Raw genomic sequence first — 124208 nt, 5'->3', positions numbered from 1 at the left:
TACCGTGGTGAATATAAGAGACAATACCTTTTAATAATAAAATATATATATTTTTAATGTGCACAAAGAAAAAATTATTAAATACAGCAATTAACATAAAAAACTAAGCAACAACAGGCGGTCTTATCGCTAAAAAGCGATCTCTTCCAGACAACCTCTCTGTTCTGTTTTGTTAAATAGATTTGGGTTTGAGACGAAAAAATCATCTCAAAAAATTTCAACTATACTATAAAGTTCATATGTTTGTAAGACGTTCATAGTGACATTTCCACACTGTCATTGTAGTCTGTGCAGAAATAGCTTGCGACTCTACACTTTTTTTTTTAAATGGCTTCCATCAAATATATGTTGATGTCGCCAATATCATGTGTGCTTGTGAAACAATTTGATTCTTAGGCGACCATAGAACCTTGTCGTTTTAACTACTTGATAAATGGTATATATCATTCAATAAGGACTGTCATAGGAGATAAACAAACTGATTTATTATGACATGGTTCTATAGTGGCCTAGAAATCAAATTGGTTGCCTGTACATCATTTTTTCTTGCTAACTGACGCTGGCAAATGCCCTAGGCTGCCATTTTTCTAATATAATTAAAATAAGATGACGTTCTTCGGTAGTTGCATTTACTAAAGTAATAAAGTTAGACCAAGATAACTCTGCAGAAATTTTGATAGCACAGACTGTTCAAGTGTTATTTAAACGTAATAATTTCATAGAAGATTGACGTTTAAAAAAAAATTTAAACTGTTTATTACAATTTTTTTTCAACCAGATTACTTAGCATAATCTACTTCTTATAGATTGGTAGCTAAGAAGTAAGAAGTATGTGGTTTAAAATAACACTTGCACAGTCTTGTTATCAAAACCGCTGCAGAGTTATCTTGGTGTAACTCTAGCTGGCCGATGATAGCTTTAAATAGCCACGATGTATAGCTGTGTGTTGACTAAGAATGGTTAACCATTTGGGGCTTGTACACAAATCACGTGAGTTTTCGTGACCCCCCCCCCCCCCCCCCTCCCCCGCCAACGTCAACTGACGCGCGGCTGCATCCCAATATCAACCTTCGTGCGTTCCGATAAGGTTCATGATGGCGCGCGATTAGCGTGGCGTTCAAAGGGTTAACACGTTCTAAGACTAATTCTTCATTAGCTGCACAATTCCAGCGTTAGTTCACTGCATAAGCTAATTAAGCTGTCAATATTACTCTAAATAAAATTTAGAGCAAAAATATGTATATTATCGAGACTTCGCCATTTTGAAGATCAACCAGATTTCCTAAAATGACACTTTGGATAGCCGAACTGTCATTTTAGTATCTGATAGATATATAAGAACAATGTATAGTTTTTGATATAACAATCTTTTTTGTACTGTAAAGCTGGATTACTTTAACCCAATAGTGGGTAACTTTGGCCCGTATGAAAACTACATATAGACTCTAATGAAAAATATAAAAAATCGGCGAAGTGCGAGTCGGACTCGCGCACGAAGGGTTCCGTACCATTGTCTAAAAATCACTTTTTTGTATGGGAGCCCCCTTTAATATTTATTTTATTTTGTTTTTAGTATTTGTTGTTATAGCGGCAACAGAAATACAGAACCTGTAGAAATTTCAACTGGCTAACTATCACGTTTCATGAGATACAGCCTAGTGACAGACGGACGGACGGATGGACAGCGGAGTCTCAGTAATAGGGTCCCGTTTGACCCTTTGGGTACGGAACCCTAAAAACACTGACAGATAGCTAAAACCAACTACATGATATAAATGACAATATGCCATAATTATAGTGCCATAATTAGACCTAGAACTTTTTCTAGGAAACACGAGTGATTGACAAAATAAAATATCGACATAACTGTAATCGATACGTAGGTACCTCAACTTATGGAGTAGAGATGGGTCGAATATTCGGTATTCGGCAAGTTTTCCAATGCTCGTATGCGGCCGAATTATTCGGTTTAAGTGCCGAATATTCGGCAAACATTTTTTATTACATTAGTCTTATGTAAGCTTCTCCAGAATTTTATTCTTACTAAAGTTCATATTCAGCCCACCTCTATTATGGAGAATATCATTGTTTAAGAAAATATCTACCGTGAAATAGGGGTCATCCATATGTTACGTCAGAGCAAGGAGGGGTCATGCCAAATGTGACAGTATATGTAAGCTTAATTCTGTGTGTCGTAATTAATGGATTACGCCATAGTAGTAGCATTTTTTTTTAATGACTTTAGGGTGCTTACCATATAAAATAGTGTGTTATATTCAGGTATACATATGTCGATTTGCATATGATTTATATTCAAACTTTTCTGCGAGTTAAAACTCATTATATTTTACTTTTATATATTTACGTTTCACTTTCTTTGCTTATCGATAACAGGTTTGTCTCGTAGCACATTGAAACTGTAACGTAGAGGCCCAACGGAGCCGACATGTCTCATTGATAAAGGCTCCTTTTAAATAAGTAGATAAAAAAAAAAGGTTTCGATGTTCCATTTTGTCAAACCCTAGTTTTTGCTAAAGCTTAAGCCATAATAAAAACTGCAGCGAATTAATCCCAATGGCCAAAGTTACCCTCCAGGGCCAAAGTAACCCGAATTTACGGTACAAATTCATAATATTTGATTATGTGATAACTGAGACATATTCCTTGTTACACATCAATATCGCTTTAAGTAACAACTTGTATGTTTTCGAGCTGGTCTTTTAATTAGATGTTTAAGCAAAAAAATATTGTTAATAAGTCAAATAAATTTTTTGTTATTTGTATTTTTCACGCTCCTTATTTCAACATATCGCAAGCTACTTGAAAGCTTTGAAGAAAATTAACCAAATAACTTAGACATTTTTCAGCAGTATGACAGTAACTCTATTAAATTCCTTTAATAAAGGTCCAGGTCCGACTTATACTCTGTATCTTAAGGTATTTAAATAAAAGTAAACACAATCTACCCTCAGGCTCCTAAAGCCAGTTGAGGGTAGATGAAAAATTTTATATCCTCAAATAATATAGGTTAAAGTCAGGTAGTTCAGTGTCAGATTCAGACGGTCGGAACTACCCGAAAATGTACAAATTTTTGTTTACTTTTTTTTTAATACCTAAAGATACAGAGTATAGTGTACGGCCTGAGTGGACGCTCGGAACGGAGCGTGCAGCGTGGCGTCGGGCTAACAAGTGCTGTGAGCAGCGTGCACTAAGGCCGCTCCTGTACGTTCGCATCTGTTTAACATGCACGCCGCACTTACTCAGCCCAGGTTTCAAAAAAAGAACTAGTCCTGCTGCTGAGCTGCTTTAACTTCAAATATAGAAAAAATATGTAAAAAATATATTGCTAAGTAGCAGTACTGATAAATTCGCTACTAGACGCTAAATGTCGACTTCGAAAATAACCCGCGTTTTGGTAAGAACACTGATGTATCAGTACCTCTAGTGTAAATTTAATCGACATCATAACGTGACGAACGCGTTTGCGTTAAGTCTCATTTTGTATAGGATTTTGAGTTTCCAAAACGTCCCGCTTGGCGCGCTCTTTCTAAATCACATACAAAATGAGACTAAACGCAAACGCGTACGTCACGTTTCGAAATCGAATTTATTTACACTAGTGGTACTGTATATATTAAATCGGAATGTTAAAATTGAAATTCTTGGTGCATATGTGGTCGATAAATCGTACTACACTTGGAAAAGGGTTAGGTAGTAGGGATATCAATCTTATCGTGTACTCGTATCCCTGAAGTTTTTGAAAAAATTAGTTCTCTCCCGGGTTTATGAGTTTGTTAAAAACTCGATACTGATGGTTGAACAATTTGAACAGCATGGTTTTATTAAAGGTCATAATCTCACAACTAAAATTGGGATGGTGCAGAAGAAATTTCTTTGTTTACTGAATTTGCTTAGCAGTCTTCAATTGTGCGTTTCTCCAGAAACTTCCCGCCTCGCACATCTAAACTGTGGACTGAACTGTCACCTGCGGTATTTCCGGACCGATACGACCTTCAAACCTTCTAGAAAAGAGCGTACTCCCATCTTAAAGGCTGGTAATGCACTTATGACCCCTCTGGGCTACTACCACGAAAATCGAAGTTCGTCAATTGCGGGCATTTTTCTGTCACCCGAAAGTAGTTTCGTCTGAGTGAGAGTAAAAGAGAAAGATCCCTGCAATTTGCGAATTTCGGTTTTCGCGGTAGGCGCCCCTGGGCCCCTGGGTGTCCATGAGCGCCATTAATCGCTTACCAGGCAATTCCTCTTCTGCTCGTTTGCTTCCTGTCATAAAATGAAGAGACCACGTCCAGTCTCTGATCTTTTGTCCAAGTATAGCATGCTGTCCCTTGAGAACAATCACATATATCTAAGGACGAGCCTTACGAGCAATAAGAATGAGGCCAGTACAGCAGTGTCACGCACACGAACTCGAGCCAATCGTGCAGTCTAACGCCGCAACGGGATTGGTTGATGAGTTCGCATCGCGCGCGCGATTGGTCGCAACTAGTTGCATTAGACTGCACGATAGGCTCGAATTCGTGAGCTGAACTAGCACCATTCTGAGTGACCGTAAGGCTCGTCCTTAGACATATGTCAATGATTGATAACGACGAGTGTGAACGCCGGTACTTGAATGCTGGGATGATTTGGCGGAGAAATGAGTGCTAATACCTTTTCAATAAAAAATTGGTTTAATAACCAGAAAAATACAAGGTGTAAAAAAATTATAGGTTAAATAGCACGTATTCCATTTGGTGGCTTGAGGACGAGTGAAGGACGCGGCGCTGTCGGTAAAGCCGTAGGCTCGCGTCGATCGGGCAGGTTTCTTGGCGTATGCGTGTGTGAGTGGTGCATCATGTATAGTTTGCACAAACACATGCTAGGCGTTAACATGTTGCGGCCTCAGGAACGAAGTTCGTGTCTATGACTGGTAGCGGGCACAGTCGGTTGCGCGGCTCGTCGAAGAGTCCCCGAGGTGGTGTGTACGTCGGCGACGCGGGTCACGCCGTCGGAGCCGGGGTAGAGGCGCGTCACGCGCCCCAGCAGCCATCGGTTGGGAGGCAGCCGGTCATCTTTCACCAGCACCATCTCTCCTAATTGGAGTTGCTGGCCTTGCTTGCGCCATTTCTGTCGTTTCTGGAGCTCTGTAATATATTCTATATAATATCGGGACCAGAAATGGGCTTTTAATTGTTGAATCCTCATATATCGTGAGAGAGTAGGTATCGCCGCAGGGTCAGAGCTCTGAGGAGAAGGCAACATCGTTAGCGTTCGTCCGATTAAGAAGTGAGCGGGGGTGAGTGCTGTAAGGTCTGAAGGGTCGGATGATAATGGGGTGAGAGGCCTAGAATTAAGGGTAGCCTCGATGGAAGTGAGAACTGAATTTAAATCTTCATATGTTAAGTGGGCTAAACCTAAGACCCTTTTTAGGTGGTATTTTACAGATTTTACGGAACCCTCGGCCAATCCATTAAAGTGTGGACTATATGCTGGTGAAAATTTAAAGTTTATGAACAACTCAGATGCTTTTGAGCTGATGTAGTTACTGTTTGATTTTAAGAATTTAGACAACTCATTACATGCGCCTGTGAAGCAAGTCCCATTGTCTGAGAAAATATTTTGAGGCTTTCCTCTGCGGGCGATGAATCGATCTAGTGCTGAGAGGAAAGTGTTACTACTTAAATCGGTGACAAGTTCTATGTGAACTGCTTTTACGGCCAGACAAACAAATATGCAGAGGTACGACTTTATCAGTCTACTGCCTCGACCTCTTCGGTTCAGTATCATGATTGGTCCGGCGTAGTCACACGCGGTATTAGCAAAAACATAGTCAGTATGTAGCCGTGGTGAAGGAAGATTGCCCATTATGGGTTGGATGCTCTTGCCTGCATAACGACGACATCTAATGCAATTTTCAACGATTTTTCTCGCCAGGTTACGACCATTGATAAACCAGAATTTGTGACGCAATATTGCAAGTAATAGTTGCGGAGGTGCATGTAAAAACATAGTATGATAGTGTCTAAATATTAAAGTGGCTAAATGATGCTTTGAATCAAGCAATATTGGGTGTTTAGTGTCATAATCATAAAATGAGTTACAGAGCCTGCCACCTACTCGTAACAGTTTATCATTTGTGTTATAAAATGGATTCAACTGTAGCAATTTATTATTGGCAGACAATTGCCTTTTGTTTTTTAATAAGTCATATTCTGAGATAAAACTTTTAAGCTGAACGAATCTGCACATTGAATTCAAGGACAAATTTAGTTCATAAAGTTTTATGTAACCAGTGTGTTTGTTTTGCGGGTTACGACAGTTGTGAATAAACCGATGAACGTATGCGATTATACGTTGAAGCTTACTGATTCTAATTCAAAGAATTAAGAAATTTGATCATTTACTTGTTTATCATAATGTTGTAAGTGTAAATTAATGTTATGGTTGCAATGGACTGTATTAAATTTTGATAGTAAGGTTTGTTCTGATGAAACTGTAAATAAGAAACCCAATTTGGTTTCCCATAAAGTTGCGTTTATTTTTACCTAATGGAATTTTATGAGTACCAAGTACTGACCAAAATATTCCTGATCCAAGTAGCATGTCTACTGGAGCAGGTACATCAAATGTGGGATCTGCCAACCTAATGTGTGGCGGTATGTTTAACGTTGTACGGTCAATTCGAGACACTGGCAACGGTTGAGTTATACGTGATGCTACTAAACAGGGCACCTTTTCATGATAATCATTGAGTAATGACGATATAAGTACGTCGCAACTTTTTGACAAATGTGATGTTTGATAATTTAATCCGTCGACTATTGTCGGAGCTGAAGAAGTAGGTAAGTTTAATTTTGCGCATAAACTTTCAGTAACGTAACTCGCTGTTGAACCATTATCGAGTAACGCTCGTATTGTTTGTTTTTTACCACTGTGGTCTGTCACTTGAATTAAGACCGTTGACAGTAGCATGCTATTATTATTTACGGCTGACATAGAAATTTCTTGAACTGGACTAGAAAATTGTTCATCGTCGTCAGGCTGCGGCAAAGAATGCAGCGCGACGTCATTTGACGAAGGCGCAGGAGTTGTATGTTCATGCAACAGACTATTGCGCTGTAATCCACATATGCGACACGAATTCAGCCTACACGTTTTTTTCATTGTGACCCACGCGTAAACAGTTTAAGCAAACCTTGAGTGCCTTAGCTTTATCAACGCGAGCTTGTAATTTTAATGTTTTGAACTTTGGACATAGATACAGTGCGTGGTCTTGATTGCAAAACGGACAAGCGTACTTGCGAGAAGTAGTGGGGGAATAAGTATTAGCTGTCAACGCCTTCTGTCGACTGTGCGTAGTGTCGCTAGACCGACGTTTTATATTAGAGATTTCAGTTGATTCTAGTAAGTCAGCCCGATCTTTAAGGAAATCGTTAAACATTTGAAGTGTAGGGAGCTCCTTTAATTTATTCCTATACGATTCCCATTTACGATGTGTAGTTGTATCTAATTTGCTTGATATTATTTGAATTATGAGAACATCCCAATGCTCAGTAGGGAGATCAAGTGATTTGAGTGCTCTTAAGTTTTTATTTATCGTGTCAATAAGGTTTCTTATTGATCTAGACGATTCTTTTGACAATTGTTCTATTTTAAAAATTGCCTGAATATGATTGTTCACTAAAGATCTTTTATTATTATAACGATCGCAAAGTAGTTCCCAAGCTGATGTATAATTATCACTGGAAAAATCTAAAGATTGAATCACTACCGCGGCACTACCCTTTAGCGCGGCGCGCAAGTAATGAAATTTATTAATGTTTGGAATTGAATTATTTGAATGTATGAGACTACTAAATGTGTCACGGAACTCCAACCAGTCATGATAATGGCCCGAGAAGCTAGGCATATCTATAGTAGGAAGTTTAAGTTTTGTCCCACCTCCAATCGCAGTAACACAAGAACCTGTCTCCGAGCCGTGGCCGCCCGCAGAGGCGCCCGGCGCCGGCGCGGCCGCCGCCAGCAGCTCGCGCGCGCGCGCGACGAGCCCGAAGTACTTGCTCTCGAAAGCCTCGCGTTCTTTATACTGCTCATCTGGAATTTCCAATTCGTTCTCTATATCACACTGAACGGAGTCAAATTCTGAATATATTTCTTCAATTTTGATAAACGGTGATTTAATTCAGAAATTTGCAATCTACTCAAGCGATCACAACTTTCGACAGTTGTTAGATGGCTTTCAAACAGCGTAAGCTTAGCTTTGAATGAGGCACGCCTTTTAATTAAAGGTTTAATATCAACCATTTTAAAAATTATAAATTAAAGGCAAAATAATGAGTTAATTAATTGAGTATATGTGTCAGTGTAAGTTGGCACTGACAGCTTGTTTATAGCTAAAATGTAATTTATACGAACCAATGCGATGAAATGAGTTGCTAGAAAAACAACAGTTGCAATGCAATTAAGTTCAAAAATAAAGATTTGAAACGATTACTTAAATTAGTACAAAAGCAGCGGAGTGAGGGTGCGCGTAAAAACTGCAAAAAGTCAAGCGGTGCAAGCGCGTAGCAACAGCTCGCAGCGAGCGCGCGGTGTCCGAGCCAGCCAGGCGCCAGCCCAACAGCGCGGATATCGGAATGCACTAGAACACGTGAAATAGCACTATTTAAGTACGTTGTTATATACAGTTCACACTCACAACGAAGCGATGCCAAAAAACTAGAACATCTGAAATGCAATTTATAAGAATTATGTTAATTATTAACGAACAAAAGGTATTCCAACCTTTGTTTAACAATAAGGAAAATATGAGCAATAATGCACGAAGCGTAAATGAAGTGATTGCAAAGATAACAGAATTAACCTGTTTATGATGAGAATGCGAATAGGAAATATTGTTGCTAAGTGCAATTAGAAATAACTCGTTAACAGAATAACGGATCGTTAACGTATTTAAGTATGTATAAGTATGAATAATTTGCAAAATAAAGGATTTGCGAATAACGTGCAATACGTTTATAACGGCAACACAAAATAATGAATTTGTGAGCGTTAATGAGAAATATCCGTTAACGTTATTAACCTTAACGTTACTAAAAGGTATATGAATATGATATGTCTTGCAAAATGAAGGATTTGCAAGAAACGTGTAATACGAATGTAACGACAACACAAAATAATGGATTTGTGAGCGTTATTAAGAAATATCCGTTAACGTTATTAACCTTAACGTTACTAAAAGGTATATGAATGTGAGAAGACTTGCAAAATGAAGGATTTGCAAGTATAACGTGAAATACGTTTTTAACGATACCACAAAATAAAGGATTCGTGGACGTTAATTGCAGAATAAGGGTTACGGGACAAATATGTAATTTAATTGGGAAGTAAATACAGGAAAAATAAAGGATTGTGTTTGAAATTAATGATTTCGGAACGAACAAACGGAACGAACTTACGGTTTGCCAGTCTCACTTAGAACTTAACTTATAAATGATATTTCCCTGTGTCGGCGCCGTCGATCTATTTGTCTCCCAACTCTCACTCTCAGATTTCTTCTCCCAATCGTATTTGTCCTCGTAGAAATTATCTTCAAGCCACGTAGAAGTTGTAGATGGGTATAAAATCGGATGACTCGTCCTATTTTCAATGAATCCGATGTTTGAAATGATTGAAAACTTCCACGTAGTCACAGCCAAAATCACGTCAGCGAAGTATTTCCTTTGTTCTTTGTTCGTCGCTGGTAAAATATCCGGGGTCGTAGGTCCAAAATGTGAACGCCGGTACTTGAATGCTGGGATGATTTGGCGGAGAAATGAGTGCTAATACCTTTTCAATAAAAAATTGGTTTAATAACCAGAAAAATACAAGGTGTAAAAAAATTATAGGTTAAATAGCACGTATTCCATTTGGTGGCTTGAGGACGAGTGAAGGACGCGGCGCTGTCGGTAAAGCCGTAGGCTCGCGTCGATCGGGCAGGTTTCTTGGCGTATGCGTGTGTGAGTGGTGCATCATGTATAGTTTGCACAAACACATGCTAGGCGTTAACAACGAGCAGTTGCTGATGCAGTGATACTGCGCAACATCGATGTAGATTGCCTGCAACTTTCGCGGAATGACCAGGGGGCCTATCGCGAAAACCGAAATTCGCAAATTGCGGGAATCTTGCTCTTTTACTCTCACTAAGACGTAATGAGAATGACAGAGATAAATGCCCGCAATTGATGAATTCTATTTACGCGGTTATAGCCCAGGTTCAGACACTTATTTAGTTTGCCGCATACAGGATCCAATGCAGGCACGGGCTCCTAGTGTAAGGACGCCAAGCATGAAGAATTTCGTTTATTGACCTGACATTTCCTATCTCTATCGTGCGTGCATAATTATTTTTATTTTATTTTATTCGGGATTCTTACTGCCTAAAATACATAGGTTAATAGACTTATCTACTAGATGCAAATTACAAGCTTCCACATATATAATGCTAAATAACACAAATATGAAGGTCTCGAAATAGCCAAATATTACACTAAGTATATAAGTTGTATTCAAGTCAGAAATTATGAACGCAAAGTTATGATGGGTATCGTTAACTATCTATTGACAATAATATTTTCAACAATATTAATTTTACTATGGAACAAATCTACATCCGGCATATCGTTCAGTTCATTAAATAGCCTAGTTGTTCGAGGAAAGAAACATTTTTTATGAATGTTATTGCGAAAAAGAGGGATACGTAGCAAGGGCCTTCTGCGCAATTGCGAGGCAGGTATATAAAATTGTACTTTACTCACTAAATCTATATTGCTGATCCGTTCGCACAGCGGCATTGACAGCAATAAAGTTATGCGCATGCGACAGGCAGGTCAATGTACGAAATTCTTTATACTTTATACACCACAACAAGTTTGTATTAAACGTAGATTTATTTTCAAATGTTCCCGTGCTTATTAAAGACTGCTGCTCTAACATTAATAGTACAAAAAATAGACAAGTAAGCAGTGATCATTGTATTTCATTATGTGTAACTGTAAGTTTACATAGATTATACAGTTGAAATAATGTTTGCATGTTGCTAAGTTTACATTCTAATACTACTTATGTTCTTAGTCAGATATGTTTAAGGAAACATCTTAATTTATATTGAACTAGTTATGTTGTTGTATTTGTTCTTCACTTGTATGCTTTTGTTTTATCTCTATGTAATAAAAATAAAATAAAACCCTTTTTCATACAACTCTAACTACCTAACCTCTTAAGTTCATGTTTATATATATATAGTCCTCCTCATCGTTTTCGATGACGGCGACCCCAAATAAACACATTATGGACGTTGTCTAGCATGAGCCCTAATGTGGCTGGCCAGGCCGAACTTGCTCTTAAATACTCTATTGCACGCGTGACAATAAAGTTGGCCAGCTGCGTTGAACGTATACACGTAGGAGGGCTTAGGTCTCTCTTTCCGTAACTGGCGTTTCATGTCTAGGCTAGTGAGGCGGTTATCTTCGAATGTTTTGACACCGTTATGGATGGTAGAACGCCAAGAAGACCTCCTTCCAGCAAGCTCCTCCCAACGCTCAGGGTCGATGGCGCAAGCGCTCAGATGCCGTTTGAGCACGTCCTTGTAGCGCAGGTGCTGACCACCGTGCTTCCGCTTACCCACCGCCAACTCAGAGTAGAGCACAGCTTCTAAATTTTTATTTTTTTCTTAATTTTTTTTGAATCTAGATGGGAGACCTCACACTTTAAATATCTTGGGAGCACTATCCGGCGTGATAACACCCTGGCCTCGGAGATACCTTCACGTATCGCCAACGCCGCTGCTAATTTCGGACGACTCACAGATCGCGTCTGGAAGTCCCATGATCTCAAGCTCGAGACAAAAATTAGCGTCTACAGGGCGCTAATCATCCCTGTCCTTTTTTTTTTATAAACAAAACTTGGAGCGATCACTAATATTATGAGAAAAGCATCGATAATTGAGTTTTTCGATGAAGGAAATCCCTACCTATCATTCTTTTTGCCCGTAGAATTAGAGGGCGTACCGCGAACACCGAAGTTCGCAAATTGCGGGCATCTTTCTCTGTCGCTCTAATTACGCCTTACATACATACATATAATCACGCCTATTACCCGAAGGGGTAGGCAGAGACCACGGATTTCCACTTGCTACGATCCTGACATACCTCTCTCGCTTCCTTCACTTTCATGACATTCCTCATACACGCTCGTCGGTTTAGGGTGCTCTTGGCCTTCAGGATTTCCCCGATTTGATCAGAGAAAGTCCGCCGAGGTCTACCCCTTCCAGCTCCCTCTTCTACTTCTCCCTTATACACTCTCTTTGTTAACCTTCTTTCACTCATTCTTAACGCCTTAATTGGATTAAAAGAAAAGATGCCCGCAATTTGCGACCTTCGGTATTCACAGTAGGCCCTCCAACAATAACAAACAGTCGTAATGTATAAGCAATGATAGAACGATACTTAAACATTTTAATTTGACCGTGTTTTACAAGGCACTTAGGTATGTTTCCAGTAATTACTTTTCACAAAGCACGGCACTCATTTCACGCGACATGGTATTTTAATCGTTTCCACCATTTCATTTCTAACTTGGTCTTGACGGCGAAATGTTACGGACTATTTTATGTAAGTTGTTATAATTTTGTACTTACGAGAATGTGTTTAGAATAAAATAAAAATATTTGTAAACACATAAGAAATAAAATACATATAAGAAACAGGGTACAAAGAAGAATGTGCCACGATACGGCCTCGTCTCAACATGTTGCTGGCGACTTCCGGCGCTCAACATTCAAAAGTCATTTTAGTTCCAAATAAAGATGTAAATTTACCAATTGAACTAACATTTTTGTATATTAAAACACTATAGGGATTGGACAGGATAGTCCCAAATCTGAATATAATGGAATGGTTCGTCAAATTTAAATTGTTAATGAAAAGGACTTTAAATAGCAGATACACGAAAAAATATCAAACTTGTCGCTTAATTCCAAACTCTGATAAATCTATTCTACCCTCTTAGGAAATATCTACCATATGTTATCCTAAAGGGACCTTAATGTCGATGGCGCTTACGCCGCACTGTGTTACGCAGTGTTGTATTTGTATCGGAGCATAGATTAGTATATATTATTACTTATCGGAGCATCGTATATCGACAATAAGGTCCCTTTTAAAATAAGGATTTATCCGAGTTTGAAGTTAAGCGACTCGCTTATGTTTCCGTAATTCTTTGTGGGCACCTCACATTAAGTCAAAAATTTGGCATCAAAATTTATTAAACTAATCTATGAGTCAAAGGAACCAACTCTGCAAAAGGAGACTTTATCATCATCATCGCACTTTTGTCAAGTACCTACTACAGACGTCACAATTACAAAGGCGCCTAGCGACATCTACCCAGAGACATGTCAAACGCTATGCATCTACCGTAGGAATGTTCTATATTTACGGCACCGGAGTCTCAAGTTATATTAAGAATTCACCAGTTACCAATATACTAATCCATACTACTAAACTAATTTGTATCCAGCAGGGGCCCATTTCTCGAACGGTTGTAGACTAATATTATTAGTTCACAAACTGTCAAATTGTATGGGTTTCCATGACAACACACTAATAATATTAGCCAATTATGATTCAAGAAATGGGCCCCTGTGGCCCATTCCTCGAACGGTATTAGTCTAATATTATTAGTGTTGCTATGGGGCCCATTTTCGAACAGTATTAAGTTAATACTTGTCATGGAAACCCATACGATTTGACAGTTTGTAGACTAATGATATTATACTAATATTGATCGAGAAATGGGCCCATGGTAAAGCATACGACGTGACAGTTCGCGGACTAATAATATTAGTCTAATACCTTCCGAGAAATGGGCCCCAGGTCTAGATAAAACAATGTGCAAATGCAAACTGGTACTTTAATGGCTGTTATGGTTCTTAACCGTGGTGGAGCAGTGCAGTGAAATGAAGAAGAAACCGAGATGATTACAAGATAGATCACCATTTAACATAATTAATCAATTTAGTTTCAGTACTCTTACCAACTATGATGACAGCCATTCAAAAGGAGCCATATTTCTACCGCATGCCATTGGACTCAATTTATGCTAGAACTGGACTACCAAACACGGAAAAATTAGATACCCATACGAAAAAAACTGTTATTCAAGGTTCTCAAGCAAATAAACCACAAAACATATCTCCTAACGAATTCACATTTACCGCAAAACCAACAGAATCGGTTAATCTAAAACCGGTAAATATTGAACCGGTTTCTAGAAATGCAGATATAGAACAACGGAAATCTGATAATAACATACCAGCATACATCTTAAAATCTATGGAGTTGAGCGATCATGATGTTAATGAAAATGAGGTAAATATGAACGATATTTTTTCAAATGTCAAACCAAATCAGATACAAAGAATACAGGTACCACTAATAAGCAAAGAACCGGATAGTCTGCCGAAGCAATTTGTTCGTCCTGGACTTTTAAAAAAGCAGTTACCAGATTTTAACAAAAAAGCGCTAAATTACCCTACAAAGGAATATAATTTACCGCTAACTTATAGACCACCGCTTAACGGATTATCACTACCGATAGAAAACATAAAACCGGTAAATAAACCAGTAAACGAACTGACACTCCCCGGCGAATATGATAATTTCCGGTTCTCGTCATTACCTGAAAAACGAGTATTTCCGTTGCCAATATTAGCCCATAAATCATTTAGTAAAAACTTAAACAAAGATAGATTGCTCAAGAGTAAATTAGTATCATTGCTTCTGTCTTCAAAAAAAGATATAGAAAATCAAGTAAGGGACTTACAGTCTATCCATGATACACTGAAGTCTGAAACGATGTATAAGATCGGATATCTCACAAGTCACATGAACAAGATGAATAAACATATAAATATGATATATAGAAGTGTTCAGGAAAATCATCATAATTGGGACGCGCTTCAAATTTTGGAAGCATATGAAGAGGTAATATATAGCTATTACGCTCACTCTCATATAGTGTAGGTATACTTGTCACTCTTTTCCTTAGGAGACACAATTGCTTACATTTTGGCCAAGCAATAGAAAATAACGTTTTAACCGGTTTTTATTATTTTAGGAAATTTACTTTGTAATCGGTTAACCGAAATCCAAAACCGGTTAATGCAATTAATGGCTGATTTCTAGACACTAAGTTTTATAAATATTTTAGGTGAAAAGAAACGACTTCATACGAGAGCCATTAAACGTGATGAAGTCATCCCTCAGGGCTAGAAAAAGCCGGAACAGCCACAATAAAAGGCCAAAGAAGGCATTTGGATCACTCCCAAGGCCGATCAGCTGGGCATATTATGACGAAACGGAAGAACGACTTTGACATAGCTAGCTTTATATCTTGTATTATAGAGACCGGCCTCTCAATGGTTTTAGGCTATTTTACACTCTATAATAAGCTGTTTTTATTAATAATATATATTTATTAACATTATATCGTCTAACCGATTTCACAAACCGGTTAAAACCTTAACTCAGACGGTCGGTGACGTACCTAATTGCTCGTTTTTTTAAATATAAGGTATGTTTTAAGATTTTTTACTGGCCACAATTCAAATTAGTCACACTAAAGTAAGACTTCAATAACGATTTAGTTAATCACGATAAAAGGCTGATTTTTATTTTTAGTTGTTGTATCATTTTAATTTCGTTGGATTTGTATAAACGTTGTCTGGTTTAGAGCTTCTTATTCTGGGCGCGATAAATACGAAATCAAAACTTGCCCCGAAAAAAAGTATGTAATTTTCCGTAGAATTACGATAATTCCATACTTTGGTAACTCAGAGGAAGATTTTTAGGAGATATAGTGGAATTGCGTATATATTTTACATAATAAGCAAATTTACTTATAAGACCTCAAACACAAAGCTGTTAAGCAAACGGCATTGTTTCTTTTATGCGCCGCGGCCATTTAAAAGACAATTTTAGCGTTCCGGGACGAACGGGATATATCTAATGTATAAAAAATCGACAAGAAAATAAAAATCGGCCCAAATTTTCGCACCAATTGTCTGCATAAAGGTTAACCTAAATCAGGATAATAATTTTCTACACATTTTAGGTAAAAAAGAACAACGAAACGGTTCGAGAACTTCTCAACGCGATGCGTTCGTACCTCAGAGCTAAGAAAAGACCGGATCAGATTGGTTCGCGCGTTGAGAAAAATCCTTTCATTAACAGCATCAGCTGGGCATACTACGATGACACCATGCCTTGATATAACCTATAATAAAATACAGACGTACTCGTACAGCAGTAAACGGACAGCAGTTGAATATTTTTTGATTCAGTTGGTTTTTATGCAAAAATATGATTAAGAATTTTATGACTTCTACGACCTTGCAATTTTGTTTGTGACGTTGCAGAAGTTAATATTAAAATAATAAAAATCAGAATATCATATTCATTGTTCTGTGTGGCCGAATTGTTATTATAGTTAATAGTATCAAATTTAATTTAGGATAAAGGCAACTTAAGTAAAACGTATAAGATTTATACGATAACATTGGTAATTATAAAGGGTCACGTCTAGTACGGCGTGAGCGTAACTTACTTTCTATGACAGTTTTGAATAATTCACGGTTAGTTTCACTAGACTTAAATCGACCGGGATATGGACCGTGATTACCTTTTGTATTGTTTTCGAGCTCCCGATATTTTATGGCAGTTACATGTGTCTTGTTCAATTGAAAGCGAACGCGCACGTTGAGGGTAGACCGAGCGCGGTCTACACAACTTTGACAACCCGCTATTTTCAGTTACCCATGAACAAGATGCATGTATTATAAATATATCTAATTGCTCTAGGTAAGTATAAAATGGAGATGCCTCTTTAACTTTGCTCAACCCGTTACCATCAAGATGTCGTCTCTTTGACGTCCCCAATCCAAGTGTGCCAGTCTGTACTCGACTCTCTTTAGCTTCCGCTTACCCCTGCCACTTGCTAACTCAAGTATTGCCAGGGAAGTCATTAAACATTACCCATCACCCTGATATTAAACTTAGGTATTTTAAGAATGTTGCCAAGTAAAATTCATATTTGCATACACTATTCGGTGCAATTACTAAAAAATCATGTCATTCGGCCATCCTACTTCGTGCATGACTCCGGCGCACGAAACTCAATCAAAGGTCGTTTTTTATTCTGCATGAAATTCATTTGTAACAAATTCCTTTTTCAGTCTTCTAATAATTACAATCAATAACATTAAATGTATAAACTTTATTTTAAATCTACACACAACTTTGACAACCCGCTATTTTCAGTTACCCATGAACAAGATGCATGTAACTGCGTCGAAATATCGGGAGGTCAAATAAATATATAAAAGGTAATCACGGTCCATATCTCAGTTGATTTAAGTTTACTTCCTAAGCATCTTGCGAGATTTATAGAAAGTAAATAACTAAGACGTTAGCGAATGTCAATTTGACATCGCTAAGGCAGTCGAGGTAAGGCTATAGATGTGTTATAAATTAACTGAGTTGATTTTGATGTCAGATTTGATGTGTCAGTCCATTCGTGTTTATGACCCGTGACACTTAAACGACTACACATAAATCTGTATTCGGGTTATAGTTTTTACTCTTTAAGTAAGTGAAGTTTGTAATCTAAGTTGTTTAGAATAAAAGCCTTTGTGTATGAAATATATTTTATTACATTTTAAAATATAACACAGTGCACAATCACGCTCCATATACCTAATTACATTTTTACAACACGTACAGTTACGCCATGGGGCCCATTTCTCGAAAGGTATTAGTCTAATATTATTAGTGTGTTGCCATGGTAACCCATACGATTTGACAGTTTTTGGACTAATAATATTAGTCTAATAACGTTCAAGAAATGGGCCCTTAGTTCGTGGAATAATAATAATAGTCTAATACCATTCGAGAAATGGGCCCCTGATCGTACGAAGTGTAAACACAACAGATAATACTGTGCGGATATCTCTGCACTAGACAGAGATAGCATGTCTTTTTATAATAATTACAATTATATAAGTATTAATGTCTTTTTCTGAATCAAAGCAAGAATGGTGGCAACGAAAATGTTCATGTGTTTATTCATATTACTATCCGTGTTCCTTTTTCTTCTGTAGTATAAATTAAGTATCTAGGTTATTTTACCTCTAGTGGCCCAACATACGAGAAACACTCTCAGTTTTTAAATCAATGGTATTAGAAAACTCGTGTCGTGTAAAAACACGTTTAATGTTCTATTACAGTGGTGGGCAAAGTACGGCCCGCGGGCCAGCTCCGGCCCGCGCAAGGCTTTCATCCGGCCCGCCGCCGGTCCTTCGAAATAATTAGTATATAGCTCGAGAGATAACGGTTTCAAATCATAATGTATTTATACTGCAGTTCCGGCCCTCCTCGGATTTTTTTAAATTTACTGGCCCCCCATGAAAAAAGTTTGCCCACCACTGTTCTATTACAAAACATAAACTTTAGGTGTGTACCTGGGCTGTTGTTATATACGTAAAATGTTGTAGAGCACAATTTAGATGTGCTGCTCAAAACGTTGCATTTTTACTAAAATTGCACCTATGTATAGACCTCGTGCTCTTTGTAAAAACATCATATTAACCTTTTCAACGCCAAAGACCACTAAAACGGTCATCGTCTGTCGTGCCCGCGACGCCAATGACCATTAAAAAGGCTATGGCGGACGTTGTCAAAGCGACTTTCCTACTGTCAGTTAAGCTTCATATTCGCTCTTCACCAGTTAACTTTTTGGCGTCCATGGCATTTCTTGACACGTGTGGAAAAGCGTTGAAAAGGTTAACATAAGGAATAGTAAATAGTGGTAACTCCATACATCAGTTTTCTTAACAAAACGCTAGCTATTTCGTAGTCGACATCTAGCGGCAAATAGCGGAATTTATCAGTACTCGACAATAGATGTCGCGACGAACGATAACTCAAATGCTCAACAATTTTCTGCTAATATTATAACCGGATTAACCGGAACTCTACTTTCAACTATTTATGCTTGTAATATTAGTTGTAAATTGTTTTGGCAATACATTTTTCGTCACTTGCTTTTCTTGTGACATCTGGTGTCAAGTAGCGGTACTGATAAAACCACTAAATGACTATGGAGTTTGGAATTAAGAGGAGTGACATCTCTTATGATAGAACTGTTGCAAAAGTGTCCAGCTGTTAGCTATAAATAATAGTTCCAAATCTCTCCAGAGTAGCGCTAGAGTAGCTAAGAACCTAGGCGCTATTGACGGAGTAAAGTGCGCTGTCTATGATTCGATTTTTTTGTTCAAGTATTCTAGGTATTGTAGCGCCACCTATTTAAGGTTTTTTGATGACACTTTTTGGTACATGGAGATTTATTTCCTTACCTCCACCTTCCGTACTAAATGACGTTAGATGTCGAGTACGAAATAACTCGTGTTTTGGTAACAAAACTGATGTATGGAGTTAGCCCTCTTTCTTTGCTTATATTTCTCTATAACATTACGGTGAAAAGATATCATCAATGAGATTCCTATTGTTCAGCCATGTTAAGTCCTAACTAATAATTTAATAAACAAAGCAATGTTAATTTCAACTAAAATAAATTAATACCATATCTACATTATTAATCATACTTTATATACATATTATTCTTTTCAATATTAACTTAAGCACTAGTAATACAATTCAACTAAAGTGTTTTAAAAACCAACTTAATCTTATATAAAATATGGTTTAACCTTTTCGACGCCAAAGACGGATTAATCCGTCACAGACCAAAGAGCAACATAGACCTACGTGCATATGCATAAAGTTCAATTTCAGTTTTGACACTTCGGTGATGTGGCGTCTGAGTGATAGTTTTTGTGTTTGACGCGGCGTCGAAAAGGTTAACCGTTTCACCGCCAAATGCTTTACGCGCCCGGCTACAACCCGATATCAATCTTCAAGCATTCCGGCAAGGTTCATGATACACGCCGCGCACGATAAAGGGTTAATGACAAATAGTATGTATTTTCTCGACGGAGACTACAAGTACTCGATTATTCATAAAAGGAGTGTATAGATTTTCCAAAAAGTCGATAACGGGTATTTTGCACCTGTGTTGCAGGCACTATAGGCAGGGTTGCCAAAAGTCACCGAATTCAAGTATCGAGTCCCGTATTTTTTCCGTTTTTGACCTGTATATCAAAACCGCTGCAGAATACCTATAGAAATGATCAAAATCATCTTAAACCACCTTGTTTCCTCACCTATATGAGTTAAAGTTGTGTGAATATGTATCCCCCTCCCCCTCCCCATTTTCCCCTATCAGTTCCGAATAATTATGGCAACCCTAGCTTATAGGCTACGGTAACCGCTTATCTTGTTTGCAACAGTTGTAGAGTTCCAAATACAGTATATAGTCTGTCAAGCCATTTCCGTCAGTAGAAAAAGCGGCAAAATTAAAAAATGTAGGCGCAAAGGCTTATCGTCCCAAAAAAAAAATTGCGCCTTTTTCTACTGACAAAATTTTTGACGGACTATATCGTCACTAATTTACGAGTAAGTGGTGAGACTTCCTGATTAAGTATTGAATTAAAATGATTTGGTTATATTCAGACATCGGACTTTTGGGGGTAATAGTAAAACACTTAATTGTACAAAAAGAAACAAACTATTAATATTATCGCTTTACATAATTCAATAGAGTACCAAAAAAGAAATAGTATAGCAAGATGGTTATTTGGTAAGACTGGCTTGAATAAAAACGCGATGATCAATGAAATCTCAAAAATCCTTTTAAAATTAAGAAACATAAATTAATCTAAGTAGTAGATTTTTTTTTTGTTTCATTATCATACTATTCAATTTAAAAGCAAAAACTTGGAGCAATCACTAGTACATAGGAAAAGCATCGATAATTCAGTTTATCGATATATCAACTTCCTACATTACATTTAATTTTGCCCCCAAAAATCCGATGTCAAGTTATATTCTTATATTTAATTGATTTGTAATGGCACCATTGGTACGATTTCTAATTTAATGGCAACCTACACTTCGTTATTTTAAGATTAGAAAAATCGTGCGATCTGTCGTGCAATTTCTAGTAAATCTATTTTAGAACTGGTTAATATGCCTCTTATATCACGTGATATTAATGGAAATCAGTAAACTTATACTAATTACATTGAGATGTCTGAAAAAAAAAACGTGGGTGACTAGGGAATATTATGCGTAACTCTGCGTAGGGGGCGCCACTACCACAATCGGAGGGTCTTACCGCGAAACAAGAAAAACGAAATTTCGTTATCTAACCTCTCTATCATTCTTGCATATTCGAGCGACAAAGAGGCAGATAACTAAATTGAGATTTTCGAGTTTCCCGGCAGGCCTCATGTAAACAAACCGCCTTGATGTATCAATGTCATATTTTATTATCTGTGAAAACTTGTCAAAAAACAGTTTAAGGCACAGTATGTATAATTCAGTCTATGGTTTAGAATAGGTGCTAGTGCTGCACTCTGGCGGCAGAACATTGCAGTAATACCGATTAGACCGATTTTTTTCTAATCCTGAAATAACGAGGTATCTAACTACAACAATAATACAGTTATGTATACAATTATACCTTTGACTATATCTTGAGGTTATAATACATAGGCTTGTCGTCCATCATCGCGTTGATGTCGGCCAGCTTCGGGTCGCAGGACGGCCACAGCGGCTGCACTATGTCCATCTCGCTCGCGCTCGTGCCCACCGACATTTGAGGGTGCTGCATACTCTGAAATAAATTTATTTATTCATTAGGTAGTCATATTTTCAAAGGGTCTCTGTTGTTTCCCATAAGGTTTTAAGTCATAATGTATTGTTTGTCTGCATTTTCTTTAGTCATAATTTGTTATTTCTCAGTAACGCGTAATTTTTCAGGATTGCCATAAAACAAACCTAACCTAACCTATCTATAGTATAACCTTACGAAAATCCTGAGAAGTTAACGGTTTCAGAGTTATGACCAATGATAATCTGACAATCATTACATTATGACTTTCAATAATTATGTCAAACAAAGGGATTCGATTTTCAAAGCTACGTAATAGCTAAGTTTGTAAGGTTTACGCAAGTTTGTAAGTTTTTTTTTACTCAAAACTTAATTATAGAAAAAAAAACTTAAACTTAATTATAGTCTCTATAGAACGCCGCTATAGTTCGTGTCATCCACGATGACGCGCAGATTTGTCAAATCTAACCCTTAATAACATGAGATTAAGGGTCAAGGCGCGCGTCCTCGTGAACTCGTGAATGAGACGATGTACGAGTATAGGGACCGTGCGCGTTGGAGGGTCTGCCATCTTGTGGCCTGAATCGGAACAATAAACATGTAAATTTACACGTCACGTGTTTTGTTGTGCATGGTAGGTTCTGCCATCTTGTGGGCTACATTGGAACAATAAACATCACATTTACGCCTCGCGCCAAAAATCTGACGGCTCCTGTGCTGCCTCCTATAGTTCATGCACGCTCCCTATACTTTAATCATTGTTGTATTACAACTTTTTGAGCATGACAACTGTCATCAAACTGCTATTATAACTTCAAAACTTAAAATAGAACTTTTTGTACACTGTCACAGGCACTAAACGACAATTAAAGAATAATAAAGGTGTTAGCTTGACTTTCTCAATTCTCAATATTTTCTTGCATTTTTGTAGTGATGTGCGCGCTTCAAACACTTGCCACATATTTCGCACTAGTATGGTTTCAGCCAGTAGCACCCCTAGATACAAATATGCATGCAGAGGTGCAAAACTAATATTTTTTATTTATATACGATGTGCGCGCTTGTTAAATTTTTCGCATTAGTATGGTTTTAGGCCAATACAAACTTATTAGTGATAAGTTAAATACCGACCTGTCTGGAATCCCGACGCTTGCCCCGAGCACGCTTGGGCCACGGTTTCTTGAGATGTACATATGTGATGTGTGCTCGCTTCTCGCTTGCGTGTTTGAAACACTTCCCACACATTTCGCACTTGAATGGTTTTAGGCCGGTGTGAATCTGTGAAAAAATGTTTAGCGTTACAGCAATCAGTTTTATTTTGGTGTATTCCTATTTTATATAGTAGCCTTTATAAGTAGGTTGAGGCTACACTTTAATAAAAAAGCGCATTTCATAATGCGATGTCTGTGTTTTATCTAATTTGAATATTCTCAATGTTATTATTTTTTCTGCACATTTCGCACTAGTAAGGTTAAAACCATACTCCTGCGAAACCCGTTGAAACTCTACTATGTTACTTACAAACATGTGCCGCTGCCGGTTGCTGTGCGTGCTGAAGTGCTTCCCGCACACGCTGCACACGTAGGTGGCGCGCTGCGCGCTGTGCACGCGGCGGTGCGCGACGAGGCGTTGCTTCATACGGAACGATTTGCCGCACGAGTCGCATTTGAAGGGCCGCTCGCCCGTGTGGGTCCAGGTGTGGTCTTTTAGGAGGGCGTAGCTCTGTAACAAGAGATTACCAGTTGAAAACTGATAGTTCACTCACATATACATACGATCGTCGCGCATAATCCCCGACATTCACGATATAATCAACAAGAGAACTATCAGCCGCGAGACCCGAGGTCACAGCCTAAGAATAGTTCGCACTCCCACTACTACTAAAGCTGCATATCATTCTTTGTCCAACCGTGTCGTGACGGCTTGGAACCGTTTACCGGATAGTGTTGTGACTGCTCCCTCGGTCAATGTTTTTAAAAACAGATTGGACAAGTGGCTTTTAAACAATAAGTTAGACTGATGTTACTTAGTGATGTGATACGACTTTACAAACTTTGAACTGTATAATACAGGACACTGTGTGACATAGGCTCATCAGCTAAATAGCTGCTCGCCTATAATTATATAATAATAATAATAATAATTTTCTTTATATTTTTCATAGCGTTCCACTTTGAGGACCCTTGAGAACCACTAAAACAAGTACTATGCATAAACTTGTTAGATTATCATGTATCGGTTAAATTTCGCAAAATCTGATATTAGCAGCAACAGCAATAAAAGTGTATAGCACGAACATCCAGTTTTTAATTCCCTAACCTTTATAGCCGCCCCCAATTCACAACTTGTCAAGACAATCGTAATTCTGATTTGTCAAATTACATATTTAAAATAATATGCAATTGAAGACCTTTTTGAAGGCCTGTGTAGATCGTGTCATTCACGCCGACGCGTGCCTTGACTCGTATTGTCGTGTCATTAATGGTTACATTTGACAAATTTGCGCGTCACCGTGGATAACATGAAATATAGGTGGTAAAAGGATAGAGTAGAATCCGTCGTAAGCTAACCTTTCACCGATCTGAAAACAACAAACTGAGGGAATGTCATTACAAATACAAACGTCATATTTTAATAGAAATTTGATATTAAAGATATTGTCCCAATTTGTCATTGGGAATGCCGTGCAGAGTTAGCTCGGTCGGAATGTAATAATAATAGGGAATGCCGATTTGAGCATAGTCTTCAACACCAATCATTATACACTTTCTTGAATTTTCTATTAAACAGTAATACATTTATACAAAGGAATAGAGTTTAAATGCTGTAAACCTGTCTGTTGTGTTACACGATGAATCTATCTTTACCACTCAGTATCAACTCCTATAATGTTACCACAATATCACTTGAAAAATGTTTCGGCACTGTGTAGTGTGTGTGTGTACTACACCTTACCCACAAACTCACACACACTACACCTTCCCCCTTAATAACGAAAAAAAATATGAAAAACATGTTTGTAAAAAAAAAAAACATTAAAAAAAAAACCTAAATACGTTTTATGTAACTGGGTAAGACACACACACACACACTACAACTGTATGTCTTCTCCCTAGTCCATTTATTGTATCTTTTGATGTAATGACTGATTGTTGCCATTATAAAATAAATAAATAAACAGGTTATTCGTGCAAATTACCTGGAACATCCGTCCGCACACTTCGCACATGCACGGCGACTTCATGGACGGGTAGTTGGTTCGATTCTTGTCCGGATGCATCCGCCGGAAATGGCCGTGGTACGCCCGGGAATCCTCTAGTTGCATCCCACACTACGGACAACAAACAACAATGTAAAAAAAAATCTGTCAAATCAAATCGATCGTAGGATTCGACCTAAATGACGTGTTGGCTTTTAACATAATAAGCGTTTTAATAATCAATTTTATTATTCACAGAAAATTATGACCATGCTTAAGAGGCAACAGGAGTGGTAATTTCTTCATACAAACGTACTCGACTGTTTCCTCCGTGGTTTTTGAAGCTAGAGCAATGATTTTTCAACACAGATTATTAGTATTAATATCTGTGTAGGACTGTTTTGATTTTTATTTATATTTTTGTTGCTTAAGGCGCTAGTGCACTTCAAATATTCGCGAAAACGGCCTAATTTACTAGGGCGCAAAGAGAAGCGTGGTATTCAAAACTGACATCAATTAGCCTAAAAAACAAAACAGTCCGACACAGTTAATTTCATAACCATTTAGATCTCAAAATTTCGTTATATTTGGTTAAGATTTGGAGGAGGAAACAGTCGAGTACGAAACATCGTTTTTTGAGATTTTTACGCAGTAATTTTTGCCTAACTTAGCGTTGTTCTTCTCCGCTCCATCCTTCGTCCGCTTCCGTTAGCTAGACCGATATATTCACCTAAAATATTTAAATCTTAGCTCCCGTATTCTCTTAACACAAGCGAGAGCTACTATATAAATTCAAAAATTTATTCTGCACGTAGGCCTCAAGGGCTCTTTTACAAGTCAATACAACATTTATAGTAACATCATATAGTGACATTAAAAAATACATAACAACATTTATAAATACAACAGCCAATACCTGGGTAAACATTACATTATAATAATCTTAAAATAAATAATTACTACAATACAATAGAGATGTATAGTCTCTATGGTTAAAAACACATTAAATCTGGAGATGTAAAAGGTCCCCAATGTCAGAGTACTAATACTAATAAAATTTGGAGGTGTAAAGTCTCTCCAAGTGTCAATATAAAAATCTTCATATTAGACTATTTTAGTATTTTCGGGTATGAGCTTCCCCAAAAACCCTAAAAACGACTACTATGCATAAATTCCTACCTGTTCACAAGGGATGGGTCCTTCAGCCTTGCGCAGCTGGCTGGGGTAGCGGCGGCGCTCGCTCGAGGTGCTCCGCGACCGCTTCCGCTCGCGCGCCACGTTCGGCTCCCGCGGTCTTCGTGGCCTATTCGCCTTGTTGGCTTCCTTGTCGTCTCTGGAGTCAATTGTAGGATATTCGCAAGTTTGTCTGTATGTCGGTCATACAGATAGAAATCGTAAGAAGCGCTGGTAAAAGCGTGCGACTTGCAGACCGGAGGTCGCGACTTCACACCCCGGCTCGTACCAATAAGTTTTTCGGAACTTATGTACGAAATATCATTTGATATTTACCAGTCGCTTTTCGGTGAAGGAAAACATCGTGAGGAAACCGGACTAATCCCAATAAGGCCTAGTTACCCTCTGGGTTTAAAGATGGCAGTCGCTTACGTAAAAACTAGTGCCTACGCTAATTCTCGAGATTAGTTGCCAAGCGGACCCCACAGGTTCCCATGAGCCGTGGCCAAATGCCGGGATAATGCGAGGAGGAAGATTTAGTAATTAATTATAATTTATAATTATAATTATTATAGGACATTATTATTAATTAATGGTATGTGAATGGCTAGCAGGGACAGAAAATGACAGGTCAATATACGAAATACTTCCTGCTTCGCGTCCTCACTTTATGATATCAAGATAGAGCTAGACCAAGCTAACTCGGCAGCGATTTGACGTCGAAACTTCTATGATATTACGACGTTTAAAATAACACTTGCACAGTCTGTGCTATTAAAATCGCTGCCGAGTTAGCTTGATCTGGCTCTATCATATTATGAGTGTTACATACTTGTCGCTGCCCGCGTGTCTGGCCGAGACGTGAATGTGCCTTCTCAGAGCCTCGTTAGACACAAAACGTACGTTGCAAAGCTCGCAGAAAGGCCCGTCCTCTGGTATCTAAAAAGGATTTTAATTCGAGATTCAGTGAGTAAATCGCAACAAAGTAGTAGACCGCGAGCCAGAAACAGATTTCTATGACCAATCGCCTCTCGGGCGAAAACTCTTTTAGTGGTTAACGACTATGTATGATGAACCCTCGTGGACGTCAGGTGCCGCACCGTTGGTGGGTTGAGGAATGGCAGCCACCGAAACGCGTAAAAAAAACATCGCCTCCCGTTTCATACTTTGTCAGATGATAGTTCAGATGTTATTGTTAATCTAAAAAATCGTCAGCCGGTTATATCGCGGTGGAAAGAACGTCAGCTGGTCGCATGAACATGTAACAAATAAGCGCTTTACCTTTTTATGATAGCAATAACAAATCATGGAACATTGCAAACGGATCACGCAGTATTTACATATTACGCATACTTTACAGACGTAAAGTGGTAGGCGCGTATTTTTTACATGTTCATTTTATAGCTGACGGTCTTTCCACCGCTATACAACCGGCTGACAAAGTATCAGTCGGGGGGGCGATGACTGGCGTAATATGCTCCTGGCCCGCAGTCTTTCAGACAAATTTATAGACACACACATTCGATTTTTTTCTTTCATGATTTAAAGTTCGCCTTGGATAAGTGTCGACTGAATAAGATAGATATTTATGTACAGCTGAAGCAAGTATAGTAGGGGTATCACATGCACGGCGCCGACATTTAAAACTTATACACTCCAAGTATCCAATACTGAAGTCTCTAGAGGAAATCTCTCCAGGCAATTCATTCTACGGCCTACGGTTCTCGAGGGAAATAAATTACAAAATGTAACTCAAACACACCTGGGGGTCGTCGAGTCTGTGTTTCAGCTTCTTGTGTAGCTCTATCCCTTTCTCGCTCACGAAGGAATACCCGCACAGCTGGCACACGAAGTCGGACGGATGCTTGATGCGTATGTGCCCCATGTAGGTTGTGAATTTACTAAAAGTATATTAGCGTTTTACCCAAATTGACTAAGTCCCACGGTAAGTCAAGAAGGCTTGTGTTGTGGGTACTCAGACAACGATATATATAATATACAAATACTAAATACGTAGAATGAAATATTAGATATTAAGGTCACCAGAGTGAAAGAAGAGGGGGGAGGCCTTTTCCCAGCAGTAGCACACAATAGGCTCGCAATAATAGTAACTGTTTGTGGAGACTGGTCTGTTTAAACTAACTTTATTTTTTAATTAATTACAGTGTAATATGTTTCTTTTATCTTAATGAATGTTTTAATTATACATAATTTTGTTTCTTAGAGACTATACATCTCTAAGGATAATTTGATAAAAATCATTTAGTTCTGACATTTAGAGATATATATACACCTCTAAATAATTCAAGATTTTTGTTTTTTATCAGTTTGTGTTTTATTATTATTATTTTAGTTTTTTTGTAATTCGACATTTAGAGACTTTATACATCTCTAAGTAATAATAATACTTTACTTACTTTTAACAATAATACTTTAGTTTGCATTAATATATCAATTAATTGTATTTTATAATTGTTGATGTGCTTGTTTTTGCTTGTATATAAATCCCATGTGGCCTATTTGCTGAATAAATGTTGAAGAAGTTGAAGACCATTGCATTAACTATGGCCGGGCGATGTATTTTAGAAATGGCGCCAGTATTCGTTTTACCTGTCGATCCTAGGAATAGAGTTAAGTTCTTGTTTTTTTTTATGGTCTGGATGCTTGCCTTTTAAGCCAAATCTCATAGAACAAAATATGGATAAGCGTGTAAAAGAAATTGCAAATGTTATTATCTTATTATTTTCCCATTTATTGAGCGGTTGAATTTATGTCTTATATACAAGACGAGGGCGCCAGCGTATCGTTCTATCGTTGTCTTGTATACCGGACAACGGCGTTGCCCTCTTAACGTAAAGTGCATAACTCATATTAAAATATAATATAATAGGGAGCGTGCATGAACTGTAGGAGGCAGCACAGGAGCCGTCAGATTTTTGGCGCGAGGCGTAAATGTGATGTTTATTGTTCCGATGTAGCCCACAAGATGGCAGAACGTGCTATGCACAAGAAAACACGTGACGTGTAAATGTGCATGTTTATGGTTCCGATTCAGGCCACAAGATGGCAGACCCTCCAACGCGCACGGTCCCTATTGTGTACTTTTATCTCATACGATAACTAACGATAATTTAACGTTAGGAGGGTAGGCCGGTGAAATTCAAAGCACGACGTTTTTTCGATTTTATAACTTAAAGAAACTTTAATTTCAAGATCATCGGTAAGCGAGCATAAACAGCGCGATAATTATTCTTAAATACTTACACAAACTCATCTTGACAATGTGGGCACTGATATTTGGTGCCTTTATGCCATCTTTCATGTAGTCTAGCCGTTTGTCTGTAATCAGAATTTTTATTCAGTATACATTACAAGAAGGGCTGGTTGCCTAGCAGTAAAAGCGTGCGAATTTAAATCCGGAGGTCGTGGGTGCAAACCCTGGCTAGTACAGTCAGCATCAAAAGTAGCGGATCAAACAAGGTTTCAAAAGTATCTACCTTTCTGTAACAGCTTAACAAAATGTGATGGTTCTATATGTAGAACAAATTAGACAGTAAAAGATATACTTTTGAAGGTGAATTTTATAGATTTATCTATATTTGGAAAAGTTATCCGGAATATCAGATATTTTTGGCGCGTTGTTTCATCCGTTATTATTGATGCTGACTGTACCACAGAATAAGTAATTGTGCTACCACACAGAAAAGAAACTTCCTACAAAACCGAAGTTTGACAGCGTTTCAGGGACGAATCATGCGATCCCTTTCTAATGTATGGCACTATCCCTTTCGGCTATTTAGGGTTGACAAAATTCAAGTCATTATCTTATCAAGTTATCACGCAAAGGGATGTCAAGTTGTGCCAACCCTAATAATTGCTCGGAGCAATGCTGAGCCGAACAGAGCCGAGAATGCCCGAGAGGATCAGTTTCGCGCCGTTACTAGTACCAATAAATTTTTCGGAACTTTGTACAATATGTCATTTGATATTTACCAGTCGCTTTTTGGTAAAAGAAAACATCGTGAGGAAACCGGGCTAATCCCAAAAAGCCCTAATTTCCCGGGGGTTAGAAGGTCAGATGGCAGTCGTTTTCGTATAAACCAGTGCCTATGCCAATTCTTAAGATTAGTAGAGCCGGGACAACGTTAGGATGAAGACGAAGACCTAGAGAATGCTTTAAGGCATTTAGTCCGAAATTTGTACTTATTTTTATTTTGCAATAGTATTTACATTAAACTAACACAAACATAAAACAAATAACATTAAAATTTAAAACCGTGAAGTTTAAATAATAATAACCTGTGGGTGGTGACGTAAGGACACTGGTTGCAACTAAATCGTTGCGTGTGGTGCGCCGTGATATGTTTCCTCAAGGCGTGCGGATGCTTGAAATGCGTTTTGCATATGTTGCACTCGTATTCGCCGCATTGCTACAAAAAAACTCTAAATTCAAAAGTAAATCCCGACAAAAAAAAAACGAAAAATGTTTGAATGTAATGAAATCTTTAAGGGAATACACTGGAAAAAATGAAATATGTTTTATAATGATCAGCCGGGTCCACACAGAGTGAGCATACGGCGAGCGAACGCACTAAACGGCTAGTGTAGACGTGCCTCGGCCGAGGCGGCTCGCTCAAGCGAGGAAAACGCGCGCGCCGCCTCGGCCGAGGCACGTCTACACTGGCCGTTATGTGCGCGAGAATTGCGTCGCGCATATGCTCGCTCGGTGTGGACCCGCCTATCAACTATTTTATTGCAAAATTTTGTCTACGGTTACTTCAGTTAGTTATTCATGAAATAAAGCTCTTACACAATATATACACAATATAATTCGTCTAAATATGTTTATTTCTAATTTTATTTTAAATAAAGAATAACACTGTCATGTAGGATATACGGAAGTCCTTATAGGGAGCGTATACATGAACTGTAACATCCTATTTATTGGCGCCAAAGAGAATTTGAAATAGAAGTGGACTGTCAAAGTAAACTTTGTAGCCACAGGAAATTTACTGCCATCTATCGACACATGATTAAAACAATTAGGACGCCACATGACTTTGATCCTTATTCTTTCACAGATATGTGTTAAATTTGTTAAATAACAAAAAGTGGCGCCATCGCTCGAAAAGATGCCGCCATACCTTTGGCCTATGCTCTAGTAGATGGCGTCAAATGGCGTTCTAAAAGTTTTAATCATGTCTCGAAAGATGGCAGTAACTTTACTGTGGCTACAAAGTTTACTTTGACAATCCACCTCTATTTGAAATTATCTTTGTTGGCGCGAAGCATTATGTCAAGTTTCCGTTTTTATATTTAAGCCACTAATGGCAGACCCTACTATGAGAAGACAGCATCTGCTTAGAAACATGAATTGTTTTCGCTTTCGATTTAGGTCAAGAGATGGCAGACCCCCCAACACGCAGTCTCTATTGACTAACAAAAATAATTTCAAATCAGTCAATCCGTTAATAATAATTATAATTAGGAACATGGTGTGTATTTTATTTTATTTTACACTGTATTTGTTCTAATAAGTAGGTCAATATTAAAACTGACTTAATTTAGAATACACTACTGACCCGCCCCAACTTCGCACGCGTAGAACCTTAACAAATTATACATCTAAACCTTCCTCAAGAATCTCTCTACTGATATCCTGAAACCGCATGAAATTCCGTTCAGTAGTTATTGAGTTTATCGCGAACATATAGACATACATATCTGTCTGTCAGACGCGGCCGGGGACTGTTTTATAAGATGTAGTGATACTTACATCTGTATGTCTAATGATGTGACTATTGTAAGCATCCTCGTCCAGGAAGCCTTTGAAGCACGCTTCACATTTGAACACAGAATTTCTGAAAAAAATAGCACATTAAGGTTATATTCATAATTGCAAATTTTCAAAAAAATACTGTTAATGGGAGAATCAACTTTTTAGCGTCACTCGTTGCCATGGTTACGATTAGTTGTCCAGGGGACAAAGGTTCATTGAAATACTGATTTTATGGTACTTAAATGTATCAAACTTGCGTTTTTGTGGTCGTTATAACCAATGTCCATAATGGGCCCCCTACTAAGCATGTTAATAGAATGGCATACAACGTCTCTTCAAACAAACTATGCCACTGTTGTCCCTTGGACAACGGGACAGGATAACAAAACAAAAAAAGTTGATTCACCCTACTGGAAATATTAGCCTAGACGCCATGTTTATCTGATCCCCCGCGGTTCGCTCCAATCGCTAGCATTGGGCGTATGTTAACAATTATCAGAGCTAACTGCTGTTTGGTGCTTAACTTCAATGCATAACCCTTTTTTTTCTAAATAATAATCCTGAGTCCATTACTGGTTACTAGGTCCGTGTTCATTACTGGTGCCGTTACCTATTATTAACATGTCTTACTTATAGTTGCACTCTCTCGCCTCTTCCGTATCTCTTCAAGCTGCTTATCTTGAGTCAGATCCGTGATGGTAAAAAGTTTTATTTAGTTAAATTGGTTTTCGTCACCGTTCGACAAGTATTGGACACTTTAAGTTGGCAGGTACCAGTGATGGAGCTGTCTCTCTTGATTCGAAGATCATACGGACATAAAATGGTTGTTGCAAGATAAAAGTATTGTTTAGTCTGATTTAAAAATCAGACTCCATGTGCTCCATCATTGGATCCCTGTCCATTACTGAAGCTGTTTTCTTGTACCTATTATTAACATGTCATTATATAATTAAAGATGATAGGGTAAAAAAAAACTCTTACAATATAAATGCATAACCAGCGTTTTTTTAAATAAGAAATAATGTGTCCATCACTGGGTCCTTGTCCATTACTGGAGCTGTAACCTTGTACCTATTATTGACACAACTTACTTGTAGTTAGCAGTCTCCTGTCTCTTTCGTATCTCTTCTAGCTGCTCATCTTGAGTGAGATCCGTAATCGTAAACAGAGTTTCGTTCAATTCGTCATTTAAAAATGGCTTCCGTCGCCGGTCGATTTTAGGCAGCGTTGGGTCTTTTTTCACTTGTCTTTTTCGCACCTGTAAATTGAGTATTTTATTACATAATGTACTATTTATGTACATACATATGTATAGTTATAATCATATCGCACAGTTCAATAAAAATAAATAGTTGTTACAGAATTAAATATTCAAAGAGAAATTGTATGTATGTTAGCAGAGCCCATGATTTTTAGGAGTGTAATAGAAATACTCTTTGTTTAACATTTTAAGTTTTTAACTATTAACCCTAAAGTAAAAGAAAAACTCGATAACAATTATTTCAATCAATATAATTCGTCTTTTTAGTAGGTATTACTTTAATTAGTACAAACTCCACAAAAGTAAAGAAATAAGATGCAAAGTCTAAGAAAAATAGTGCTCCCGAGTTTGACAGATGAACTAGGTGGCTATGTAGTCTGTACGGCTCTTTTTTGCTGCAATTGACCATGCGTCCAGCTGACGTCCTTACCACCGCGATACAACCGGCTGACTATTTTCTAAATCAACAATAACATCCGCACCTTACAAAGTATCAAACGGAAGCGATGACAATTTTTTTTACGTATTTCGATGGTTGCCACTCCTCGACCGACCAACGGAGCGGCAGCTGACGTCCACAAAGGTTCATTATACATAGCCGTTAACCACTACACGAGTTTTCGCCCGGGAGGCGATTAGGCGTGGAAATCTGTTCCTGACTCGCGGTCTAAACGTACACATTCCACAATCAGAACTTCTGCATGTAGATAACCGTGGAGCCATATATACTATCTATCAAATTCGAATCAATTTGTCTTGGACTTTACACATCGTATACAATCAATGAATCATTGGCTGAAGTAAGCGGTTGATGCGGTTTTATTTATATCAATAATGCGTATTATGATTTATACAAACCTTCTTAATAACTTCCTTCTTCTCAATCTTATTCTTCTTAACCTTCTCCTTCTTTTTCCTCCTAGCTTCTAACGGCAAACTGTCATCGGTCGAATATTCTCTATCTGACGCCACAAAATCTACATCATTGTCATTATCTTCATAACCAACTTCATTATTTTCCTCTTTCATTTCGTTATCTTCATTAAAATCATTATTTTCGTGTTTGATTACTATTTCATCTGTGATATTAACTTCGAATATTGGTTCTTTTTCGTCAATTGTGTCGTGGTCTAAGGTTTGGTTGTAGATGTTAGGTTCATAATGTTTAGGACCTAGGTTTGAGGTCAGTCTATTATTGTCTCTGTTTATTGTAGCTAGATGTTGTAGTGTTAGCTGGAAGAAAACGTTAAATAAAGTATGTGAATAATTAAAAGGGGAAAAATTCAATGCGTTGGGTGGGACTTGAATCCACGACCACTGGATCTGGGTTGAAGTCCCACGCAAGACAATGAATTTATACACTTTTAATTTGGTTCTAAGCTTACTAGCATCGTTCTCAGTCGTTTCACCTTGATACAAAATTAATTTATATTGGCTTAAGTTTATTTATTCTCATAAAAATTATATGAATTATTATTACCTGTTTGATCGACCGACAATTTACTCTAAAAATGGGACAAAAGAGGGATGATGGGGTGACGAAATTACTAATAAAACTGTAATTGCATGTTAAAACACAACTTAGTTCCTGCCTGGGTAACAAATCTTGACCACTTTTGGTTGATACATTTTGTTAAATGGCAGATGCATGGGAGTTCACGAGGTCTATAGCTCACAGCCACTAGTTAATAATTATACAGTCAAGTCTGCTACTGTTTATAACGTTTATAACACAGTTCTCCTCGCTTCACTCGTCGCCTGAGTAGTAAGGTTATATTGAATAAATAAATAACAAATTGATTAAGTTTTGACTTATATCGCTAACGCTATCTTATCTTCTCACGATCTCCATCATAATGGAATGCGCTCGTAAACTTTTGTTCCTAAATCTACTGCTGTTTAGAAGGCGGTGAGCGCACTCCACACAGTTGTCCTCGCTTCACTCGTTGTCTTACTAATAATGTACTATTAAGTTCAAGCTTACGCTATCCTGTCTGCTCACGATCTCCATGATAATGGAATGCTCTCGTAGACTTTTGTTCCTAAGTCTACTGCTGTTTAGAAGTTGGTGTGCGCACTCCACACACAGTTGTCCTCGCTTCACTCGTTGTCTTACTAATAATGGACTATTGAGTTCAAACTTACGCTATCCTGTCTGCTCACGATCTCCATCATTATTGAATGCGCTCGTAGACTTTTGTTCCTAAGTCTACTGCTGTTTAGAAGGCGGTGAGCGCATTCTACACATAGCTGGCCGGGTAGCTTATCTTCACACTGCAAAATGGAGTTTATGTTAATGTGATAGAGTTGAATATAGGTACAAAACACACTTGCTCTTAAAGGGTGTAATTCGCGTCGCGACACGAGTTCTCACAAGTACATAAGTCAAAATGACAGATAAAAACAAAAGACTAATAGATAACGAATAGCAAAGAGAATTTTAAATAGAGGTGGATTGTCAAAGAAAACTTTGTAGCCACAGTAAATTTGCCATCCTTCCATCTTTCAACACATGATTAAAACTTTTAGAACGCCATTTGAATTTGATCCTTATTCTTTCACTGATATGTGTTAAATATCAAAAAGTGGCACCATCAAATAGATCAAAGGCCAAAGGTGTGGCGGGATCGTTCGAGCGATGGCGCCACAAACTTAAGCCGATGCACGGTAAGATGGCGCCACTTTTTGATATTTAACAAATGTAACACATATCAGTGAAAGAATAAGGATCAAAGTCAAATAGGCGGGTCCACACAGATCGAGCATAGGCGCGACATAATTTCCTCACGCACAAACCGGTAAGTGTAGACGTGCCTCGGCCGAGACGGCGCGCGCGTTTTCCTCGCCCGAGCGTGTCGCCTCAGCCGAGGCACATCTACACTGGTCAAGTTTTAATCATGTGTCTAAAGATGGCAGTAAATTTACTTTTTTTTGACAACCCACCTCTATTTCAAATTCTCTTTGCTATTAGCCAATTGAGGTTTGTAGCGCGTATATGAATAACGTCATTACACTTTACAGTGCCAGTCATAAAAGTGCCATCATAAACGGCAAATTCATATGAAAAGTAGATGCTTATAGTGACACTCACACACTTTGTCACTTCGAAGTATGTTTAAAGTTCGCCTAAATGCATGATTGACAAGAGTCAACTGTCACTGAAGCATAGGTAGAGAGAATCATATAGATCATACTGTATTTTTCTTGCACTAGTATTAGGGCCCTACTTCTATTGACAGAAATAGACTATAATCGGCAAACTGTCCCACTTTGTATAAAGATACAAGCAAATCTCGCTCTTATGGCAAACGACTAGTGGAATTTTTAAATTGTTCAGTCTTAGTAATCTGTGCTGCTATGAAAGAAAAGAATAAAGTACACTTTCCGTAACTTTTTTGAACAGAATGTGCAGTTTAGAGACGGGCCAAATATGGAGTTTCTGAATCAAATATTCAGCTGAATTTTTTCATTTATCTGTTTTATTAGGTGGGTCCACACAGAGAGAGCATACGCGCGAGGCAATTTTCTCACGCACAAAACGGCCAGTGTAGACGTGCCTCGGCCGAAGCGGCGCGCGCGTTTTCCTCGCCTGAGCGCGCCGCCTCGGCTGAAGTGACGAAATATAATTACCGAATATTTGGTCCACCTTTAGCTCTGTCAGCGAGAAAAGTGAAAATAAAAAAAAGGGAAGATATTTACCTCAAGCCCTGTTAGGTGGTGATAAGCTTCTTCCAATCGGTACTTCCTAATGGAGAGCAGCCTGCCGTCCACCGCGAGGCATATTCGGCACACCTGACACAAACATTGCACATTTTAGTTAAGATAGCTGTAAAGCTGCTGAATAGGCGAGTCCACGCAGAGCGAGCAAATGCGCGAGGCAATTTCCTCGCGCACAAAACGGCCAGTGTAGACGTGCCTCGGCCGAGGCGACGCACGCGTTTAGTTCGCCAGAGCGCTTAGCCTCGGCCGACAGAAATTGCTTCGCGCGTATGCTCGCTCTGTGTGGACCCGCCTAATTAGATAGACACCTGATACAAACATTAATTATCGTAGTTTTGACAGCTGAAGCAGATATTTTATGCATTTTTACTTCGAAAGAGAATACCATTGCACTGCCTTCAATATTTCAAGATTGCGATTCGTCTGGATCTTAGTTTTTTATCTTCTCTACTTCTATTTCTTGAAGACTCCTAACAATTTGGGACATTCTTTTTTTTAATATACTTAACAGTCAAAGGAATTTGTCATCAGGTCAATAGCCGGGTCCACACAGAGCGAGCATACGCGCGAGGCAATTTCCTGCCTCGGAAATTGCCTCGGGCGAGGAAAACGCACGCGCCGCCTCGGCAGAGGCACGTCTACACTGGCCGGTTTGTGCGTGCCTCGCACGTACGTGCTCGCTCGCTCGCTCTGTGTGCTAATCAGGATTTGATTTGAACATTTTAGAGAAATATTATAAGTAGGCATATTTTTTTAAAGTTACTTTGTGTATTTGCTCTCAGAAACCATAATTGTAAAGAGTGGCAGTATTCGTAGTATAAGCTGTTTAATGAAGACATTTTCTTTTGTTACAAATTAATAAATTACTAATATACCTGCAAAGTATTGGCTTCCCCATAGTCACAAGTAACATCTCGCACAATAGGCACAGCACCCGCCCTCACTTTCCTGAGCCCACTCTTAGTCTCGTACAGGTCTTCACAGAGGAAATGCTCCGAGCAGACCGCGCTGCGTTCCTTGGGCTCCCACGATTCTTTGCCAAGAGCCCGAAGCCAGGAGGAGCGAAGTGTTGCCTCAGTGGGAAAACTGGAATTCAAATTATTTTGTAAGCAATGATATTGCATATTAGAGTGAGGTGATGAAATTGATAATTAAATGGTATTAAAATACAAATGCAAGTAATAATACAGGAATAAGGACTCCAAATTTAAAATGATACTGACAATAAAGAGTTCTGGCAAGATTTGTACAGCCTTTACAAATTCTCGGGTTTTTAAGTCCAGTCATTTATAAGGTGTGCATGGATATAGATCTGACACATAGAGGCCGTTTGGAGAGCTTTGATGTCATGTAGAATACCTACTGGAACCCATTCATTAGAGACTATTGTAGAAAAATGGAGTCCTGGTCTATGGTTTAAATTTGGGTTATTTAGAAAAGCAGGCAGGCAGTTGAAATAACTGATATTGCCTGTATCCAGAGACATCAATAAAGTTTTCAGTGTTAAGTAGAATTTGCATTGTGCTTATCAAATTATTCTTAAACTCATTGACACTTTGGGCCGATACTATATCCTCTGGGAGTTTGTTCCAAGCTTTGACCTTTGTTGCTAAAGAAGTGTATATGAGGATTGTTGTAGCACCTGTGAGACACCAGCTTACAAGACCTCTCAGACGGTCTTACGGATGGTACTATATGGATTGGATTATATGGATCAGTGTCAATAGTGACTTTATGTTTGAAGAAACCTAATATTTGATATATCTTAAAGTTCGAATCGGGCAGTTCTGTTATTTTGTTATGTAGATACTGACAGACAAAGCACACTCTAAATAAAATGTTACATGTAAGACAATGAGACAATGAGGAATTTAATTTCTGTATAACATGTTGCATAATTCAAATTCCTTGGCTGTACCTCTCAAATGATGTAGTTTCACTAAGGGTTTTATGTAATCCCAACCCTAACATTGATGAGAAGTTTGAGGGTAGACTATAAGTATAAGCCCAAACCCTCTGCAATCTATTGTAGGGTCTAAATTACACAGATCAACTATATAAGCCTCAAACTAAACATAAAATTTTGGTTGTAAAATCTTGTATAAGCAAGCAATATAAGTACAGTCAAATCAGTGACATGAAATATCAAATGTGTGGGCTAATAGTTGACTAAAGTTATAATTACCAGTAATTTAATTAGTAAAATGCTCTAAAAAGAATATGTTTAGTTTGGTAAAATCTATGCCAGTATCATTCCTTTTTACTTTTTACGATACTTACATATGAAAAGTGATTCCCTGAGACTTCGAGATATGTCTCGAGTCATTTTTGCAGCCCGGTACACAACACCGCATTTTAGATATTAGTAAATAAAGAAAATTATTTACATCACTACAACTAAATCAGGATAAGCCATTTTCGTACGCAGTCCTTTAACTATTTACATAACAAGAGGCCTTTACGTACATTATTATATACGCTAATTAAAAAAATAAAACTATCACTATTCATTTTGTATTTCAAATTAAATAATATATTAAACAAAATCGGGAATACTTCCAATAGCTTTGAGTTTTGACAGAAGCTTTGCATTATAATGCTAGTAAATACCAGACACATTCAAGCTACTTCTAGCTTTTTCTTTCTCTTAATGTTAGAAGGAGAGTTATGAATATTGAAAGAATTTTTGATTTGGTTGTGCTATACCATGTAGAAGTATATAAACACATTCGGTCTTGGTCTCTCATTTGTACAGACCTATAAGAAAGAAAGAGATGCAAGAAAGCTATACAATGCAATATGACAATAGTGTAGCGCTTCTTGTTTTGCTGCTAATCGATAAACCGGTTTTTGCTATATTTTTCTTAGTTTGACCATAGCTTCACGCTGAAGTTACTAAAAAGTAAAAAAAACAAATGGAAAATGGCGAATGCGTCAAGGACATTTTTGACGTTTGGATTATTTAGTTGTAAATTCTAAATAAATTCCGCTTTCTACAAAACAAATATAAACCTAATGATATCGTGTCACGAAAATGCCTTAGAAAGAAAATAAGCGCTGCAATTGATTTAAGCTCACGCAGAAATGTCTAATTGGATTACAAGTGTTCTATTTACAAGAACTCGATGAATTCGATATCTGCGTTATAAATAATATATTATAAGTGAAAATACTTATAGAAATGCGGTGCAGCGTGCAAAACTGTATCAACGATACGAAACGAACAACCAAAAGCCATGGGATTACATTTCACTTGTATGTATTACAGTTTATTTGCCTTGCTTGTATGCATAATGTAGGATTTAATTGAATTATATTGTTTTGTGAATTAATGTACTTGATTCAGTTGATGAAAAACTTGTAGGATCAACATACTAAATTCTTGCCATTTTAGCTTTGTTTTAATGTTTTTTTTTTAATTAATTTCCTACTGCTTGTCTTGTTTATAAGTTTAAGTTTGAAATGCTGGCTTACATTTTAAGCGTCACAGTGTATTATTATCTAATACCACAATTAAAAACAGAGGCTGTGTGTGTAAAAAAAGAAGAATTCATTATATCTTTATAAGATTATGACATCATTTTAGAATAACATTTGAAAGGTTGTGACCACTTAGTGTAAGGCTTGAGTAGATGCTCGAAGCGGGGCGTTTGAGCAGCACTAAGGCCACTCCTATATGTTTGCATTCATTTAACATGCACAAAGCACACCCAGCTGTGCACCAAGTGTCCACTCAGGAGTTACACTTGAAGATACAGTCTAAACTTCCTACAACTTGTTATAAAGATTACCTACACTGTGTTTAGAGTTTTTTTTGTGCTATGCCCAATACTAATAGAATTATGTAACATTAGGTTTCCCAAAGAGGCAAATCTCCGTAGTGCTTGGATGGAGGCACTAGGCATGTCAGACTGGGAGCCAAAGGACCGCAGCACAATATGCTCGGAGCACTTCCGGAATGATGACTTTTATGAGACCAGATGTGGGTTGCGGAAAATCAAGAATGGAGCTGTGCCTGTGTCTGCTCAGGTTTGTAATATCTTTCAAGTATACATGTAGTGCAGGGACGCCTGGCCAGAAACAGGTGGGCTGCCGATCATGAGTCGTGTTCATTCAGCCCGATTCCCTGAAATTGGAGCTGCAGTTTACTGTCCCAGTGGCATTCTTAGACTATTCTCCTCAAATCTTCTTGTTTTCCAGCAGAACAGAAGCACATCTTTGAGTTGGACATCCTTTAGTTTGTTTTCTTTCAGTATGTCTTTTAAGTCAACATTTAAATAATAAGTAAAATACATATCAACATTTAAAAATACAACACCCGATACCTGGGTAAACAATAAATTATAATAATCTTACAATAAATAATTACTATAATACAAAAGACATGTATAGTCTCTATGGTTAATAATACATTAAATGTGGAGATGTAAAAGGTCCCCATTGTCAAATATATATATATTTAATATATGGATTTTGTAATCAGTTGATCTTTGATGAGATAATTGTTACCTCTTTCATCAAATCAGCTTAATTTTTGTGACGCTACAATGGAATACAAACATATCTAAGTCTACTCTGGTATAACCACACACACTCTGTGTCTCTTTGAACATGCAGTACTTCTGTGTTTTTGTGTTCTATTGTAACACCTGCAATAGAGTGTGACCAAGTTCTGCCGCTTGCTGAGGTCGCGTCATTGAAATTGATGAGGAGGACTATATTTTTTTTTTGTTATGATGACACTTATTACATACCATCTTCCAGGATTTGGCCAATGATCTGGACGCACCAGCTGCTTTAAGGGTAAGATACCATTTACATGTTTTTTACTTACATACAAACATCATGTAACGTTTTGCTAGGTATAAGTATTAAAATCATGCCTCTGTTTTTTTTTCTGACTACTCCTTCATACTTGTATTTTGTGTCTCCTATCACATAAATAAAAAGTATAGTGTTGAGATAAAAATTAAAAACTAAATTTCATCTCATGTACAAAAAGCACCACTCCGTCACATTTTTTGGGGACAATAATCAAGATAATGAAATTAATTATGACCCACATATTTACTCTTTACTGTACAGAATACAGTAACTCTCAAAGGTACACTACAAAGGCATATTCATCCTTTTAAGGTGCTTTTGAACTATAAAAACAGGATTGTGAAGAGATAACCTTAACAGTCCCCTCCTGGCGTCAGTAAGAGACACTAAAGGGCCCACAGATTACCAGTTCGCCAGACGATATCGGCCTGTCAGTCATTCGCAAAAGTTGACAATCGCGAATAACTGACGGGCCGATATCGTCCGGCGAACTGGTAATCAGTGGGCCCCTTTAGGCCCCTCGCTGACTTGAGCGGGAGAGCAGAGCGAAAAATAGTATGAGCAAGGCGCGACGCACCATCCATCGCACGATTTTACCTACCTTGGTACCCGCATACACTTGCTCAAGTCGGCGAAAGGCCTTACGGCACAAGCTCTACAGAGGAAAGCATACCTTGACTAGTACAATGTGTATGTATTAACATGCAATCTTCTACATGCAGGTGTGCAGGATATGCCTGGCAACGGACTGTAAGATGTACAACATACGCGATCACAAGCTGGAGCAGGCCTTCACAGAAGTCAGCGGGATGACAGTAAGAGAGACCTCTAACCATACTTTTGAGCATTTACCCAAAGTATTTGAAGATAGACAGTCTACTTACAATAGTCTACATACAACCAAAAAGTGTTAATTGTAGAAGAGGTGTCAACTGTAGATGGCGCTGTATGGCTCTCAACATTATGCGGTAACTCTTGTTGTCTTAATGATGTTTTGACATCCCATGACGTCGCCCTAAAGAAAGAGACGAAGGTCTCACTCGATCTGTTTGCTCGGCACGTTTTTTGTGAGGCTAGAGTATTGTAGTCTACTTCAATATACTTATGTCTATGGCGTCGGCCATGTTACAAAATATACAATAGATGGCGCTGTTTTGCTTTAGTGGATATTATATGGAAAGGCCTATTTTAACTTTAGAAATCTTTGATACAGGAATTATATGTGCTCAACGACCACACTTTAGCAAAATATATGTTTACAGATGAGCGAGGAAGACAAATTGCCTCAGCGTCTCTGCTGGGAGTGCGGACATCGACTGCTAACAGCTGCGCGGTTCCGGAGCAAAGTTCTTAGAGCACATGATCTCCTCACTGGCCTTCCTCACACCAGTCCATATGTGAGTAAACTAAAATACTAAACTCTTGATAAAACAATAATAAAGTTACTGAAAAAATTATAGATGATAATATGAGCACAAATGTTTTATCAACTGTTTAAGATTCGTACGGTCTTAAATTATAAATCACTTTTAGGGCCTTTTTCACAATGTCCAAGTATTGGATAGCTAATTAACAAATAATAATGTGAAACGCCAACGATGACTTTATTCGTCAGATACGTGACGAGTAGCTTATTCAGGACTTTAATTAGACATTGTGAAACGGGCCCTAAGTATAAAATAGCTAGTGATGCAGCCAAGGTATCTGATGAGTAACATATTGAACAGAATAATATTTTCAGAGTAATTGAGATAAAAGGTAAAAATCCGCGCAATGGCCATATCTTTCGTTACAAATGACGCGCGGCGCACCATATATTTTATTTTCCTTCTAATTTCCAGGCTTCACTTCTTAAAAGTTAACCGATTCATAATCTAATGCAAAAATAAATAATAAATAAATATTACAGGACATTATTACACAAATTGACTAAGTCCCACGGTAAGCTCAATTATGCTTGTGTTGCGGGTACTTAGACAACGATATATATAATATATACATATTCATAAATACTTAAATACATAGAAAACATCCATGACTCAGGAACAAATATGCATGCTCATCACACGAATAAATGCTCTTACCAGGATTTGAACCCGGGACCATCAGCTTCGTAGGCAGGGTCACTACCCAACCCACTAGGCCAGACTGGTCGCCAAAAACCGAGACTGTCTTGTATTATGTAGCTGCCTTTTACCATTTCAGATCACAATACGAGATATCCGCTCAATAAACCGACGCCAAAACAAACTAAGATCTCACCTGACATACAAACACTCTGATCCTAACGATTATCATATACACATAAATGAAGACGAAATCACCGTTAAGTCAGAAATAAAAGATACTGAAGATATCGAAGAAAAAGTGCCGCCTATAGCTGAAATAGAACTAATAAAAGATGAAAAGAATAACACAGAATTATTTTATCAAGAATTCGATAATTATGATGATAATTTTAATGATGCTAATGATAATGAATATAATAATGATGCAAGTTATGTGGATAATGGAGTGAATGAAGATAGTGATGATAAAGTGTTGAGTGAAGTGTATGTGAAAAAGAAACAGAAGGTGAAGAAAGTTAAAGTGAAGAAGAAGGAGAAGGTAGTGAGGAAAAAGGAGGAGGAGGATAATCCAGTGACTACTATGGATAAGTGAGTACATATCATATTTCAGTCTTAGCTACTCATCAGGTATTATAATTTAGTCTTTGAAAAGAAATAAGTTTCATTTTTAGTACATACTTTTATTGCTAAGTTTACTTTTCTTTCCACAGACAATTTAAAAAACCCCAAACACAATTAGGTTGCGTTGTTTTATGGCCACCTCCTGTCTCCATCATCAGATCAGCTCGATGTTACCATAATATTGCAATGTCACCCGGCTTACATATGTATGCAAATATTCAGCTTCTTCGGAAACCGGGAAGTAGGTCAAATTTAACTTGCAAGATTAGACCCGTACATACATAGGTAGTTACATTCCAAGTTAAATAAAAGCTTGTGTACATTACGATACAAGTGCGAATAATAGGAAATTCGAAACGAGTAGCGATAAATTAAAACACGACCGAAGGGAGTATACATAATGTTATTTGATCATGTAATGTTTTCATCTACCCTCAACTGGCTCAAGGAGCCATATAACAAGTTGTTTGTATTTTTAGAATTTTCAGATATTAGAAAGAAAAAAATTACAGAGATTTTATAAGATATATTAATAAGGAGATTATAATATGAAAACTATAATAAATCCTCAACAGGTACAAAAACTCGGACGTGAAACGACGTAAGACAACCGACGGCCTCGACGAATCCCTCTTCACGATCACGACACTCAGCTACGACGAGCAAATAGCAGAGATACAGAAACGGCAGGAGAGCACTAACTACAAGAGCGCGCCGTACAAATGTAGCGTGTGTTATAGAGGTTTCCTTGTACGGGATAGATATGATGCTCACGTCGTGAGGCATAGTGAGGTAAGTCACATTTGAGTGAGGTGCCTCACATTTGAGTGAGATGCCTCACATTTGAGTGAGGTGCCTCACTTTTAAGCGAAATGCCTCCTATTTGAGTGAGGTGCCTCACATTTGAGTGAGGTGCCTCATATTTGAATGAGGCACAGTGAAGTAAGTCACGGACGGCCTCTTCACAATCACGACAGCTACGACGACCAAATAGCAGAGATACAGAAACGACAGTAGAGCAGCAACTACAAGAGCGCGCCGTACAAACGTAGCGTGTGTTATAGAGGCTTCCTTATACGGGATAGATACATTTGAGTGAGGTGCCTCACATTTGAGTTAGGTGCCTCATATTTGAGTGAGGTACCTCACGTTTATGTGAGATGCCTCAGATTTGAGTGAGATGCCTCATATTTCAGTGAGGTGCTTCATATTTCAGTGAGGTGCCTTATATTTGAGTGACGTGCGTCACAATTTCATGAGGTACCTCATATTAGAGGGAGGCACAGTGAAGTAAGTCACGGACGACCTCTTCTATTCTCATTCTGTGTAATTAACTATATTTTATCAGTCTAATTTGTCATTATTATTAAAATTGAATACAATTAATTCTACTCTCGACAAATTCGTTTGTGTATATTTTTAAAGATAATTTGAAATAGAGGTGGATTGTCAAAGAAAACTTTGTAGCCACAGTAAATGTACTGCCATCTTTCGACACATGATTATCTAATAGATCAAATGCCAAACATACAACCTTTAGATTCTGCCTGGTAAGTTGGCGCCAATTTTTGTTATTGAACAAATTTAACACATATCAGTGAAAGAATAACGATCAAAATCAAATGCCGTTCTAAAAGTTTTAATCATGTGTCGAAAGATGGCAGTAAATTTACTGTGGCTACAAAGTTTTTTTTAACAAAGTCTAAGTAATTAGTTTATGTGCATACGTATATACACTAAGTCTCTCTAAACACTTGTAATGTTGTAAACCGCATGTTAGTGTACTTAGTGTTAAGTATTAAGTGGTATTAGGTATATGTTCTTCGTGAGATACGTATATGGAAGCATCTGTACATAAGGACATTTATGCCATTTAAGTTTTTTTTGTTCATGCCATGTATGTTTTCTGTGTTATCCTCAATAAATAAATAAACCTCTATTTCAAATTCTCTTTGATACTTTATATATGGGTTATGCCCATATATTATGCACAGTATTTTTTTCTTAGTGTCCAGCTGCACAGTATTTTTTTCTTAGTGTCCAGCTGCACAGTATTTTTATCTTAGTGTCCAGCTGCATAGTATTTTTTTCTTAGTGTCCAATGGTTATAGTTGATAAAAAAACCACCGGTTACCATCCGTAAGAATTTGGTGGTAACATTGATGTTATTATATTTCAGGAATAACCTTTTAATAAACATTTTTTTTATTTCCAGCAATCCGGAGCGTACGAGTGCTTCATATGCAAGAGTCGGCTGAAGAGCGCTAGGGCGCTCCGAAAACACCTCACAGCGCAACACACAGAAAAATTCAGCTGTAAGGGATGTCCGTTTGTCACCAGAAACAGGTAATATATGACCATACATTATGCCTGTTGTTACCTAACTTTTAAGTGTTTTTTCATTTCCTGATTTTTTTTATCTGTATGGTGCACAATAAAGAATATTTACTTACTTACTTATGGTAGTTATCTCTAACCGTCAGGTGATGCGTCTGCTTGTTTGCCGCCTATATAAAAAAAAAAAACATATTTTCCTTTATAAAAAATTCCGTCATCAAATGAAATAATAAAAGTTAAACCATATCTTTGCGTTTTCAGTGTACAAAATCAGGAAAAGAAACATGAAAAGGAGATGGATTTATTACGACGTCACAATTTTTTCTCATTTCTCATACTAACTTCATAGTAACAAATACTTAGAGACAAACCAAGGGGTTCATTTAAACGTCGAACCTCTATGAAATTATGACGTTTACTTGACACTTGCACCGTCTGGGCTAACAAAATCGCTGCCAACTTATCTTGGTCTGACTCTAGTTGTGACATTTACTTGATTACGCAGAGCCTAGGCTCATATTTGAGTCGTTTTGTTTCTAGGGGCGTGGCGCGCGAGCACGAGAAGTGGCACGCCGGCACCAAGTACCAGTGCCCGCACTGTCCGAGCGAATTCGAGTGAGTGGTTCATTTTTAGGGTTCCGTACCAAAAAGGAACCCTTATGCGACTCTGTCCGTCCGTCCGTCCGTCTGTCTGTCACATCGCTAAATATCTAAAAAGCCACTTAAGCTATCGATTTGAAATTTGGAAAAGTTATGAACAACGCTAACCCAGACACATTAAAAGTTTTTTTTTTAATAACTATGGAAAACGCCCAAGATGAAGAGGGGGCAAAATTTCAAAGTCTAGTGACTAGGTTTAGTGGGGTATGTTGTTGTAATAAGGCGGTTCCACACAGAGTGGGAAAACGCGCTAGGCAATTTTCTCGCGCACAAAACGGCCAATGTGCAATGTGAGTGCCTCGGCCGTGGCGGCGCGCGCGTTGTCCTCGCCCGAGCGCGACCTTGGCCGAGCCGCTCGGTGTCGGTTTTCGGTATGCTCAAAGGCGCCTTAGACGGTTGCCGCACGCCAGTGTAGACGTGTTTGTCTATGGTGCGCGTGGTTATTTTGTTCGTTCTTATGTTATAAGTTGTGAAAACATGACAACGTTGAAAAAAAATCACAAGATTCTCAAATTGTCCTGTCCTTTTCTTTCTCATTTTCTTTTGAATTGCTTTAAATAGCGAAATAAAAGAAACGCAAGCCACTGCAGTCATAACGTGCGGCGCCATTTTGAACAGCTGACTGAGTGACGCCATCTTGCCGAGCAAATTGGCTCGGCTGAGGCAAAAGTTACACGAACACGCGGCCGTGCGAGGCCCGTCCTTTGCCGCGCGAGGAAATTTCCTCGGGAGACTGCTCGCTCTGTGAGGACTCTCCTATAGACTACATATTATGCCAAACAAGATTAATTTACTACCTAGTGGATTTTTAAATTACTGTGACCGAACGACACTGTTTAAAAACGATTAAATTCATAATTTGTATTTCTTGTTCCAGTAAACTGACAACATACATGGGCCACATAAGAATAAAGCACGTGTCGGACTTCGTGTGTGAGCTGTGCGGGTACACCTTTGTCAGTAAAAAGGGCATCGACGTCCATAAGAAGAAGAAACACCGGCTACAGGATAAGACGGTCAGTACGTCACCAAAATGCCAATCTTGTATGATCATACCTATATGAGTATAATGTCTCACACAAAATTTACACTCAAAAAATATTACAATCTCACAATGCCACATAATGTAACACTATCATAATGCCACGGTTACATAATGTTAGACTGTCATAATGTCATTAATCCCACACTTACATAAGGGTACAAGCTCATAATGCCACGCTCCCATAATGCCACACTTACATAATGTTACACTCTCATAATGCCACAGTCATTAAAATGTGACACTCATAAAGTCCCTCTCTTAAAATGCCACTATCTCCTAATGTCATACATAAACATTCGACATTTCAAAATGTCACAACTTTACAAACTCTCACCCTTGCATCGCTTACAAAATCGGATTTGTCATTCGAAATGCCAGGGATTTTACTGACTCAAGAACAATAAAACTGCTCTACAATGCCTTAGTGAGGAGTAAGCTTGAGACGGCCTCTGTCGTTTGGTGTCCCTACGAGACAACATATGTCTTACAACTGGAAAAAGTACAGAAAGTGTTCTTGCGCTTCCTATACAAAAAAATGTACGGGTATTACCCATTCCTTTATCCTACAAAGTTTTTGTTGGGAATGATGGGATTTAACTCCCTAGAGGTAAGACGCAGCTCAGCACTTCTCACTACAATCTGTAATATCTTACGCGGTGACTCTGACTGTGTCGAGTTAACAACACAAGTAGTGCGTCTGTTTGTCCCAACACCTTCTAGATTTGAGTTTCGGCCTCGTAATCGCTGTCTTTTATCTGTGCCGGGTTCCCGAACTGTGTCGCGCAGGAACGCTCCTTTTGTTCGAGCTTTACGCAGCTTGAATTCACTCCTCGCATCAGCGCCTGAATGTGATGTGTTTGCAACTAGATGGATGTCAGTGCGTGATGTATGTTTGAGGTTCAGCGAGATGATGGATATTCGTCCCTCCTCTGTGTTATAAGTGTCACCTGTATTCTAATTAGTATTTTGATGTTTCATGTCAACTCTTTCCAATTATACATGTCTAGATTGTCTAGGTTCAATATGTAATTTCACAGTGCTTTAGTTTTAACTGTTATACTGTGTTAATTAAAATGAATAAATAAAATAAAAATAAAAAATAAAATAAATAAAAGACTATTCTATTAAACACTGTCAAAAATTGACAACATACAAACACCAACTCAGTTAATTGACCATTCGTTAACCTTATTGCAACGAGATAAGGTCTACAGTTAAGTGTGTCGCTGAAATGGGCGTACATGGGCCACATAAGAATAAACCACGGTGCCACCTTTATCAGCAAAAAAGACATCGACGTTCATAAGAAGAAAAAACACTACATTGTTTACACAATCAGACTCGTAAAGTCCCTTTTTGTGTTGCACAGGGGTACTTTCTTCAGTTGTCAAACTCAGGGGCACGATTTTTACACATCTTATACTTATATATGTTGTACCATGTTAGTTCCATGAAATACGAATACAATTTTTATTGGGAGCGTTCACGACTGTCACGCAACCTAGTGTCCGCAAGTCTAGGGGAAAACGTCAATTCACTACATCTTATAAAACTACTCCAAAACTAAAAACTACTGAACGGATTTTCATACGACTTTCATCTTTCAATAGAGTGATTCTTGAGGAAGGCTTAAATATATAACTTGTTAAGGTTTTGTGTAAATTGTTTGAAATATAACGATGTTGTCGGAAAAAATCACGCTGGTTAGGAGCTTTAATCGAAACTAACTAACTAACTAACTAACTGCTTTGGCTCAGCGATCCAAAACGAATCTTGGCCTCCGAAACGAGAGAACGCCACCTGTCCCGATCCAGCGCGGTTTCCTGCCATGAATTGGCATTCAGCCGACGCAGCTCCGCCTCCACGACATCACACCGGCGGTACCTGGGGCGCCCGATCGGTCGACGGCCGGTTGGTCGCCCCAAGTACGCTTCCTTGACTACGCGATCCTCCCCCATTCTGAGTAGGTGACCGAGCCAGCGAAGTCTGTGGGATTTAGTTACGCCTATGATATTGGGCTCAGCCACCAACTCTTCGATCTCGGCATTTTTCCGGATCCTCCAGGAGCCGTCGTCACTTCGGACAGGTCCCAGGATCTTCCTGAGCACTTTTCTTTCCGCTATCAGGAGCTGACTTTCCTCTTTTTGAGTTAGTGTTTCTCATTCATAGGTCTACAAAAAAGTCCGCGATCTTAAATGTATATCTTTTAAGGATAACTTACTATATCCATTCTTAACTTATAGAAAAAGATCACGTAATATGTGGCATTTGCAAAGCTATTTACATGGATACATTATTAACAATTATCAAAATAAATACGTTAGTTATATTAAGCATTTCATACAGATTACAATGGTCCCTTACACCATTCAATTTAAATGAATATTTCAGGAGTAATCGTAAATCAAAGTTTCATTTCGAGCCATATAATTGTACGAAATGTTAAAGACGCTATCCCCAGTTAGTTCAAAATTTTATGACCTTATGCGCTGGGATCGCTTTACTTACCCCCACCATGCACTTCGCACGGTCCCAATAGACTAACTTTCTTTATGAAACAAAATGTTGTTTTTAAAAATCCTGGTCACGGCACCACATTGTAAAAATCTACTCAAAGGTGAGCTGGATGAGATCCCTTAAAGGGGTTCGCCTTTGTACCTCAAAATTGGAATAGAATCAAGCGTTACTTTGCGGAAATCCATATTAATTAAAACAAAAAATATTACTTTGCTAATCCACGAAAAGATAACGTGGTAGTCAATTAGTGGTAACCCGTTATACTAACTTGCGCATTTTTACATGCAATTAATGTTCCCATCCTTCCACGGCAAAAATAAATACGCAAATAAATATAACAATCCACCACCGAAACTACAAAACTCCACACGCCTCTTTACGAAACATCTTCAGGAGATATTGACCTCAAAATTTATTCAAAATATTTTAACCTGTCTTGTATACAATGAAGTGACTGCTACTATAATCCACTTTCATTGCAGGTGGAACTAGAAGGTCCGTACTGCGAGACGTGCGAAGTACGTTTCGTGTCAGAAGAGGCACACGCGCGACATCTCAAGTTATCGTCGCGACATAGCAGTGATAGCGATCCGTGAGTTATCATACCTTGTCACGGGTGCAATTAGTCCTGTACGAATTAAGTTTTATGTCAGAAAAAGATCAGCGACATTTCAAGCTGATGTCGCGACATAGCAGCAAGAGTGGCCCGCAAGTTAAGGTTTTGATAAGTTCCCACAGATTTAACTAAAAATGTGGATAGCAACATACTTATTCCGGCCTTCGATGTGAAGCTAACTAATGTCAATATCCACACTTGTAATCTTACAGCAATCGCATTCGGAACGACTCACAGAGCATCAACGCGGAGAAGAACGGTCGAATGGTCCGGAGAGTTGAAAGGAGACCCGTCATACACGCGCATGACGGAGAGAGGCAGGACACCGCCGGACCCGTCACTTGCGAACAGGTACTGTGGCCTCGTGTGAGACTTGTATTGTGGCATGAGGGGCTAGGACACCCTTGTCAGAGACCCGTCATACACGCGCGCGACGGAGAGAGACAGGACACCGCCGGACCCGTCACTTGCGAACAGGTACTGTGGCCTCGTGTGACACTTGTATTGTGGCATGAGAGGCTAGGACACTTGTCAGAGACCCGTCATACACGTGCGCGACGGAGAGCGGCAGGACACCGCCGGACCCGTCACTTGCGAACAGGTACTATGGCCTCGTGTGACACTTGTATTGTGGCATGAGAGACTAGGACACTTGTCAGAGACCCGTCATACACGTGCGCGACGGAGAGCGGCAGGACACCGCCGGACCCGTCACTTGCGAACAGGTACTATGGCCTCGTGTGACACTTGTATTGTGGCATGAGAGACTAGGACACTTGTCAGAGACCCGTCATACACGTGCGCGACGGAGAGGCAGGACACCGCCGGACCCGTCACTTGCGAACAGGTACTATGGCCTCGTGTGACACTTGTATTGTGGCATGAGAGACTAGGACACTTGTCAGAGACCCGTCATACACGTGCGCGACGGAGAGGCAGGACACCGCCGGACCCGTCACTTGCGAACAGGTACTATGGCCTCGTGTGACACTTGTATTGTGGCATGAGAGACTAGGACACTTGTCAGAGACCCATCATACACGTGCGCGACGGAGAGGCAGGACACCGCCGGACCCGTCACTTGCGAACAGGTACTATGGCCTCGTGTGACACTTGTATTGTGGCATGAGAGACTAGGACACTTGTCAGAGACCCGTCATACACGTGCGCGACGGAGAGCGGCAGGACACCGCCGGACCCGTCACTTGCGAACAGGTACTATGGCCTCGTGTGACACTTGTATTGTGGCATGAGAGACTAGGACACTTGTCAGAGACCCATCATACACGTGCGCGACGGAGAGGCAGGACACCGCCGGACCCGTCACTTGCGAACAGGTACTATGGCCTCGTGTGACACTTGTATTGTGGCATGAGAGACTAGGACACTTGTCAGAGACCCGTCATACACGTGCGCGACGGAGAGCGGCAGGACACCGCCGGACCCGTCACTTGCGAACAGGTACTGTGGTCTCGTGTCGTGTGACACTTGTATTGTGGCATGAGAGGCTAGGACACTAGGCTAGTTCGGAACTAGTCTAGGAGGCTAGGCTAGTTCCGAAAAACTGCAACTCGCACGCTCTTACTGCTAGGCCACCAGCGTTCATTAAATTGCCTATCTATATAAAATAATATATGTATACAAAGAGTCATTAGAGTAAATATTGAAATAAGCGGCTCGGCCCTCGGCCCTAAGAAAGCTGCCAAAGTTCAAAGCAAGAATTCTTTGAATTTCACAGCTAATGTATGTGCTGATTTCATCTACTTTGTATTTTCTAGTGTGGCATTCAACTACGTGACTTGAGACTGTACGCCCAACACTTCCGGCGCGCGCACCCGGACAAGAATCGAACCAAGTACCCCGCGATGAAAACGCCTTGTATGTGTGAGCAGTGCGGACGCATTTTCCAGGTAAAAGTTCTATCCGATTTATTAAGAAGGAAGAAGAGCTTTGCGATCCTAACGAAATAACGGCACTTTTTCTATGAAATTCCATTTCGGGAGAAAACAGTTTCCACTAAATCTTAACTTTGATTTTGATGTCGATCGCTTCAGCATAATTTATTCTAGGTTTCGCTTTTTTTTTTTAAAGAAAGATATTTGCAAAGTATGAAAATTAAGGAACACCTATATTGATTGTTCAAAAACTAATGAGAAAGTTGCATTTTATCCACATGTGGGGCAAAGTAATCTGATGTAAATTTTGAGTTGTTTCCTTATGTTGGCTGGCAGAATTGACTTTTATAGGATGATTTTGAATGATAAATATGTAATGACGTTCATTTGGATTTGATTTGGTTTGATTTTATTAGATATATTACAGCTAATATTTTCTTCGGGTTGGTGTAGTGAACATTGATGTGTTTCACTCGGGAGCAAAATTTGTTTAACTCTAGTGCTTTGAATCGCTACGCTCGTGATTCTATTTCTGAAACTTTCGCTTGCTCGGGTATCAATATTATTTCATTTATTTCATTTATTAATTGTATAGTCATGTACATACATTATTATGGTGTTGCAATACAATTCAGTAAGTCAGTCCATGACGCCCTGTGAGCACATACAACAACAATATACTAATACCTTACAAATCTAAGCTAATCATTATAAAATAAATTATTCATCACAATCATCATCCAAATTTACAAATACACAAAATTTAAATTATTAATACATTTAAATACGTTACAATTGTATGGATAAATAAATAGTCAGTACAGTAATAATTCAAAATAATATAGCAATTATAAATTATCATCAAAAAAGTCATTAATTGAATAATAGCATTTATCGAGTAATAATATTTCTAATTTAGTTTTGAAGGTTGCATTTTCAGGTTCTTGCTTAATCGAGTCTGGAATTTTATTAGTTATTAGGATACATTTGTAATGAGGACTATTTCTACACATTTGTAGTTTGGTTTGAGGTAGTTGCAATTTATTCCTGTACTGTGCTCTAGTTGTTTCCTTATCCTGTTTTAATTCAAATAAATGAGAGTTAGCACGAGTGTATAAACAACAACTTTGCCCCCTTGTAAAACTAATAACTATTGTATTGTAAAGTTAAAATATCCTAATTCCATTTTCACATAGCAGTTCTTTTTTGCCGTTTGACCAATTTATAAAATCCACCACTTTTTCAGAGTATGGCCCTCCTAAAAGACCACATGTGGGTGCACACCGGCGAGAAGCGTTTCAAGTGCGACCGGTGCGACAAGAGCTTCACCCAGAAGACGAACCTGGTGTTCCACATGAGGGTCCACAGCGCCACGCGACCCAGCTACGAGTGTCCGCTATGCGGGAAACACTTCGCCTTCTTCAATAACCGGCGGAGGCATATGTTTGTGAGTATATTTCACCAAAAGATCTGTTACAAAAACACCCTGTATATGATACCAAAATACCTCGTTTATGTCATTCAGATGCCGTGTATATGTCACTAAAATCCCCGAATATACCATTAAAACAACCTGTATAGATCACCCAATCACCTTATATGTTTCCAAAACATTAAGTATATGCCCCTAAAATATCCTGTATATATATCACCATAATAACCAGTATGTCACCAAATTATCCTGTGTATAGCATAGTGTAAAAGTGTCACCAAAACATCCTGTATATATGTATATAATACCAAAACACCTTGTGTATGTCAATCAGACGCCCCGTATATCACTATAAGTCCCCGTAAATACAATCCCACCTTCCTTTTCCTACAAACCATTTATTTTCGCACTACATTGAAGAATAAGTCACTTAATACAAAATATATATCCACAACAAGTTTCGTCAACGGCCTACCTAGTATCTATATAACAAACAAAAAACAATAAACAAATAGAAACCTACCCCCCCACTCTGATTTTCACCCGGACCAAAAGTGCCAAAAATACTGGCAGCATTGCCTCGCTGAATGGCCAGTGATATCTGCTGGACCAGGAAAGAACCAGAGCGAGGGTCGCAGCCCCTTTCAGCCGACACCCTATGCTCTTGATAAAGGCTTTGGCCTCGGCACACCAAGGCCCCGCCGTCTCAACGGCAACCGGGACAAAATCATACACTTGCTCGAGGTTGGCGTATTTGTTATGTTTTAACTTGGCCGCACTTTCAGCCGCTGCGCCTGCTTTGTTCACCGTGTGCGCGAGATGAGTAGGAGCAAAAGTACTCACACACGTGGCATCCCAAAGCAAGCTGCGGCCTTTCGCCCAAGGAACAAGCGTAAGACCATCCGGTCTCTTACCATCTAAACGACTCAGGCCCTGGGGCTCCATGATACACGGGACATTCGCCGAAACCAAAGCTCGCCTTATCAGATCGTTGATAGCACAGTGCCTGGGTATCCTACCCACGCACCGCGAACAGCTCAACCCATGGTGACCATCAGCCTCTACCATCACCCCACACTTACACTTATGAGGCTCGCACACCTTGCTCCCAATTCTCAGTGCCACAGCCATCCGTAACGTGTCATTATCGAGCAAGGTTCCCAAGTGCGGTGACGGCAAGGCATGCAGCCACGCCCCCGACTCCGGTTCTCTGACAGCCTTCAGTCTAGCCACATCCTTCCCAAAAGCACCCTCCACCAGGCCTTGATGCAAATCATGGCACAAAATATCGTCCCACTGTCTTTGGGATGAGGGGTTCTCCGGTCGTTCAACCCCCGCAAAGCGAGACGACCACTCGGAAAGAGCTTCCTGAAAAAATGCAACGCAGACATTGCCACCATCAAAAGAAAGAGTTTTAGTGACAAGACCTGCCGCCGCATGAGATGATGCCAAGAAAGCTACCAAGCCGACGTCACGCATGCAACGTACCCCCAACCCCCCATAACGAACAGGAAGTGATGCCTGGCGCCACTGTGGCTCATCGAAGCTGACATTTAAAACACCTTCTAAGCCCTGTCGAAGCACACGATCAAACGCGTGTACGTCTTGTTCAAACCTCCAAATTGGCGCAGTCCTCAAGATATACGTTACGCGAGGCATCGCAAAACAGTTTCGCAGTAAAATGAGTGAAACGTGCGCCGACAAGTGTTCGAAATGCAAAAAAGCAGACTTCAACGCCTGAGTCTTAGCCTGAACCGCCGAACCCACCCCTTCCGCGAAAATGGGTGCCCCTAATAAAGAAAACGATTCTTTGTTCAGCAACTTAAGACCTGGCAATACCGACTGAAAGTCAGACACGGAATCCAATGCTAAGGAGCCACATGGATACAGCTCACACTTTGTGGAATTTACTTTCAATCCAATTGATTGCAAAGCCGGTAAGAGCCTACCCACATCATCCAGAACCACATTAGGGCTTCCACCAATAGTACCATCATCCAAGTACCACACATTCAATGGTGACTGCAACGTCGTTATGCAATTCTGCATCGCAAGGCAAAATACCAAAGGACCCAACGGACAAACACAAACAACAACATACGTTTCGTTACATAAACTATTGTAGGACGTTCCTACAATAGTTTATGTAACGAAACGTCCAAGCCACATATTTTGACTAACGTGTAGAGTTTGTGAAGTTAGGGCTTGTAGAGTTAGAAGCTTGGCTCTACATGAGACCTGGTTTCGTCATGGCAACATTTTACATGAAAATGTTTTTGGTGGGATTTGGTTTTAGAGAAACAGCCAAAATTGGGCGATGAAAGACAATCTCTGTAATCTCTGTATCGAAACATCATTTAAACCCCCTGTATATTTCATTTAAACATCTTGTATACGTCAACGAAACTTACTGTATATCCAAAATATCATGTATTTGTACTGAAACACCCAGTACCTATATTGCATCTAAAACCTTTATATAATTCTGTTTGAGGCCGATTAAGCGAACATTTTGACGTTTGTGGTGCCACTTTTAGACTTTGTCATTGCAAAGTCTGTACTTAACTTGGTCCGATCATATGTACGTAATTTTTTACAATAGATGGTACTAATTTCCCGCTCTAGTGTGGGAATAAGCACTTTTCGTGCCTATGTCGAAAATTTTAAGGGCCATATGTATTGTAAAATGTTGTACAATACACGTGCGAATAAGTAATTCGCAACTCATGTCCTTGGGTCGTGTTTTAGTTTATCACCACTGGTTGCGAATTTCCTACTTTTTCGCACTTGTATCGTAAATAACAACTATTATAGACTTTTTTTCAAGCGGTGGAGCCATGGAGGTTGACGAAATCTACTAAAGCTTACAGTCATTTTAGTTAATATACATATTTTTGTCCACAGATCCACACCGGCCTAAAACCATTCAAGTGCGAAACATGCGGAAAATGCTTCACCACCGCCGGCGAGCAGCGCGCGCACGTTGAACACGTGCACTTAAAAAAACCGTGGCCGAAACGGCAGAGGCATAGGGAGGCAGAGCCCGCGCCGTGGCAGAAATGTCTTGACCCTATGGAAGACTAGATTTTACTTAGATATAGGTAAAACATGCCTTCATTGGTAAAAAGCGGCTTTGGACTTAAATATCCTGGTCAGGGCACCAAATTGTAATTGCACCTTTTTTATCCAATGTTGTTGTGTACTAGCAAGTACGCTAAGTAACTTTGACTTCAGGCACTCAGTAATACAAAATCTCGCTTCGCTATTTTCATTCGCGCTAGCTGACTTAAAGAAAGACATGACGTAAAAACATACGACTGCGAAACTTGTGGAGGACTGAGCCAGCATCTTAGCAAATGTCTTGACCCTGTTTTGACCTGTTAGCTTTACAAAATATAATTATACTGATTTGTATTTACTAGACTTAAATTTTATGATTGTTTATTTTAATATATATTTAATGGTTTCAGTTGTTTGAATTCATGCTAAGACCACAGGATTTTAACTGAAATGGTACCACGATGGTAGCGATTACCATACAGACTGAAAATTTGTATTTGTACTCGTTTTACTGACTCTTAATATATAAACTTCACTGTTTTGACATTTTACGACGAATTTATCACGAATTCGACGACTATAATTTGCTACTTTATCACAAATTTATTTTATTTTATGAGTGCAGCATGTGAAATGTAATATGAATATTAGGGATACGAATAATGGTGTATGTATTGTAAATACTGATTACATATAGTTTTAAATATGAATTATTTAAATTATTGATCATTATGTCTTAAATAGAATCATCACATTTATTTAGACTGTAAAATTGAAAATTTTGCTTTAATATTTTTACAAGACTATGTAGCGTCAAACCGTCATTTCCTTATTTTAGAGTTTAAGTTTAGACTAAATAATAGACAATTTTTGAGAATAAATAATGCTGATATGTTAGCATTTGTACCAATGTCAGATAATATTTGGCCCGACCGTTGCCTGTTTTAATTTTTTTTCATCAATTAGCAAAATGATATTGATTGTGAAGTCTGGCGGCTGATAAAGCGTGCGACTTTCAATCCGGAGGTCGCGAGTTCAAACCCCGGCTCGTACCAAAGTCCTGCCCTGGGAATCAAACTATCTTAATACCAAATTTCAACGAAATCGGTTCAGCGGTTTAAGAATGAAGGGGAATTTAAAAAAATAATTTATTAGCAATTTTGTTTTTACTTCGTAATAGGGTCAATGTGATACCATAAATGAATTCAGCATTTCCCCCGATTTATACGAAAACGATACCAAACACGGCCTACCAGCTTCACTGATGTAAATATCAAGATAAAATTGAGAGCCTTAAATAAACTTTCAAGAGCGGATATCTCAAAAATTATACAAGATATCGAAAAACTTGACTCAATAAAACTTGTAACAAATTTAATCAACTTTCATTTCGTATAGTGGCCACGTCGCTTAGACATATAGCGTCCGAGTTTTTTTTTTATATTCTTATAATTGACCACCAGTGTGGCCTAGTGGGTACCCCGCCTATGAAGCTGATGGTCCCGGGTTCGAATCCAGGTATGGGTACCTATTTGTGTGATGAGCACGAATATGTTTTCCCGAGTCGTGGGTGTTTTCTACTTATGTATATAAGTATTTATAAATATATTTATTACATATATCATTGTATAAGTAGCCACAATAAGGCTTATTGAGCTTACTGTGGGACTTAGTCAATTTGTGTAATAATGTCCTATAATATTTATTTATTTAATATTATAATTACGTGCACTTATGGAATTTGAATAAAGTTAATTAGGATACCTAATTAGTACCCTAAAACGTAAATAAATATTCAGAAAAGAGGTTTTATAATGGATTTCAAAAAACCGGTTTTGGGATATGTTTTTCTGTTAATAACCAGTTTTCAATAGAGAATATTACGCGAAGTTTTGCGTAGGAGGCACCACTACCACAATCCATCACTATATGAGGGACTACCGCGAAAAAATAAAATCGAAATTTCATTATCTAACTTCTCTATCACCTGATTTTCGAGTTTCCGGTAGGATACCGGTAGGCCCTTTGTAAACGAACCGCCTTGATGCATCAATGTCATATTTTATTATCTGTGAAAACTTGTCAAAAAACAGTTTAAGGCACAATATGTATAAGTTACTCTATGGTTCACGAAAGGTGCTAGTGCTGCACTCTGGTGGCAAAACATTGCAGTAATACTCCCTATTTGCTCCGGTTTTCGCATTCCCTAATAGTCTGCCTCTACCAGTATTACCATCAGCTGTTAAATACAAAGAATACATTTTTCTTAGGTTTTGCTACTCTTCTACAGTTAATAACTTTGTTACCTAGTGAACAAATTAATAAATATCATTAGGATTTGTCGCCTATTAGTCATAATATTGTGTAGCAGCTAGATGTATGAAATTGTGTAGTATTTTATATATCAACTCAATACAATACATAAATTAGTTATGAAGTCTTTTTATTTACCTCATCCACTACAAAGTTATTCCTATTTTTACAAGCTTTTAATTAGTTTCACCTGTCCCGTTGTCTGTCTGTCGGTCTGTAATCAAATCTTGCAAGTTAAATTTCACCCACGTCCCAGTTTCCGGTGAAGATGAAAATTTGCATACATAAGTCGGGTGACAATGCAAAATTATGGTACTATCGAGCTGATCTGATGATGGAGACAGGAGGTGACTATAGGAACTCCGTGACAAAAACGCAACCTAATTATGTTTGGGTTTTTAGTATTGTCTCGATGAGTTGCCTGTGGAAAGAAAGGTACAGTCAGCGATAAAAGCTTGTACCAGAAATGAAATATTTGCCAAAAACTTTTTCAAGTATAGGGAGAGTGATCCATATAAAAAAGAAAATTTTAAGAATGAATAATTTAGATGAATAATTTCGTCAACTCAAGTACCATTAAAATTAAAGTTAAATATTATATTAAAATTAGCACTACGTCCAGTCGAAAATTTATTTATTGTAGCGATCAAGAGTTCAAGAGCGATACTGGTATAAAAAGTTTTCTAAATAATTTTAAATTTCCCGCACTTTTCCATTGACAACAAGAATAGGCTGCTTTAACTCACGGACGTATGCCATAGATGGTAGGATCGTATACCTAGATGTGCTATACCGCATGCGCCCGTGAGGGACAGATATACGTAATGCAACACAAATAAAAAAAAAGCAACCTACGTAATTTAGTCGGGTTATTTGTTGCCCACCATTTTACAGTGGGGGGGGGGGGGAATTAAACAAGGACAAAACTAGGTCTATGGGGTCCCAGCGCGCACAAGTTTTTTGGAGAAATCGCGAAACGTCTGGTTGACGTAACTGGTGACCGAAGAGCTGGCGGCTGGCGGCTTCCTCGCACAACGTATCAGTATTGCGATACAACGAGGAAATGCTGCCAGCATCCTTGGTAGAATGCCTCAAGGGCCTATTTTAGATATAAGTTAGTTATAGTAATCATCTGTATATATCCATTATGGATATTGTTACTGTAAATAAATATGTATTATGTGTATTAGGACAAATTAATAACGCTTTCTCTGCTACTGCTACTGAAAGATACATAAGACTATCTCGTTCTGTCGGTCCCCCCCCCCCCATTATGCTCAATACTAGATTCATGAAATATGCACATTAAAAAAAAAACCTTGAAACTGTCAAATTGACAGTTCTCAGCGGTGAGTCAAAGTATTGTTATTTATTTTTATTTCATTAATTTGATTAGATTTAAGATTGTTATGAGATAAAGATTCATTTAAAACATATAACACAATCTAAAACACTTTGTGGGTGTATCCGTAAGGAATATTTAAGTCCAGTCTTGAGCGACTATTAAATATTTTCTCCGCTAGCTTTAGTATTTTCGTCTACTACCTATAAATATGCAAGTAAGTTTACCGTTTACTGTATTTTATAGATTAGCTATTTTTATATCAAAATGCTTTGCATGTGTTATCTCTAGTCAGGGATCGGAACTGATTTTTTGCAAAAACTTCGAAACAACCATATATGTTTCGGTTTATTATAAACTTCAAATGTAGGACTCAGTTGTGTTTTTAGATAACGATATCGTATTATTAGATTGCCAAATTAGAAATGAAAGAATTAACAAAGACCGAAAAAATACCGTTTTCGTTCCCATACGAATAATACCGCATTGACATATATATCTAAGGACAGGCCTTACGGATAATAAGAATGGGGCTAGTACAGTGGTGTCACGCACACGAATTCGAGCCAATCGTGCAGTCTAACGCCACAACGCGATTGGTTGATGAGTTCGCACCACGCGCGCGATTGGTTCGCAACTAGTTCTGTTAGACTGCACAACTGTCTCAAATTCGAGAGTGACACCACTGAACTAGCGCCATTCTTAGTGCCTGTCAGGCCCATCCTTAGATATATATGTCAATGTAATACCGGTTTCTGATTCCTGTCTCCAGTACTCCAGCCTAAAATGGCTAAGTATTGAGTATTGCGTAAGTAAATAATATAATTAGAAACAACTGCAACATTACTTTTTTATCCTTACAGATCTGCAGGGTTTGTCTGTCAACCGACTCAAAGCAGTACAACATGGACGACTATAATTTAAAAATGGCTTATGAGGAAATAACAAACATTAAAGTAAGTATCACCCACTCTTTGCATGAAGGATCATTTGGGCTCCACATAATAATGATATGTATGCATATTGACATATATCTAAAGATGGGCCTTACGGGCACTAAGAACGATGCTAGTTCAGTGGATTCACTCAGGAATTGGAGCCAATCGTGTAGTCTAACGCAACTAGTTACGACCAATCACGTGCGTGTTCCGAACTCATCAACCAATCGTGTTGTGGCATTAGATTGCACAATTGGCTCAAATAAGTGTGCCTGTAAGGCCCGTCCTTAGATATATGCCAATGTTCTGAGGAGACAACATGTTATACTTGGACAAAAGATTAGAGACTGGACGTAGAATCGACAGAATCGTAATATGTTTATGATATAAGAGGCAGACAAGCAGATAAATTGCCTGGTAAGTAATTACCCGTGCTCATGGACACCCGCAAGACCAGAAGGGTTGCAAGTGTGTTGCCGGCAAATGTGTATGTACCATAGGTCTGTAAGAGTCAGAATGCCAGGTTTACCTTAATAAAAAAATAAAACGGTGTACCATATTCTTGTGCCTAATTTGTACTATTTAGTCTACCTCCATAAACAAATATTGTTCCACACGGTATGTTATGACCAAAAACAGTACACCCACCATTCTGACAGTCAGAATGGCGGATGTACTTTATTACGCTATGATCCCACGATTATTGATAAATTCTATAAAAATCAAATGTTTGTATCTTTTTTGTACCTTCATATTAAATTATAATATGAGATATGAGCCAATTTATTTGTGGTTACCAAGTTTTACTCATTTTACATTTTGTTTGCTATTATACTTTTGCAGGCGCTATAATTTTTCACATTATTTCATTTCATTTTTAAGAAATAACTCTATGGTAAAAATATTTTTACTATGCCAGGAATTAGTACTTTTCACGTTTAATCTGATCAGTTCAAATAACTCAGAAAATTATATCTTAAAAAGCGCCAGGTGTCATGTCAAAGAATTCCGTTTAAGAAAAACCAAGTATTGAAATGTTCGTTTTTGTTCATTGAGTGTTGGTGATTATTTATTTATTTAATATTTATTGCACAATACATGAAGGTACAAATGGCGGACTTAATGCCTTAAGGCATTCTCTACCAGCCAACTAATGATTAATCAATAAAAACCTGCAAATTATGCGTGTTACATTGCAAGTTAAATAAAAGCTATAGTTTGTTTACAGTGCTGTAATTACAGAGTTACTGTCTAAAGAAATAAAATATGATTTTCAGTTGGCAGCAGATGGCTCACCCCGCTGTTTGTGTTGGGAGTGCACCTTCAGACTACTGGCATGCACCCGCTTCCAGCAGAAGGCCTTGCGCAGTCACGCTCTCCTGGCTCGAATGTGTAACCAATATGTAAGCGATTAAGTACTACTACTTAATAGCCTTTACCATATTTCTTTAGGCAACCCTGTATATACAAGGTGCCCGTGAGCATTGCGAGAGATTTTAACGGTGCATTCCTGATGGCAACAGAAGCAAAAAATGTTATATAACTTTTTGTGAAATTCGACAAAAAAAATTTTTTTGTTTTTTTCTCCTTTTCATTTCATCAAATCAAATAAAATCATTCATCAGTGTTCAAAACACTAGTACATAAAACGTAATTTTTATTGATTAACACATAAGCTAAAATTAACTAAAAAGTTTTTTTATATTATTTGGGGGTAGCCTCTCGAATACATTTTTTTAATTTGTCGATGTCAATCAATAGGTATGTCCAGACTAGACCTCAAAGAGGCAATACCGCAGTCAAAAATGTGTTTTGTATCGACTTATGGCGAAAGAATGATTTCGAAAAATATTTAATTATCTCTGAAAATAGGCCTAATCCAGAAAATTTATATGACATTTTACTTTCTAAATATTACCAGGAATGCTTGGTTAAAATGTCTCGCAATGCTCACGGGCACCTTGTATACAGAAACATATTTTATTTCATAAAATGCTTAATTATTTATTTCATGGAAATACATACTAAAATATGTCTAAAAATAAATATGTATAAAATAACTACCTACCTACTGACTACTGGGCTGCCCCCGAAGCAAAGGTGCCCATCACACTCGCTGCGTTGCCGCGTTGGATTGCGATGGATAGCTTTTGAATCAGGAAAAACCCGGAGCGGGTGTCAAGGCCTCTTTTTAGCAGGCGACGACCCAGATCCTGGAGGAAGGACTTATCCTCAGCGCACCAGCATCCTGAAGTCTTCACAGCGAGAGATACAAATAAATACCCGCTCAGCGCAGAGTATTTATCTTTTTTAAGGGACGCCGCGTGCTCAGCAGCCGCTCCTGCCGACCGCATAGTGCGGCTAAGATGCTAAGATTTCATAAAATATAAGATAGATTGGTAAAGGTCGGGCTTATTACTACATGATACTGAGCTATTTCCTCTATGATAAATAAAAGACGGCGTGTGGTGCGTAGTATGTATATTTCCAGACTGATCGGTCTAGCTTAAACCCACCCTCAAGTACATTTATAATAATTTATATCTACCCCATATTCAATACCTAACACCTCCACCCTTATTTTCTAACTTAGGACAACTAAGTTATTTAATACATCTATGGATATAAATATTGACTGTTACCGTGATTGCAGGTGCAAAACAATACGGTTAAGTTAATCAGTTTTCCTTAAGGCTAAAGCGAGTTTACATTTGGATTAGGTACCTGCATATGGTAATTATAAACAAAGGCTGATACGACATCTTATATAGCACGCGTATACCAGGGACATATTACAATCGTGTTCAAGGGATATCTTTAAATTAAACTTTTAACATTGTTTACAGTAGGTACAACCGTTTCTTACAATAATTCTTATATGCTAGGCGAACTTAAAACTTGTTTTAACGACAAAAGATCGTATACCTGTTTGCAGAATAATACAAAGCTATAACAGTACACAGATGTTACGCACCTATACTTATTTATCTATTATTTATACTAGGTAGAAATACATTTACATATATCATAATGAGCAAACATTAGAAAATCTTTTTAGATAATAAAATAAGAAACATCACTAAAAGATGTCCTCGAAACCGAAACGTCTAGGGGGGTTCACAATAGGTCTCAAGCGATCGGGTCGCGTGCGCTCATAGTACGGTCGCCAAATCTCAAAAGCCCTCTAGAAACACGATTTAATTGACTCGGCTCGGCCTTACCCACAACCGGTATCAATGTGTTCGGACAGTTCTCCTGATCACCGTACATGCGGTAGTAAAGCGGAAAAATGGTGGAGGGGATAGTAATGACGTCACAAAGATGGCGGCCGGACCTATTCTTTTTGGCGGTGTATCTCGAAAACCACTTAACCGATTTTAATCATCGAGGTGTCAAATAATAGCTTATATTATGGAGATTATTTCCTTTTCTACAAACATTTACGTGAAACCTATAGGAAAAAAAATAATCACAAAAAACAGTTTTTTTATAAAAAAAATTTTTTTTATTTTGTAAAAATCTCCGTAAATATTAGCATTTCGCAAATTTTGTTTAATATAAAACATATTGCTTCATTATCAAGGAATATAATGAGCCTTAAAACATACAGATCGAGTAATAAACAATGAAGCTACACTCATTTATTTGCGCATGGGTAACGATAACTGGCTTTTACCGGTCGAAACTGTGGTGACTGTTACGTTACGTATTGAATGGAATTTATAGAGTATCGGTTTTAATTACTGAAATTATAATGACAATTATAAAAACCAGACACAATAATGTTACCTTACTTCGACGTTTAGTCTCTTTTTTCGTCTTAATCATAGGTAGGTACATATTTCTTTTTACTTAAAAATTTTATACAGGGTGAACTTTTAACCACCAGTCATACTCTGCGCAGCGACTTTATAGGTCATACTGAACAACTTTTACTATTAGTAGTCCCCAAGCCGCTCCGAGGCCAGATTTAATTGACTCAGCTCGGCCTTACCCACAACCGGTATCAATGTGTTCGGGCGTTTCTCCTGATCACCGTACATGCGGTAGTAAAGCGGAAAAATGGTGGGAGGGGATAGTAATGACGTCACAAAGATGGCGTCCGGACCAATCTTTTTGGCGGTGTATCTCGAAAACCACTTAAGAGCAATTCCTAGCTAAGCAACTTTTCAAATCTCGAATTTTTGAAGCTATGTTTCTGTCGCGCTGCGGTGGGCGGGAGCCGGAGCTATCTAAATGTGAGTGCGCGCACACAGACGCGAGACTCGTGCGCTCGCTCATTGCGCGCCGTTCCGTCGACATCGCCCGCGAGCCAGACGGAATTTATTCTGCGCTGCCTGACGCAAGTTGTTTTTGTTGTTACCACGTAATATTGTTTTTCATTTTTATATTATACTGTATCTATTACACCCTAATACCAAACACCCTATCACCTGTACTAAATGTATTTTACACCTATGATGACGAAATAATAAATGATTGATTGATTGATTGATTGATATTAATTACCATATAGGTAAAAACTGCAAAAAAGAATGATATCTCAGCTTCGGTTGTCGTCGTACAGTCAAGTGCAAAAATATGTATCGAAAGAATCGTCTCATAAATATGGTACTACGCTCTTATTACACTGGAATAAGATGCTATGGGACATATTTTTGAGTAAGATGTGTACACCCATATTTTTACACTTGACTGTACCTATCCGTATCAGTAAGTTGGGAGTGATCATGGTGTGTTGTGAAATTTTGTAAGTAGGTATAAATATACCTATGGTTAAACTACAATCTATTTAACTTGTAGTACGATGGGGCTAAACTTGGGCCGCCTTATTGAAGAACGTATCGCAATGACAATCTGGGTAAAGTATGTTGGGATAATGCCGGACAATTTTGGGACCAATTGAGAGAACTCGTGAAAAAATGTTTTTTCGAGATCTCAACACGTGACAGATTCTTGAAGTACGTAGCGAATCGTTAAATAATAACCGTAGATTCGGCCTGAATTTTGGTAATCTTCAATATAGAACGGTTTTAGTTTTGTACCTGTGTAAAGATGAGACATACTTTTTTTTAGGGTAACGAGTGTTTTGCCATCAAGGGAGAACATTGGATGGTAAAAAAAAGTTGCTTCTAATGGAAAGAGAATAAGGTATCACAAAGAAATAGGTCCCGTGTCTACTACCATTTTGTATCCGATCTTAACCCGGATACAAAAATTGGTAAAATTGAGGCTCTCAAACTTTGATACCTATGTCATAAGGCAATTTGATAAGTAAACAATGTGCTAAGAAACCTCTTATTGTAAGGTTTACCCGAAGTAATAAAAAAACCACTTAAATAATAGATACGTTGCGTAGTTTTGACAATTTAAGATTTCATGAACTGTACAGGTTTAGGGAAAGTGTAAATGTATTGTTTATTGAATGGAATGTACTGGAAGATATTAAGTACTTAAGTAGGAGGGACAAAAATCAAAATAAAAAATAATCGTGCCCAGTCATTTTTAATGAAGGTCGCCAAAAAAATAAGAATCAAACTTAGAAATCAAAAAGACTAAGTAGTTCTTTAAAAAGGTCAAGGTCACTGAGAGCCCATCTTGAAGTATGGAAAATAATTAAAATTGCGATTTTGTTGGTTTAATTTTGCAATTATGTATATATATATATATATATATATAGTTGATATACAATCTTTTTTTTTGTTGATAAAATGTAAGGATCGTATGTAAAGAGTAAAGTAAATATGTAGGAAAAGAGAGCCCTCTTGAAGCATTTTAAACTAATTTCGAAGCCCTATCTCTATTTTGTATCCCAAACTAGCAATGTATGTATGCGTGCACATCTACATATGCATCCGTATGTGTAGGTACTTTATTGCGAAAAATTGCTCATTTGCTATCTATTTTACTCGATTTTGTTATAAATTACAACCTGTATCATCATCCCTATACAATATAAATACTCTTTATTGCACAATTCAATAAAAGAAAACAATACAAAAGAAAACATACACATAAGCACAGGTAAACAATATGCGGTCTTATCGCTAAAAGGCAACCTTTGGGTTGCGGAAATTAAAAAAATTACATTGTCAGTAACCGTCGCGCTGGTAGTGGTACTGGATAAAAATTATGGTACGAAAGTGTGATCAAGAAAACAATAAATGTGATAATTAAGGTCAGTAGGTAAATTGAAGAAAATTTAAAGTTTGATAATCACTGCTGTTTTTAGGGTTCCGTAGCCAAATGGCAAAAAAACGGAACCCTTATAGATTCGTCATGTCCGTCTGTCTGTCCGATTCTGTCACAGCCACTTTTTTCCGAAACTATAAGAGGTATACTGTTCAAACTTAGTAAGTGGATGTATTCTATGAACCGCATTAAGATGTTCACACAAAAATAGAAAAAAAACTATAAATTTTGGGGGTTCCCCATACTTAGAACTGAAACTCAAAAAATCTTTTTTCATCAAACCCATACGTGTGGGGGTATCTATGGATAGGTCTTCAAAAATGATATTGAGGTTTCTAATATCATATTTTTCTAAAATGAATAGTTTGCGCGAGAGACACTTCCAAAGTGGTAAAATGTGTGCCACCCCCCCCCCCCCCGTAACTTCTAAAATAACAGAATGTAAAAACTAAAAAAAAATTATGATATACATTATCATGCAAACTTCCACCGAAAATTGGTTTGAACGAGATCTAGTAAGTAGTTTTTTTTAATACGTCATAAAATTATAAAAAAAAATTTTTTTTTCATCAAACCCATACGTGTGGGGTATCTATGGATAGGTCTTCAAAAATGATATTTAAGTTTCTAATATAATTTTTTTCTAAACCGAATAGTTTGCGCGAGAGACACTTCCAAAGTGAAAAAATGTGTGTCCCCCCCCCTGTAACTTCTAAAATAACAGAATGAAAAATCTAAAAAAAAATTATGATATACATTATCATGCAAACTTCCACCGAAAATTGGTTTGAACGAGATCTAGTAAGTAGTTTTTTTTAATACGTCATAAAATTAAAAAATAAATAAAGGAGAATGGGCAATTTGTCCCATGGATGTATACTGTTGAGACATATCTCGTTTGAAAGGGTTTACTCTTAGCATTATTTTATTGTATGACACCAACTTTGGATAACTTGCAGGGACTGAGCAATTTAAAAAAAAGAGTTGTCAATATAAACGGTTGTTTTACAAAGTACTTGTTATGTAGCCGGTTGTTAGGTGTTTTGTATGAAAGAATATGAGAAATTCTAGATTTCTGTTTACCACTACTTACGTTTAAGTACGTACAGGGCTGGAATTAGTTGATAAAACATATGCTTGAATTAAAAATACTGCTATTAAACACTGAAACTTGCTTGTATACTCAAGCCATATATATCATTTAAAAGACATTTTTATAAGGTATTTTAATATATATATACTTGCACTCAAATGCTTGCAGGGGCGGTAATAAAACTAGTTTCCTCGTTAATTAAGTGTGGTAAATGCCGCTTTGTTTGTTCTACCTGGCACTAGATGGAGCCTTGGTAGCCGTTTGGGTAATTTTTACTAGTGGTATATACAATTGAGTTTTATCCTATTTGGAAGGTCTTCAATTAAGCATTAATTACTTATATGACACCAAAGACCGAAAGTGTCCAGGGAAGATGATATTAATAATTTTGATCATGCGCTGCGGCGTAAACTGGAACTAAAAAATGTCATTCATATAGGGTTACTTTTGTAACCATTTACATCACTTTGCATGCCTGAAATATAATGAAAAAGTAATTTATATATATTTTTAAATTATTACCGCTCAATAAATGGCACTAAACTACTTAATTATGATTTTTCAAATCCTCTCTAGTACTGACATCTTGCGTGCAATAGGAGAACCGAATGAGCGGCAAATGCTGGATCCGTATAGTCGCTTATAAACGCTTAAAAATGTCACCGAAGAATAAGTTTGTTTAATTCGGAACTTTGACAATAAAACGAGTTGTTACCTTGAACGAGTAAGTGTCGTCTATTTATCTCTCTTGCTCTTACATATTCGAGTGATAAAGGTAGAAAAAGCATTATATTTTTTAAAGTTCGCGTTATGTCCCGCTAGAAACGTTATATAAACTTATTATTAAACATGAAATAAGATTCCTAAGCAATAAGTAGGTAAGTAAATGTATTTATGGAGTACCATAATTAGCAGCAAGAAAATAAATCTAAGTTTATATGTTACGATAAAATAAATCGTAAAAAGGTACTATGTACATACTTGTTTTGTCTCTCTGCAGGAAAATTGTGTAAACGTGAAACATTTGAGATTGCGCCGCGGTTCAAAGCAACGTTCCCTTCGTTTGCCATATGAAGCAGGATTAAATTGTGTAGTTTTAAGTTCTCATGTAAGTGAATTGTCAAATTCTTAGTGAGAATAAAGAATCTTAAACCTAAAATTAACGCAGTGAATACATTACAAGCATCAGCGACTCTTAACTGTTTGCCAAGCTAAGATAGTAGCTGTATTTCGTTCCATTATATATACGTATGAAATAAAAACTTTTGAATACATTTAACACCTTTATTTCATATAAATTGAAAAATAACTGACGGCATACATTTTCTAGTGAATAGGTGCATCCAGATCCAGATAAGAGAATGCATGGTTATTGCGCCAATGTCGGACCATTTGCGATTGGTTTGCTAAGGGCACCGCTAGCTGGTGCGGATGCACAGAGCACTTATACATACCTTATTAAATAAAAACTTTTGAATACATTTAACATCTTTATTTCATATAAATTGAAAAATAAGTGACGGCATAGATTTTCTTCACGGTCGCACAAATATTATCAGGACGAGTCGACAAGTTACTTTAAAGCAAGCATGGTGAATAGGTGCATCCAGATCCAGATAAGGGAATGCATGGTTATTGCGCCAATCTCGGACCATTTGCGATTAGTTTGCTAGCTGGAGCGGGTTAACGAAAAACAGTAACTGGCGACGCTAGCTGGCGCGGACGCGTGCGACGAATTTTACCTACAAAGGCACCCGCGCGCGTGCACCCGCTCCGTGCACTCGCGCCAGCTAGCAAACGCCCTTAACCTTTTGAAGGCCAAGAATATCTTAAGGCGTCGTAACTAGCTATGCTCAAAGCGTCATAAATACATTATAGCTGATATAGCCGCTGTCAGAGTAACCTTAGCACTTTCAAGTAAGGTTTAGGGCATAGGGCGTCCGCAACGTCGCGCGTGTGCATGGAGCGGGCGTGCGGCTTACAGTATGAGCAACGCTAACTGGCGCGGACGCGTGCGACTGATTTTACTTACAAAGGCACCTGCGCGTGTTTGCCCGCTCCGTGCACTAGGGCCAGCTAGCACACGCCCTTAACCTTTTGAACGTCAAGAACACCTAAAGGCGCCGTCACTAGACATGATTTAAGGGCCATGAACACATTAATGATTATAGCTGTTTTAATCGCTGTCAAAGTCCCTAATGTAATACTCATGCACTTTCAAGCTCACTTGCGCACGTGACCTTGGCATGTGAGTAACGTTTTTGTTATGGCGTTCAAAGGGTAAAATATCAATGTCGTAATGCGTCGCTAGCGCGTTATTTTCGAATCGCACCCGTGCTCCCGTGTTGGACTGCACACGCGGTGTACACTTCTTGTTATTGTAACCGTTTGTGCGCCTAGATAACACAAGTACACATACACAACTCGCAAAATGCTCGCGTGCTCTTGTTTATATGTAAAGTACGTCTTCTAGGGCCGCGGATTGGACCCACGCGACCGGCGGGGCGGTGAGCGGCATACATTGGTCGCAATGCAAGCTGTAAAGCTAGTGCAGTGCATGAGGGACGCGCGGCTTTCTCTCACCACATCTTTAGGTGTTCTTGCCGTTCAAAAGGCTAAAAGCACCTAATGAGGTGGCTTTACATTAGCTAGATGCCGGCCCACACGCCGATCCGGTGTGCAGGCTAAGGAAATCGCTATGTAGGCCAATTCGAAAGTGCAACTGACATTAAACCAATTTTAGAATAATATTGGAATGATACCAGTTAGCTGTCATTCGTGCGTTCATTTCGCACTTATACGCATGTATTTGTGCGAGCGAGACGCCCGCAACTAACTGATATGATTCCAATATTACTCTAATATCGGTGTGCACGCCCCTTTTTATTCATAAGCAAGGTACGATTGAACCACTATAGAAGGCAGCGAAGAGGCCGGCAATGGAACTGGTAGCGTTTGATGGAGACAGTTTTCTGTCAAATGCAAGTTCAAATTGGCCTGACTGTCTCACTCGCACACCGGAGTAGCGTTTCATATAAGCGTACTTTGTTATATCCAATCGACCCGCTCTATTCAGTAGGTTTCATTATCTCGATCCATCAGTTAAGTAACAATCTCTTCAAACTGGTGGATCGAGATGGTGGATCCTACTGGACAGATGGAACCTATGGATAGGACAACGTTATGCTCAACAACTTGGTAGCAGAAGCGATGTGATTTTTTAAAATCGCGACTGTGTCATTGACATAATATATCTGAGGACGGGCCTTACGGGCAATAAGAATGGGGCCAGTACAGCGGTGTTACGCACACGAGTTTGAGCCAATCGTGCAGTCTAACGCCACAAGTACCACAACGTGATTGGTTGATGAGTTCGCATTACGCACGCATCTAGTTGCGTTAGACAGCACGATTGGCTCGAATTTGTGAATGACACAACTGAACTAGCACTATCGTTATTGCCCCTAAGGTCGGTCCTTAGATATATGGTAAGCGTCAGGATGGCGGTGGACCTCAGCGAATTTCAAAGAAATATTTATAAACATATTGTACCTTCTGTGTACCTCAGCGTACCTTTAATAGAAACCAGTGTACCTTTCCCCAAAACGAGATATTTTACAAAACGGTCCACCCGCCAACCTGACGTCAGGATGGCGGGTGGACCTATGAAATCTTGCATTATACCGCAATAAAAGTATGCAGTTATATTGTGCATGAGCTTAGCCTAGCTTGTTTTGGGGAGAGGTACACCGGTTTCTATTTCTATTTACAGAGGTACACTGAAGGTACAGTCACCATCATATATATCGGAGCGGCCAAGGTACCCACGAATATCTGAACATGCCTCTACTGTCAAGAGGTTAGAGTGCGTGTTTAGAGATCTTTGAGCACCTCGGCCACTCCGATATATCTGATGGCGACTGTACCATATAACTGCATACTTTTAGTGCGGTATAATGCAAGATTTCATAGGTCCAACCGCAATCCTGACGTCAGAATGGCGGGTGGACTTTTTCTTAAATATCTCGTTTTGGGTTAGGTACACAGAAGGTACAGTATGTTTATAAATACTTACTGCTATGGCGCAGCGACCCGAAGTGGATCTTGGCCTCCGACACCAAAGACCGCCATGCTTCTCTGTCCAAAACCGTTTCCATCTAGTCGACGGCGCCGAGTTCGCTAAGGTCTTTTTGCATTTCGTCTCTCCAGCGGGACCTACCTAGGACGTCTAGACGGTCTTCGGCCATTTGGAACTTCAGAGTACGCCCTCCAGGCTGCACGATCCTCACCCATCTGGACTACGTGCCCGAGTCATCGGAGTCTGGCAGCGCGAAAAATCCTAGGACTCACACGTGGAGAGGATGGAACCTGGAGACTCCACAGGAATCAGGAGATTGAAGATCTGGTGTCCGAGCCGAACGTCATTGGATGTTTATAAATATTTCTTTGAAATTCGCTGAGGTCCACCCGCCATCTAGACGCCAGATGTCAATGCCGAGTGCGACCAGATGTTAAAGCGGTGTATTATCTCTAGTCTCTCCAATATGTTCTCCTGGTGGGTCCACGGGGTTTATTTTAAGTGTTATCATAAACAGTGTTCACCAGCGGGTCTACGGGTACCTAATTATTTTTACCATGGGCCGACCATGAACACGATTCTATTTTTAAAACGTAACCCGCGTAGCTACTTCAGTCTTAGGCGGTATATACTCTACACCACGTTCACAAAAGATTGATATTTTAGGTAAAAACTCACATTTCGCTATATTTGTCCATAGTAAATACTAATTCAAAAACTGTACGGTAGGGCCTAAAATCTTCTGTGATAGTAATGTAGAAATAAATACTGTTGACAGGCGGTCAACGGTATTTAGTACAATAATTACACTGAAACAATTCGTATAGAATACAGAACCTATGAATAATATATATCTAGAGAATCTAACTTTAATGCAATAATATAATTGAACAAAAGATATACATTAGTACGAGTAGTACGATCAACCTATATGTCTATTTTTAATAGTCTTAATGTTCGTGTATCGGTTCTGTATTCTATGGCCATTAATTATGCTTTATTTTTCAACTTTCTTTGACTACACACAAGTACACATTATATTTGCTTTTTTCTTGAACTTTATCTTGCCCATGTTCGATTCTTCTTATGTCGATGCATCCTCATTATTTCCGTATGGTTTCTGAAAATACAATAACAGTTTTTGTAATGTTTTCTAATACCTATGTTTCAAGTCGGTTTCCTATTTTTAAGAGAAGTTTTTTTTTTTCATGTAAGTACCTTTTTTTTCAAGTGGGGTAAATTAGAGCAGATGGGATACCTATCGAAAATTATGTCAATAAACAGTTTTACGTTCCATCAAGAATTGAGAGGTTGCCTCAATTCCTCATGGAACCCATGATTTAAGCTAGACCTTTACACAAATATTCCTTAAACCTCGTTAAGCAAGTAGCTTCTTTACAAACATAACAAAGAAGACAAATCGTCTAGCGTGAAAATACGCATCGTTAAAGAGTTCTTTTCTGGTCCTGATCAGAAGTTCCACTTCTTCAAATAGCACTTTTTTGAATGGCAATGCCTGGTCTGTTGATGAAACTAAAAAACGCCTATAAGATTTGGGGAGTTCCCTTAATTCCTCGTGGTTTTGTCAAAAATAGGACCATCTTGGAACTATACACCCACTTTCAAACGATAACTAATTTTCAACATTGGTTCAGAAATGTCGAAGATCTTACTTAACATATATACAAAAAAAAGTTTTTGAAGTCGGTTAAAAAGTAGTATCTTTACAATACTTCCTTTTACTAAGAAGGGATAACTACTACAATTTGCTTACTAAGTAAGTACTTACTTACTATTAGTATCAGATTGGAGTCGACTCGAGAGTCGATAAAATGGGCGTCGCTATCCTTTCCGGGTGGGGGGATTTCACCGCATGAAAAAGAGACACATATAGTGAGTTCTTACTGTTCTACCAAACTACATATATAAAGTAGTCGTACTTTTTGAGTCAAATTAATTTAATTCTAAAGGTGCGACGTAATGGCCTGAAGCCCGCTCTTAGCATACCTAGTTATACTATTTGATGGATATTGGTGTCAATTTATAATACGTTTAATTATTCATTGTCTTTACCTAATTATCTTTACCTTTTGCCGACCGGTTTGGCCTAGTGGGTAGTGACCCTGCCTATGAAGCCGATGGTCCCGAGTTTGAATCGCGTAAGGGCATTTCTTTGTGTGATGAATACAGATATTTGTTCCTAAGGCTTGCGTGTTTTCTATGTATATACGTAAATATATATTTATCTAAATAAGTATGTTTAACGTCGCCTAGTACCCATAGTACAAGCTTTGATTAGTTTGGGGCCAATCTGTGTAAGATTGTCCTATGTACATATTTATTTATTTATTACCTAACGTAACCTACATTAGGTAATGAAAGCATTTTATTTTTGTAAGGGTAACAGTTTTGTTGGGATATAAAATGGTTAATGATAAAAACTAATACTTTTACCAGCATTTTCACTTTATATTCATGTATTCGAAACCTATACATTTATGACATTAACTTTTGCAAGACGATAAGATTTTTTATTCACAATAACTTGTCCGTATTCGAACTGTCTGGCTACCCGGCTAGCCGTGGCTGTGTACCCGGATTTTATACTCTGAAACTGGAACTAGTGACAGATAAGAGTCGATTGATGTTTTTTTAAAGATACTTATACTTAAATAGAATTACTTACCTATGTTTAATTAAAAGAAACTACTTATACATAATAATCCTTACAGTTTTAACCTATTTAACCTACCTACCTACCTACTTTTAATAGTAGCAGTTCGGTTCACTTCGTAGAAATACCTGTTCTAAGAATAATGAAAAAGAAAGAAGAGTAATAAAAATAAAGAATCTGGAAGTCGTTGAGGTGTTCCGTTCTTCATCAGCAATTCTACTTCAACAAATGTCACTTTATTGAGTAAAAATGCTTATAATATTGATGAAAATCCTAAAATGACTATATGTATGCCTATCCTATACAATATGAGAAGCTCCTTCAGTTTCTCGTAGAACCTATCATCAGAACTGGACCTTGACACAAATGTTCCTTAAAAGCCTTACATGCTATAAACGAAATAAAATAAAAAAAACGCCTAAGGTAAAATACTTGTCGTTGAAGAGTTCCATTTCAGCAGTATCAGCATAGTTTCAGTAATATCAGCAGTTTCACTTCATCAAATGTCACTTGTTCAAATAAAAAAAACTTGATATGTTGACGAAAATCCTCCTAATTGTGAATTCAAATCGATTTAAAATCCTCAATTCCTCATTGAATCCATCATCAGAACTGGACCTTGACACAAATGTTTCCTAAGAACCTAGCTTGCTACAAACTTAACAAAGAATAAGAATCGCGCGCGTTGAAGAGTTCCGTTCTGGTCAATATCACTAACTTGTTTAAATAAAAATGCTTGATATGTTGACGAGAATCCAAACATTACTGTATGTATTGTATGCCTATAAGATTTGAGGAATTTCTTCGATTTCTCATGGAACCCATCCTCAGAACTAGACCTTATGACACAAATGTCTTCAAGAACTTTACTTGCTACAAAATAAACAAATAAAACATATCGCGCGCGAATTGGCGAGTTCCATTTTGGCCAGCCATATGTAAATAAAAATCCAGAAATTATAAGATGTCAGGAATTCCCTCGATTATTTATGAAACCCATCATCAGAACTGAACATTGATATAAATACACCTTAAGAACGTTACTCGCTACAAGCTTAATAAAGAATACAAAACGCGTGCGTTGAAAAGTTCCGTTCTGGACAACATCAGCAGTTCCACTTGATCAAATATAACTTTTTTTAAATAAAACACCTAGAGATATTGATGAAAAAAAAAACTATATGTATTTCTATAAGGTTTGAGGTGTCCATCATCAGACCTAGACACTAGACACTGGTGTCTAGTACAGATATTTCTTAAGAACCTTACTTTCTACAAACTTAAAAGTTCCGAGGAATTGTTCGGATTAATCTCTGCCGCCTCTTTCCGTCGCCGCTTTACGCTACATCATTTATATCTTCACCACTTAGATGGTTGGCAATCCTCAACTGTGCATTTCTCTAGAAACTTCCTGCCTCATACAGCTAAACTATGAAATGATCTGTCGCATGCGGTATTTCCGGCCCAATACGATCTTTAAAACTTTAAGGAAAGAAGAGCGTATTCCTATCTTAAATGCCGGCACCGCACTTACAATCCCTATGGTGTAACAGATGTCCATGGCCAGCGGTAATTGCTTACCATCAGTTGATTCGTCTGCTAGTTTGCCTCTTATATCACAACAAACAAAAAAAGAATAAAATCTCACGCGTTGAAGAGTTCCGTTTTAGTCAACATCACTAGTTCCACTTCATCAAATGCCACTAATGTGAATAAAAAAAGCTAAAGATATTGATGAAAATCCAAAATTACTATATACCTATAAAAATTGAGGAGAATGAGGAGTTCCGTCGCTTTCTCATGAAACACATCATCAGAACTGTACTTCGACAAAAATGTTTCTTGAGAACCTTACTCGCTACAAACTTAACAACGAAGAAAAATTGCGCGCGTTGGAGTTCCGTTTTGGTCAACATCAGTAGTTCCACATCATCAAATGTCACTTTTGTGAATAAAACTTGATAATATGTTGATGAAAATCCAATAAGTACTATATATATATACCTATAACATTTAAGAAATTCCCTCGATTCTTCATGGGACCCATCATCAGACCTTTACCTTGACACGAATGTTCCTAAAAACCTTAGTACTTAAAACTTACTTGCTACAAACTTAACTAATAAAACAAATCGCGCGCGAGTTGGCGAGTTCCATTCTGGTCAACATCAGCTGTTACACTTAGTCAAATGACAATTTTTTAATAAAAATGCTTGATATGTAAATAAAATCCCAGAAATTATTACATGTATGCCTATAAGATTTTAGGAATTCCCTCGATTCTTCATGAAACCCATCATCAGAACTGTACTTTGACAAAAATGTTTCTCAAGAACCTTACTTGGTACAAACTTAACGAAGAAAAATTGCACGCGTTGGAGTTCCGTTCTGGTCAACATCAGTAGTTCCACATCATTAAATGTCACTTTTGTGAATAAAAGTTGATAATATGTTGATGAAAATCCAATAAGTACTACATATATGCCTATAGCATTTAAGAAATTCCCTCGATTCTTCATGGGACCCATCATCAGACCTTTACCTTGACACAAATGTTCCTAAAAACCTTAATACTTAAAACTTACTTGCTAAAAACTTAACTAATAAAACAAATCGCGCGCGAGTTGGCGAGTTCCATTCTGGTCAACATCAGCTGTTACTTTTAGTCAAATGACACTTTTTTAATAATAATGCTTGATATGTGAATAAAATCCCAGAAATTATTACATGTATGCCTAAAAGATTTTAGGAATTCCCTCGATTCTTCATGAAACCCATCATCAGAACTGGACATTGATGTATTAAGTACACCTTAAGAACCTTACTCACTACAAGCTTAATAAAGAATACAAAACGTGTGCGTTGAAAAGTTCCGTTCTGGAACACATCAGCAGTTCCACTTGATTAAATGTAGCTTTTTTTTAATAAAACGCCCAAAGTTATTGATGTAAATCCAAAAAAAAACTATATGTATTTCTATAAGGTTTGAGGTATCTATCAGACCTGGATCTAGACACAGATGTTTCTTAACAACCTTACTTTCTACAAACTTATCAGGACAAATCTATTACGGCGAGTGTTCCATCGAATTGCTCGGATTAATCCTTGCCGCCTCTTTTCGTCATCGCTCTACGCTACAACATTTTTATTTTCACCACTTAGATGGTTGGCAGTCCTCAACTGTGCATTTCTCTAGAAACTTCCTGCCGCATACAGCTAAACTATGAAATGATCTGTCGCCTGCGGTATTTCCGGACCAATACGACATTTAAAACTTTAAGAAAACAGCGTATTCCAATCTTAAAGGCCAGCACCGAACTTACAACCCCTATGGTTTAGCAGGTGTCCATGGGCGGCGGTAATCGCTTACCATCAGGTGTGACGTCTGCTAGTTTGCCTCTTATATCATAAAAAAAAAACAAAGAAGAAAAATCTCGCGCGTTCAATAGTTCCGTTTTGGTCAACATCAGTAGTTCCACTTCATTAAATGCCACTAGTGGGAATGAAAAAGCTTAAGGTATTGATGAAAATCCAAAATGACTATATGCCTATAAGATTTGAGGTGTTCCCTCGCTTCCTCATGGAACCCATCGTCAGACCTTAACCTTGACACAAAGGTTCCTAAAAACCTTGGTACTTGAAACTTACTCGCTACAAACTTAACAAAGAAGACAAATCACGCGCGTGGAAGAGTTCCGTTTCTGATCAACATCAGCAGTTCCACTTCACCAAATGTACTTACTTACCACCCATTTATTTGAAACAGTACCTAGGTACTCCATTTTGATGCCGCCAGCTTGAAACTTCAATGGCCTCAGTGTCCGATGAACAACTTAAAAATGCTGAAAGTAATAACAATTATAATAAGTTGGGGAGTAGCGACCTTACACACCCGAGTGCTCCTGGGGAGTTCTGTTACCGGACATACAATAATAATAACAATAAATAAATATTATAGGGACATTCTTACACAAATTGACTGAGTCCCACGGCAAGCCGAGAAGGCTTGTTTTGTGGGTACTCATACAACGACATAATAATATATAATATACAAATACTTAAATACATAGAAAACATCCATGACTCAGGAACAAATATCTGTGCTCATCACACAAATAAATGCTCTTACCGGGATTCAAACCCAGGATCATCGACTTACTAGGCCAAACCGGTCGTGAAAAAAAGAGCAAAAAAAAAGAAAAATATGTCAAACGAAAATGCGATTTGGAAACGTTATTCGCCACTTAATATATTATTATATCTGGTTCACAGCATTTATTTGGTGCTGATATAATGTCTGCAATATTACCCGAGTACATTAAAATATGAATAAATTATCATAAATTCAGAAGATGGTCCCAATCAGGTCACAGTTCATTTTTACATGGAAAAATGGCTTTCATGTAAAATGTTTGTCAGACATATTTTTGGAAGTATAGTACAATCATTAACTTAGAAATATAGGTAACATTTCACGAATAAAAATACGGTAACACATATTTTTAATTATTTTTTTAACTTATCCTACGCAAAATAGAATTGGAGAAACTGACATAGGGACTATCATTCGACACGACACGTATAGTAAAGTATGAATCCGCTCTAAGTCCTCTTACATAGACAGTGAGAAGTAAAATAATTCTTGTTCTGAAAACAATAAAATGTAAAATGATTAGGTAGGACAATCCAAACTTCTAAGGTCGCGTAGATCAGAAGTAGATATGAATTTGTTCGACAATACGATGGGAAACTTTTCAGCATTTACATTGGCGCATTTTTTTCTGGAATACTATCTAAATTACACTTTGTATATATGCTATATTTTTATATAATTTGGAGCCTTTATTTTCCATGGAGTCGAACGCTATATAGCAGCTATACGAGAAAAAATAATACTTTTATCTTACCTACCCCATGAATAGTGAAGATCATCAAGGAGCTTACTCTCTGAGATCAATGGAATGGAGTGCCTTTCGATTGGAGAAAATTATAGCGTATTAGAAATATACTATTTTGTAATTACAATGTTGAATATTTTAAATTGCGTGTTTTGACAATTATTGTTGACAATATTACATTCAGAGTCATCTTGACATAACTTTAGAAATCCATAAACTAGTCTATACTTTTTAAAATGATGGAGTAAGACTGACGAGATTACCGCTATGTATAAATGTTTTACGTCAAGTAGAATTTTGCTTTAGAGCGACATCTGGCGTTGAGTAGAAAAGTTAAGGCGTAATTAACTACAATTAATTAACTCATTAAATGGTTTTATTTTGGTCCCTGCAACGATTTGACCCCAGTTATATTATACGAAAAATAGCTTATAAAAATACTTTTCACATGATATACATGGCATTTGTATACACTCTTATTTCGCTGTGTATCAAGTAATTTTTAGAATGACGATTTTTTAAAACTGTACATTGTGTCCCTTTAAATACTTTATCATTGGTGTTGATACAAAAAACATAAAGCATTTTTTATATTCTTTCGAATAAAATACGCTAAAACTTTTTATATCCCGCGTATAAGGAAATATAACTGCTTATATGCGCAACTTCTTTTTTTATATAGCTCGGTCCCTGCAAGTGGTCCAAGGTTGGTGCCATACATTAAAATAATACTACGATTAAGAGCTTTAAAACGACATATGTCTCAACAGTATACATCCATGGGACACTCCCCATACAAAAGTGCCCATTGTCCATTGTCATTTGTCATCAAACCCATACGTGTGGGGTATCTATGGATAGGTCTTCAAAAATGATATTTAGGTTCCTAATATCATTTTTTTCTACACTGAATAGTTTGCGCGAGAGACACTTCCAAAGTGGTAAAATGTGTGTCCAAAGTGGTAAAATGTTGAACAAGATCTACGTCTCAAATGGTACGGAACCCTTCATGCGCGAGTCCGACTCGCACTTGGCCGCTTTTTTTTTAAATAGGTAAAGATCTGATTGTTTCTGGTCCGATCTTTACCTGGAAGGGTCAAGATCGGATATCGGTCTACAGCAGTGCTAGGTCTGTTAACACAATTACAAAAACAAACACAGCTTCATCACAATACGCAAAATAAATTACAGAGCGAATATCGGATAGAAGGAAGAATTCGCGAAATTTACCTTGCTCTCTGTGATTGCACATAGCACAAGCCCGACTCCCTGAGCGACGCGGGGACACTGACAGTCGAGGCGCAATGAAATGGCGTCTTACACAATGTTGCCAACATTAAAAAATAAAGCCAAATTAGGGGGAAATGAATGTCCTATGTTCTTCACCCGCATCCGGTATTTACCCAACATACCTTAATCGTTGAACCGCCGCATTTCAAAATGGCCCTTATTTTGATATCGGCTAGCCGTAATGTAATACGGCGGATTATACAATACGACTGCGATACTTATATATAAATCCCCTCGTCAATGTAATTTCATTAAATTTGCTATCTTAGTGGCAAACATCAAAGTAGTTATCTTTTACTTGTGGCGCACAAGTGTGAGCAATGTAAAATACTATATTTCTAAAAAAAATTGCCTACACGTAATAAAAGAAAATGTGATTATTAAATTATAATACGAAAGGTGGTCAAATCGCAAAATGCTGTCGTTTTATTTAAAATAATGAAATAATTAGACCAGTTCCGAAAGTACCGAGAAATCCCGGTTCTTTAAAACAGTACCGGTTCTGCAATCCCTAATAAGGATGTTATGCCCATCACTATTCCTTCTGTGTACGTATATTTAGAAACTGTCTCCGCCTCCAATTCGTGCGATAAGGACAACTGCAGCTCGGACCGAAATTCACTCGCAAAAAAACTCAAAAATCGATGTTTCGCTCTCGACTGTTTCCTCCTCCAAAACGCAACTAATCATTATGAAATTTTGGAAATTGCAAGAGGAAGAAATAATCTATGCCGCTATGTTTTGATTTTTTGGATATTTTTTGTCATATTTGTATACTGTGCCTTTTTTTACAGCCAATTCAATTTAGCCGTTTTTGCGATTTTCGAGGCGCTGTATCTTTCTTCAAAATAAAATAATCCAAAAAAGCAAAACATAGCGGCACAGATATTGATGATATTGATCTTATTTGAAAAAATCACTGCTCTAGGTTAAAAATCCAGGGAGGAATCAGTCGAGAGCGTTTGTATGGAAAAATCGCAACTAGGAATTCCTCTTAACCGATTGTATTCATCGAGGTGTCAACTAATAGCTTATATTATGGAGATTATTTCCTTTTTACAAACATTTACGTGAAACCTATAGGAAAATAATAATCACAAAAAACATTTTTTTTTATACATTTGGTTGGTAGGTTTGTCTTATGTTTTAAAGCAGTAAAATCTTTCAAGTCGAAACACAGTATAAATATACATTTTGTTGTCTAATCTAAAAGTATGATGTTCATTGTTTAAGACTGATTAGTGATTACTGAATTAAATAACATGCTATTTGTTATTTTTGTTTTATTTTTTAAATCAGGTATTAATTTATTCACTATGTATCACTATACAGGCAAAATGTGTATCATAGTTGGTCTGTAAGTACTTACTACTTGTGTCGAATATATGTATAAGATGAAATTTTAACCACCAGCCATACTCTGCGCAGTGACTTTATAGGTCATACTGAACAACTTTTATTATGGGACCAATGCCGAATCACGCAAGAAAATTTGGATCTGGAATGACACCCACTGGCTGTGCCCTACCACACAAAGCGAGATGACATTCACAATGCCCATACCTCTCTTTTGGACGTAGTTTAAGGACGTACCCGGGTCCATGACGCATGCTCGCCACACCGCTGCTTAAAATAAGCTGACGCACCGTAAATTGAACTGCGTAAAAATCGCAAAAAATATTACACGGAGATCTTATGGCAGACACCGTACCGGTGACGTAAAAGACGCAACTGTTTTGCGAACAAAAAAGATTCGCGTGAAGCACGTCACTGCGATTCCGTACCGTCACCGTTTTTTAAACAGCGGTGTGGGGAGCATGCGTCAAAAACGGTACGCATACGACGCGTCACTACGATTCCGTATCGTGACCGTTTTTTAAGCTGCGGTCTGGTCGCACCTTGTATTGTATTGTATTCGGGCGATTTTTTCCGCAACTCGACGACTTGCGCCTATTTTGCGTGATATGTTGGGGGTGGGCTAGTCCTGCCAGCCCAGCTCCTCGAGGAATCCTATCAAACCTTTGATGTTGAGTAGGACCTCGGGGAGGTCTCTCGGAGATCCGAGATGTTTAGCCCTGTATGGAGTCACTCCGCTGCATTCCAGCACCACGTGAGAAGCTGTTTCTTCTGTCTCCATGCAACCTCGGCACAGGGGACTGTCTGTGACACCTGTTGTGAAAAGATGTTTGTTAAATAGTCCATGACCTGTTATGACACTGGTTACCATACTCAGTCGGACCTTCCCTAGTTGCAGGAGCGTCCTTGTGAGTTTTCCGTTGATGCCAGGCATGGCTTCTTTTGCCTGTTTGCATCCAGTCTGGTTCAGCCAGTGTTCTGTGTGTAGTTTCCCTGTACGTGCCAGCAGCATTGAGCGTACCTTGCTAAATGGTATCGGAAGAATCGGTTCCGGACCAATCGCCCCCGCATTCGATCCTTGCCTGGCAAGCTCGTCCGCAGCATCGTTACCTCGGGATCCACTGTGTCCCTTGATCCATTGTAGGGTGATCTTGTTATTATGACATACCTCCATTAGTCGTTCGTGGCATTCGTGTATAAGTTTGGATGTAACTATATGGCTATTTAGAGCCATTAAGACTGCTCTACTGTCGGAGAGTATGCGGATGGAGGATCCTACTACCTTCCTTGCAGTGATGGCAGCCGCCGCGTTTATGATGCCCATGCACTCAGCTTGGAATACCGAGTTATGGGCTCCTAGCGGAGTGGTGATCGACATGTTCAGGTCTTCTGAGAAGGTTCCAGAGCCCGATCCGCTGTCTGTTTTGTACCCATCAGTGAAGATTCTCAGCTCCCGGGGATTGAGTTCTTCATGATTGTCGTCCTCATATAACTGTATTTTGTACCTTTTATCGAAGATAGCTTGTTTGTGAATCCGGTCCGTGCCTGACCTAAGCACTGGAAATTCGTCATACACCTTTTCCAGGCATTTTGTGTGAAGAGCTCCTGTGATGTTAGACCATATCTTGAGGGTTCGCAACCTTACCGCTGAGAGCCTGGCCTCTTGCTGTATGTGTAGGTGCAGCGGTGGAAGGTTTAGCATGACCTCCATGGCTGCAGTCGGGGTAGACCTCGTGCAGCCAGTGATGGCCGCGCATGCGAGCCTTTGAAGTCTTTGTAGTTTGTCTCGTACGTTGCCTAGGTTTGTTCTTGGCCACCAAACCAGAGCACCGTAACAGAGTAAGGGGCGGATTATCGTCTTATAGAGCCAGAGGGTAATTTTCGGGTTGAGTCCCCACCTCTTACCAATCATCCTTCTGCACTGCCAGAAGACAACTCCCGCCTTGTCTATCCGTTTGTTGATGTGGTTGTTCCAATTGAGTTTATTGTCGAGAGTTAGTCCTAAGTACTTAACTTCATCGGACAGCTGTAGCTCAGTTTGGAAAAGTGTTGGTCTGGTAAAGTTGGTCGCACCTTTATATGGGACAGTCAAAATTTTTTTCGCGATTTCGGAATTGGTCCCATAGTAAAAGTTGTTAAGTATGACCTATAAAGTCGCTGGGCAGAGTATGACTGGTGGTTAAAAGTTCATCCTGTATAAAATTTTTAAGTAAAAAGAAATATGTACCTACCTATGATTAAGACGAAAAAAGAGACTAAACGTCGAAGTAAGGTAACATTATTGTGACTGGTTTTTATAATTTTAATTATAATTTCAGTAATTAAAACCGATACTCTATAAATTCCATTCAATACGTATCGTAACAGTCACCAGTTTCGACCGGTAAAAGCCAGTTATCGTTACCCATGCGCAAATAAATGAGTGTAGCTTCATTGTTTATTACTCGATCTGTATGTTTTAAGGCTCATTATATTCCTTGATAATGAAGCAATATGTTTTATATTAAACAAAATTTGCGAAATGCTAATATTTACGGAGATTTTTACAAAATAAAAAATAATAATTTTATAAAAAAACTGTTTTTTGTGATTATTTTTTTTCCTATAGGTTTCACATAAATGTTTGTAGAAAAGGAAATAATCTCCATAATATAAGCTATTATTTGACACCTCGATGATTAAAATCGGTTAAGTGGTTTTTGAGATACACCGCCAAAAAGAATAGGTCCGGCCGCCATCTTTGTGACGTCATTACTATCCCCTCCACCATTTTTCCGCTTTACTACCGCATGTACGGTGATCAGGAGAACTGTCCGAACACATTGATACCGGTTGTGGGTAAGGCCGAGCTGAGTCAATTAAATCTGGCCTCGGAGCGGCTTGGCGACCGTACTATCAGCGGCGGCACCTGGGTCGGGCCGCTGCGCCAGCTCCGGGTTCGATTCCGGATCTACCCGCGCGTCCCCTGGCGGATTGTCTACCTCGCGATCGACACTCTCCGCCGACCCTGAACTCGACGCCTCCCCGGTTGGGATCAACAAGGGTGTCTGAGCCGGTGGATAACTCAATGCCATATTACGCGGTCTAGGCTCCCGGACTTCACCATTTGAATCGCGTTTTCTTAGTTGATTTATATGCCGATGTGTAACTCCTACCGAACTAGCTATTGTATAATCGGTTTCCCCTATCCGCTCCAAAACCTGCCCAGCTTCCCATTTGCCCTGTGAGTTCCCTACGTTGTACCGTCTATACCATACCAAATCGCCTACGTCGAATGCTCGCTGCGTACCTCCCGCCGCCTCCCTCTGGCGGCGTTGAAGATCGGTAACCCTCTGTTCACGATCAGGTTTAAGACAATCTAACCGGGTACGCACCGCTCGACCTAAAAGAACCTTAGCTGGACTCTCGCCCGTGGCATTATGAGGGGTATTACGATACATTAATAGGAATCTACTTAAGGCCGTCTCTGTATTAATATTCTGCATTATCGCTTTTTTAATTACGCGCTTACACAATTTGACCGCATTTTCAGCAGCTCCATTAGAGGCAGGATGGTACGGTGCTGAAAACAATTGTTCAATTTTATTATTTGAACAAAACGCTCTAAACTCCTCACTCGAAAACGGAGGTCCATTATCACTCACTATCTGTTTAGGCAAGCCGAACCTAGCAAAGTATTCTCGCAGTTTTTTAATTAATATTTTAGCCGTTGTACTCGACATTTCTGCTATTTCTATCCATTTAGAATACGCAGCTATAAGTACCAAGTACTTAACTCCAGCTATTGGACCTAAGAAATCTCAATGAATTCTAGCCCAAGGACGACTGGGGTAGGGCCAGGGGCAGGGTGCGTGGCGCGGGGGCGCCGCTGCCACCGCGGCACACACGGGGCAAGCGCGGCACATGGCCTCCACGGCCTCGTCCAGGCCGGGCCACCACACATAGCTACGCGCCAGCGCCTTAGTCTTCACGATACCCATGTGCGAATCGTGCAACTCTCGCATAACACGTTCGCGACATGCCGTTGGCACCACTACCCTATGACCCCACATGATGCAATCAAGCTCTGTATATAATTCCGATTTACGATTGAAAAAGGGTTTTAATTCTTTTACAGTACATATGGGGCATACTTTATAGCACTAGTGCGAGAAGTAGCATATTATGTTACTGTGTCGAACATTTAAAGGGCCATATGTACTGTAAAACGTTGTACGATACATGTGCGAATAGATAATTCGCAACTCGTGTCGATTTAAAACACTCCCTTCGGTCGTGTTTTAGTTTATCGCCACTCGTTTCGAATTTCCTATTTTTCGCACTTGTATCGTAATGTACTATTATGTCTGTATCTTGGGGCCAGCCGTCTCTGATATAACTAATAATTCTACCTAGCAATACGTCGTTACGAGTTTCTTTACTTACCGCATTATAATCCAAAAGCATCGCGTCAGTCGCAAAATGTAAATATGTTTGTTCCGGACCGTCCTCGTCTACGGAACCCGTCAACTTGTGTGCCGCTATGAGTCGCGAAAGAGCGTCCGCTGTGTTATCATCCGATTTTACGTATTCTATATCAAAATCGTACGCCGACAATATCAAGGCCCAACGCTGCAACCGGCTCGCAGTCATACTGGGTATACCATTACCCGGTCCAAATATGCTCACGAGAGGCTTGTGGTCGGTCTTCAACGTAAACCGTCTACCGTACAGGAATTGGTGAAACTTTCTTACTGAAAATATAATAGAAAGTGCCTCTTTGTGTATTTGACTATAGTTGCGCTCGGCCGGTGTGAGCGCTCGCGAGGCATAGGCGATGACGGTGTCGGGCGCCCCGCGCGCGCGCCCGCGCATGGCCAGCACGGCGCCCACGCCGTAGGGTCCCGCGTCACAGGTGACAACCAGTTCCCGATCCGCATCGTAATGTCCTAAAACCGGCGCCTCGCTCAACATTTTTTTAACCTTGTTAAATGCCCTGTCTTGTTCGACCGACCACGTCCACTTCCTTTGTTTCCTTAATAATTCATATAAAGGCGCTAAAATTTCACTAAGGTTTTGTATGAACTTTCCATAAAAAATTACCATACCTATAAACGACTTAAGTTCGGAAACATTCCTAGGTCGAGACATTGTTAAAATTGGCCTAACTTTGTCTTCGTCTACCCTAACCCCATTTTTATCAATCACAAATCCCAGGTATTTAACCTCTGGTACCAGAAAGGAACACTTTTGTTTTTTTATCCTTAGCTCATTTTTACTTAATCTTTCTAATACCTGCCGAAGGCTACCTAAATGTGAATCTAAAGTATCCCCAGTTATCAAAATGTCATCTAAAAAAAAAGTCACGTTAGGGATATCCTTCAAAAGGTTACTCATGATTCTTTGGAATATACCCGGGCTAGACGAGAGGCCATATACTAAACGCTTATACCTGAACAATCCCCGGTGCGTATTAATTACCGTTAAATCTCTAGAACCGTCATCTTCCAATATAATTTGATTGTAGGCTTGTGATAAATCTAACTTAGTAAAATACCTACTACCGCTAAGCTGGGAAAACAGGTCTTCAATTTTAGGAATTGGAAATTTGTCTACTAATAAAACGCGATTCAAAGTGGATTTATAATCCGCGCACAAACGTAACGATCCGTCCGGTTTATTTACAATTACCAATGGCGTGGCCCAGTCCGAGTGCTCCACCGGCTCGATGACTTCGGCGCGCAGCATGGCGTCGAGCTCAGCGTCGACGCGGTCCCTCAGCGCGTAGGGCAGGGGGCGCGCGCGACAGAATACGGGCGCCGCGTCCGGCCGTACGCGCAGCCGAGCCCGGCCGCCGGTGAACGCACCCAAGGTCCCATCGAATATTTCTTTATGCCTGTAAATTACATCGGATATTTTATCGTCACATATTACATCATTTGTGAGAACATTTTCGCATGAAGACAGCTTAGGTATTGCAATATCCAATTCGGCTAACCATTCACGACCTAATAAACTCGTCGTACCTCTCTGATGGACATATAAATTCAATTTTTTATTAATGTTTTTGTACTGCACATTACCTACAATAAAACCTAATAATGGTTTCGTTACGGTACCATCATAAAACTTTAAAGATATATTACATGGCTCTAAAGGTACATCTTTAAACAAAGTATCATATGTCTGTTTACTTATACATGTTAAGGCTGTACCCGTATCAATCTCAAAGGTCATTAACTTATTATTAACCATAACTTGTATCCTTACCGGTCTATATTTGTCGAGGCTCATTTGGTAAATGGGCTCCTCGCTTCCGTCGTTTACCCCGAACGGTATTTCCTCCTGGTCCAACTGCCCATCTTCAACCACCCAGTGCACTCGTGAGTTGCCCCAGCTGTTTCTAGCGCGACCACCACGCGCTCCGCTGCCACCGGGAGTGGCCGCTGTTCCCGGCCCGTAACGAGTGGCTCCGCTTCGGCCACGTCCGGCTGAAGTCCTTGTACCGCCACCCTGAATATTGCCTCTAGACGCGGATACCTGTCCACGTATCCCGTCGGTCATGGTTGGGCACATGCGACGCAAATGCCCCTTTACATTGCACCGACTACACACGTAACTGTTAAATTTACAGTGAGCCTGCTCATGACGAAAATCACCGCACGCCATGCATCCCGCCGCTGCCAAGCGAACATTATGCACTTTTGCCATAGGGGCCTCTGTTGCCAAGCCACATATGGCTGCTCCGCCGCCTCCCCTTTCGACCGCTACCGAATCCCGCTCGGCCGCTTCAAGAGATAACGCTAATGACACTGATTTCGCGAAATTTATTTTAGTTTCCGCAAACAATCGCTGTCGCACACAAACTGGTCTCGCATATTTTCGTCTAAAGTTGCTTCGAAACCACAAAACCGCGCCCTCTTTTTTAACTCCGCCACGTACTGCGCCTGTTTGACCTTTGACCTGTCGGTACTGACGAAATCTGAAACGTTCTGCTAGCACCGAAGGAGTTGGTTCCAGATGCTTTCCCATTACCTCTACTACCTCTTTAAAGGTCATCTCGGCTGGCTTCTTTGGGCTACACAAATTCACCATCAATTCGTAAGCTGTCTCACCGACCACTGAAATCAATGTCGGTAATTTCCGCTCATCTTTTACGTCGTTGACGACAAAGTAGCTCTCCAGCCTGTCACAATATGATCTCCAGCTACCACTTTGGACGTCAAACTCTCGAATTTTCCCCACCGACATGTTGATTTAAATAATATCCTCGTCAGCCACTGATAAATAAAAGACGGCGTGTGGTGCGTAGTATGTATATTTCCAGACTGATCGGTCTAGCTTAAACCCACCCTCAAGTACATTTATAATAATTTATATCTACCCCATATTCAATACCTAACACTCTATACAAAAAAAAATACAAAAATACAAAATTCTTTATTCAACAAAAACACGTAAATTATGGTCAAAGGGATGGAGTCTCCCTGTAAGCAAAATAAATGCTTGTGTTGGGAGACACCGCTCTTCCTTTGGTAACTTTTTTTAAGTATAAATATCTTAGGATTATCTTAGCTGCATACTATAGCTGCGCTGAGCTGAGAGTAGGTAAATTAAGTCTTTCTATTTTGTTCATGTTGTATAGTGTTCATGGCAAACACATCTCTGATGGAAACGCAGCCTAATCAGAGGGGAAACTCTCATTGTGATTTGTCATTTCCTCATTCCTCAAGTTTTTTTTTTTCACCGAAAAGCGTAAGGTAAACAACAAACGATGTTTCGTAAATAAGTTCCGAAAAATTAATTTGAACTTTTGAACACCAGACGGCGAAGGAATATGAATATGACGTGTCCCGGACGTCAGGCGATCGCGATTATTTAAGCGAAATTGAACTTTACGGAGTTTCTCGTAAGTCCCTAACACATTGGCGAAGCTGTCGGCTAGAGCCGTCTTTGGCGTCCTTGGCAAGACTCTGATGACGGCCACAGCCGACTGTGGTGGTCAACAGGTTAAATGAGCCAAGTAGCCAGAGTTCGAACACGCGACCTCTATTTCAAAATTTCCATGGAATTAACTTTCTCCACTGTAAGCGGGTAAAACCCGACAGATTTTAACCACGCATTCCTGGTCATCCTGGTAATAAGGAAAAAATGTTATATGAGTATTGGTCAAATTCGGCAAAAAATAATATTTTTTTGTTGCTTGATTTCTGCCTTGGAGGATTTAACAACTGGAGACGCCTTTAAGAGCTTAACCCGCTGTCGGAAAGCTCGGCCAATGGTCATATGTATTGTATGGACTGACGTTTATCTGACATGGCTCTTTGTACATTACGTAGAAATAGCCATACATTTGACGTGCCCCTCCCCCTCAAAAATCGGCAGACTGTATTGTACAGAAAATTACAGTCAAGGCGTCTCCAGTTATAAATGTCTGTCAGGCAGTATGGCTTAGAGCTTTAGCCTGTCCAAATGGACGAAGAAAAAAAATTTATGTCTGTCAGTTGGTATGTCTAGATAAACTAAGTCACAAAGTAGCAGCGTCGCAGCCAAAAAGGCGTTTTCACGAAGTTATTACAGAAACAAATTTTCACAAGAATTGTCGCTACTTATCTGTGGACCGTGTTACCGATCTTAAGACCAAATTCAGAAAACTTTGTATGACATTTTAGTCTCTAACCTCCTGAGACCCAGAACCAATAATTTGTTTTTTGAATTTTGAACCCTTAGTTACATAATAAAAGTTCAAAATAGATTTTAAAATATGTATAAAAATTTGTACTCAGGGTCTTAGGAGGCTAAATGCGGTCAAGAATACACCTTTAAAATCAGTCGAGATTTACCAGTTTAAATAAACTGGTAAAAAGTTAATGACTTAAGTTTACAGTTAAGAAAACTATAAAATGATATGCAATATATACTCGTATTTTCAGGAAAACATGCAGCAACTGCAAACGATAGACCGACAGCAACACAACCTCATATCCAACTTAGTTTGCCAATATATAAACCACAATGATGTAAAGTTACATGAAACTGAAGAAGCATATGAAGATACGCAGGAACCTATACAAGAAGTGAATATAAATGAAGTTACAAGTGATAGTGAGCTGCATAGCGTACAATTTGATTTGGGTGCGTATTTCAATATAAATATGATATATAAAGGGGCCCACAGATTACCAGTTCGCCAGACGACAGCGGCCTGTCAGTTATTCGCAAAAGCTGACAATCACGAAAAACTGACAGGCCGATATCGTCTACCGTCTGTACAATGCGTGCGTGTTCTACCGTCTGTACAATGGAGGGGGGGGGACAATGCCTGTGTTTTGGGCTGCGGCGTGGACCTCTAATGCGTAGGTACATATGTTCCGAAAAACTCAATAAGTACATTTTTTTTATACTACGTCGGTGGCAAAGAAGCATACGGGTCGCCTGATGGTAAGCAGTCTCCGTAGCCTATGTACGCCTGCAACTCCAGAGGATGAACACGCGCGTTGCGGACCTAACCCCCCACCTCTTTGAGCTCTGGCAACCTTACTCACCGGCAGGAACAGAACACTATGAGTAGGGTCTAGTGTTATTTGGCTGCGGTTTTCTGTAAGGTGGAGGTACTTCCCCAGTTGGGCTCTGCTCTAGATCTGGAATGACATCCGCTGTGCTGTGCCCTACCACACAAAGCGACATGACATTCACGATGCCCATACCTCTCTTTTGGACGTAGTTTAAGGACGTACCCGGGTCGGGTATCAGTAGCAATCTAAAATACGACCTCTGGATTAGAAATGTATACTATTTAATTACTTATTTTAGATCCAGAAACATCCAGCGATGAAGTTCTAGCTAAACAAAAGAAACAAAAAAAGTGTAAAAAGAAGAAAAGCGAACCTAAGATAGACAGACGAAGAAAACCAGCAAGTGAAGTGTTGAACGATGCCTTATTTAGTATCACTGACTTGACGTTCGAGGAGCAGATACAGGTGATAATGAGAAGGAAAGAGACGGCGAATTATAAGAATTCTGTTTTTAAATGTGAAGATTGTTTTAAAGGGTTTTTGGATGAGGACGCTTATAATAGTCATATAATTCGGCATACTGATGTAAGTAACTTACTTTTTTTTTATTCACAATAACAATATACATTCCACTCTTGCATATTCGACCGACGAAGGGGTCAGACAACGAAATTTATATTTTCGCGTTCCACGGTACGCCTCTGTAAACAAACCGCCTTGATGCATCAATGTCTTAGTAAAAACTTCTCAAAAAACTGTTTAACCTTTTGAACGCCACGCCTATCGCACCCGGCGCGTAATCGTGAACCTTGTCGGTACGCATGAAGGTTGATATTGGGCTGTAGCCGCGCGCGTCATATGACGTCTTTGGCGGTCAAAAGGTTAAGGCATAGTATGTATAAGTTACTCTATGGTTTATGTGATGTGATAGTGCTGCTCTTTGCCGGCAGAACATTGCAGTAATACTCCCTATTGAGTGAAAATGATGAGAAGTATGAAACTTTGATGTGCGTTTTTTTTAAAACGTAAAATATGAATTTTAGCCGAAATAAAACACGTGTCCATTATTTTTTATGTTCTCCAACATATATTTAAACCAGTAATTAACTAGCAATTTGCTTAAACAAAACTCTCTACAGAAATTAGAGGGTTTTGTCACTTTTCAGTACTTTGGAGGCCAATTTCTCCAAGTAGGTTGAGTTTGGGCAGCAAAAAAAAACGTGTTATTTTAGGCTACACTATAACATATACATATAAATATAAATCAAATCGGAGCCGGACAGCTGGGTACCCTTCCTTGTAACTTTGTAAGTAAAGTACTAACCAGCCGCAATCAGATATACCTATCGAAGTGAAAAAGGTATTGCCAAATATCTGAACAAAAGTTATATTGTCAAGAAATAAAGGTATGTAGAGTTAGACCAAGATAACTCTGCAACGATAGCATACGCAGTGCAAGTGTTATTTATACGTCATAATTTCATAGACCTTTGACATTTAGAATAACACTTGCACAGCGCGTGCTATCAACAATCGTTGCAGACTTGTCTTGGTCCAATTCTATAGATGTTATCCTTTTTTTTTCGCTAGCCCCGCCCCAGTTTCGCACGGGAATCATTTTATTGATAGGTGAAAACCGCATGCAAATTCGTTCAGTAGTAATCGCAAACATACATACAGACAGACGCGGCGAGGGACTTTGTTTTATAAGGGTAAAATTAAACAGCTTGGTCGAATGGGGATTGCTTCGTAGCTACTCTATCCAATGTGCTTGCGACACAGCATCGCAAACCATGGCGCACCTGGATTGGCACTGCCAGCACCCGTGCTCTGAATCTGGGCTATAACCGCGAAAATCGAAGTTCGTCAATTGCTGGCATTTTTCTCTGTCACTCTAATTACGTCTTAGGGAGAGTAAAAGAGAAAGATCCCTGAAATTTGCGAATTTCGATTTTCGCGGTAGGCCCCCTGACCTCAGAGACGCCACGGTCCAGACTAGAGTTGTGCGTGCTCATTCAGTGAAAAGATCGCTCCTAACTAGTACAATCTCACAAATATACTAGTTCGGTGTTTTAGTACAGTAGTACACCGAGAGAAATTGAGCATGATAATGTAACGGAACCGTTTTTGCGGACGTTTTGTTGCCGAGAGCCGTTCGGTCGTCATCGCACGCGCTCGGCGTTAGTTCTGTCGGATCACTCGGATCGCTTTGATGTCAGTGTCTCTTCGCATCCGTTCCGTTTCGCGTGCAGTGTACTAAAATGTACTAAGAGCAGAATCATTTAGGAATAGTTTGGTCTAGTATAGTACAGTGGAGGGAATTGTGTATTTTTGACTTTAGTACATGTATTACACAAGCCTAGTCCGGGCCATCAGCACCGCTGCTTTCTGGACATCCACTGTTTAGGGGAACGTCGACACGAGAGAAGAAGAAGTGATTATTTGTACTATTTCAGCAAAGCGGCACATTCGTATGCGAAGTGTGCAAGACTCACTTCAAAATGCAACACGCACTGCGCAACCACGCCGCCTCGCATGTGCAAAAATTTAGTTGCAAGTGCTGCGCTTATGTTACTACTAGAAGGTAAGTATTTGAGAACATGCAGGCATACATCTCATTACTCAGCCCCATAGATATAAGAAGTACATTCTATGGTCTGAGCTACGCTCATAATTTAATTTAATTAAGGTATGGACCTTTACTCTGAAATAAATGATTTTATTTATTTAATAACATAGCATAGGGGGTAATCAATTAGTCTCTTCAGGAGTCCGGTTCTTAAAATAAAATGACTTTCGATCGATTTGTAGCTAGCCCCAAACGGCTACTCCTTTATCTATTGTTAAGTAAAACCGCACGTGCTACTACCTACATAGAAATGTTTCGGTCACTGTAACCGGTCATTGAATTACAGCTCCTATGGAAATCGCAATAAGACTCAAAATGAACAAATGGAAAAATAATTTGCGATTTTTTGTATTGTCCCTCTACGGTTACTGAGTGCCGGCCAGTCGAACGCTACAGAACCAGTCTAAAATGTGTCCTCGAGATGCGGAACAAAGGCGCGTTGTCGGAGAGCGCACCGCGCTCAGGTGTCAATTAGAGTTGTACGACCCTTTTTTTGCAGGTAGTGGCACGTGCGGTTTTCCTTAACAATAGACAAAGGATTAGCCGCTCGGAGCCAGTGACATATCGAATATAGTTGAGTTTATTAAATAAGCAAAAAATAAGATAGGTCGGCGGTCTGAGTCTGGACCGCGGTCATCCATTTGGTCAGCCAGGACTCCTGGCCATAGCATGGTCTGGTCTTTTTACAAACATGTATTTAACTCACATTTTTTAATTTTTTACGGCTTGCTTTAGAGATTTGAATCAGTTCCTGTTAAATGATTGAGCTGTAATTTAGGATGATATTGGTTGTTGATGGAGTCATAAAATTGACCCTAGGACTTTGTCACCAAGGTTACTCACAATCTTGTTAGTCAGTATAAATTAGAATTATTTTAAACGGGTTACTTACTAAAATAAACGCTCGTCCTGTTCCGATCCAATGATGAAGATTCGATGAAGATCCTCAAAAATTGGATCGAAACATGTCCAGAGTTTATTCGACTCAATAATACGTGTGTACCCGTTTTATATGTTCGATTGTCACGAGAGTTTTAGGGCGTCCGCAACGTCGCGCGTGTGCACGGAGCGGGCGAGCGGGTTAACAAAAAATAGCATGAGCGCCGCGGACGGACGCGAGCGCGTGCGGTGGATTACCTACAATTTCGCCCTCGCGCGTGCGGCCCGCTCCGTACAACCGCGCGACGTTGCGGACGCCTATATCTTCAGGACTACCATATTTATTTTGTAGACACGCCGCTAAACTACATGAAGAATGGCATAATGGAACCCGGTACAAATGTCCGCACTGTGAGGAGGATTTCGTGTAAGTATATTTAATACTGGGCTCTGTGCGCCACTTCGTCCGCGTGTAAGTTGTTAAACATGTTTCAACCCCATTTTCACCCCCATAGTGGTTGAATTTCCAAAAACCGTTTCTCAGTGGAGCTCAACAACATTTGAGTCGCTTAACTTCAAACTCTGATAAATCCACTTAGGGCTACTTGCACCATCCCACTAACCCAGGGTTAACCGGTTAAACCTGGACTTACCATAGTTACCAGTACAATTTGTTAGTGAGATGGTGCAAGTGGTGCTCAGGAGATTATTAGTATTACCTTATTAACTCTTCTTTTTAAACCAAAATCCATGAATCTCAACGAGGGGGGGTCGGGTTTAGGGTCGGCAACGCGCATGTAACTCCTCTAGAGTTGCAGGCGTACATAGGCTACGGAGACTGCTTACCATCAGGCGGGCCGTATGCTTGTTTGCCACCGACGTAGTATAAAAAAAATAACAGTTGATATAGGCACATTCAGTATATATAATAACTAAAACTATTTACTCAAACCCGTTAATATTTTAGTCATATATATGAGAATGATACCTATTTTAATTAAATTCGGATACATTTTAGGCAGGTCTTAATTAATTTTCTCTAAGAATGAATTAAATTACTTTTATGATTGTATTTATCCGAGTTTAAAGTTAAGCGAGTCATTTAAAAAAAAAACAAGGTGTTACCTTCAACGACTGAGAGTGTGCTTTGTCTCACAGAATTAATATACGTAACAGAATTATGTATATTTACCTCCTTAATTGTTCATAAAACTTGTTAAGTTAAATTTTGTCTCTTACTAAGAAAAACAATGTCAACATTCGAAAGAGATAATGACGAACTTCATTCGATTTTGAACGGGCCTCAATTCCTCTCAGATACGGATTTATTTTTTACACAACGTACGATTGCATTACAGATTACATTCATGCATGACAATTTATATGGATTTATATTGTGGTCGTCAAAAATAAATTCTAATAATGACTAAAAATAACATAATCCAGATAGCAACAATTATTAAATGGAAATTTTGCACCTTAAAAGGATTGTCAGGCCAGTAGGGCTAATATGGTTGGCTCTTTATCATTTGTCACCATGCCTGTCACGTTCTAACAACTATGTAAGTGCGAACGTGACGGGCATAGTGACAAGCGATAAAATTGGAACCATGCTGCCACTGCTGAATTGATAGAAAAGCAATAATTAAATAAAAATAAAATCAATAAAAAACTAAAACAATGTCAAATATGCATAAATTATACAATTATAAAAATAAATGGGTTGTCCAGTAAAAAGTTTCTCAAAAGTTTCTGAGCTTTATTTTCCCCGCAGCAAATTCTCAACGTACATGGGGCACATACGCATCAAGCATCCGTCAGACTGGGTGTGCCCCCTCTGCGGACACTCGTTCGTCAGTGAAAAAGGTTTGAGGCTGCACAAGAAACTAAAGCATCGCTTCAACCACCAGCCGGTATGCGTTATTGATTGTTATTGGTCGGTCAACGCCTCACAAGTCACATGGCGACCCTGCCAGTTGTTTTTCTTTATTTTTACCATCTTGGCAAACGAGTGGTTCATCGCATGTTGATAAGTGGCCACCGTAGCCGATGAACGCATGCAACTTTAGGAGTGTCACATGCGCGTTGCTGGCACTTTATAAAGCTGCTAATCATTACTCACTACACATGGCGGCCCTGCCAAAATTTTAAGTAGTCACTACATATATTGGTGAGTATAGTGTTACAGTAGGCCAGTCCGATATGGCACACACGTATGAAGCATCCGGCGGACTGGGTGTGCTTCCTCTGTGGACACTAATTCATTAGCGAGAAGGGCCTGCGGCTGCATAAGTAACTAAAGCATCGGTTTAACCACCAGCCGGTGTGTGTCATTGATTCTTATTGCTCGATCAGTGCTTCAGCCAAAATGTTTTTTATCTTTATTTTTACCATGTTGGTGGCTGTCAAGCGCCTCACCTGATGATAAGTAGCCTATGGATGTCACGTCGGTGGGTAACACGCATACGGCCCGCCTGATCGTAAGCAGTCAACGTGGTCTATGGACGCCTGCAGCTAAATTTAGGGAAGGCGATCCAACTTACGAACATATGAAAAATAAATGACCAATGTTTGAAAGTGGATCAATTGTTACTAAAGATGTAGAATTTACTACTCTTCTCACATGGCGACCTTCTCACATGATTCAATGTTCTCAACTCTGCACTGCTGTACCTGGCTAGCCTACATTTATCTGTGGCACTATATAACTTGCAGGTCGATGAGAACGGACCGTACTGCCAGCGGTGTGACGTTCGTTTTGCCTCGCAGGCTGCCCTAGACCAACACACCAAGCTATCTCCTAGGCACGATGCGTAAGTTTATTAACATTAGTTACGCTGTTATCACACTTTCGCGGATCCGTGCGCCGCTTCAGTGTGTAATTATTTGAATTTGAAATCTGCCACGGGACCTGTATTTAACCTTTTTGGCGCCGTGTCAAATACAATAGCTGTTACCCAGACGCCACGCACCGAAGTGTCAAAGAGGTTTACTTTATGCATAATGCGCGTAAGTCCATGTTGCTCTGTGGTTTTGTGGCCGATTAATCTGTCGTTGGCGATGTACCTACGGTTCCAATATATCCGAAGTTGGCGTCGAAAAGGTTAAAAGTCATGTCGAGTAGGTTCTTTCTTTTTGTAGTCGGCCTTTTACAAGCTTTTATTTAACTTGCCCTATGAGTATGTATTTCTGTGTTTGTGTGGGTCAAAACTTGGAAGCTAAATTTGACCCACTTCCCGGTTCCCGATTGAGCTGAAATTTTGCATAAGTACATATGTAAGTCGGTAGACAGTGCAATATTATGGTACCATCGAGCTGATCTGATGATGAAGACAGGACGTAGCTCCACAGCTACGTCCTGTCTCCATCATCAGATCGGCTTAAAAAAAATCCCATTTTCAGAGTTCCCATGAACTCTGTGATAAAAAAAAAAGCAAACCTAATTGAAGAGTGTTAGTAGTTTTTAGAATTGTCTCGATGAGTATTGAGTGCCTGTGGAAAGAAAAGTACAGTCAGCGATAAAAGCTTGTACCAAAAATGAAAGTTTTGTCAAAAACTTATTACCGTTAAAGCTTTTTAACATTTTCATTTGTCCATTCTGTAGGGACAGGAAAGAAAACGAGTGTCGCAAGAGGGGTCGGCGCGTCGCAGACGAGTGTGACAAAGACGGCAAGACTCGTCGGAGCAGGACGGACAAGCCTGAGGGTCCCATTCCATGCGAACAGGTACACTCAAATACAAAGTCATGAAGACAGTGTATTGTGATTAGCTCATATCGTTAAGTCACAAGATTCATTAATTAGCAGAGACCGGAATTATTGAGGCATTTTTAACCGTCATTGGGAGTTCTCATTTATCGACTACCAATACACGAAAATATTAATTTTTTTTAATACTTAATGGATATTTGACTGTAAAAGAAGTAATTTAAGCAGATAAAAAGACTTAGATATTTTATAAACTAATCGAATATTTGTAAGCACTGAAACAGACTTTGAACGTGATCTTGAAAAAAAAAACCACGCAACTGAAGTAATGAAATGTGAAACTATTAAGCTTATTGCACATATATATTTCGCATTTTCAAGTACTCAAAAGTTATCTGGTAGATATCGCTCTTTAGCGATAACATCGCTTGTTATTTACCTCTACTTTTAATGTTTATAATGATTTATTCTACATTGTATCGATATAGGTATATCGAAAGTCGATAAATGAGAAGTCCCTATGACCTAATTAATTTCTAATCTGAACTGATCAATATCAAAATTAAATGCTAATTTAGTTATTCAGACAAGAACTTATTTTTTTTTAAATTAAGTTTATATTTATTTATAATTATCATGATCTAAGTATTTATAAACACAACATAATACATATAAAACTTAAAATCTAAATCTAAAAATAAATAAAACTAATCTTAAAGTAAATAATTAAAAACTATCCCCCTGCGGCATGGTGCCGTAGATGCTGGCAGCATTTCCTCGTTGTATCGCAATACTTATTCTCTGTGCGAGGAAGCTGCCAGCTCTACGATCACCGGTAGCGTCTGCTATTTTCGTTATATATCTGTACTCTCTGATAAAGGAAATCTTTTTTCTAGTGTGACATGCAACTTCCGGACTCTCTCGCGTACTACCGGCACTTCCGGCGCACGCACCCGGACAAGAATCGAACCAACTACCCCTCCATGAAAACCAAGAGCATGTGCGAAGTGTGCGGGAAGATGTTTCAGGTATTTAAGAAAATAAATCCTTTTCTTCTTCCTCGCATTGTCCCGGCATTTTGCCATGGCTCATGGGAGCCTGGGGTCCGCTTGGCAACTAATCCCGAGAATTGGCGTAGGCACTAGTTTTTACGAAAGAGACTGCCATCGGACCTTCCAACCCAGAGGGTAAACTAGGCCTTGTTGGGATTATTCCGATTTCCTCACGATGTTTTCCTTCACCGAAAAGCGACTGGTAAATATCAAATGATATTTCGTACATAAGTTCCGAAAAACTCATTGGTACGAGCCGGGGTTTGAACCCGCGACCTCCGGATTGCAAGTCGCACGCTCTTACCGCTAGGCCACCAGCGCTTTTATTTAAAAAAAAATTAAAATGAAAAATTGAGGGCATGAAATTTAGTTTTTAAAATTTCTCATGGTAAATGTAATCCGAAGCGGTGGTGTCCTAGTCGATATGACGTCCGACTTTCAATCCGAAGGTCGCGGGTTCAAATCCTGGCTCGTAGCAATGAGTTTTTCGGAAGTTATGTACGGAATATCATTTGATATTTAACACTAGCTTTTCGTTAAGGAAAACATCGTGAGGAAACCTGCACACATCCGCAAAGAAATTCAAAGTTGTATGCTAAGTCCCCAACCCGCATTGGGCCAGCGTGAGGACTATGGCCCAAGCCCTCTCACGCACGAGACGAGGCCTGTGCCCTGCAGTGGGCCGTATACCTATAGGCGGAATATTATTTTTGTTATTATAAATGTAATCTACAGCTAAAAAGAAATGCAAATAGCACTCGTGTTTTTTTATTTGTTTGACAAAATACAGAAATACAACGTGACAGAGTGGTTAAAAACAACAACGAAAAGAATTTTGACTAACTTAACAAAGACCATTAACTATACAATTCATAAACGAATAGGTTCAATAAACGTTTCGGACCCGGGTACGTCCTTAAACTACGTCCAAAAGAGGGGTATGGGCATTGTGAATGTCATCTCGCTTAGTGTGGTAGGGCACAGCACATGTCATTCCAGATCTAGAGCAGAACCCAACTGGGGAAGTACCTCCACCTTACAGAAAACCGCAGCCAAATAACATTAGACCCTCTCATAGTGTTACTGCCGGTGAGTAAGGTTGCCAGAGAGCTCAACGAGGGGGGGCGGGTTTAGGGTCGTCAACGCGCATGTAACTCCTCTGGAGTTGCAGGCGTACATAGGCTACGGAGACTGCTTACCATCAGGCGGGCCGTATGCTTGTTTGCCACCGACGTAGTATAAAAAAAAACGCATATGAAACTTGTATGGTGTATAGACGTATATGTATGTGTGCGTGTGAAAAAGATTTTCTTTGATTGAGCCGGATTGATTTTTTTTCGGCTATTTTTTGACCCCGATTTCGTTACCCCCTCCGCTATAGAACCTCGCGTGATTTGTGCAATAGCCCTTAGCAATCGTCATGAAACTGACGGTCAATGTCAAACCCTTTTGTCAGAATGTGACGGTAAAACGTTACTGGAACAGTACCCCTAGTGTAAATAAATTCGATTTCGAAACGTGACGTACGCGTTTGCGTTTAGTCTCATTTTGTATTGGATTTAGAAAGAGCGCGCCAAGCGGGACGTTTTGGAAACTCAAAATCCTATACAAAATGTGACTTAACGCAAACGCGTTCGTCACGTTATGATGTCGATCAAATTTACACTAGGGGTACAGGACTTAGTTGGCGTTTAAAGTATAAGTTAGAATGAAAATGCCAATTAACGAAGTTTGCTGAGTTGCCTAAGTATGGTACGAGATTGAAAAGTTTGATTATATGACTATTGTATACAATACTTTTTTACGAATCATCTAAAATAGTACTTTTTTTACTATAAACACTAAATAATTAATGAAAAGTGGTATTATATCTCGGTAGACAAAAATGAAATAAAAAAGACATAAACGCCCGTTTAGTGTTTTCTATGGAAGCGCGGCGGCACGTCATTGGTCAAGTTTTTTTATAGTTGACTACAGCGCACTGAAATGATTATTATAGTTGAGTTGGGAGATACATGGAAAGTGCGCAATTATAGTTTGGTATACGAAATCTTAATTCAACTATTACAGTCGACGAGTAGAAATTAGTTATTTACGATACAAGTGCAGAAAATAGGACGGAAATTATTCGCACGTGTATCGTACAACGTTTTAAAGTACAATATCTGGGAGACCGAGCTTTGCTTGGAAAACATATTGAAACTCAAAAATACGCGTTTTCCCAGAGATAAGACCTAGCTAGATCGATTTTTCGCCCCCGAAAATCCCCATATAGCAAATTTCATCGAAATCGTTAGAGCCGTTTCCGAGATCCCCGAAATATATATATTATACAAGAATTGCTCGTTTAAAGGTAAGATATGGCTCTATAAAGTTTCGACATATGCACGAAAAGTGCTCATTCCGGCACGTGTGCGGAAAAAGTAGCACCATATGTACTGTAAAACACATATTTCCCTTCCACAGAGCCTAGCCCTTCTCCAAGACCACAGCTTCACCCACACAGACGGCAAACTCTTCAAATGCCAGCAATGCGACAAAAGTTTCCAGCGGCGGTACCGACTGATCGCCCACAGACGATTACACTCAACGAGGCCACAGCATGCGTGTGCCGCGTGCGGGAAACGGTTTTCAACGGCTAGTAATAGGACCAGGCATATGGCGGTAATTTTTAAAAAATACTAAACAGTAGATAATTAAAATTGATATATCTATAAATAATTATAGAATGTATCTAAAATCTTCTTATAATTAGTACAGTAATTTCAACTATTATAGTTAATAATAAGTAAATACATAAAAACTAATATTAAATATTACAAATAATAACTTTAAATAATTAATAATAAATAAGATTAAAACGAAATAACAACTAAAATGACTATAAATAAGTTCATTACCTTTAATTCAAATATTTTTATCACATCTGTAGTGTGCACAGCTATGCCGCATCCATCCATGCTACTTACATTATAACTCGTGAACATTTGTATTCACACGACTTGTTCGTTATCTACGCTGTGACGCATCTGAACACAACGGTCGAAGTGAATTGTCCTCTAAGCTGCCGAATCCTACCCACTTTACCATGCATAACAAAACCTTATATGTAGAATTTATACTCGTATTAATCTTTATAAAATTAAATAGTGCTCGCTAGTCTTAAAAGTATTGTTATATAAGTGTATCTCATGTAAGTGAATTTTGTAAATTCTTTATGAGATAATAAATGTCTTAAACCATATAATTAGGGCCTATTAGATACACACCTGCGAACGGAACCGGTGTCGTATCCGACGTCGGATTCGAGCAACAGTCACTTTCCGTTTCACGAAATATCAGCACATTGTTAACAATATTTCAAATGTAAAAAATGTTTGAAAGCAAAAATATCAAACATTCAACTTATTTGGCAATTCGTGGTGAAGTATTTTTTACATATCAAAGTTAAAACTAAAAATAAAATTAAGTATAGAAAATAACAAAGGAATAATAAAAATATACTTACCTACATAGTATACTTTTTACATACACAAATATTATTAACGATATTTTGATATTTCGTGAAACAGAAAACACCCCTTGCTGGAGCCATCGGGCCCGACACGTTGGAAAGTGCCCGGCGACTGTGTGGATCTAATAAGCCCTATAACCCCACTAGGTACTGAAAATTCCAGATACCACAAAATAGTACATTACAACGTTTTACAGTACATGGCCCTTTAAATGTTCGACATAGTAACGTAATATGCTAATTTTCGCACTAGTGCGGTAAAGTAGCACCATATGTACTGTAAACTCATTTACCGAGTGTTTTTTTTTTACTGCTTAACTATAAAGTACCTGGGCGACCGAGCTTTGCTCGGTTATAACTATTTATTGTAATATGGTGGTCTATAGGTGATAATCTTAACTACATTTTTTTACTAAATTAAACTTGTCTAAAACAATAAAAATTTAAAAAATATATATAAACTTGAACATATAAAAAAAAAACAAAAGTTATTCACCGGGCGAGATTCGAACCCGTAACACTCGTTTAGCAGTCCGCGTCTTAACCCGCTGGACCAGACGGACAGTGGCCGGTAATACGAAATTAGCGACCATATTCTGCGTCGAAAGAAAAACGCATGAAAACTCGAAAACACGCGTTTTCCCAAACATAAGACTAATCTAGATAGATTGTATACCCCCAAAAACCCCCATGTACCAAATTTCAGCGAAACCGTTAGAGCCGTTTCCGAGATCCCGGAAATATATATACATATATATATATATATATACAAGAATTGCTCGTTTAAAGGTATTAAAGGTATAAGATATACAAGAATTGCTCATTTAAAGGTATAAGATATGGCCCTTTAAATGTTTGAGACAGTAACGTAATATGCTTATTTGCGCACTAGTGCGCTAAAGTAGCACCATATGTACTGTAAATATAAAATAATCAGCTCGTCTCGTGTAGTTTTGTCGAGAACGTGGAGCGGGCTAGGGTACAACACTCAACAATAAACCCTTCAGGTTTCGTTACGTCGGTTCACCCATTTATTGCACCCCGTAAAATTAATAATGCTATTTTTAATTTTTTGTATATCTAGCATACATATGTATACACAAATTTTTAACTTGGCCTGTTAGTATGTATGGGAAAAATCTTGCAAGTTAAATTTGACCCACTTTCCGGTTTCCGATGAAGCTGAAAATTTGCATACATATGTAATATTATGGTACCATCAAGCTGATCTGATGATGGAGATAGTAGGTAGCCATAGGAACTCTGTGATAAAACAACGCAACCTAATTGTGTTTGGGGTTTTTAGAATTGTCTCGATAAGTATTGGTTGCCCGTGGAAAAAAGTACAGTCAGCGATAAAAGCTTGTACCGAAAATGAAATTTTTGCCAAAAACTTATTTCTTGCAGAGTCACACCGGCCTAAAACCATACAAGTGCGAAATGTGCGGAAAGTGCTTCAAGCACGCGAGCGAGAAGCGAGCACATATCACCTATGTGCATCTCAAGAAGCCGTGGCCGAAGCGTGCTCGGGGCAAGCGTCGGGACACCAAGCAGGTCGGTAGTTGACTTACGATCTTTAGAAATATGGTCCCGGGTTCAAATCCTGGTAAGGGCATTTATTCGTGTGAATAGCATGGGGTGGGTTCCTGAGTCATGGGTGTTTTCTATGTATTTAAGTATTTATCAATATTTATATATTATATATATAGTTGTCTAAGTACCCTCAACACAAGCCTTATTGAGCTTACTGTGGGACTTAGTCAATTTGTGTAATAATGTCCTATAATATGTATTATTTATTTATTTATAAAATAATAGTACATTGTGCAATGAGGGGGGTAAGTGAAATTTTGGATACGAGGGTGATACAGGCTGGAGGGAATTAAAGACCCGAGTTTGCAATATTCTTACCCCCGGAGTTACACACAGTGTTTTTCATCACATTTGTGAAGAAAAAACTAAAATTTAAACGACATAATTCTTAAATACGAATGTTTGATATGTCACCATATCAAACGACCTATCCGGCATTCAGCCACGATTAATAATTATGTAAAAATATTTTAAACGGCTGTTAAATTAATCGAATTATTTAATTTAAAACATAAACAAAAATAATAATAATAAATCATCCTATATACGTCCCACTGCTGGGCACAGGACTCCTCTCATGCAAGAGGGCTCGGGCTATAGTTCCCACGCTAGCCCAATGCGGATTGGGGACTTCACATACACCTTTGAATTTCTTCGCAGACAAAACAAAAATATTAAATTATAAACGTCAGTATTTTAATAGTAGAACTCATTTATGCTATTTGGTTTGTATGAAAAAAAGACATAATTTTTAAAAAGCTATAACTCCCTAGGGAATAAGATGTAAGCGAAATAATTCTTAAATACGGTGACATTTCAAACATTCATATATTTTGACGACCGGTTTGGCCTAGTGGGTAGTGACTCTGCCTACGAAGCTGATGGTCCCGGGTTCAAATCCTGGTAAGGGCATTTATTCGTGCGATGAGGATAGATATTTGTTCCTGAGTCATGGTTGTTTTCTATTTATTTAAGTATTTATAAATATTTATATATTATATATATCGTTTTCTAAGTACCCTCAACACAAACCTTATTGAGCTTACTGTGGGACTTAGTCAATTTGTGTAATAATGTCCTATAATATATATTTATTTATTCATCCGCCATATCGTCATTTTTGACAGGTTAGGCAGCGAAGGCACAGACCTATCCGGCATTCATCCACGATTGAAAATTGTGTAAAAATATTGAAAACAGTTATTAAATTGATCAAATTAAATATTATAAAATTACACAAAAAGTTATAATTTATGAACGTTAGTATATTAAAAGTTAAAACTCATTTATACCTACATCTTCTCTTATTCCTCGCGTTAGCCCGGCATTTTGCCATGGTCCATGGGAGCCTGGAGTCCGCTTGACAACTAATCCCAAGATTTAAACTACGTCCAAAAGAGAGGTAAGTATGGGCATTGTGAATGTCATCTCGCTCTGTGTGGTAGGGCACAGCACAGCGGATGTCATTCCAGATCTAGAGCAGAGCCCAACTGGGGAAGTACCTCCACCTTACAGAAAACCGCAGCCAAATAACACTAGACCCTACTCATAGTGTTGTGTTCCTGCCGGTAAGGTTGCCAGAGCTCAACGAGGGGGGGATGCTAGGGTCGGCAACGCGCATTTAACTCCTCTGGAGTTGCAGGCGTACATAGGCTACGGATACTGCTTACCATCAGGCGGGCCGTATCCTTGTTTGCCACCGACGTAGTATAAAAAAGTAAAAAATTTGGCGTAGGCACTAGTTTTTACGAAAGCGACTGCCATCTGACCTTCCAACCCAGGAGGTAAACTAGGGCTGTTTGGGATTAGTCCGGTTTCCTCACGATGTTTTCCTTCACCGAAAAGCGACTGATAAATATCAAATGATATTCCGTACATAAGTTCCGAAAAACTCATTGGTACGAGCCGGGGTTTGAACCCGCGACCTCCGGATTGCAAATCACACGATCTTATCGCTAGGCCACCAGCGCTTACTCTACTACACATAGATTACTTAGTATTGTACTTGATATATATTTTGCCTGCAGAAGCCTTAGCTTAGCAGAAAATAGTGATAAATTGATTTTGACGACCGGTCTGGCCTAGTAGGTAGTGACCCTGCCTACGAAGCCGATGGTCCCGGGTTCAAATCCTGGTAAGGGCATTTATTCGTGTGATGAGCATGGATATTTGTTCCTGAGTCATGGGTGTTTTCTATGTATTTAAGTATTTATAAATATTTATATATTATATATATCGTTGTCTAAGTACCCTCAACACAAGCCTTATTGAGCTTACTGTGGGACTTAGTCAATTTGTGTAATAATGTCCTATAATATTTATTTATTATTTATTATTATTTATTTATTTATTTATCTTGCATTTTATTGGCGATTTCTTCATCGTAAGATTGTCCAATTCTAGCACAGAATAACTGGGTAGAATCATTTTCTAGAGCCTCTTGGAAATTAATACATGCATCTCTTAAGTTTCTAAAGACCGACATGGTAAACAAAGGTTCTAATAACACACACTGATTAGTAAATAAAATTGTGTCGATCAACAAAATAAAAGTATCCGTTACGTTATGACTTTTGTCATTTTTTATTATTATTATTAATGGCTCGCTAAGCCAGCCACCAGCGCTTTTACTTGAAAAAACCATTACGCCCAATATGCCCATGGGCGTAATGAAAAAAAAACTATTACGCCCGTGGGCATTATATAGCTCATTCTATCTCAATATGCTTGCATTGACACTAAGGTTATTCCACGATAATGTCGCTTACGAAATGCTTTCGACGTGTGTGGCTATCAAATGCGTAAAGCTCGAGGATAAAGTCCAGACCAAATATAGATTATTCAGGGTTTTCAGAAGTATCATAGAGAAATAAGAAGTAATAGAGTGCTCACTCCATACATCAGTTTTGGTACCAAAATGCTTATTATTTCCGCAGTCGACATCTAGCATCGAGTAGCGGAACTCTCAGTACTGCTACTCGACAATAGATATCGCGACAAATAAAAAGCCTAATGCTCAACGATTTTCCGCTAATATTATAACCAGAGTAACTCGAACTCTATTTTCAACTCCTACGCTTACTCAGGTTATCTATATTATCTGAAAATCCTTATTAATTAAAATAATTCAAGAAAGCGAGTTTTTTTGTTTCGCGCAGTTGTTTGTTCGAGTCAAACCCAAATTATTGCGCGAAATGTTAAACCGGTTCTACTAGAACTGAGTTTTTGATTATTAATTTAAACTTGCCTTTTTAAATAAATCTTAGTATCTGTACAGACACCGCCTGCCCCGCAACAGCAAGAGATGGAGCTCGCGCAGCCGTCGTGGTGCGAAAACAAAATGGCCGCGGACAAGATGTACTTACTATAAAATTAGCTTATAATAGTTTTAATGTGAAATACAGTATGTAAATTAACTAAAACCATTTACACAAACCCGTTAATATATAGGTCATACTAAGCAACTTTTATTATGGGCAAAGAGAATTTGAAATAGAGGTGTATTGTCAAAGAAAACATTGTGGCGACATTTTATTGCCATCTTTCGACACATAAATAAATTTTTTAGAAAGCCTTTAGAATGTCATCACCAGGACTCATAACTATCTACAGGGTGATTTCGGGGTCGTGGAGCAAGAGAACAAGACATCACACAGAATTAAAAGATGAATCTAATGATGTTGCTCATTATTTATTATCACCAACATCATTAGACTCATCTTTGAATTCTGGCACTGCCGGGAGGTTCAGATATTTTCGAAGGTAAGAAGAAAATACCATCCTCCTTAGCGCTCATGCAGCGATGAAAACAAGCGATGATTATTTTAATTTTGTTTACGACAAACATTTCCGCTGACACTGCCAGGATTTGTAAAATTTGATACCGCTAAGTTAGACGAGATAGAGTGCATCTATGGAGGTTCGCGCAAACACACACACACACACAAATACACGCACACGCACACACACACACACACACACACACACACACACACACACACACACACACACACACACACACAAAGAGACACCCAACTACAGGTTTCTATTTAGCCGTAAGGATATTATTACTACAACTGCTCTGTCGTCGTAATGAGTAATAAGTATTTCTAGTTTGTAAGTTATAGATAAGTAATTAAATAGTTAAAATTGTTACAAACAACCACTGTTTATTATGGAGGAGCGGGACTGCCTGACATAGGTATTTCTTACCTACTAGGAAGACCCAACCTTGTTTGTCATATGTGTACCCAACATTAATGAAATAAATCATTTTCATTTCATTTCGTGTGTAGACGAGACGTACGTCCTATGCCTGAAATTCATTAGTACAAGAAGTACCCGAACCACGACATCATTACGCATCGCATGTGTTTATTTTAAAGAATATCTGGGGGCCTACCGCGAAAACCGAAATTCGCAAATTGCGGGGATCTTTCTTTTTTACTCTCACTAAGACGTAATTAGAGTGACAGAGAAAAATGCCCGCAATTGACGAATTTCGATTTTCCCGGTAGCCGCCCTGGTGCGAATTGTTTACGGAGCTAGAGAGCGAGACGAAATTACCAGGAATGCTACTAATGTGCACTTTACCTGTCCTTACTTTACCGCCGGAATATCTTAAATTCAAATCCAGTTGGATGTTAAGGTCAAAGAAGAAACGCTCAGTTGAGAACTAGGCAAGTCAGTTATGCGCACTAAGGTCCGACCGAGATCTCGGTCTCGGCATTCTCAGCCAAAGATCGGTCCGAGATCTCGGTTTCGGCTCTCGGGCAAAATGGGCCGAGATTCTTGCCGAGACCGAGACTAAGCAGTAAGTTATCATTGGTGGATTTTAAATTTACCGCGCACGAGCGCCCGTTTCTAAGCCACCCGTTGGTTGCATCTTTGCATCGCCCGCTTGGTGTGACGTTTTTGTGATTTTGATTGGTTTCGTACCCACATTTTAAGCAAATTACTTATCAAATACGGCGTTGGGATCGGATAGGCTCGGTTGCCAGTAATGACTTGTTCTTTGGTTCTTTTCGTTTTGTGGTCGTTGTTATTGCGGAAGAGTTAATAAATGAGTGTATATTGTTATTGACATGTGTAAGATGACACTGGATATTTTGATACTGTATATATTTTTGTTTACGGGAAAAGGTAAAGCAGTAGGTAAGTACAAAACAATACCTGTGGCGGATTACTGTTGTGGAATATTGGACATCATTTCATGCTAACTTTGCGGATGCTTCTATGCAATTTTGACGAAACACGCGGTGTGGTTTTTCAGACATAAGTTGATTTTCATTTAATATGGCTTAGCTTAGTAGCAGGTCCCTAACTGACCAGTTAAACGACGAGCATTGTCACAATTTAACGGACCATAACGCTGAAAAATTACGTTTTTTGGGTAACAATATATAACTTTTTTAATTCTGATTATTGTTACTGTACTTATAAGTAGTCATCGAATTCCGACTATTAAAACATTTTGATTGCAAATCTCGTGTTTTTTTTTCTTCTATTTTATAAATTCTCGGTCTCGGTCTCGGCCGAGAATACCATTGAATCTCGGTCTCGGTCTCGTTCTCGGCCGAGACAGAAAAAGCGTTCTCGGTCGGACCTTACTGCGCACAAGAAAGAGTTCTAAGTCAGACTGAGACACAAGTCACAGAAGACAAAGCTAATGCAGCTTTGTACACAAAGATGACCAATGGTAAAAAGAAGAACAATTCAAGTACTTACAACACCTAGTCTATTACTGTCTTGTATACCAAATTGAAAACAATAAACATATACTTGCTTTACTATAAAGTATGTATTTTTTTGTGGTTTCCATTCTTATAAAACTATTCAAATATCAAATATCAAACATTTATTCAGCAAATAGGCCACAGGGGCACTTTTACATGTCCATTTTTACAAACAATAAATTAAAAAAAAAACAATTACAAATATCGAATCTATGAAATAATAAATACTTTATTAGAGATGTATACTGTCTCTAAATGTCAAATTACACAAAAAAAATACTATGATAAAAAAATAAAACCATAAAATACTAAAATTCTTTAGAGATGTATAAGTCTCTACGTGTCAGAGATAAAATATAAAAATATATATTAAATTATCCTTAGAGATGTAGAGGGTCGCCAAGGCTTGAATTCTTATATAAATAATTAAAAGACTAAAAAATTAAAACAGACAAGAACCGAATGAAGTGTCTCACGTTAATGTCACTCAAAAGTAAAGTTACATACTTTAACATAACCTGTACCCCGTGTAAGCTTAAACAGACCGGTCTCCACAAACAGCACCCGTTCACGAGTATGACGTGTATCTCAGCCATCGCCTCCCTCAACCTTCATTCGGGAAAGTGGCGACCCGATCAACGACGCCACCGTAAGTAAAGACTTTTAAGCGAGCATGACATGTTCAAGCTGCCGGGTTGTATTAATATAAATATAATAAAAAAAAATGTGAGATACAACATTTGTGCAACATAATATTAGGTCTACTTGGGCGGCTTACAAGTTAGTATTTTGTTTGATATCTTGTAAACAAAAAAAACTATCAAAGTTACAAGAAATCAAACTAAAAATTAACTTTTAAACCGCCCAAGAAGACATATTATGTATTACGCAAGTACCTATAGTACTACACACCGTAAATTTTAGTATGGCTAATGGTGGGCAACAAATAACCCGACCAAATTGTTTTTTTTTGGTATGTTGTCAGGAATGTTAAAATTAAAAAAATGGAGTGTGGAATTAAGAGGAGTGACATCTCTTATGGTAGAACTGTTGCAAGTGTCCAGCTGTCAGCTATAAACATAAATAATAGTTCCAAATCTCTCCAGAGTAGCTAAGAACCTAGGCGTTATTGTCGGAGTGAAATGCGCTGTCTATGATTTGATTTTTTAGGGTTCCGTAGCCAAATGGCAAAAAACGGAACCCTTATAGATTCGTCATGTCCGTTTGTCTGTCCGATTATGTCACAGCCACTTTTTTCCGAAACTATAAGAGCTATACTGTTCAAACTTAGTAAGTGGATGTATTCTATGAACCGCATTAAGATGTTCACACAAAAATAGAAAAAAAAAGAATAAATTTTGGGGGTTCCCCATACTTAGAACTGAAACTCAAAAAATCACCATGGTATTTAACCATTATGTGCAATAAATGTAAGTAAGTAAGTAAGTAAATATTCTTTATTGTGCACCATACATTTAAAAATAGACAGGAAATGAAAAAACACGTAAAAGTTAGGTAACAACAGGCGGTCTTATCGCTAAGAAGCGATCTCTTCCAGACAACCTTGTATTGTACCAATGTATTGAGTATTGAATCTTTTTTCATCAAACCCATACGTGTGGGGTATCTATGGATAGGTCTTCAAAAATGATATTGAGGTTTCTAATATCTTTTTTTTCTAAAATGAATAGTTTGCGCGAGAGACACTTCCCAAGTGGTAAAATGTGTGTCCCCCCCCCCCCCCCCGTAACTTCTAAAATAACAGAATGAAAAAACTAAAAAAAAATATATGATATACATTGTCATGCAAACTTCCACCGAAAATTGGTTTGAACGAGATCTAGTAAGTAGTTTTTTTTTTTAATACGTCATAATATTAAAAAAAAAAAATTTTCATCAAACCCATACGTGTGGGGTATCTATGGATAGGTCTTCAAAAATGATATTTAGGTTTCTAATAAGTAGGTATCATTTTTTTCTAAACTGAATAGTTTGCGCGAGAGACACTTCCAAAGTGAAAAAATGGGTACGAGATCTAGTAAGTAGTTTTTTTAATAAGTCATAAAATAATTTTTTTTTTTTCATCAGACCCATACGTGTGTGTGATATTGAGGTTTCTAATATCATTAAAATGAATAGTTTGCGCGAGAGACAATTCCAAAGTGGTAAAATGTGTGTCCAATCCAAAGTGGTAAAATGTTGAACAAGATCTAGTAAGTAGTTTTTTTTAATACGTCATAAATGGTACGGAACCCTTCATGCGCGAGTCCGACTCGCACTTGGCTGCTTTTTTTGTTCAAGTATTCTAGGTATTGTAGCGACACCTATTTAAGGTTTTTTGATGACACTTTATGGTACATGGAGATTAATTATCTTACCTCCACCCAAAGAGCATATAATCACTACGTTTCTCCACCTTCCGTAAATAAAAAAATGGGCGTTGGCGCATCGTATTGCGTATGTTGTCTCTTACGGGCGCACGCGTTATAGCACATCTAGTTGATCCTACCATCTATGGGTGAAACGGAAAAATATTATATTTCGGGTCCGACATCGGATCCTGATAAAGTGTGGATGTAATTGGCACTTGAGACACGAGACGGAAGACGGAATGAACTTAAATTCCTACTTATGACAAGGTAAAGGCAGTATAACTTAGGCTTAGAGCCTTAGCCCGTCCAGATCAGTGTTGTCACATCTACCAACTTTCGGGTAGATCTACCTATTTTGCCTGCGTTCTACCTATCTACCTCCCTCGGCCTGAAATCTACCTATTTTTTAATATGGTACAATTGTAAGTAATTCTCAATACATGTGACGGAACATTACTTAATTTTCTACCGAATTTAGATTCGATGTAATGAAAACTTGCCAAAGAAACAGATTATACAAGCAGATTCATTACCTACAAACAATGGAAATCCTTATTTTTATTTCAATTTCTTTAATAAACACGTGTACTAACATCACAATATTAAAAACTAATAAATAATTTGAAAAATTTTATACTCATTTTTAATCATAAAAATGTACTTGCTACTGAGTGGTACATCTACCTGTTTTTCATTTTAAAACCACCCATTTCTACCTATTTTTGCACCCTGTTCTACCACTTCGGCAAAATAGTATGTGACAACACTGGTCCAGATCTACAAAAAAAAGTGACACTGACATCACAAAATTTTGTTTATAACCTCAATTCGCGTTCGCGCGTTAGAATATTTGTATTTAATCTTTTTATTCTCATATTCCTAAATGAAGCTATGTCGGAGCTCACAGTGCACTCGGTCTGCACTAAAGGTCCGATTTATCCCACGTTATTATATTTCCAAAATGGATGTCCGACGAAAGACTTTGAAACAAACTGTGCCGTGTTGCAAGACAAGAATAAGTCTAGAACGATAGTGATGGAGACTTCTGAGCTCGTTTACGCCGGTAAAGAGGAAAAGGAAGAAACTGGCACGATGCTGATACTGGCCAGAGACAGGATAACCGGTATTGTTCGTCTAATAGAGGTAGGCAGCGCCGACTTGAAACCACTTACCAAAACTGACTTAGACCATTTACAACATCAAAACGAAGCGAAAGCTTCTAGCAAGATGAGATTCAAGAAAACAAACACACATAATATATCAAATGCTGTTCAAATGGACACAGAACAGATTATTGATAACAATGTATTGGAAAATGCAGTTGCATGTAATGACAGCATAGGTGAGCTCAATATACCGCCTGTAGATAGAGAAATAACTAAAGATGAATTAGATTCTTTGCAGCAACAGCAGCAACTAAGTAGATCAGAGTTTTCAGAATTTAAGAAGAAACAATCAAAAGAGACGGAGGTTGTAAAACAACAAAACCTTACAGAGAATTACACCGAAGAGTTCTACATACCACCTATTAACAGAAGAGCTACTAAAGTTGAAGATGTTTATCACTTAGAGAAGATTTTGTCTAAAGATGAATATGATAAGATATTTCAGGAACTAGAGGAAAATAACTATGTGACTGATTTGCACCCTTATATACAGTCTTACATGAAAGGCAGGCATTTATCACCACAATTAACAGTACTAGCTGCCTATGCCAGTTATCTTATTAAATACTTACATGTTAGCTGGATTCAAATCACAGCAGCTAAATATAAAATATGTGCATATTCTAAAACATTAAATGATATAATAATGAATAAGTTTACAAAACTAACTGTATATAAAAAATCACCTAATGATGTGCATCTTCGAAGGATTAAACCAAGAAAAATTCAGCTCAAAGCTATATGTCATATAATGGTGTTCATGTTGATATTAAATAATTATAAATTTTATCTTGAACCTCTATGTACTGCAGTGGGCAAACAAAACATTAGCGTTAAACGGCTGGTTCACTTCACTGGAGCATCAATAGTTCGCCGCAAAGTTGGAAGACTGGTGCGACTACGACTACCATTAGTCAGAAATACAAATTATACGACTGTATGTAAAGATACAGATACACTAGAGCAGCTGAAAGAAGAAAAAAGATTAGTAGTTCTTCTAGATCAAAGGGAACAGATAGAAACAGTGACCGCCAATGACATGGTCAATAATGTACAATCTAAAAATGATAATCCTGACTTGGATTCTTTATATTTACCATCTATAAACAGAGACGCAGCACAAGTTCAAAATGTATATCTTGTAGAGAAGATTTTATCCAGAGATGAATTTGAGCAGATTTACTGTGAGCTTGTGGAGACTAATTATACAGCTGATTTACACCCATACATACTGTCCTTCATAGAAAACAAGACTCTGTCCTTACAATTAACAGTGTTAGCTCTATATACAAGTGAACTTTTAAAACTGGTACAGCTTGATAATAAAGAAATAATGAAAAAAGACTTTATATTATGCCACTATTCTATAACATTGAATAATATCATAATGGAACACTTTACAAAACATTGTACAAATAAACATATAAAGCAAAATAAAATTTTATGTCATATAATTGTATTTACATTAATCTTATGTAACTTTAGCTTTAAGCTGATGCCTTTCTTTAAAGTATTAAATGTTAGCTCTGGCCGTATGATGAAAATGATAGCTCTCACCGGAGCATCAATTATAATTGAAGACAGTGAAATGACAGTACAGTTAAAATTACCATTAGTTCCAAAACCTGGGGTAACCAGATCAGGTCTCAGGCTAAGAAAACCAGGTGTCAGGCTAAGAAAACCAGGTGTCAGGCAAAGAAAACCAGGTGTCAGGCAAAGAAAACCAGGTGTCAGGCAAAGAAAACCAGGTATCAGGCAAAGAAAACCAGGTGTCAGGCTAAGAAAACCAAAAGTTGACAAGAAGTTCGTGCTGAGAGAGAATGAAGATGAAATCGACCCAGATGAGTTCTATGTTCCGTTTCTTAACAGAGAAGCAACCAATCTCGAAGATGTATATGTTATAAAGGAGATTTTATCTGAAGACGAGTATGTCAATATATTTTTTGAGCTATCAGAACACAATTATATGGATGATTTACATCCGTACATAAAGCAATTTGTGGAAACCAGGACATTATCTTTAGAGTTTACAGTGCTAGCTGTATATGCCAGTGTACTCATAAAATTCTTAAACACCAACATTAACGAAATCAGAAAAGCTAACTACAAAATTTGCCACCATTCTAAGATATTAAATGAGATCTTAATTAAAAGGTTTACAGAACGTTTCAAATACTCGTATAGATGCGAAAAACAAAGACCACAAGCAATGAGAAATAAAGCTGTGTGTCATATAATAGTATGTACGCTAATCTTAAATAACTTTCAGTTTAAAATTGATCATTTTGATCATGCGATAAGAAGGAAAAAACGTAATGGAGACCCCATACCAAAGTTGGTCAGATACGTTGCAGCAACAATTGAAACTGGGGACAGTGGAACAATGGTAAAGCTAAAATTGCCGTTAGTTCCAAAAACTCGGGCCGCTAGACTGAGAATATATGCAATAAAACATAAAATGGACTTAAAGAAGAAGGAGGCTAGCAAAGAAGAGACTGTCAAAATTGACCCGGATGATTTCTATCTACCAAGTATTAACAGAGAAGCAACTGAAGTTGAAGATGTATATCCTGTAGAGGAGATTTTGTCTAAAGATGAGTATGAGGCAATTTATTATGAGTTACAACAGCATAATTACAAAGATAATTTACACCCATATATACAGTCTTTTATCGAAAATAAGACTCTTTCTTTACAATTAACGGTGCTAGCTGCATACGCAAATGAACTATTAAAAGAAGTTAATACAAAAAACGGCAGTTATAGAATAACCCGCCTTTCTGATAAACTAAATAATATCTTCAAAAAAAGATTTATTAGTGAAACTAGAATGGTTAAAAACAAGTTATATGACATAAAAGAAAGAATGTTATGTCATATAATTGTATGTTTGTTAATCTTAAATAACTTTCGATTTAAACTAGAAGATTTTTGTAATACAATAAAGAACACATATGTTACAAAACATGTCGAAATGGCTGTGAGTCTTGTTGGAGCGGTGATTGTTAACGGAGACGAGGGATTGCTGGTAGAGTTAAAATTACCATTAGTGCCAAAGCAGGACATTATAGATATAACTTCGAAATATCGAAATAAAAAAAGTGAAAACAAAAAGAAAGAAAAAAGTGAAAACAAAAAGAAAGAAAAAAGTGAAAACAAAAAGAAAGAAAAAAGTGAAAACAAAAAGAAAAAGAATAAAAGTGCAGATGACGAAACTGAGGTTATTGACCCAGATGACTTCTACGTACCGCCTATTAACAGAGAAGCAACTGAACTTGAAAATGTTTACCTTATAGACAAATTATTCTCCAAAAGTAAATACAAGAAGATTTACTGTGAGTTGGAAAAGAGTAATTATAGTGAGAATCTACACCCATACATACAGTCTATCATCAAAAACAAGTTGCTCTCCAAACAGTTCACCGTGCTAGCAGTTTATGCAAGTGAACTGATAAAATTCATTCATGTGAAATCAGAACTCAGGGGAAAAGACTTCAAAATATGCCATTTTTCTGAGACATTGAATGATCTACTATTGAAGGAATTTACAGAATTTCGTGAATATAAAAGTGCAAAACGTAGAATCAGATCCAAAGATATGACAGACAAAATAATATGCCATGTAATAGTGTGTTGTTTGATCTTAAACAACTTTCAGTTTGAGCTGAAACCTCTCTACGATGCTTTAAAGCCTAAAAAATGTATAAGAACCTTAATAGAGTTCGTCGGCCTTGTCGGTGCGTCAATTGTAGACGGGAATATTGTGCAATTAAAATTACCATTAGTCCCAAAACCTCCATTTACTAGAAGAAAACCATCTACTGCAATCATAAACAGCTATTTAAGCAAGCCAAGAGAAAACAGGTAGTCCGTGGCAGTCGCATTGTGCGGAGTTGGAGCTCCTGCAGGGGCTTGCAAAAAAGTTACAAGTACGAGGTATGTGACGCTTTGTTTTAACGATTCTAATTTAAGGGCCGATTACATCCACATGCAAACGGGCCCCACATTCCACCGATTTTTGGCTCATAATCCTAGATTTTTCAGCATATTAAATAACACTCGTGCTTTTTCATTATATTATCTGACTGAATTAAGAAGGTAACTGATTGCTAATAATATGCATGGAAACGGAGCCTTCTTAACACATTCACTGCCAGACAAAAAACGGCGCACTACCCCAGAAATCGGGAACCCACGTGGTGGGCGCTCGTGAACTTTGTTCAGATGCCAGACAACCCGCTGGGCGGGTTTTTTTTTTAATACTATGTCGGTGGCAAACAAGCATACGGCCTGCCTGATCGTAAGCAGTCTCCGTAGCCTATGTACACCTGCAACTCCAGAGGAGTTACATGCCCGTTGGCGACCCTAACCCCACCCCCCTCGTGGGTTGTTTTTGTACGCAGCTATAGACCACCGGTTTCTGGGGTAGTGCGCCGTTTTTTGTCCGGCATCTGAACAAAGCTCACGGGCGCCCACCAGGTGGGTTCCCGGCAGGGAATGTGTTAATTTGGTCGAGTAATAAAAAAACATTTTAACCAACTATTAGGTTTCAAATGTTAGTTCAAAGAGGTTTTATCACACCAAACATAATTTATAGATTAAATTATCTCGTAAATTACAATAATGAATAAACATAACATTTTATCGATTTGATATCCATCCGTCGAATATTCACGTCGTCTATGACCAGCTTTGACCTCGTTGGAATGAGCGAAGCCGAAGACGAATGCACTGTCCTTGGAATGACCAGAATAACTTCTGCACCACTTCGCGACACATTAAGACATGTTTAATTATAAATAAAAGTTGTTTTTATAAGCCGATATAGCCATCCGTCACTGACTCAATTCAGTCGAACTGAACTTGCAAATCGAGTAGTTTGTAAGCGCCGCCCATCTCAGGGTAGTTTACGTTGGGCTATAATTGAGCGGACAGAATGCTTCTGTTTTTCCGTTCACTGCCTTTTACCATCAAAATCGGGTGAAAAATAATTGGCGGTATATGAAACTTTTATTCAATGGAAAATCAGTAAAGACGCTCAGTCTTTCTTAGAAAACGTGTTGGTAGCTTACTTCAATGAACTGGCGAATAAGTGCCTACAAGCCCAACGGCCAGCACGCTTTGGTGCAATTATTCGATGTTAAAACGGTAAGCCACCATTTTGAAATTTGTACTTACTGTTTTGACAAAAAAAAATCTTATAAGTTTTGTTTTTTCCTCGCAAGTGTGTTGAAAAACGTCGTATGAAACGCGTGTGCATTGATCATTACCCACATCGGCTTTCTCGCCTCGATACAATATCGCCTCGTGTGTAATGACCAACTTACCATTAGCATACTTGTATCATAATGTACTATAGTCTCTAATTGCCAAAAATTTTCAATATTTGATATTTTTGCATTTGAACTGTTTTTTACATTTCAAATATTGCTAACGATGTACTGATATTTTGTGAAAAGGAAAACGACTTGCTCAGGGGGCCTACAGCGAAAATAGAAGTTCGTCAATTGCGGGCATTTTTCTTTGTCACTTTAATTGGGTCCTAGTGAGAGTAAAAGAGAAAGATCCCCGCAATTTGCGAATTTTGGTTTTCGCGGTAGGCCCCCATGCCCGACGTCGGCCCCAACATAGGTCCCGTTTGCATGTGGATGTAAATGGCCCTTTAAGCTAAGGAGCCGATATTTGGTAACAAAACTTCCGTGAGACTCAGACATATTAAATATGTTAAAACGTAACCCGTGACTTATTTTAAGTCGAAAATCGCTCGATATGTTTCACTCCGTACCGAGAAACATCATCGGGAGCTCACGTTGGCAGACCGGCACAGTAGTGCACTTTTGACTTAAAATACGAGACAGACCCATTTTAATATATTTAATATGACAACGTTTGATAACTTTAAATTTGACGGTATATAATACATATTTCTGGTAGCTGCCATAAGCTTCACGTCCCTGACAAAGTAGACCTTTTTGTGGCCCCTGCAGCTCGGCCTTCTAGCCTCGTTTTCGGCCTTACGTGAGCTTTCGTAGGGCATTGCCCTATCTGATGTGTGCCTTGTGGCAGTCGGCCTTCGGCTTCGCTCATTCCAACGAGGTCAAAGTTGGTCATAGAGGACGTGAATCTCACCTTCTGGACGAATTCTGACGGATTTTAAGGTCTTATTTTGAGGGATTAGATATTTTTAATTGTTAAATTTAGCACAGTTTCCTCTACAATATTGGTTTACAATCGTAGGTTATCTTGTGTCCCTTAGAATCAAAGAAAATAGAGATATTTAATAAAACTAAATTATTCTGTATAAAAATTACTTATACAGTTGTAAGTGTTGGAGCCTCTTTTTAATTAAGTAACAAATAAAACCACCGCTCTTCCTTAATTAGTTAAGAAACAACAAGGTGGATTGTTAAAGAAAACTTTGTAGCCACAGTAAATTTATATTCGACACATGATTAAAACTAATTAAACCTTAGCGTAATAAAAATAATTGTACCTTAGTGTTTTGTTCTTAAAAATGAGATCTATAACTTGAACAATTATAACGCCTGCAAAATTGTAATAGCAAGCAAAATATAAAACGAGGAAAACTTGGAAACTACAAATACAACGGCTCATATTATAATTGAATATGAAGGTACAAAAATTTGGCTTTTATAGAATTTATCAATAACCACGGGAACATAGCGTAATAAAGTACACCCGCCATTCTTACTGTCAGGATGGCGGGTGTACTGTTTTTTGATGATAACTTTATGTACCGTGAGGTACATTTTTTTTAAAGGAGGTACTAAATAGTACAAATTAGGTACAAATATATGGTATGGTTTTCATATAATTTTATTTAGGTACACCCGCCATTTCGACTCTTACAAAAAGTGGTGCCATCTAATGGATCAAAGGCTAAAGGTATGGCGGCATCGTTTCGAGCGATGGCGCGATAACCTTTAGCCGAGGCCCGGTAAGATGGCGCCACTTTTTGATATTTAACAAATTTAACACATATCAGTGAAAGAACAAGGATCAAAGTTAAATGGCGTTTTAAAAGTTCTAATCATGTGTCGAAAGATGGCAGTAAATTTACTATGGCTACAAAATTTTCTTGGACCTCTATTTCAAATTCTCTTTGCTTAGAATGGACTTTTAGTTACTTTTATAAACTAAACTGCTCAAAAGTCGCCTGTATGCAATTGTAATGTAGTATTGTTCCGTGTTTGTATTACATATTTTGTTCTATATTTCCCAGTTCGTTGTATGATTAAAATTGTATAATAATACTATAATTATAAATGTAAAGAATGTGATTTATACCTAAGTGTTAAAAATTCCTCATGTGATTTAATTTTAGTATTACTTTTTTGCCTTGACTGTGGTAAATAAACTATGTTTTAATTGTTAAATTAGAATAATAATGATTTTATTTGATTTTACCTATAAATACAAGCAAATACACTTATAAAAATAATATAAGTATAGGTACTCAAGTGTAGGTTAACACGTATATTAGGTACTTGTGTCAATAAAATATTTGTGTTAAATAGTGTTTGAATATATCTATCGTTATCCCTATACATATACAGCGTGTCCCTAGCCATTGGACGAAGCCGAAATGTACATATGCATGAGGGTATGTAGAACCAGTGTACAAAGTATCATAACAGCCTGTGAAGCGGTTTCGAAGAAATTAACAAATTACCAATTTTTACTTTGGAGCAGCCTGTATGTGTTAGTAGCTCCTAGGGTAATATAGTCAAAGAATAGTATGGAACCTTCTTCAACCTTTTTTATTTATGAAACAAATAAGCTTCTGACTTTTGAAAAATGGCCTCATTATCAAATATTTCGAACAAATTGTCAAAA

At 38.5% G+C, this 124208-nt stretch overlaps 5 protein-coding genes and 1 long non-coding RNA gene across 7 annotated transcripts; 4 read left to right on the top strand and 2 right to left on the bottom strand.

Annotated features, from left to right (window-relative positions):
* The first annotated feature begins 11495 nt into the window (after positions 1-11495).
* On the top strand, positions 11496-17738 carry LOC133532498 (uncharacterized). The gene is made up of 3 exons (XM_061871208.1): positions 11496-12650; positions 14059-15023; positions 16153-17738. Exons 1-3 carry the CDS (start codon positions 12632-12634, stop codon positions 16306-16308), a joined length of 1140 nt encoding a protein of 379 aa, XP_061727192.1. The 5' UTR covers positions 11496-12631; the 3' UTR covers positions 16309-17738.
* On the bottom strand, positions 17726-39603 carry LOC133532480 (zinc finger protein 502-like). The gene is made up of 16 exons (XM_061871174.1): positions 39241-39603; positions 37836-38046; positions 36940-37032; positions 35386-35514; positions 34099-34473; positions 33071-33237; positions 31977-32061; positions 30500-30630; positions 29465-29539; positions 27963-28101; positions 27033-27139; positions 26207-26360; positions 25028-25159; positions 23350-23550; positions 22960-23106; positions 17726-21831 (listed from the first exon to the last, which is right to left on the bottom strand). Exons 1-16 carry the CDS (start codon positions 39312-39314, stop codon positions 21685-21687), a joined length of 2367 nt encoding a protein of 788 aa, XP_061727158.1. The 5' UTR covers positions 39315-39603; the 3' UTR covers positions 17726-21684.
* A 256-nt stretch (positions 39604-39859) lies between these two features.
* Positions 39860-60469, top strand: LOC133532481 (zinc finger protein 724-like). The gene is made up of 15 exons (XM_061871176.1): positions 39860-40215; positions 40815-40989; positions 41725-41763; positions 42507-42599; positions 43047-43181; positions 43990-44441; positions 45050-45266; positions 46690-46820; positions 47352-47426; positions 48349-48487; positions 51516-51625; positions 51862-52000; positions 53428-53559; positions 54791-54991; positions 57881-60469. The coding sequence occupies exons 1-15, from the start codon at positions 40142-40144 to the stop codon at positions 58058-58060; spliced, it is 2292 nt and encodes a 763-aa protein (XP_061727160.1). The 5' UTR covers positions 39860-40141; the 3' UTR covers positions 58061-60469.
* Positions 60470-61679: 1210 nt separating this feature from the next.
* On the top strand, positions 61680-111361 carry LOC133532483 (zinc finger protein 58-like). Of its 2 annotated transcripts, none has more exons than XM_061871181.1 (14): positions 61680-61698; positions 62555-62647; positions 63907-64032; positions 93123-93324; positions 94003-94289; positions 96161-96288; positions 97565-97639; positions 98987-99125; positions 99928-100025; positions 100817-100937; positions 101816-101947; positions 104438-104635; positions 106893-107039; positions 110356-111361. In XM_061871181.1, exons 2-14 carry the CDS (start codon positions 62597-62599, stop codon positions 110446-110448), a joined length of 1797 nt encoding a protein of 598 aa, XP_061727165.1. In that variant the 5' UTR covers positions 61680-61698; positions 62555-62596; the 3' UTR covers positions 110449-111361. The 2 variants fall into 2 exon arrangements, with proteins under 2 accessions (XP_061727165.1, XP_061727164.1); XM_061871180.1 differs by lacking the exon at positions 61680-61698 and adding an exon at positions 61707-61908.
* On the bottom strand, positions 74653-77593 carry LOC133532514 (uncharacterized). Its single transcript, XR_009801712.1, has 2 exons — positions 75786-77593; positions 74653-75112 (listed from the first exon to the last, which is right to left on the bottom strand). It is a non-coding gene; the product is annotated as an uncharacterized LOC133532514 (long non-coding RNA).
* Positions 111362-115960: 4599 nt separating the features above from the next.
* On the top strand, positions 115961-123886 carry LOC133532449 (uncharacterized). The gene has a single exon (XM_061871124.1). It carries the CDS (start codon positions 116077-116079, stop codon positions 120217-120219), a length of 4143 nt encoding a protein of 1380 aa, XP_061727108.1. The 5' UTR covers positions 115961-116076; the 3' UTR covers positions 120220-123886.
* The last annotated feature ends 322 nt before the right edge of the window (positions 123887-124208 follow it).

This window comes from Cydia pomonella, chromosome 27 (genome assembly GCF_033807575.1).
Source record: "Cydia pomonella isolate Wapato2018A chromosome 27, ilCydPomo1, whole genome shotgun sequence".
NCBI lineage: Eukaryota > Metazoa > Arthropoda > Insecta > Lepidoptera > Tortricidae > Cydia > Cydia pomonella.
Note: the sequence above shows the minus strand (reverse complement) of the source record. Positions and strands in the feature narration are given on the sequence as shown.

Excerpts from the sequence above, each read along its gene's own strand:
- LOC133532481 (XM_061871176.1), top strand. The coding sequence starts at position 40,142 with ATGCGGTGCAGCGTGCAAAACTGTATCAACGATACGAAACGAACAACC. Across the intron at positions 41,764-42,506 it reads ACGCACCAGCTGCTTTAAGG|GTGTGCAGGATATGCCTGGC; the intron begins GTAAGATACCAT and ends TTCTACATGCAG. Across the intron at positions 52,001-53,427 it reads GACCCGTCACTTGCGAACAG|TGTGGCATTCAACTACGTGA; the intron begins GTACTGTGGCCT and ends TGTATTTTCTAG.
- LOC133532480 (XM_061871174.1), bottom strand. The coding sequence starts at position 39,314 with ATGCGGTGTTGTGTACCGGGCTGCAAAAATGACTCGAGACATATCTCG. Across the intron at positions 32,062-33,070 it reads CAGGAGACTGCTAACTACAA|AAATTCTGTGTTCAAATGTG; the intron begins GTAAGTTGTGTC and ends TATTTTTTTCAG. Across the intron at positions 28,102-29,464 it reads CATTGTCAAGATGAGTTTGT|TAAATTCACAACCTACATGG; the intron begins GTAAGTATTTAA and ends ATATACTTTTAG.
- LOC133532449 (XM_061871124.1), top strand. The coding sequence starts at position 116,077 with ATGTCGGAGCTCACAGTGCACTCGGTCTGCACTAAAGGTCCGATTTAT.
- LOC133532483 (XM_061871180.1), top strand. Across the intron at positions 97,640-98,986 it reads CACTGTGAGGAGGATTTCGT|CAAATTCTCAACGTACATGG; the intron begins GTAAGTATATTT and ends TTTTCCCCGCAG. Across the intron at positions 101,948-104,437 it reads TGTGCGGGAAGATGTTTCAG|AGCCTAGCCCTTCTCCAAGA; the intron begins GTATTTAAGAAA and ends TCCCTTCCACAG.
- LOC133532498 (XM_061871208.1), top strand. Across the intron at positions 15,024-16,152 it reads TTTTGGAAGCATATGAAGAG|GTAAAAAAGAACAACGAAAC; the intron begins GTAATATATAGC and ends TACACATTTTAG.